At 45.1% G+C, this 136,401-nt stretch overlaps 2 protein-coding genes across 2 annotated transcripts; one reads left to right on the forward strand and one right to left on the reverse strand.

The window, feature by feature from the left end:
- Positions 1–29,381: 29,381 nt before the first annotated feature.
- On the reverse strand, positions 29,382–110,900 carry HSD17B2 (hydroxysteroid 17-beta dehydrogenase 2). The gene is made up of 5 exons (XM_079116947.1): positions 110,425–110,900; positions 66,972–67,184; positions 62,280–62,465; positions 34,896–35,033; positions 29,382–29,729 (listed from the first exon to the last, which is right to left on the reverse strand). Exons 1-5 carry the CDS (start codon positions 110,681–110,683, stop codon positions 29,392–29,394), a joined length of 1,134 nt encoding a protein of 377 aa, XP_078973073.1. The 5' UTR covers positions 110,684–110,900; the 3' UTR covers positions 29,382–29,391.
- LOC306647520 (ras-related protein R-Ras2-like) lies at positions 37,327–41,119 on the forward strand. Its single transcript, XM_079116950.1, has one exon. It carries the CDS (start codon positions 38,870–38,872, stop codon positions 39,248–39,250), a length of 381 nt encoding a protein of 126 aa, XP_078973076.1. The 5' UTR covers positions 37,327–38,869; the 3' UTR covers positions 39,251–41,119.
- Positions 110,901–136,401: the final 25,501 nt, after the last annotated feature.

Here is a 136,401-nt window from a genome sequence, read left to right on the forward strand (position 1 = left end):
TACTGAATGTCTGATGCACACTGGCAGCATTCACGGCATTCGTGACAGGAACTCAAGCAAGGTGGCGGCTGTGCCTCTGGAGTCCTGTTTACCCTGTTCTCCATCACCAGGAGCAGTGGGTGTGATGGGATGGTGGAATGGTCTGCTAAAGACCCACTGTAGCCCTTTATAGGATATAGCACCTTCTCTGGCAAAATGGAAATTTTGCTTTGAATTGGGGACCACTACATGAGCTTTTGCTCAGTCAAAATGTGTGGTCTGGAGTCATGCAAAGGGAGAAGGCATGAATCCACACTTCCCACGCCTCAAGGGACTCCTGAGGGAGTACCACACTTACCGGGGACAGTGGTTCCCTTCCTCTCAGTTCCTGCCCTCTTGATGGACCCCTGAAAGGAGGACTACCACCAGGTGACAACAATGTTTCTGTTAAGACAGAAATTGAGACTTACCTGGTTATTTACTAAACCAACAGGGAAAGGAGTGTATTTACTCTTGGCTAGTGGAGTGATCTTAGAAACAAAGTGGTGGATGTATTGTCCCTACACAGTGGTTGAGGACAGGATCTGGAGCCCAGGGCACTCACTAGGGTATGTTTAGCAATTCAGTGTCCAATAACAGAATTTTAATGGAAAATAACACTAATCTCAGTGGGGTGTGACTCAGACCTTTTAGACTATTACATTTTAGGACACCCCACCCCATAGAAACCCTGAGAAGCCAACATAGGTAAAACATACAATGTGTGGATGTAAGTTTACTAACTGCACCTGTGACCAACAGTTGCCGAAACAAGCTACTGCCCCAGTTACACTGTGTGTGTGTCCACTGATTTCTTCCCCGCTTCCCCTTTATTTTGTATAAGCCTGGGGGATTCACTTGCTGTTTAGTCTGTGGCTAAGATTTAACTGTAACCGAGGAGATTAGTGTGACTCCCCAAAACTGATCAAAGGTATACCACACTTTGGTGTCTCATTTTGGAGAAAAGGTGAAAATCTCTTTTATAAAAGGATATTTGCAATTTATTAAGTAGAAATAAAGAGGTGCTTCTCTTGCTGCAGGAAGACTGCTTATGTTAAGAAGCACTTTGTGTGCAGATGCTGAATGACCCAAGGTGGGTTCTCACAGGTAGTGATTGCTTCCCATGTTCCCACTCACCCTTGACACTGTCATCTTAGGTATCCGTGGGGGACTGGTTCCAGGCCTTCTGGAGGATACCAAAATCAGGATGCTCAAGTCCTCAGCATAAAATGGCTTGGTATTCGCATAGAACTTTTGCACACCCTCTCATGTGCTTTAAATCATCCCTAGGTTACTTGCAATACCAAATACAATTAAATCTTAAGTGAATAGTTGTTAAACAATATCGTTTCTATGTGTTGTCTACATGTTCAGCACAGTAGCAAATGTTTTTCCTGAATATTTTTGACCCATAGTTGGTTGAATCCATAGATGGAGACCCCACAAACAAAAGACAGCAGACTGTACTCAGCTTTTGGTACTGGTCTAAGACTAAGGAAACCTCATTTCTCCTGCTTTTTTCTGGGATCTTCCAGTGGAAGCCCAGAGGGGAGGTAGTAAGGCGAGAGGAAGAGGAAGGATTTGGTCTGCTGCCTTTGTGCTCCCTCCTCCTTCACCATTCTCAAAACACTTTGACTGGCAGAGGCCAGTGTGCCAGTGAGAGTAGTTAACACCAGTTCACACGTTCCCAGTGCTTGCTGGAGCAGTCCAGAGCATCCTCAAGCCCCAGTGCTCCCTCCTCACACATCTGTCTGTTGCTGGGCCCACAGGCCCCTGCTCAACTCCAAGGCACTGGTATTAACTGAGCAGCAGCTCTCTGGGCACCTCCAACTTCTACCCTCTCACAGTTCAACCTCTCCCTTCAGTTGGCAGCTTCCTGCAGGACATCTTGGTGCACAATTAGCAATCCTTTTTTGTTGATTTTCTCTGTAAAAATAAGGGCGATTCCTCAATCTGGATCCAGAAGAATCAAGGTCAGTGTACTACAGCCATGCATGCTGCAGCTTGTCCCAGCACAACTCCCAACAACCAAGCTATGGAGCCAGCCAGAGGAATGGATGTAGAAAATGTGGTATGTATGCACAAGGGAGTTTTAGTCAGTCATAAAGAACAAAATTATGCCATGAGCAGGAAAATGGATGGAACTGGACAGTATTTTGTTAAAAGAATTAAGCCAGACTTGGAAAGTCAAGGGTCATATGTGGAAGCTAAAGGGGATAAAAGGAAAAAAAAAAGAAAAAAGGAGATCTCATGAAAATAGAAGGAAAACCAGTAGGGTAGAGGAAGAGGATCCAGGAAGGGAGGAGTGGAGGAAAGATGAGGGTATGAAGTTGATACAATTATGTTATGTACAGGTAAAAATATGCCACAGTGAAACCCACTCTTCTGTATAATTTTTTTTTTTTTTTTTTTTTTTAAGCAAAAGGGTGTTGAAGGAGTTAAGGCAAAATAGTGCCGAGTGGGTATGTTGATTGTTCCAAGCTGGAACACTTGAGGACCCACCACTTCAAAAAGGGTCCTTCAGCCTGGTTTCTCCTACATACAGCGAGCCATAAAGATTCTTTGGGGAGCAGTGCCCTTCCTATGCCACGGTTGGAATATAGCCTTGACCACCAGGGACTGGCAGTCAGGGCTGCGGTGAACCTGAACTGTCAAACCCCGAAGGAGCACTCATCTTCCACTAGCCTCTGCGTTCCCTGTACGTCTCCTAGCGGCATGCCTGAATGTACTGTCCTAGTCCAGATCTTCACTGCCACTCATTCCTGCATGCATTGGTTGTTTGTCCAAATAGCACGTCAGCATCATGCTCTGGCCATTCCTTCAGACTTCACTCTCTTGTGAAGATCCACATGTACAAGCAAAATGAAAACCCTCTTATTAACCAGCCTTTTCAGTAAGTTCCAGCCATGGAACCCACGTGGGAACTATAGGAGGTGGGGGGCGGGGGGTCTTTCCCTACAGTGTTGTTTTGTTCTTTTTCTTTTTTTTTCCTCTCCTGATTAGGTCTAGACTGATACACATTCATCCTGAAGTAATAATGTCTATCAAATCATTGGTTTGGTGGGCTTAAAATGCTTATTTCTGTAGTTCAAGTTCATGACTATTAAAGTAAAAATGTCCATTCAACTTCAGCTTCCTATAAACTAGTTCATGCAACCAGTAGTTAGCATACACTTTTACAAAGGACTGCCCCAGCAAATGAATGCTTGGTGATTGGATTGCCAAATCATTCATTCTGTCTCCTTAACTGGTAACTCCTGTCCTCTAGGGTAGAGACTGTGTCTTAAACTTTGTCCCAGTGCCTACAAGGAATATCCTAAAGCTTTCAATAATGTTTCTCTGGTGAATGAATAAATGAATGAATAGGAGTTGGAATGATTTGGAAACCATTTAGCCCACAACCTATATACACCACCATACTATGCAAACCAAGGGAAACCAACCAAATGAGAAAAGTCACGGCCATTTATTCTGAACTTGCTGAAGGAAAGGAGCAAGCCATCTCCACTTGCATTTGGTCAGAACCTCAAAAGCAGGCTGAGGAACAGGAACATGCAGGTGTGCCCTGATTGGAGACCATTGGCCTGAGGAAGATGGAGGCAGGTGATTAGGAATGGGGGCATCAATTTGACTGACTAGAAGTGCATATTTGGCCATTTCTAAATTGGTCCTGAATGGGAAGTGGGAGCAAAGATTAAGGAAGCTGTCAGTTAAATCCTGGTCAAAGGCTTGTAGCAGTTGTTTAGCTTCTAAGATGGTCACTGGAGATAGCAATCTGGCTTCCTGCAAGTCAACTTATGAGCAGAGTGACTGCCTGGGTTGTTCATTATAGATGAGGGTTTGCTTATGTGGGCAAGTTGCTGCAGGTTAGGGGTCAAAACTCCATTTGCATCTATGGTTTGGCCATTGTCCATTTGTATCCTCAGTCTCTCAAGGCTCAGGTTTATTTGTATTCATACTATAAAATACAATCATTTGATCATATCTCTGTGGAAATGTGCAACGAACTTCATAGGAAGATGCCATCTGTGGATCAGGGATGTTTTCAGCTCCAGCTATTAATGGAGGTACCTGTTCTAGAGGCAGGTAGTTCAGTGGTCAGCACCACAGAGGCAAGGCCATCAAATCAGGTGACTAAAACCCTTTGCCATCCCAGATCTGGAGAACACTGCATACCACTGGCTAGTGGATATAACATTCAGTTTCGCAGATAATCATGCTTCAGTCATACTTTCCGGCATTGGTGAATGAACCCTCTCAGGGTGGAGTATTCATTCGGTGAAGGAGAGAAGATGATGTCATAATGGCAGTATCAAGAAAATTCCCTGGAGAACTTCCACTTTTTAAATGTCTTTTACAAAGTCATCTGTGTCCCCCTTGCCTGCCAAAACACTTTCACATTTTCCCAATCTTGGTCTCAGAGAACATTTAGATGTCTTCCCATTTGCCTCCATGGTGTTCTGGCAGCCTGGGAGAGTCCATGGCCTGCCCTCTCTATATAGAAAAATTCTCACGTATGCAGTTTATTGATTTGGTGGCTTGTAAGTTCCTGGAGGGCTACTCTGAGCTTCTCATGACACAGTAGGTTTCCTTTCCATATTCATTGTTATGAAGGCCACTAACCCATGTTCAGTTATCAGGATGAAAAAACTCATTTGCATTAAGAAGACATTCTTCTAACCAACAGCCCAGTTTTGTACCCCAAAGTTTTCATCCACATATTTTGTTTGTTTTCTGGATGGCTCTGTGTTTTAATTTTCCCTGAGTTAAAAAAAAAAATGCACTGCCAAAACCCTTAAAAGCCAAAGACCTTGAACCCAACTGTACCGAGTTATACCATTCTCCTGAAGGCCTGCTTGATCTGGACAGCACTTCTTGATAATATCTCCTCTATCCACATCGTCTGGATGACAGGAAACCCTGCAGGGGAACCTACACGTTTGCAAGGCTGCAACAGAATCAAGCTAGACCACTCGGGTAATGAAGATTAAAAATCTGCCAAATATTGACAGACCGTGTGTCTCAGTGACTTCTCTGCCTCCTTCCCAGTGGTGGCCGTTTTCCCATTCACCTCTCCCCTCTGACCTCTGCCCTGCTCACTGTTATTAGTTATGTCACCATTGATAACATCAGATGCATGCTATCCTTGAACCTGATACGTCTCTGATCCCATCTCAGAGTCTCATAGAACATCACTGGGACATTGGGGATGACCGCAAGGGAAAAGTGGAGGACTTTGTAGAAATGCGTCCAGTTCCAATCATAGACCCGATTCTGGAGTCTGCAGAAACAGACGCTGAGCTACACCAGGAAGGTGACTCACAAAGCCACCCGTGGCTGGCTGAGCTCCTACTGGGTGTTTAGTCACGGGGGAGCAGATGATGGCGGGGTTGAGATGTTATCTGGAGGAAAACCTGGCAAGGAAACATTTGCTCTGATGGATATTCCTCAAGAGCAGCCGCCGTGACGGCCATGCAAAAGAGATCTGTCGTTCAATGCCAGGAGCATTTCTGGCATTATTCATTTGTTTGTTTAACACATATTGGGTCTAACACTGGGCCAGGCACTAGAGAATGGGCTGAGGATGCAAATTATTATCTCTGTTTTAGGACAGTCAGTACACCCAATGTCACACAGCTTTTAAGTCATAGAATCAGGATTTGAACCCAGATCTGCTGACTACACTATGTCATGTCACACTATGGGAATAAGTATAAGACAACTTAGTCCCTTAAATTTTTCCAAACAGACTCAACATCATATTGTTTCTAGTTGATATTTTTAAATACTGCCTTTTGTAAATTGACAGATAATTTGGGTTAAATTCACCTTAACTACTTTGAGACACGAGTGATTATTTTTATAAATAGGATATTCTCAATATTAGTGATTCCATAAGAAATATTATGCATATGAATCTTTGGAAACAAAAAAAATTTGGAAAAGCAATTATACAACAAGGCCTCACTTGTCATATGACAGCTTGTCACCATGTCCTCATGCAGATTTTTTTCTGTGAAATATTATCATATTTGAAAGAAGGGATTGTACCTCACTCAGCTTCCAATCCCAAGTTCCTTAGACCATGCTTTGTAAAAAGTAGATGTTAAACAGAAAATAGTGAATCAAATGAAAAACATTTCCTGTTTACCCAACCTCACAGAAGTGTTTTCAGCCACTCTCTTCTATGAATTCATTAAATAAATATTGGACTCCTCAAAGGCTTTGCATACTTCACTGTTTTCCAAGGTGAATGCTCTGTCTGAAGGTATCTATTCACAAACTCAAAATCTTCAGTCATTCAAAGCTCAGAAGTAATAGAGTAAGATATCAGTGTTTTCCTCAGGAGACCCATGATCAGAATCAGGACATTCTTAGTCTGAGATGTACTGTTCCCTTCTGACTGAATCCCAGATCCGACTCTTCTGTGAAGCAGAGATGCAAGGCCTCTGAGACTGGTTATTCCCAGAAACTACCTCCAGAGCCCTCCTCACCAGATGACATCAGGCTGGGGAAATGCCCAGGCAGAAAGTTAAAAGTTGCAAACAGCATCTTTTGGCTGCTTGAGGAAAAATACAAGAAACTGTATTTTTTATACTGCAGAAGAAACTGTTTTATTTTATATCAAAATTTAAAGAAAATCTGAGGGTAGTCTTTCTAGGAAACAAAGGTCCTCAAAGTAAGAAATGTGAAGATGAAATCTAGAACATCGGCAGTAAAATTTGGTCCTGGGTGAGCCGTGAGACCGTTTCCTGAGAGATCAGAAAAATGTAAGGGTGTGCCTCCCAGCCCCTCCTTGCTATATTAGAGTCCAAGGATCTTAAGGCATGGTCGCTAAGTGTGGGGTAATTTGTTACTTGGCAAGAAATAACTGCGACACCAACTTCCAGAGACGATGGAAGGATCACATCTCACTGCCATTTTCATTGCATTTCTCCGACTGCTGGTGGGTTTGAGAAACTTTTTATGAAACCCTATGTATCCCCCCTTCTGTGAGGTGGGTGACCAGGTTTGGAGGAAGGAAAATTCTTCTCTGGATTAGTCAGGATAAAACAGCAATATGAGATTAAATTATACTGCAGATGTTACTAGAAATAATTTTCAGGGGGGGAAAAAAATCCCATAAATCCAGGGTGCCAGAAGGTTCATCCTTAGACTAGATAGTGGCAACACTGTAGCTGAATTGAGAAGAATTATTCAACACATGAAGGCCTTCATCCCTTTGATACTGAGAAAGTTAGCATCTGTATTTTCAGAAATTATAATCCAAAGTGGCCAAATGTAGAAGTGTGAGTTTGCTCCTTTCATCTCCAGTGAAAGAGGATCCACTGCCTGATTCCGGGGGAGGCCTCAGGAGCTTCTGCCTGCCACAGGAATCAGGCAGTGGATCCGAATTCTTGCTGGTAAAAGAAGGTGAGGCTGGAATCTTCCAGCCCCATATTGAGGCTAGCACTTGAGGTGTTAGGGCTGGGTACACAAGGGCTTGAAAACACCCTCCAGCATGCATGGGTTGGCAGCCCGTCATTTTCAAACCGAGAGTTGGATATTTTCAATGTTTATACCTGGGAGCATCAGAAGAAAACTAAGACACATCTGACGTCTCCTTGAGCCTACTTCTCATAGATAAAGAGATCACATAAACCAAGAGAGCTACGAAATAAATGCCAGCAACTTCAGCCGTGGAAAGAAGTAATAATTATGAAGCTAAGAAAAGCTCTCTCTTGAATATGAATTATGCATGTTGAAACTTATTGGTTTTAATACTCAGTGTTGAAATTAGTACTGGCTTATTCCAAAAATTCTACTTGGATTAAACCAACTCAGTCTAAAAATGCGAAAATACACGAACTCACTCTTCATTTCTTTGATGAAGAATCAATATTTTCATTCCTGAAAAGAGGAGGAGGAAGAATGGAAGAATCTTTCTTCCTGAAAGGAGGCCAAGGAAGAGATTGGCTTCAAGTGGAAGGTTTTAGCAATGTCGGGAGCCCTGTAAAATGTTAGGACCAAATCTTCACCTTAAGTCTCTTTTCTTTTGTGTATCTGCCAAACAAATAAAAATAATTGTGACTGTTTTTAGTCAATGTTGAAGTACAATTTACTTCAGAAGCACTATCTTTTTCTCTTCTTTCTTGAGCAGGGATCTCACTGTGTTATCTTGAACTGGGGGGGCTCAAGTGATTCTCCTGCCCCAGTCTCCCAGCAGCTGGTATCTGGTAACACAGGTATGTACCACAATACCTGGTGCAAGACAGACCCATTTTCAGTCTGCTGTGCCCATTTAAATATCTGATCCACAGATCATAAGCAATGGCTTTTGCTGATGTTGTGGAAGAGCATTTGGCCTGGACACAGCCTGAAGGATGTGCTTGAGACTTAAATTCTCAGAACAGCCCTTAGCCAATGGCTGAGCACAGCTCGTATCAAAATGCCCATCACCACTCAGAGGTGTGTGTTAAGCACTATTCTGTAGAATTTCCAGAGACTGAGCTGCAACTGCCCTCAATATAACCTGAATTACAACCTGAATTATAAGGCAGCTTATTGGCTGCTTTCCCTTCTCGCTCCAAGTTTGTCCTGTACCTCCAGAAGAGACTGCTGGCATTTGAACCCTCATCTGGGGTCTGCTTTTGAAGAAATGCAAATTAAGAGAGCAACTCTGATCCAGACAGTTGAGCTATTATTATTGATAATTTAAGGATAGGCAGATAGATATACATCAATAGGCAGATGAAAGCAAGGATGGATGGGTGGGTGAGTGGGTGGATACAGAACAAATGGATGGATGGATGAAGATTGGATGGATGGATGGATGGATGGATAATGGATATATGAATGATTTTTTTTTTTTAGTTGTCAATGGACCTTTTCTTAAAATTTATTTTTATGTGGTGCTGAGAATCAAACCCAGTGCCTCATACATGTAAGGCAAGCACTCTGCCACAGTCACAACCCCAGCCCTATGAATGATTATTTAATGGATGGATGAATGATCAGATGGGTTATGAATGAATGGATGAAGATTGGATGGATGGATGAATGAATGAATTGATGGGTGGAGGGTGGATAATTAATATATGAAATCAAGAAAAGAATCATTATTAAGAAGCATTGCAGACATTTTTATCTGGAAAGTTCATATTAATTAAATTCATATTTTGTTACTGAATGTTTTAAAAGTTGCTTTGCTGGACATAGTACCACACATCAGTAATCCCACGGTCTGGGGAGGCTGAGACAGAAAATCACAAGTTAAGGCCAGCCTCAACAACCTAGAGAGGACCGAAGCAACTCAGCAAGACCCTGTCTCAAATTAAAACATAAAAAGAGTTAGGGCTGTGACTCAGTGGTTAAGTGCTCTAGGTTAAATCCCCAGTACCCAAAATAAATAAATAAATAAATAAATATAAATATAAATAAAAATTACTTTGAATTTCTTTCAAAGATTTTTATTGTAGAAAATTTCAACCCTATAAAAAAGTAGACAGATTAGTGTATGTCTTGAATAATTTAACCCTACAAATTTCAATCCTATAAAAAGGAGATAGATTAGTTTCACAAATTCCACATACCCATTCTCTAGGTCAAAAATGATCTACTCATAGCCATCTTCTTTCCCCATTGTCACCCCGTGTACCTACCCTTCTCTATATTATTCCAAATCAAATCCCAAAAATCAGAAAATTTAATCTAAAATATTTTAGTATATATGTCTAAAAATTAAGGGATTTTAAAATAGCAATCACAATACTATTATCACACTGAAAGTTATTAATAATTCATGTCACACAATATGCCATCATCATTTTCTTATTGTTTAGTAATGCTTTATTTTTTAAGTCTAAATCATAGTTCCAAATAAGGTCTCTATAGTGTGACTGGTTAATATTTCTTTTAGGACTCTTTTAATCTATAGGTTCCTACTTCATCTCTTTCTTGCAATGCATTTCTTGAATAATTACGGATGTATTTTAATTTAACCAAAAGTTGGCCCAAATCTAATGCAAATTATATTTTTGCTTCCTATGAGTCATCCAACTCATAACCTGGGCTTAAGCCAGCACCTTAACATGGTCTCTTATTGTCCATGGGCTAAAGTTGGAAACTTTTATTTGTATTGTGGAAAGTATTCTCAGAATGTAAATTCCTGGAAGCTGTGGAAACAGCCATAAGTATGTGAAAGTAACATCAAGGGCTCTAAGAAGCTGGTCCAGGATAGAGAAAGAGAAAGCCAGCAGTAAATGCCAAATTACGTATAGATCAGGAGACTTATCAAGTCACTTCTCTGCTTAACATGTTTCTGTGGGGAGCTGGGGAGATAGCTCAGTCAGTAAGTGCTTGCCTTGCAAGCACAAGGCCCTGGGTTCGATCCCCAGCATCCCCCCCCCCCCAAAAAAAAAAAAAAAAAAAAAAACATGTTTCTGTGGGTTTCCATGATACTAAGAATGGACTCACAACTCCTTGCTGGCCCTGCAATCACATCCACCAGCTCCCTGCTCCCTCACGAGGCCACAGTCACCAGCCTCCTCTCCAAGCCCCTACTGTATCAGGAGGGCACCAGGGCTGTTTTCTCTGACTGGGTTGTTCCTGTCTCAGACCTCAGCTGCTCACTGTGGAGGCCCAAACACATGTGGAATAACACCCACATTTAAAAACTCAGCGCCAAGCCAGAAAGCAACAAAATGTTCCAGTGTCCACAAGGGAACAAGCCCCAGTAGCAAGCAGAAATCTGTGCTTAGAAATGGAACTGCTCCTGATTTGGGGTCATTTGGATATAGAATTCTGGGTTGAAATTTGTTTTTTAAAAACAGAGACCACAACTACTGCTTTCCACAGTCCCTCCCTGTCCCCTGTTAGAGAGTGGACTTAAGAAAATAGAGTGTGTAAGACTAAAAACATTGGTAAAGACAGAAAATGGCAAATATTGGTTCAAAAATCTAAATACACACTGATTGCAAATTGTGTAATTATTTGGAAAATGTAATTATTCACTAATCTTGACCCGGTTTTTAAAATAATTCAAAAAACAAACTGCATGGAGAATAGGAGGGAACATTTTAAGGAAAACCACATTGTGCCAGGGTCTTCATTTATTCACCAGAAGACTAAAAATGCAAACTTAGGTAGGTATTATTTTTAAAATGTATACATTATGTGCACATGGTATATTTTTGAGTGAACACCAAAGGGGTTTAAATTAAAAAATGTGTTAAGTTAAAAATACAAAGTCAAAGAAAACTCATCCAATAAAAGTCAGAGAAAGATGTGGTGGTACAAGTCAAACCCAGCACTTGCCTAACATGTACACAGCCCCAGCCTCCATCCCCAGCGCCCAGAGAAAAAATAAACAAGCAAAAAGCATATGGCATTGGCCTGGGGTAGACAAATAAATCACAGAATAGAATAAGCAGAAGAGCCTACAGACACACCCACATTTACATGGTCAGTAATTTCTTTACAAAGACATCACAGCAATTCCACAGGGACAAGACTTGCCAGCAAATGGTGCAGGAGCAAAGGGACATCCTTATGGGAAAAAGTGACCCTTGACGCCTACTCCCACCTGTGTGGGCTGCACATTTGTGGATATTTTTCCAAACTCATGAAGCCATATGTTTAAGATTAAATATTACTCAATTTAAAAAATCTTTTTCAGAAGTGGTTACATCTGATTCCTTCTCAGTCTTTGTCCAGAGCTGAAATGGTACTTTCCTCAGAGGTAGCCCCCATAACCACTCCAGGGAGGTAAGATTTTAGGACACAGTTCTTTCCCATTTAACTTAGAGAACTAACACAATCTCTCCATTGAAGATGTGGGTCTTGTGATATTGCTATCATACAAGCACAGAGACTTTGGAAGTCTCAAATCCCATAGATTTCTATGGTCAAAGATTCTCTCCTTGATCCACTTTTCATTGAACTACAGGTAAAACTGAAAATCATGCAAACCTACTCAGAGGCTCCATGAATTGTCACAAAGTGAACACACCCTGGTCACCAACATCTATATTGCAGACAGAGCATGACCAGCCTTCTGGAGTCCCCAAGAGCTTTCAGTCATGAGGCACACCCCCGACCAAAGTAGCCACTGTGCTGACTTCCAAAGGCATGCATTAGGCTTGACTATTCTCAAAGCTTATATAAATGGAATTATACATAATTTCATTTTTTGGCACCTGACTTCTTGCATTCAAAATTCCACTTGTGCGATTCAGCAGTGTTCTGCATTATGTGCATGTACTTTGCGTTGTCACAGAGTATTCTGTTGTATGAATACAGCACTGTTTATTCATTCTACTGTTAATTGACATTTGTGTTGTTTCCAGGTTGGGATTATCTCAAGCAGGGCTGCTGTGAACACTTTTGAATGTCTTCAGGCACCTGTAAATGTGCACTTTTGTTGAGCATATGCCTAAAAGAACTACTGGCTTATAAAATATGGGTATTTTCAGTTTTAGTAGAACCTCCCAATAATTTTTCAAAGTAGTGTTATGAGCTCAAATGTGTTTCCCCCAAATCCATGTGATAAAGTCCTCAACCCCAGGACCTCTGAATGGAATTGTATTTGGACACAGTGTCTTTCAAGAAGTATCTAAGGTGAGTAGGGTCATTAGTGTGGGCTCTCAGCCACTGTCTTTTTTTTTTTTTTGGTGGTGGTGCTGGGAATTGAACCCAGGGCCTCGTTCATGCTAGACAAACACTCTACCAACTGAGCTATATCTCCAGCACCCCAATGTGTCTTTTTAAGAAGAGGAAATGTGGATGCAGACACAGGGAGGACCACATGAAGACACAGGGAGGAGACAGCCATCTAAAAGCCAAGGAGGGGAATCAGTAGAAGTCAATCCTGCTGACACCTTGATCGTGGGCTTCCAGCATCGAAAATGGTGAGGAAAATAAATACCTGTTGTTCACTGCACCAGCCTGTGGTGCTTGTAGGTACTTGAGAGCCCTGGCAAACTCAAGTGGCAATCGTATCAAGTTGTCCCAGCAGCGACGCAGGGCCTTTGCAGCCACTACACACCCTCGCCAACACTGGGAACCTCCTGCTTCCTTTCTTCCAGCCACACTGGTGTGCGGGAGGTAATATCTGGTTGCAGCTTGCATTTCCTGAGGACTGGGGGAGTAGAGCAGTTCCTCACCTACTACCCAGGTAGATATGGGAAGGGCTGGGACCCCTTTGCTACCTGGCATTTTATAGCTGACTTGTCCCAGACCTTCAGCAGCTTCAGCTTTCTGGATTCTACAGATGTCACCTTGAACAAGGTCCATGGTCAACAGCCACAAGTCCTCCTCTTCGCTGCTGTACAACCTGCCTCCACCCACCATGCTCAGCTTCTCTTTGCTTACTTACTAAATGCGGCCCCTCTCCTCCCACCACCTCCAGTGCCTTCCCCCATGCATCCTCCTCGCCTTGGCTTACCATCTCAATCTCCTCATCTTCCACCAGAGATGCTTTGCCAGGCTGCCTTGGGCAAAATGTTGAGGAGAGTAAAGGCAGCCACTCTGGGTGGACCTGCCTTCTGTGTGATCTGTCGGAGTCTTTGTGCTTTTTGGGTTCCCGATAGATTGCTGCTCAGGATTCAGAATCATTTCTGGTTCCCCCAGATCAGGAGGCCACACCAGGGGGTGGATTGAAAGCTGCATACTGCCTTTTCTTCTCTAGTTGCTACTTCTGCATCCCCCAGAGTTTGCAGGATGAGTGACAGAAACTTCCTGGAGAGCACAAGACTCAGCCAGGCTGACGTTCATGGTTTGGTAGGTTGCTCACTTCACAACACACCCTTCCAAGGCTAAGAGAGGCCCGCAGTCCACCCTGCCCTCCTCAGGACTATCTGTCTAGTGGACCTCCTTCCACTGATTTGTAGATGGCACCATACAGGCAAGCATCCACCCAGAAACTGCCTGGAGAAGGCAGGAAGAGACTCTGGCTTTGCCTGAATTTAGAAACCCCACAACATTCAGTGGCCTAGAAGGCTGCTTGGCCTTGGCCTTGCTTTATAGGTTTCTCTGGGTAGGAGTGAAACCAGGCAGTCTACAGGCCCAGGCTACTTTTCAAATGAGACCCATTATCTGTTCAGTGAGCTAAACAAGGTGAAATTAGCCACAGTCCTTGCCCAGCAAATTCCATCCATTCATTCAGCTTTGGTTAGAGCTGCCTCGCTCCCTGTTGGGCCTCTTCACCTGCCTGTGCTCAGGTGTTTCAAAACCAATTACCAGATAAAATTGATACTGCAGCCTGTCACCTCAAACCAGAACACAGGCTCCTACTGTGGTCCAGAGCCTGTGGACCTGGTGCTGACTCTCCAGTTTGAAGCTGATTTATGATCAGGACTGAATGGAACTGTGTCCTCCATAGGTGCCAGACTGGGACTGCAGAAAGTCTAGGAGCAGCAGGCATCTGAGTGAGGCACTTAGGCAGCCTGGAACACCCAGCAGTTATTCAGGAAGGCCTGGCATCCTTCTCTCACCTTCTGGGCCAGTTGCCAAGGGTTTCATCTACTATTGGCTTCTTTCAGAAGCACCAGTGGTGGTTGGCTTGGTGGGTGGAATATACATCTAAGAACTGGCCCTCCCTGTCCTCCCCTGGGAAACAACTAAAATCAGGAAGCCCTGGTGATTAGGTACATAGAGCTCCCTGATCCTCAGCTTAATAGCACTGACCACAAGTTTCAAATGATTGCATTAAACAGCTCTTTGTTTATATTCAACTATTTTCTCTTCCCCAGTATAATTTAAACTCTGAGGAGAGCAGAAATGCATCTTTCATGTCCCCAGTCATGTCCCCAGTGCCTGGCACCATGCCCCACACCAGGCCGAGTCCAGGAAACACATGCTGCATGGGAGAAGGCTCTGGTGATGCAGTGGGTGACAGATTGTTGGGACTAATGAGACGTTAACTAACTCAGGCTGACTCCTTACTCCCTGGCGAGTGAGCAAGATCAAGGCCTCAAAGGCGGTTTCAATAGTTAATGACGATGAATCGGACCACCGTCAGGGATTGGTTAACAATAGTTCCGCAAATGTGATCAGCTCGTGCTTGCCATATAGTCTTATGGGACTTTTGCCTGCGTGAACGCCCCATGCCTTGCTGACCTTTAAGCTGATTGGTTCCCGCCTAGCCCCCACCCTACATAAAAGCTGTGTGACTCCCTCAATAAACGAGTTCCTGCTGTGACGGGTCTCCCTGACGCGTCTGATTGTCCTCCACCCGGAGGGCTGGGAGCGGGCGGTCAGTAGGCCCTACCTATCCCGGTCTGACCTTGTTGGGGAGTGTCCCCTTCCCTTGTCGCTGGTCAAGAAGAGCAAGGGGGCTTAAGACCCCGACAACAGATGAGAGAGAAAACCTAACTTGGGGGTTGAAGCAGGATTCCCTCCTGGGTAAAAGGGACAGCTAGGACCTAGCTTGACATCTGTGCCCCACATCAGATTAAAGAAGGCAGAACAGCCAGGAGTCACAGAGTAGAGGCATTTGAGCTCCAACTAGGGAGTATGGGATGTGTAATCTATGACATACATGATGAAATGATGACGTGCTTCTTGCCTTAGAATCTGCTTTGCCTGGGACTAGTATGGTCAGTTTTCCATCACTATAACAAACATCTGATATAATCATCTTATACAGAGAAAAGGTTTGTTTGGGCCTGGGGTTTTGGAGGTTCTGGCCATGACTGATTGCCCCTGTTGCTTTGAACCTGTGGCAAGACAGCACATCATGGCAGGAACGCATGGCAGAGCAAAACCAATGACCTCATGACCAGGAAGCGAGACAGCAAGACAGTCCCCTCAGAGGGCACGCCCCCAGTGATCCGAAGGCTTCCCACTAGGCCCCAGGTCCTAAGAATCCCACCATCTCCTGACAGTGCCACACTGGGGACGTTCAAGACCCAAACCAAAGCACCAACTTTCTTTTGACTGGTGTTTTCATGGTGAATTCTTTTAAAAACCATCTTCCTTTGTTCTTGGACTGTTTCTCTCATTGACACTCTCTGGTCTTCACATTAGCCCTCCAAGGTCTGAGGAAAGTTACAGTTGTCCCTCAGCATCAGCGGGGATTGGTTCCAGGAACCCCCATGCCTACCAAATCCAGAGATGCTCGAGTCTCATGTAAAAGAGGGTGGTATTTACATACTTCCTGTGCACACTCCCTCGAATGCTTTCAATCATCTCTTGATGGCTTGTAACGCCTAATGCAGTGTAAACACTTATGAACAGTCACAGGGTGCTGTGTAGGAATAACGACAAGGAAGAGTCCCCACACGTCTGGGACAGAAGCGATCTCTTCTCGGGTATTTTCAGCCCGCCCTTGGTTGAATCCCTGCATGCGGGACCTCAGATACAGAGGCCACTGTCTTTCCACCCAGGGTGAGTTCTGGGAGGGTGGGGCCACCTCCTTTGTTCTGCAGCCTGCCCCTTCCCCAACTTCTCCCCAGTGGCTGCTTCTTCACGGGCTACCTAAGTGGGGTGTCTCCCATCTCTCAACGAGGTGGTGACTGCACTCTCACCTAGGAGCAGCAGAAGTCACGGGCCACCAGGAGACAGAGATGGGTTCCAGCGTTCCAAGCTGCCTCCTTGCAACCCGTGGTGATACCATTCACAGATGTCCTGAGAAGAACCCTGCACCGTTCCCTCTTATCACCTCACTGAGGACCCTGAATTGCTATTCTTTCACCTTATTTGGAACACTAATGAACTATCTTTTCCCCAATTTTTCAAAGAAATATAAATGTCAAGTGTAATTTTTGAACAGGGGATTCTGACGATTTAAACACTCCATAGCTGTGAGGAAGAATGTTTCTAGAAGGGCTTTTACATACTGCTTAAGTTTTCTCTCTTCCTGCAGATGGTCATGCCTTCATGGGAACAGGCACATAGGCCTTGAAAATTTAGAATTTCTTAAATTAGGAAATCCCCCCACTTAGGAAATCGATTACATGCATCAATGAACCAGGTCTCCTGTTTCTTCTGGAAAAGACTTCCTGACAGCTGCCAATGGACTTCAGTAAAGCTTGGCACCCAGTATGTGTCAAGTGGATACCCAGGAATGAATGATGATTTCCTCTCCTCCTGGATCCTAATATTGCAACAGATCCATTTGCTTCATGGATCATACACCACTATAAGGTCACCAGCAGCACCCAAAATCACTAGGATCAAATCCCCCACCCCCTTCCAAGTTTATCACCCATCTTACATAGAACTCTCTATAATCAGAACAACCCATCAGCATGAGATACAGGACTCTGAAGCCATGTCTCTTGTCTTTGAAATCCTGACTTAGGAAGAGCAACTGAACACCCATCTGAGATAGAAAAGAGATGGCTTCCTTAGACTTCCTGCCTTTCCCCAATGAGAACCAATGTTTCTCCAGGTCTCTAAGCAGCATCTTTGACTAAGCCACTGAAAGCATCAGCCAGTCACAGGAGAAACTGTCTTAACATCTAAGTCCATCCACTACTGCCATCAAGGAATGGATGGCAAATCAATTTCCTCCCTGGTGCCAATCCTCAGGGACCATCAGCAGGTATGTGGAATGCAATGCTGAGAAAGAGTCCGAGGTCATATCTAGGTTGGTGGAAGAGTTTCCTGGTCTCTTAGCAAATCCTACCTTGATTATCATTATGAAAAATCATCAAGAACTTAGAGCTAAGATAAAAAAGATACTCTTGGTATTTTTGTATGCTCTGGCATTGTGTAAAAGCCCATGTAAGTACCACCTGGCTGAGGCAGTGACTTTGCTTGCCTTAAAACTTGACTTTGCTTGCCTTACAATTTGACTTTGCTTGCCTTACAACTTGACTTTGCTTGCCTATTGCCTATTGCAAGTTGTAAAATGCCTATTGACTCAGCTCTGTAAAGGTAGATCTTAATATGGAGAAAACTGATAGGGTACAGATTATTTTTGTCCAATGGGGATGCAAATACAGCCCCAATTACTCCTGAACCAATTTTGCATGTAATTTAGTCACTGTATTTTGAATGCCAATTTCTCTTCTCCTCTCTGAATCTGCTTTGCCATCTCACTGGTTCTCTCATTAGTGAGGTAAATGAAACTGTGGTGTGTGCTTATTGTGTGCTTGTACATGATTTTAACATTTTTCTGAAAATTATTGCCTGATGCAGTGGAAGGAGGCAGGTGACAGCACAGAGGTTGTGGGGTTTTCTTCCATGCCTAGGGCCCAGAGGAAAAGAGAAGGTGTGGTGGCCAGGCTTGCACCCTGCACTCATCCCAGGCTCTCCACAGCCAGGAGCCTGCCCTGCAGGTGGGTTGAGTTTCAGCATGGTCTTCTTGGACCACCTGCTTTTCTGAGCAGACCATGTTGCCTTTTGCCATCACAGGAAACTTCAGCGACCCGATGAAACCCCACCAGCATTATGTAGGGAAGTGATTTCTACCTCAAGCCCAGCTCCAAGAAGAGAGCTAACATAAAACTTCACGAGGTCCAAAGCCTGCTCCACATCTCAACATCTTTCCTAACGCTCTCACGTCTGAGTTTCCTTCTCATCGTTACCATAGCACCCGAAAATTAGCTGTATAGAATGACAACAGATGCCTGTCATGTTCCTACTATATTCCAGGTTCAGTTCCGAATACTTAATATAGATTAAGTTATTTAATACCACTTACTAAATAACTGTTATTTAATACTATAGATTAAGTTATTTATACTATTTAATACTGTAGATTAAGTTATTTGATAAAGATTAAGTTATTTAATACAAAGCACCATTCATGATCTTCCTCCCCACTTCATTGTCAGAGGTTCTGAGATACTACAAAAACCAAACAATACCACCAAGATCTCACAGCTCAGAAATGACAACCATAACTTGAACCCAGGAAACTGGTTCCAAAAAGAACTCCTTCTAAATTTTTGAAGTTGAACACAACTTAAAAAGTTCAATTCTGGTACACATTAGCTATGTAACTTCGGGAAAATCAGCTTCATATGCCTGTTGTCTTACCTAAAAATTGAGCTGGTCGTAGTACCTACTTTGTGGAGTTGGTATAAGGAATGAATGGGTAGCAGAATTCCTGGCAAAGAGGAAGCCATAAATGATTGTTAACTTAAAAAAAAAAAAAAAAAAAAAAAAAAAAAAAAAAGTCTTGTAATGGTTAATTTGAATATTGACTTGATTGGATTAAGAGATGCTGATGATTAAGGCCTCTGGGTGTGTCGACGAGGGTGTGTCTAGGAATGATTGGCATGAGTTGGAGACCCTCCCTAAGCATGGGCAGCATCACCCAATAGGATGGAATAGAAGCTGGAAGAACAAGGAAGCAGATGCAGAGCAAGCTCGGCTCTTCTTGAACAGGTTCTTGATCACCACTTCGATCACCTGAGGATATCAGACTCTCTCTGCCTCACTCTTCCAAAGCAGACTCTGCCAGTGATTCTCCAGGTAGTTTCCAGAAGCCTTGGTCTAGGACTAGGGTAGCACTGTTGATCTTTCTTGTACTGGGGCTTCCATGACTTGGACTGCACAGCTGCTGGTTCTTCCAGCTCTCCAGCTGCAGATGGCCACTGCAGACTATCCAGCTTCTGTCATGTAGGCCAATCTAATAAATCCCCTTTTTATTATCATACTTCCTGTTGATTCTGTTCCTCTAGAGAACCCTAATACAAGACTATAGAGATTTTTACCGGGAGCAGATGTAAACATCCTCATTTGCTCGTAAGAGAGAAATCACGGCTGTGGGGGTTGTTAGCAGCAGTGGGTGTGAGCACCTGTGTGCATTCGTTAAGGCTCCCCTGTGACCTGGCAGGAGGAGGAGCATAAGCCAATCAGCAGCAAAGTCGCCACTTGGATTCAGGTGCTCCTGAAGTCTTGGCTGTAGATCCAGAGCCTCCAACCTCAGCATAGAAAGGACGCATCAAGGTGACCTGCCCCTCCCCCAGACAGGAGAGAAGAGCATGACCACAGTTCCTACTGCGTCCATCAAGCTCCTATCGAATGCCAGGTGCTGGCCAAAGCCTGGGCATCGCCATCAGCCAATCCTCACAAGTTCTGAGATGATCATTTTCACTGCCCTGTTTTTAGAGTAAAAAGAAATGTTTTTTAAGACTATAAGATGCAGAGAAATTAAGCAGATTGCTTAAGGTCACCTCTCAGTGGAGCAGTGGGCCCAAGATTGGAACCCAGTTTTCTGTGTCTTTGTTCTTGCTGCTGTTGTGACAGCTGCCTTCCTAGTGTGACTGCTGCCCCTTTAAAACTGAAAGATTGGAAAGAAGCCAGCCGTTGTCCTGCTAAATGCTTCTTTCAGTTACTTCTCTAGCTTAGCTTCCCACAGGCAACCATCTCCTGCTGGAAACGGAAGCCAAGGGAAACTGCTCCCCAACGCCCGGGAGGATGCCAGCAGGGCAAGAAGAACCAGAGTCACAACACACCTCTGGCCCTCAGTCCAGCTGGACAAACGTAGGCATATTTCTTGGCTTTGGTTCTATAGGAATGATCCCCCCTATAAATTTTAACACTTTTATGGTTTTAGGAAAGGTAGATTAGCTTTCCTCCAAGTTTGACCAAGCTGCAAATAAATTCATTATTCTTTTTATATCATTTTTCTCTTATTCCAGATGAAGATAGATGACTGAATTCAGCCTGTTGGGACCCTCGGAGCCAAGTCCCTGGCCATGGGCCCAGGTAACACTATAACAAGTTACCGCATACTAGGTGGCTTAAACAACCGAAACTTGTTTCCCACTGTCTGGAAGCCAGGAAGTCTAAGATCAGGGTGCCAGTAGATCCGCTGTCTGGTGAGACCACTTGTCCGGCTCACAGGTGCCTGCCTTTGCTCTGCGTCCCCATGTGGGCGAGAGAGAAGCAGGTGCTCCGTTCTTTTCTTGCAAAGACTTCACCTGCCCAGCGTGTCTCTGAAAGCCCACTTCCTAAAGCCATCAACTGACGGGCTGGATTCCAGCACGGGAATGTGGAGAGGACACATCCAGTCCGTAGACCGCACTCCCAAGCATCCTCCCCGTCCTTCTTCTGATCTGCCACCGACTGCCAATGTTTGGAGCTGTGCCAACCAGGATTCAAAAAAATTCACAAAACAACCCAATGGGTGTTGGGGGGCAGTCTTTTGACCTCAAAGTGAGGAGAGTCTCCAGGGTCTACTCCAGTTCTGCACCCACTTCCTACGCCCCCCCGAGGAAGTGCCCCTCTAGCACCCTGCTCCCCGCCATCTTCTCCATTCTGCTCAGGTCAACCCTTAGTCTCTCTCTTACATCACACACTCAGTCTTCTCTCTGGAGGAGCTTCTTGAGGACTGGGGGTTATGAAGATGTCTCTCAGTGGAAACTGGAAAGGAGGGACAGGAATCCAGGACCTGCCAGGGGCTCCATTCCACCAAGTGCCAGAGAGAAAGAGACAGAGGGAGAAGGAGACAGGGGTGGGGAGGGAGGGAGCAGGTGCTACTGGGATAATGGCAAGAGAGACACTGACCATTGCTCTCACAGGCAGGGGCTTCTGGGAGGGTGTATCCTTCTTGGAGTCATTCACCCTAAGAACCCATGAAGATGTGGGGCTGCATATTAGAAGTGGGACTTTGAAAACTCTAGTGAGTGTGACAGTGACGATCATGTTGATATCAATTAGAGTGTCGTCCTTGCTGGGAGAGGAACGGAAACTGAGCTCCAACTCTCTTTTATCAAATCGGGAGCTATTTGAATGTATGTGGTTCACCTAGTCAAAGCCAGGCTGGAGGACCAGGCTGGAAAAGTTGGATTTGCAGGACCACGTGTTTCTGAAGAGCCAAGAATCGGGGCACACGGCTGTCATTTTGGAAGACCACCACCACCACCCTTGCATTCCCTGCCTAGGAGGGTCATGTGTCTTTTTACACACACCAGAGTCTGAGAGGCTGAAAACGTGGGCGGGACAGGATTTAGCCCCTGTGGCATCTGACCTGGAGGAAGGGCATTGCTTTCCACCAGGATCTCACCCCAGACAGAAAGGTAGGCAGATGCTGGGCCACACCTCCCCTTCCAAAAACAAGATCCAGCACTAAAGGAAATGACATGTGTTGATCCAGCCCTTTATATTTTTATTTATATTTTATATTTTATTTTGCTATTCATCATGGATATTCAAGATGAAAATGCACATTTTGTTTTCACCAATGAAATTTTCTTGCCCAAACAATTAAGTTTTGCCTAAAAAACATACTTAGTACAAAGCACAGCACGTTTAGGACATTGTTACGGTTTAAATATGAAATGTCCTCCAGAACCACCCATTAGTGCAGGAAATGAAATGATGAAGTTATGACAACTGTCATCACTAATCCATGTGATGAGTTCACAATTTGAATGGACTACTGGGTGGCAACCGTAGGCAGCTGAGGCAAGGCTGGAGGAGGCAGGTCATGCCTCGAGGGTTTATCTTTTATCCCTGGTCCGATCACGTGCCCTCTCTACTTCTACCATGAGGTGAGCAGCTTTCCTCTGGCATGCACTTCTGCCATGAACAAATAACTTAGGACATTAACTATGCATTTGCTTGTTGATTTTCCTGATTTCCACGGTAGGCTTGGCGTCTCTCTTCAGTCATCTCTATATTTTGCAATATAGTAAATAAATTCTATGACAATCCAGGACAGGATATCTTATCTCACAAGGCACAATGTACCTTATACTGTTATCCTGGCCAAGTATGATTCTGATGATCTGGAATTGCCAGTAACCAACTAAAATCTTTGGTTTCCACCATGAGCTCAGCAAGAATTTTGTTTCATCTTGTTTCAGAGGGTCTGTGCTGCCAGACTTTGGGGACGAGACTCCAAAATAAATGTTATCAGAAAAATTGCTGTTCCCTAAGGGAGGACTGAAGAACAGCGCCTCCACCTACCCTCACCTCCTTCTCTTTTTCTGTCGGTAGTTTCATCTCTTTCTTTCTTTCCCAGGACATTGATGTATTTCCCATTTTCTCTGTCAAGCATTATCTTATTTCTCATTCTTCACTGGATTGTCCCTAAAGCATGTGTTTATCAGGTCTTAATTCTGTTGCAAAAGATAAAAACTCTCCTTGAAATGGTTTAAAGGAAATTTATTGGCTCACACAACTTGGAAACCCATCTAAAGGGTAGATCTTCAGGTATGGCTACAGCAAGGAGCTCCATCTACATCATCAGACCTTGCCTTTCTTCATCCTTGTTCTGTGTTCTCCTCTATCCTGGCTCCATTCTATCCCAGACTGTCCTCGTGGTGTGTTCTAGAAGATTTGCTTTATCATGGACAGTTCAACTCAAAAGCTGAAAAGGACATCCTTTCTTCCTCTCATCCAATCCTCCTACAAAAAGTCTTTGATTGGTCCTTCTTAAGTCTTATACCCACTCTTGAATTAATCACTGGAGGCAAGGACATAGACTGATCAGCGATCATTTGTTAAATACCCCTCCCCCATGGTCGGAGGTAGGGTCCTTTGAGACAGTCTCACCAAAATCCCAAAAAGAAGAAATGCAGAGCAGGCAAAAGAATTGAAGCAGGCCAGAAACCTCCACTCAGAAGACCCTTACCATAATGGAGCAGAAACCTTCACCATATTTGTAACATGGAAGTTCCTCATCTTGTCAGACACACGATATCAGCTATCAGCAAAGTCTTCTGCAGAGCGCACATGGTTGGTAGCGTCCTCTTTTTTGTAAATGCCAGGTTTGAAAACTTGTGAAACCTCTGGCTTAGCCTCCAAGCCCCTCCTTCCATGAGGTATAAAGTTCAAAGAATTGCCCAAATCTTTGTTCAGAGAATTTCAGGTACAAGCCATTCTGAACCGACTGCAGTCAATGAACCTGCTTCCTGAAACTTCTTGGTCCAGCCTCTTCTGTCCCACTTCAGAATAAGCAACATCACCCTACAAACATACTGAGATCCTTCTCTCCACGACCTTCAAAAGTGTCCCCAATCTTTCTACCCTCCTCTGCTTCCTGTGTCTTGCTGTAGAATTTTAAGTTGGGCACTGCACAGAACTTTTGTGGTGCTTTAGACATGAGCCATGCCCCCAAAGCTCACGTGTGAGATAATGCAAGAAAGTTGAGAGGGGAAATGACTGGGTTGTGAGAGTCTCAATCTAAGTGATGCATTGATCCACTTGAACGGATTAACTGGGTGGTAACTGTTGGCAGGTAGGATGTGGCTGGAGGAGGTAAGTCACCAAGAGTAGGCCTTTGGGTTTATACTTTGTCCCTGGTGAGCAGAGCTCTGTTTCTGTTGCCATGTCCTGAGCTGCTTTCTTTCACCCTGTCCTTCCGTCATGATGTTCTGCCTCACCTCGGGCCCAGAGCAATGGATGAGACCTCTGAAACGGTGAGCTAAAAATAAACTTTTCCTCCTCTGTTGTTCTTGACAGTTCTTTTAGTCACAGCAGCAAAAAGAAGCTGACTAAAACAACCACAGAGTTCTGCCATGACCACCCATGATCCCAGAGATCCTGGAGGGAGATAATGACCTCCAAGACAAACCAGTGGAGAAACACTTTATCCTGACCGTGCTCGAGCCAGCATCCAGAGGTTCTAAACCTCTGAGTGAGCATGGTCCGGGAATATGTGTGAGCTGGTCCAGGAACAATCACTTGTGCAAATGTCCCCCAAAGGTCCACGTGGTAAAGGCTTGGTTCCCAGTTTGGTGCTATTGAGAGGAGATGGGATATTTAAGAGGTGGGGTATAATGGGAGGTCTTCAGATTATTGGGTGTGGGACCTCAAAGGGAATGCTGGAACCTGGCTTCTTCTCCTTCCTCTTTCACTTCTCTGCCATGAGGTGAGAGAGTTTGCTCTGATGTGCACCATAATGTGCCGCCTGAATGGCACTGGCACCTTTAACACAGAGGCCTGACAGAGTTCAATCATCCCTCCTCTGCAAGGACACATAGAAGGTGCTATCTATGAGGAATGGACCCTCTTCACACACCAAATCTGCCAGTACCTTGATCTTAGCCTTCACAGCCTCCAGAACCCAGGAAAATGAATTTGTTTGGTTTAGAAGCCATCTAGTCTATAGCATTTCATTACATCAGCTAAACAGACCAAGACACTGGGGTGGCAGGGAGAGGTTATCAGTCTTTCTCTGGCTAAATAGGTCACTCTGTGGTCTACTTTCCTGAGAGGAGACTTAGGAGCAATCCTGCAGGGGATCAGATAAGAGCTGCTCTGTTCCAGGACTCTCAGACCTGCCTGGATCTCTGTTCAGCACGTTCTCCCTGTGCTTCAGAAAGTTCTCAGCCTCTGGGAAGCTGCAGAACAGACGTAGGCCCCACCCTTGGCTCAGCCTCTGGACATCTTCAGCTCTTGCTCTCTCTCTGTCTCCCCCCCGCCATCTCTCTTGCCTTCTAGAACTTTCCTCCCTTCCTCTATAACCTGATCACACATCCAGCAACCTACTACTCTGTAGCTTTGAGTCATGGCTCTAAATGTGGGTGTGCATCACCTGGAGGGCTCATTGCAACACAGGCCTCTGGCCCACTCCTGGAACCTCTGGTTCATTAGGTGTGGTAAGTACAGCAACGGTCCTTCACCAAGATCACGGCTCACTGATCCCCATTCCCATGAACATGCTATCTTGTGTGGCAAAGGTGCTTTGCAGAAGTGGCTAAATTAATCTTTTTGTTCCCTAAATTAAGAATCTTTGCATGAGACGATCCAGGATTATCTCATGGGTCCAATGTAACCAGAACAGTTCTTATAAAAGGGAGGCAGGAAGCTCCGCATTAAGATACGTGATAATGGAAACAGAGGCCAGAGTGATGCAGCCACAGGCAAAGGGCTACAGAACTTTGGAAGCTGGAAATAGCAACAAGTGGATCCCCCACAGAACCTCCAGAAGGGACATGGCTCTGCAGACCACTTAATTTTATCCCTGTGAGACCCATTTCAGAATTCTGGCCTTCAGAAATGAAAGGTAGCATATTTATGTTGTACTAAGATGCCAAGTGTTAGGGCAACCCCCCAGGAAGCTCATACCAGACAAGGGTGGCTTCAGACAACCTGCATTTCTAACAGGTTCTGAGGTGAAGAGATGCTTCCGATCCAAGGACCACACTTTGAGAACCACTGGCTTTTGGTGAAATACCCAATCCTCAGTTTTCTCCTAAACTTTGGACTTCAAATTACACATATTGTTTGCTCTCTCAACAGTGCCTGAATCATGCAACTGACAGCTTTGGTTTTGACAACTCGTATTTCCAGAAAGTGCCTGTTGTGGAAGCTGACACATCTTGATTTTTTTTCTCCTGTTCTGCCCTGAAGCAACGATGGTGAACACTGGACAATCGACGTGGACAGACATTAAAATGTACTGTTAGAGTTCCAAAAATATTTGTTCTACTATTTTGTCATTCATGATTTTTCTTTGGGGGAAAATTGCAGAGCACTGTCATTTAATCTCCTTCCAGAAGATCTGTATGGAAAATAGAAAAAGGGCCTCCATGTTCTAGAAATGAAATGGAGCAAAGGGAGGTGTGCAGTGAACAAGGTATTCTGGAGATCTCTGGGCACCCGGGGCTCACAGTTCGCCCTTTGCCACATCCAGCTGAACCTGGTCATACCTCTATTGGTATCTGATATTGCTCCCTTCAATCAGCCAGGTTCCTCTGGGTAATAATTCTGGCTTTTCCAGACTGGGATGCTCAAATAGTTACCATAGGGTCTAAACCTGCCACCTTCTTACCTTGGGTCTGCAAAGAGGGCTCTGGGACCCTGCTTCGGGGGAGACTCCACCCAATTATCTCCCAGGCTACTGGTAGAAGATGCAAGAGAAGGCACACTGAGCCCTGATGATTGACAGTGAATTCAGCACCTTTGATGTAGTAGTCACAGAATATCAATGCACAGTGAGAAAGAGGTTAGGAGTCAATTGTATTGTCTCCCTTGCCGTTTCCTCCTCCTCTTCCATCCCCCCTCTCTTTCTCTGTCTCTTTCTCATCCTCCTTTCCTGGCAGGCAATGGAGCTCCTCCTGGGTGTGAACTTGAGCTTGCCTTTCACTAGCTGTGTGACAATGAACTTCTCTGGTCTTTCATCCCCCTACCTATTAAATAGGGGTCAAGACCCCTCCCTCAGGTCTGGAATGAGACCTGGAGGAGAAAGCAGAGGCATGCCTCATTTTATTGTGCCTTCCTTCACTGCGCTTCACAGATATTGTACGTTTTATGAATTGAAGGTGTGTGGCCACCCTGTGTCAATCAGATCTATGGGTGTCATTTTTCTAATAGCTTGTGCTCACTTTGTGTCTCTGCATCACAGTGTGGAAATTCTAGCAACATTTCAAACTTTTTATCAGTATTATATCTTGTGATGATCTGCGATGTTTGATGTTGCCATTGTCATCAGCTTGGGGCACCACAGGCCATGGCCACATACAAAGAACTGGCAAATGTTGCCTGTGTTCTGACTGTTCCACTGGCTAGCTATTTCCTGCATCTCCTTTCCTCAGGGCTCCCTACTCCTTAAAACACATGGAAATTGGACCAAGTGATAACCTCTCTTTAAATCAAAAACTACAAATGATTAAGCTCAGCGAGGAAGGCACAGGGAAAGATGAGGCGGGCCGGAAGCCAGGCCTCTCATGCCAACAGTCACATTGCCCGCAAACGAAAAGTTCTTGAAGGGAATGAAAAGTGCCACGTGACTGATAAGAAAGCAGAATAGCTACTGCTGAGCAGGAGAAAGGTTCAGTGGCCTGGACAGAGGAGCACACCAGCCACGGTGCTCCCTTAAGCCAGAGCCTACGCCAGAGCCAGCTCTCTGCAATTCCAGGAAGGCAGAGGGAGGCGAGGGAGCTGCAGAAAAGGCTGGAGCTCGCAGGGGTTGGCTCCTGAGGTTTAAGGGAAGACGCCATTTCCATAGTTGCACTCTACACTCAGTGTAGACAAAACAGGCTTCCCTTGGAAGAAGATGCCATCTAGGACTTTCGCAGCTAGAGGGAGAGGTCAACACCTGGCTTCAAAGCTTCAGAGGACAACCTGACTCTTTTGTTAGGGCTAATGTAGCTGGTGACACTGTTCATTTACCCTCCCAGAACGCCTATGCCCTTAAGAAGGATACTAAACCAACTCTGCCAGTGCTCTGTAAATGGAGTAACAGTCCGATGACAGCACATGTATTTACAACATGGCTTACTGGGAAAAATTTAAGTCTACTGTTGAGAACTATTGCTCAAAAACAAAAAAGATTCGTCTCAAAATATCACCACTCATTGACAGCGCACCTGGCCACCAAGGGCTGGACTGGATATATACAAAGACATTAATGTTGATTTCCTGCTGGCAAATGCAGCAACCATTCTGCAGCTCATGCACCAAGGAATAATTTTAACATTCAAGACTTATTATTTAAGAAATGCATTTTGCAAGGCTGTGGCTGCCATAGACAGAGATTCTGCTGATGGATGTGGATAAAGTGAACTGAAAACCTTCTGGAAAGGATTGACCATTGAAGGTGACATTAAGGACATTCTTGGTTCATAGGAGGGAATCAACATATCAACAGGAACAGGGGTTTGGAAGAAGTTGCTCCCAATGCTCAGGGATGACTTTGAGGGGTTCAAGAATTCAGTGGCAGAACAATCTGCAGATGTGAAAAATAGCCAGAGAACTAAGATTTCTAATCTGAAGAGGTGACGGAATCACCACCATCTCACTATCAAACTTTGATGGATGAGGAACAGCTGAGATGGAATCTACTCCTAGTAAAAATTCTGTACAACAAAGGACTTAGATTACCACATAAACCTAGTTGAGGAAGCAGCAGTGTTCCACAGGACAGACTTCAATTCCAAAAGAAGTTCTACTGTGGTTGAACGCCTTTCAATAGCATCCCACACAATGCGAGTTAATCAGTGCAAAAACTTCACTGTTTTGTCTTAAGAAATTGCCACAGGCACGCCAGCCTCCAGCAGTCGCCACCTGATCAGCCAGCAGCCAGCAACAGTGGAGGTAAGATCATCCAGGGTTAGAAAGATTGTGACTTACCCAAGTTTCAGGTGATTGGTAGCCTGTTTGTTGTTGTTTTTTGTTTTGTTTTAGCAATAAAGTATTTCTACCTAAGGTATATACTTTTTTATATAAAAAGCTCTTGCACACATAATAAACTAAGTATGGGGCAAACACAACTTTGACATCCTCTGGGAAACCAAAACCCTGGTGTGAATTGCCTTATTGCTGCATTCATCTTACTGTGTGGCCTGAAACCCAACTGCAGTATCTCTGAGGTAGAAATGACCCAGTGTGTGGCAGGGACGTGGTGTTCTCCGCAGGGCTGCTCCCCAGCCTTCTCACCAAATCCAATTCCACCAACACCCTTCAGAGGGAAAGAAATGGCTTTAATGGGAAGTACACAGATTCGCTTGCACTCTCAGACTGGTTTCCTCCGCCGCTGCCCTTGTTCTACTTGGGCGTGCCTAGGACTGAAGGCTGTACTATGGTATATTTTTTTTTCAAAAAATAATCAAGGACGCTGGTAGGGACAAAGGAGGCCATAAGGATAGACATGTAAATATCTCTCCCGGGTTCATAAAAAGCAGCGGGGCTCTTGGCGGAGACAGCGTGCTCGACCACGCGCATCACTGGTGTGATGTCCGGGTTGGTAGAGAATTGGAAAACCCGGAGGAAATTCTTCTGCGCGAGGATGTAGTCCCGGCCATAGTCCTTCTGCAGCTCTGGTGGCAGGTGGTCCAGGACAGCCTGCATTTTCTTGTCCCAGCTCTCACTTGTGCCCCCCAGGCCTAGGACAGAAGAAAAAAAGGGAGGGTCAGGTGCCAGGAAGACCAGTCTGAATGGGGGAAGCAGCAGCTTGTGAACTGTCCTCAGCTGGGGAGGATGGAGCATCAACATTTGCAAAAGCCTTTCAAAATAGTGCTTCCTAAGGGCGTTCATTGTCGTTTTTTAATCAAGATGTTTGGGCTTTTGCAAACTTAATAACCCACAGAATCAGCAACCAGACAAGGAGTAGAACGGGCCCGCCTCAAGGTCTCTCCTGGGTCCCTTCCCAGCAGCTATTGGCCTCGCTAACAAGGCAGGTTCCTTTCGCCTGGGTTTGAACCCTGTATAAATGCAATCCAAGAGATGGCCACGAGCACGTGTGTCCTTTCCACTTGAAGCTCTTACATATAGGGATGATGCAAACATTCTAGCATGTCTTTGGTGACTACTACGCGTGTAATATGTAATGTCTACAAAATAGCTGCCGGGGTCCATCCCTAGCAGCAGTCGAGGGTCCAAGGAGTAGGAAATAGATGTGGCAGATAACATGCATTACATAGAACCTATTTCATTTATATACATACACATATATAGTATAACTATATAATTTTTAATATAGAAGTAATGCCTATCTCTGTTTAAAAATATTCAACTCGAAATATCCTATCTATATATATTTTTTAAATACATATTAAATTTGATGTTAATATGACTTAAATATGGACTTAAGTTTTAACATATAAATTCCATATGATTAAGTATAAATGCATTTTTGATATAGAGGCAATGACTACTTATTATATAAAAATCAAATGATATATATTTACTCTGAAACAGAGCAGCAATGCCTGCTTGTCTTGTAAAGTGAATAACAGGAAGAGGTATGTATTTTCAAATTAACTTCCTTAGAGGTAACTAGCAGGGTTGTGCCCCCCTCTACAATCCTCTCTTGCTTATACATCTATACATATAGAAGGCTTTGGTTTTATTTTATTTTACCAGGTAGGAAGAAAAACAAAAAAGATCATACTCTGTATCTTCCAGGAATTTGCTCTTCTTCTTGGTTTTGTTTTTCTCGGTACTGAATTATAGAGCTCACTTCTGGTGGGTGATCTAGATTAAGTCACGAATGATCAGTGCCACAGAGTTAACCTGGGACAGAGGACCTTCCACGCCCCAGCAGCTCTCAGGCACTTTCCTCTCAAAGCCACTCCCAGCCATTCCCAGGCTTTGCCACCACGACTGACTCTCCAGTGAAGGAACGTGTGCCATCTACCTTTCTGCACTGTGGCTTTATGTCCGTGGGCCAGAGTCCCCAAACTGCAGTAGCCTGGTGGAAAGGCACATCCATTCTGAATCTTGATAGTTCCTGCCAGAATACTCTCCAGAAAGGCTGTGGTCACCCATGCTCCCTCCTCAAAGCCACAGCTGCAGGGATGAATCTCTGCTGGCTAGCTGGGGAGACTCCTGGACATGGGGCTGTGGGGTGCCCCTGGGAACCAATTATGCTACAGGAAATGCAAAGGAGTCTTCTTTTGAGGAAGGCACCCCATACCTAGAGAAATGATCACCCTGACAATTGCTTTGAAAGTTCTGAGTCTTTAAAAAGGCTTTTGTGGGAAAAAATAACCCTCCTGCGACTCCCTCCCATCTCCCCTCCACAGGCTTGGGATTCCATCCCTCTCCACTTCAAAACTTTGGAGCACTCTTGTGAATATCCTGTCTAGAGTCCCCAGCACTCTCTTTATGGGTGACAAAGCCATCTGTCTTTTGTCAACCATCGTCTGCCACTTTGGGTACCCAAAACCCACCCATCCCCAGTCACATTGTGGGGGAACAATGAAACTGTTAATGGGACCTGCATCCAAATTCTGTCTCTGCCTCATGTCAGCTCTGTCTTGGACAGCTCCTCAACTTCTGGGAGCGTTAGTGTTCTCGCTGTAAGAGGAGAACCTTTGATGCCTACTTGGTAAGTGAGATAATGCACATCTGCCAAACACGCACTATGTGTTAGATATTTTTTATTGTAGGGAAATAAATCTGGCCTGTCTTCTTGAATGTTCCCAGAAGCTCCTTGTCTGTGCCCTCATAAGATGCCTTTTCTTATCCTACCTTCTATTAAATAGACGCACGAAGAATCGTTTTCCATACCTGGGTTCTCTGCCCTCTGCTCTCTGGCCTCTTGCCTTCAGGGAACTCATCAAATATCAACTTTTAACTGGGTCCGACTGGTATGAAAGAAGGACCTGAACTCAGGCACTGCATCTGGGGATCTGGTTGCTGCTTCCCCAACATCACGGCAGAGCAAGTACCAGACACTCGCTCTGGGCATACTACCCCCACCCACCACCCTCACCTGGAAAACCATGTCAGTCAAACATATGCCTTATGTGTTGTTTAAAGAACTATAAGATGGGAGTTTAAAGGCTCCCAAATGAGAGAAATGACGATCACTGAAGAAGTCGGAAATGCTAATTACCCAGATTTGCTCATTACACATTATATACACATGTTGCATTATCACACTGTACCCCACAAATATGCACAATTGTTATGTGCTGATTAAAAATAAAACATATATAGAAAAGGTGAAAGTATAAATTGGAACAACATTTTAGGAAACAGTTTGCCCCATCAAGCTGAAGCTAGGTAAAGTTTTGATCTAGCAGTCCTGATCAGTCCTGGGTATAGAGCATAGGAGAATTCATGTATTCAAAAGCCCCAGTACATGTACCTGAAAGTCCAGAGATGCACTGTCCACCATCAACCACACCAAAACTGACCCAAATATCCCATCAACAGTAGAAAATTGGTGTGGCATATTCACAGAATATGCAATAAAAATGAATGAACCACAGCTGCACACCACATAGATGAAATGTAAAATCATAATATTAGTGACAGAAGGATACACGCATATTCATTCTTTTCAAAGCTCAAAAACTGATAAAAACCAAACTGTTACTTGGTGGTACCTGGATGGATGTAATTATGTAAAGAAAAGCCGACAAATAACCATTAAAAGATGCAAGAGAGTGGTTAGTTCCTGGATCACCACTTCTGGGTGCTAGTGGTATTTTATTTTTTTAATCTGGGCATTAAGTACATGAATGTTCATAATAATTGGTTAAACTATGTATGTTTATCCACTTTTTTCATATATATATATATATATATATGATATATTTCTCCATTTAGCAATAAGATCAGCTACACCAGGAATGTATGAGAATGTATGATAAGAGCAGATCCCCAGAAATTTTAGGTATAATTGTTATGCTGAATCCCTGAACGCAGGGCTGCTCTCTGGTCCAAATGAAGTTTTACATCTGTGTGCTAGAATTTTTCCCAGGACTGTGCACCAAACTTTCAATCCTCCTACCAGGTTGCAAGACCCAGTCTATCATGTCCCTCTTCCACTGGCTCCCATCTGGCTTCCTTCTCTTTGTAGTACCCTTTCCCTCCCAGGCTCATTGCCTGGCACACCTGGTCTCGTCTTTGACCAACCTCCATCCCCCATCAATTCCCCTCAATTCTCCTCCCTCCCAGGGAGTCCCCAAGTTGTAAATCCCTCCCAACACTTCATCTTCCCTCCATTTCTTCTGTCCCGGCCCTTCCTCTTAACCTGGGTGGCCAATGTCCTTTTCTCTCCTTTCCTCCTGAAATAACCCTCTGACTGTCTTGAGTATTCCCCACAAGCTGTGAAGTTCCCAGTTGCCAAGTGCTTCAAGCCAAAAGTTTAGTTTTTGTTTGTTTTTTTTTTTTTTTTTTTTTTTTTTTAGAAAGTATCTTGCACATTTGAGCAAACATTCAAAGGTTTAGGGCCTATTCTTTGTTGGGTTAGCAGGACCTCCCAGTATGTGGTCTTTAGTTAGACATACTTTTTACATCTTCACTGAAGTTGTCAATCAAATCTTTGATGACCCAGAAGAGAAAGACTGGGCCTTGGGGTGGCCTGTCTCTGTTAAGAGTTCAGTAGTTCCAGGAAGAAAGAGGTGAGAGTGAAAATCTCTAGGGGTCAGGGAAGGTGGGTCAATTTCTTCCGAGGGGAAGGAGGAAAATAACTGTTTTCCAAACATGGAGAAGTTGGAGGAATGAAACCACCTTAGCCAATGAGAATGGGGAATTAATAAATGTTATCAACATATCCACTCAGACTTCCACAGGAAAATAAGTTCTAAATCCAGATCAAAAACCTGATAAGAGATCCATGGATTATATATTGGAAGAGAGGTTTGAGTGGTGCAGGGAAAATGATCAAAACTGGTCAAAGTCAGTCAGGAGTGTTTCTTAGCTGTTTTCTCACAGATCAAATAAAACTCAAGCCCGAGGAAGCAGGTGTGAATCCTAGGAAGGCCGTGTTCCAAGTGGGCCTCAGGGGACCTGGCCGCATACCCAGCATGGCCTCTGCTTGCTTATCACTTTTGAGCGAACTCACGCTCTCCATGGAAGGAAGCAGAGAAACAATGTATGAGAAGGAGCCTGGCATTTGCTCTTGAGTATTAGAGGAGGCTACCCATCCCAACCTCTCTTTGGTGGACATGGAGAGATGCAGCATGCTGGGCACATAACAGCTCTGCCAAAACCCCTGCACTAAGAGACTTGGCCACACTCCAGCGTAGCTTCCAGCAAGTCCTGTCCCTAGGACGACACCAGTCCCTCAGTAAAATGCCTGCCTGAGGAGGCTCCGAGTGGCCCGGCGAGTACACTGCTATGACGGGCTCCTGGCTCCCCTTTCTTGGTGCATTTGAAGACGTCTTATAAGTATGAATATGTATCTCTTGGAACTCAGAAACGTCTCCCTCAAGGAGAGCCATTCCTTTGAAATGGAATCACTCAGGAGGCTGAGGCCTTGACTTCCCAGCCTCTGTGGGTTGTTGAATCTCACCTTCGTCCCATCCACAATGCCCAGCCCTATGTACTTTTCCACTTGTCAGATGCTATTCAGTCCTGCTTTCTACCCCACTCCATCTTCCCTTCCACACACCCAAATCCTATCTGCACAAAGCAGAATGGAGTTTAGCTCTCATTATTACAGAGTAAACTCTGTTTTCACCACTTCAAACAATGCCTGGCTGTGTCTGTCTTTGACAACCCTGAGGGGTTCAACTCATGCCCTATCAGACCCAGAGGACCTTTAGGGTTCCTTCCAGTGGAACATCACAGGGCTCTCAGGCTCAGGCACCTACTTGTTCGGAAGCCTCCAGGTTGGATGACAGAGACCTTCACTCCCCATTTGGAAAGCTCTAGTCTCATGACTGATGAGAACATGGTAAGAGCCGCCTTTGATGAGCCATAAGCAGCCATCTGTTGCATTGGGAACACTCCTGTGGGAGTAATGGGAGAAAAAAATCAAACATGATGCTTCTATTCATTCATCCAATAAATAAATTTAATCAGCACCCAACTGCAGGCTGGGCCTCCTCCTAGGATTAGTGACCTTTCATGAATTCACACAAGATGGCTGTCTCTCCACCACGTGAGAAGACAGTGTCGGCAAGCCCTCGCCAGACCTGGCCTTGCTGGCACCCAGATTTCACTTTCCCCATCCAGAACTGTGAGAAATGAATTTCTGTCGTTTCTGTCCCCCAGTGTATGGTATTTTGATATGGCAGACTGAGCAGACTAATATGTGGGATGGGGAGGAACAAGAGGGACTAGAAAGGGGGCCCTGGAAGCTCTCTGGCCAAGGATGGACCCATACACTGTTTTGATTGTGGTGATGGTTTCATGGGTGTAAACACTTACAAACTTACCAAACTGTACACATTAAATATGATCAGTTTAATGTATGCCCACTGCATCTCTATTTTTAAAAAACTAAAAAAGAAGCCATTGTACTTCGAGAGCCCAGGGACATCCCAGCAAAAGCCATAGAGGATATTTTATCCGTTCTAACATAATCAGGACATTTGTACAATATTTAGAAGTGGAAGGAGGAACTCCAGTGTTCCCTGATTTTATCTTATCATGCATCCTGGTTCTACCAGCCTTTCCATCTTACCAAACCAAAAATGGATTTTGCACATGTGTGTGTGTTTGTTCTTCTGACTATAACATTTCACAATTGATACTTTTCCCTGCAAAGTCTCTTATCCTTCCAGAGTTAGCGATGCTTCACCAAAGGAGAAGAACTTCTTGGTACTGAGGTCTCTTGCCTCCATTCCAAATGGAATCCTACTTCCATTCCAAAGTTAAAGTTTTCAGAATGAGTATTTGAGACCCCAAAATACAGCTCACACTCACATCGAACATTGATTAAGGCTCATTGGTTAAGGCTGACCTAAATCATTACCTCATGGTCTGTCATATGTAGGACAGATGCTTGTTTGCAAGTAAGCTTTCAGGTGCTCTATCTAAGCCACCCAGAAAAATGAATTTAGCATTTTCCCTGTGGCTCAGGATTCAAGCAGTGATTACTGCTTCTCAGCAAGGTGTGTGAAGGAGGGAATTCACTGAAATTCAATATTGGACCATTAGCGTCTCTTAGAGACTCAAAAATTCAGGGACATTGAACTAAGAACAAGAAAGAATACCCAGAGGCAGGCCAGTGAGCAGAACTGATCCACCAGGAAGGGGAGGTATCACACAGACAGACAAACAGTGAACAGCTTGGGCACAGAAACATCCATAGAACAAAAAAGCACGTGAGCTTAACTAATTCAGAGGCTGCACATGAACTGGTGTTTGAAAAGCAATCTGGGTTTCTCGACTGGCAGGTGGAGAGCTGAGGTGGGCGCATCTTGAGGAGGCCACGCTGCAGCCTGCTGCTATGGGAACCCGGAAGATCATAGCGAACATTGCCATTCTGCCCTGGAAAGGGCCTACAGTGTGGCCTGGGGTGTACCTAGCAGAATGTGAGCGAAAAGGTGCAGAGGAGATTGATTGTATCCAGGGGATGCAGAGAATCAGAGTTACAGTAGTAGTGCAACTTGCTTTCCCCGTGAATCTGGCAGCTCACCTGACCCGATGAAAAAGGCCAGGAAACCAAACAGGTAGGCATGAATACACTTGGGGGCTAAGCCTGGGAAAGCCATGTCCAAGGCAGTGGACTGTGAAAGACCTGTAGAGGGTTGGTTCCACTGCCCATCAAGTAGAATTCTTGGGAGGCTCCCGAGATCCAGACTACAGCAAGATCAGCATCTGCTCAGCCCTACCGATGTGTTGATCTGATCTCTCTAGAGTAGATACCACCCAACAAACTCCCCAAGGCCTCATTAGACCTAAGTCCCAGAATTCTGCAGCAGCCCCACCCCGGGAGTGCATGATTCTGGTCTGCCCAGACAAAACTCGCATCAACAGTGTATCTTGCTCACTCCTGCTCTGCACCGGTCAGAAGTGGGGAGCTGAAAGCTATTTCAACTGACTTCAGTTTCAGGTCACTCCATTTGGCAGCTTGGTGAGCAACACAGAAAGAGGACAGGGTTACGAGCAAGCTCTCTCTCCCCCTCTCCCCTCCTCTCTTTCTGTACATAGCCCAAGAAGAAACAGAAAGAAGGACAGCCGGGCATAGACAGTGACCGTCCATCCTCATCAACAGCTTTGACCACCTCACTGGAGACAATTCTTTCATTTTCATTAAGAATCTTGTGTGTGTGTGTGGGGGGGGGGAGGTTCTTACTATGCCATTTAGTTGGTGGGCACATATACATATTTGTTTCTTTTTTCTCATTTTAAGCATCTTTTACAATAGTTATTTTTTTCTTGTCTTTTGAGGATTAGGGGTTTTTATTTATTTTGGTTGAGTTCAGTTTTTGCTTCTCTTTTTTCTCTTTTTTACTTACTCTACTTTATTCTCTGATTAACAAATTCCCTTCTTTCCCTTTGTGTTTTATTCTGTTTATTTTTACACCTCCTTTTTTATAACCATCATTTGCTACTCCTTTTATGCAGTCTCTCTGCTCACATTTTGAACATTATAAGTTTTCTTTTATCTTTCCATGACATTTTCTTTCCTCACAATGAACTGTGCTTCTAACATCCTTTGAAAATATTTGGTTGCTGTACCTCCTGCCCCCACCGGTCACACTGTTGCACGTACTAATACTCTGGATTGCATAGTTGAAACTTGCTTTAATGCCAGTTCTAGTTCACAGTTAGTTATTGTTTTGCTGTTGGCAATTGCTGTCCCCAACATTTCTGTTTGTGGTAATTAGTGTTGTAGATGTCCTAATAGGCACGAGGTGTTTATTTTTATTCTGCATATTGTTTGCATTGGTTGTTGCTCTTGTTTATTTCCCCCTTTCCAGTGAGATTCTGGGAATATATAGGGACACTACAAGTTCACAGGGTAGAGACTCAGCTATAGAATTAAACCCAGTCAGATACAGCATACCTTGCCCCCCCACACAGATTAACTATACTCAAAGTTAAGGAAAACTTTAATACAAAGAATAGAAGAAACGAGAACTCCAAACTAATGACCTAGCCACAAGTAGCAAAGGTTAGCAGAGGTACCACTCACAAACATTCACTTTTACAGCAAAAACAAAGAATTAACACAAAGGCTGTGTATACCACATGCAAGGGGGTCTCAATCGAGACCATCTAGGACACTTTGGCAGGAGAAGGTTGTGCCCTAAAAAGATCCATACATAAGAGTGGAAGAGAAATCCACCCCAACAGATGCATAAAATCTAACACAGGAATACAAAAAATATGAAAAACAAGGTAACACAATGCCTCCTAAAGTTCATTAATTCACCAGCAACTGACTTCAAAGATATTGAAGTGGATGAAATATCAGACAAAGAATTTAAAAGAGAGAGGAGCGCACCCCTGACCGCTGCACCCCCTGACCCCTGCACTCACTCCTCTCCTGCACGCCAGCCCCGGGACCATGCTGCCCAGCAGCTCCCAGCGCTTGGGACCCCTGCCCGCAGCCCACAGTCCGCACACGTCCCTGGTGCCAGAGCCAGGCCTAGGGCGGGTAGGCGGCGTTCCCATGGCCAGCCAGCTGGCAGGATGGCTCCAGCCAGGAGAAGTACCGGCTCGTAGTGGTCAGCGGGGGCAAGTCGGTGCTCACCATCCAGTTCATCCAGTCCTATTGTGTAACAGATTATGCTCCAACTATTGAAGATTCCCACACAAAGCAGTGTGCGGTAGATGACAGAGCAGCCCGGCTAGGTATTTAGATACAGCTGGACAAGAAGAGTTCCGTGCCATGAGGGGACAGTGTATGAGGACTGGCCAGGGCTTCCTGTCGGCCTTCTCAGTCATAGACAGAGGCAGTTTTGAAGAAATCTGTAAGTTTCAAAGACAGATTCTCAGAGTAAAGGATCGTGATGTGTTCCTGATGATTTTAATTGGTGATAAAGCAGACCTGGATCATCAAAGACAGGTGACCCAGGAGGAAGGACAGCAGTTAGCACAGCAACTTAAAGTAACATACATGGAGGCATCAGCCACGATCAGGATGAATGTGGATCAAGTTTTTCATGAACTTGTCCAGGTTTTAAGGAAATTTCAAGAGCAAGAATGTCCTTCGCCAGAACCAACTCGGAAAGAAAAAGACAAGAAAGCCTGCCATTGTGTCATTTTCTAAGAATCCCTTGAGTGTTAGCTACCCACTGCCGGACAAGCCTCACCTCCTTCTCTCCTCCTGGTTTATGTCATGTTGGCACCTTTCTAGCCTTAGACAAATGATCACTGTGTTAGTCTTAGACCAAGAAGCCGGCAACTCCTATCCATGAAGCAGATATAATGGTTCTTTCCAGATCAATTTAAAGGAAACACTAAGGCTGCTTCAAAGATTATCTGATTCTTTTTAAATACATGTATGCATACACAGACACATTCTTTATTTAAGGGCTTACATTTTAATAGGGATGAATTAGTTTTGGAACCTAAGCTGTTTGCTAAGTTGAAGTTATAGGTTGTGAAATAATTTTTAACTTCTGGAATCATGTTACCTACTGTTACTCTAAATAGAAGCATAGGGAGGTTTTTCTTTTTAAAAATGTGAATTTTTTTGCCTATCTTTAAAAATTTTGATATCAACTTTAGTTAACCTTAAATACACTGAATGAAACCCATAAGTGAGACATCTCAGACCTTTCTTGATAACAACAGCTTTTGTTTTCCAGTGGCCAAAATACCAAAATGCCTATTGTATTTATGGTTTAAAAACTACCTATTGAGCCTGTTATTACTCCTCTCTTGAAGATGATAGTGTTCTATGTGGCCAAATAGTTGGACTCATTCTGGACTTTGGCATCTCAACGTGTACTTGGTTTCTTAATTTAACTCTTTTCACAGCCATGTTAAAGGTAAGAATGAATAATTTTTGTCTGTCTTCCTTTTCAAGGAAGACAACTAAAGTTGTTTTTGTTTGCTATAATATAAAATATGGAACTGATCTCTCCAGAGTCAGAGATGATTAATGTTTTTGCTATATACTTTTATACATTATTTCTTCGAACAAGTTAACAAGTATTTTTATATGTTTGTAAGCAAATATGCTTTCACAGCATACCTTGTGTATATATATATGTAAAGATTAAGTATTTAATTCTCACTGTTCACGTTTAACCAACAAAGAAAAAAAAACGCGGAAACTACAGATACTGCGGTAGAACTTTTACTTGCTGATCAGATCCTGGTTGTATCTATCTTTGTCCAGTTTTATCCCCATTCAAGAAAACTTCCCAATTGAATAAAACTAGATGAGACTCTGAAATCACCTTCAGTGTCCCCTGCTATATATTGACTGTTATATCAAGTATTAATTGTAAAACTTGTAATTGACTATTAGTATAACTGTGGATGGCTTCTGATTTTGCTTTCAATTCTGTGAATTGTATTTAAACAATTCAAAAGTATGTTCCTGATTTTGAGATTCTAAGTGGTATTGCACAGTTGTCACTTTATTGAATGTGTACAACAGTCCTATGACCTTTATAGAGCATAGCCTTGGATAGCTTCAGGTGCTGAAATTAAAGTCAATCTATTATCAAAAAAAAAAAAAAGAATTCAAAAGAATGATTTTTAAATTATGAATGAATTCCAAGAAAACAGAAAAACAACCAAATGAATTAAAGAAGTCAGTACAGGATATGAAAGAAATATTCAATAAACAGAGCTATTGAAAAAGAACCAAATGGAAATCTTGTAATTGAAATGTACATTAAATCAAATAAAATTTTCAGTTGAAAGTCTCTCTAATAGAGTAGGCAATACTGAAGACAGAATCACAGAGCTGGAAGACAAAGTAGTTGCCCTTGAACATTCAGACATTATTTTAGAAAAGAAAAGAAGTAACCATGATCAAAATATATAAGAACTCTGGGACAACATTAAGAGACCAAATTTAAGAATCATTGGGGTCACTCTGTAACTCAGGTTTCAAGCAGAGAATATCTGTTTCTTGATTGCTCACTGTCAGGCGCCTATCATCCGCCATTTGCCTGCCTCTCGCCTGTCCATCACCTGCCTTACAACTATTCATCACCCAACACATGAGGTTCACCTCCTGATCGTCCAACAACAGTCAGCGAACTAATCACCGACTGCCAGTGGAGCACCAGCTTCCTGCTGTCGCCTGAAAGATCACTGTTATAGTACCTGCAGGTTTGATGTGGCTACCGCCATTTTGAGACAATAGCCAGGCCCCGTAGGACCCCTGGCCAGACTGACTGAGCCCCATCTCCAGGATCCCTCAGCCCAACCGATCACTCCCTGCCTCTGGGGCCCTCACATCGACTGACTACTCCCTGCCGCCAGGACCCCCAGACCAACTGACTGTGCCCTATCACCGGGACCACAGACCAACTGACTACAACTGGCCTCCAGGATCCTGCAACCACACCAAACACACCCGACCTCCAGGACCTCCTGCTGACCATGGCCACACCCTGAGCTGCAGCTCCCCATTTGCCAACACATTTCAAAGCCTGAGCGGCCATCTTGGATAATCCTGGAAGCCATAGCTCCGATCTTTAGGTGGGGCAAATCCCATCCTGAGATGCCTGCTGGAGGCTTGAAGCTCATTGTCAGGTACCTCTCATGCAACTGGCTACTGAACTCTGGGAGGTTTCATTACTATATGACTGTTATACTGTAGATTTTTGTTTTTCTCCTTATTGAAAAAATTTAGGTTTTTATTTCTTTACTTTTCTTGCTCTCTTTTCCTTTTGTTTACCTGTTCCCTCAGAGTCTCTTTCTCCCTTTTTTGCATGCTAACATCCAATTTCTTTTGATTACACTCTCACCCTTTTTATTATCTAGAACTTCTGTATATTCTTTTCTTATCCCATTAACAACCACATTCTACATCCCGCTGTATCCTCTTTGTCCTTCATTTGAAACTGCAGACCTTATTGCAAATTTGTTTTACTGAAAATAATATTTGAACTCATTCTGCTTATTATGACAATTTTGTTATTGTCCTCATAGGGGCTATTTGGTGTAGGATTGCATAGTGTCTACTTTGGGCACTGCTAATATTGATATCCCCTTAAAGAAAGGGTTTTGGAAACCTATTGGGCCACTATAAGCCTATAGGGGGAAATCTGCAATGCCCCAGATCTGCACTACTAGAGGGGAAGATACATGAACAACATGAAAAAATAAGGGAAGAAAATGATCCAAACAAATCTAGATTCTATATTAATAGAATCCAATGACAGTATGTTAGAAGAAGTGTCAGAAAAGGACTTCAGATTATACATGATTAAGATGATTTGCGAAGCAAAGGATGAGATAAGAGAGCAAATGCAGGCAATGAATGATAATACCAATAAGCTGAAAGAGCAACCGCAGGAAGCAAAAGATCATTTCAACAAAGAGATGGAGATTCTCAAAAAAAAAACAGAAATCCTTGAAATGAAGGAAGCAATAAACCAAATAAAAAACTCGATGGAAAGCATCACCAACAGACTAGACCACTTGGAAGACAGAACCTCAGACAATGAAGACAAAATATTTAATCTTGAAAATAAAGTTGCCCAGAGAAGATGGTAAGAAATCATGAACAGAATCTCCAAGAACTATAGGACAAGATGAAAAGACCAAACTTAAGAATTATTGGGATTGAGGAAGGCACAGAGATACAAACCAAAGGAATGAACAACCTATTCAATGGAATAATATCAGAAAATTTCCCAAACCTGAAGAATGAAATGGAAAATCAAATACAAGAGGCTTACAGAACACCAAATGCACAAAATCACAACAGATCCACACCAAGGCACATTATAATGAAAATGCCTAACATTCAAAATAAAGATAGGATTTTGAAGGCCGCGAGAGAAAAGCATCAGATTACATATAGGGGGAGACCAATACAGATAGCAGCCACTTCTCAACCCAGACTCTAAAAGCTAGAAGGACCTGGACCAACATATTTCAAGCTCTGAAAGAACATGGTTGCCAACCAAGAATCCTATACCTTCAGATTTGAAGATGAAATAAAATCCTTACATGATAAACAAAAGTTAAAGAATTTACAAATAGAAAGCCTGCACTACAGAGTGTTCTCAACAAAATATTCCATGAGGAGGAAATGAAAAACAACAATGGAGGTCAGCAAAGGGAGGAACTACCTTAGAGAAAAAGCACTCAAAGGAGAAACCAAGATGACTTAAAAACCAAAAATAAGCCAAATGACTGGGAATACAAATCATATCTCAATAATAACCCTGAATATTAATGGCCTAAACTCATCAATCAAAAGACATAGACTGGCAGAATGGATTAAAAAGAAAGACCTAACAATATGCTGCCTGAAAGAGACTCATCTCATAGAAAAAGACATCCACAGACTAAAGGTGAAAGGATGGGAAAAATCTACCACGCACATGGACTCAGTAAAAAAGTGGGGGTTTCCATCCTTATATCAGATAAAGTGGACTTCAAGCCAAAGTTAGTCAGAAGGGAGGGATAAAGAAGGACATTTCATACTGCTTAAGGAAACCATAAACCAAGAAGACATAACGATTGTAAATATTTATGCCCCAAACAATGGTGCATCCCTGTACATCAAACAAATCCTTCTCAATTTCAGGAATCACATCTACCACAACACAATAATTCTGGGTGACATTAATGCACCACTGTCACCACTAGATAGATCTTCCAAACAAAAACCAACCAAAGAAACCGTAGAACTCAATAACACAATCAATAACATAGACTTAATAGACATATATAGAATATTCTATCCATCAACGAACAGATTCACTTTCTTCTCAGCAGTACATGGAACCTTCTTGAAAACAGACCATATGTTATGCCACAAAGCAGCCCTTAGGAAATGAAAAAAAAATAGAGATACTTCCTTGTGTTCTATCAGATCATAATGCACTGAAAGTAGAAATCAATGGCAAAATGAAAATCAATGATAAAATAAAGAACAGAAACTACTCCAACACCTGGAGACCAAATAATATGCTATTGAATGAAACATGGATAACAAAAAAACATCAGGGAGGAGATAAAAAAAATTCTTAGAGGTCAATGAGAATGAAGATACAACATATCAAAATCTCTGGGACAACATGAAAGCGGCACTAAGAGGAAAATTCATTGCACGGAGCCCATTCCAGAAAAGAAAGAAACGTCAATAACTAAATGACCTTACATTATAGCTCAAAGCCCTAGAAAAAGAAGAATAGAATAACAGCAAAAGTAGTAGAAGACAGGAAATCATTAAAATCAGAGCTGAAATCAATGAAATGGAAACAAAAGAAACAATTCAAAATATTGACAAAACAAAAAGTTGGTTCTTTGAGAAAGTAAACAAAATATACAAACCCTTAGCCACACTAACAAGGAGAAGGAGAGAGAAAACTCAAATTACTAAAATTCGTGATGAAAAAGGAAACATCACGACAGACACCACTGAGATACAGAACATAATGAGAAGCTACTTTGAAAATCTGTATTCCAACAAAACAGAAACTACCAAAGACATTGACAAATTTCTAGAGACATATGCTCCTCCCAAACTGAACCAGGAGGACATACACAATTTAAACAGATCAATATCAAGCAATGAAATAGCAGAAGCCGTTAAAAACCTACCATCCAAGAAAAGCCCAGGACCAGACGGATTCTCAGCCGAGTTCTACAAGACCTTCAAAGAAAAACTCATTCTAATACTTCTCAAAGTATTCCAGGAAATAGAAAAGGAGGGTACCCTACCAAACTCATTCTATGAAGCTAATATCACCCTCATACCCAAACCAGGAAAAGACACATCAAGGAAAGAAAATTTTAGAACAATATCCTTGATGAACATAGATGCAAAGATCCTTAACAAAATATTGGCAAACCGTATCCAAAAACATATTAAGAAAATTGTGCACCACGATCAAGTGGGGTTCATCCCTGGAATGCAAGGATGGTTTAACATCCGTAAATCAATAAATATAATCCATCATGTCAATAGACTTAAGGATAAGAATCATATGGTTATTTATATTGACGCAGAAAAAGCGTCCAACAAAATACAACACCCCTTCATGCTCAAAACACTAGAAAAAATAGGGATAGTAGGAACATACCTGAACATTTTAAAGGCTATTGATGCTAAGCCCATGGCCAACATCATTCTTAGTGGAGAAAAACTGAAACCATTCCCTTGAAAAACGGGAACAAGACAGGGATGTCCTCTTTCACCACTTCTATTCAACATTGTCCTCGAAACTCTAGCCAGAGCCATTAGGCAGACTAAAGAAATTAAAGGGATACGAATAGGAGAAGAGGAACTTAAGCTGTCACTATTTGCTGATGACATGATTCTATATTTAGAGGATCCAAAAACTCCTCCAGAAAACTTCTAGACCTCATCAATGAATTCAGCAAAATAGCAGGTTATAAAATCAACACACATAAATCTAAAGCATTTTTATACAGAAGCGACAAAGCAGCTGAAAGGGAAATGAGGAAAACAACTCCATTTGCAATAGCCTCAAAAACAAAAAAAATACTTGAGAATCAATCTAACCAAAGAGGTAAAAGATCTCCACAATGAAAACTACAAAACATTGAAGAAAGAAATTGAGGAAGACCTTAGGAGATGGAAAGATCTCCCATGTTCTTGGACAGGCAGAATTATATTGTCAAGATGGCCATACTACCAAAAGTGCTATACAGATTCAATATAGAAGAAAAAGTAGATACAAATCTTCAACATGCTGGCTTAGGATCAGACTTCCTTAACAGGACTCCCATAGCACAAAAAATAAAAGCAAGAATCAATAACTGGGATAGATTCAAACTAAATAGCTTTCTCTCAGCAAAGGAAACTATCAGCAATGCGAAGAGAGAGCCTACAGAGTGGGAGAATATCTTTGCCACTCATACTTCAGATAGAGCACTAATTTCCAGAATCTATAAAGAACTTAAAAAACTCTACACCAAGAATACAAATAACCCAATCAACAAATGGGCTAAGGATATGAACAGACGCTTCACAGAAGAGGATCTACAAGCAATCAACAAACATATGGAAAAATGTTCACCATCTTTTGTAATAAGAGAAATGCAAATCAAAACTACACTAAGATTCCCTCTCACCCCAATTAGAATGGCGATTATCAAGAATACAAGCAACCATAGGTGTTGGAGAGGATGTGGGGGAAAAGGTACATTCATACATTGCTGGTGGGGCTGCAAATTAGTGCAGCCACACTGGAAAGCAGTGTGGAGATACCTTAGAAAACTTGGAATGGAACCACCATTTGACCCAGCTATCCCACTCCTCAGCCTATACCCAAAGGACTTAAAATCAGCACACTACAGAGATACAGCCACATCAATGTTCATAGCTGCTCAATTCACAATACCCAGACTGTTGGACGCCGCTGCCCTGTAGGGCCCGCAGTGGTAGCTGGCCTCGCCCTAAGATGGCGCTGATAAGCCCAATCGCAAAGAAAAACAACTTTAAGGAAGTGCTTTCTTTTGGCTGACTGATCTCCTCCGCGTCCGTGCTTAGCTCATGATCAGTACATGTCCTCATTACCCACCATTAAGTCTCCATGAGCCAAATACCTGACCCGTTAGGTGATTGGTTGTTATATCCCATAAAGCTGCGCACTTTCCATGGCAGAGAAGGGGCAGCAGCTGTGCGGCAAGAGAAGAAGAAGAGAGAGAGCTGCACGGGGAGAAGAAGAAGAAGAAGACGGCGGTGGTGGAGGAAGACGAACCAGGCACTCGGCTCAGAAGTTCTCCCATAAAAATAAAGACCTTAAAACTCCATCTGAGAGCCGAGTCTTCATTGTACTCGCTGGACGAGACACAGACTGTGGAACCCACCTAGATGTCCTTCAATTGATGAATGGATAAAGAAACTGTGGTATATATAGATACAATGGAATATTACTCAGCTGTAAAGAATAATAAAATTATGGCATTTGCAGGCAAATGGATGAAATTGGAGAATATCATGCTAAGTGAGATAAGCCAATCTCAAAAAACCAGAGGATGAATGATCTCGCTGATAAGTGGATGTTGACACATAATGGGAGGTGGGAGGGGGACAAGAATGGAGGAAGGAGGGACTGTATAGAGGGAAAAGAGGGGTGGGAGGGGTGGGGGGGAGGAAAAAATAACAGAATGAATCAAACATCATTACCCTATGTAAATGTATGATTATGCAAATGGTATGCTGTTACTCCATGTACACAGAAACAACATGTATCCCATTTGTTTACAATAAAAATAAAGTAAAAAAAAAAAAAAAGAATCGTTGGATTTGAAGATGGATGTGAGATGCATGCTAATGACATGGATAACTCTCCAGGGAAATAAAACCAGAAAATTTTCCATACCTTGAGAATGAGATGGATAACCAGATATAAGAGACATTCAGACCCCAAATAGATAAGATTTAAAAAAAAAAAAAAACAACAACTCTCCATGACACATTATAATTAAAATGCCTAACAAAAAGAACAAGAATGGAATTTTAAAAGCCTCAAGAGAAAAAAAAAATGTCAGGTCACATTTGGAATGGTACGTTCCAAGCACTAAAAGAAAATAAACCAAGATTGGTATATCCAGCAAAGCTATCCATCAGAATTGAAGCAGTAATATAAACTTGCCAAGATAAGCAAAAACTAAAAAGAATTCAAGACTACTAAGCCAACGCTACATAAAATACATAAGAAATAATACACACAGAATTATCAAAAATCCCAGAGCTCAAAAATGTACGAATATCAACTGAAGGGCAAATGAGAAACAGGACCAAATAATAGCCCATAAAATATCTAGAAATAAATTTAACCATGGAGGTGAAAGATCTCCACAATGAAAACCATATGACACTGAAAAGTTAAAGAAGATATAAGAAGATGAAAAGACTGCCCATGTTCATGGATAGGCTGAATTAATATTGTTTCAATGGACATTCTATCAAAAGCAGCAAACAGATTGCCTCAGGTTGGGGCAGGCGCATGACCCAATGTAAGCCACAGTCATTTTTGGAGAACTGATATGTATGATGAAGAAAAGATGGTTGAATTATTTTTTTCTGGCTACTTCAGCACATTGTCACCCCATCTTTGGAGGAAGACTGGAGTTCTTAAGGGCTGCTTTTGCTACATCACAGAAGGTAAGCAGAGAAAATAAGGGAGGAAGGGGTCAGAGGTGGAGGAAATTGTGACGACTTCGTCCCAAAGCCTGGTCTCAGCCAAATGGTAAGCTAGGAAGTTCTGCCATTTTTGGTTTAAGCTAATTTGATCCTGTCACTTAAAATGAAGAGCCCCAAGGCTTAACTGATATAATTTAAATAGAACATCTGGCATCAAACGGACTTTCATTCAACCCGTTCCCTTCCTGCCACAGATAACCAGCTGATTTTTATTTAGGTGATTTTTAGTTTACAAAATCTTTGCATCAAAAATCTAATTACTTCCTTCTACTGGAAAGAGAAATGAAAGACTTTAAAATATTATTGAATTGTGTGGCAACCACAGTCTATGGGATTTATCTGAGTTTTCACTGCTCGGTGAGTTTACATGTGACAGAGTTTGACCAACCAGCAGGCAGGTCAGCAGAGGGCAGTGATCAAGATCTGGATTCTGGAACCAACATTGCCTGGGTTCAAATCCAAGCTCTGCCATTAGTCACCTGTTCTCAGAAAAGTGGCTTTATGTTTATATGACTCTGACTTTTAATCTATAAATTAATAACAATGATACATGCATCAGAGTGTTGTTGTGAAATTTCAGTGAATTAATGTGTCAGAATAGTGCCTGGCACAAAGTGAGCCCTCTGTCAGGGCTTCCCGTTGTTAGCACTACTCAAGTTCCACACAATTGAACCATAACGGCCCAAAGGCTGTGTGCTCAGGGTTCCTTGGTAGCACAAGTGGGCTTGCTCCGGCATCTCTGGGAGCACTTCCTGTGAGGATGTTAAGACTGGCCTCTACCTGAATCATCATCTGCATTTAAAACCTCAAAACCCAGTCCAAGTGATTCTTTTGAAACCAAAACTTGAAGTACCACATTAGAGTTTTGGTGAGCTTTCATGGTGATGTTCCGCCTCGTAGATGGGGAGAGTGCTATGGTTTGAATACATCCCCCAAAAGCATGTGCTGGAAATCAAGTCCTCGGTTCAACAGTGTTGCAGGGTCGGGGCCTTGTAATGGTTAATTTGAATTGTTGACTTGATTGGATTACAAGTTGCCAAGGATTAAGAGGCCTCTGGGTGTGTCCATGAGGGTGTGTCTAGGGATGATTGGCATGTGGCACAGTGAACTGGGGTGGAGACCCTCCCTAAGCATGGGCAGCACTGCCCAATAGGATAGAATAAAAGCTGAAAGAACAAGGAAGCAGATGCAGATGCAGCTCGGCTCTTGTTGACCCAGTTCTTGATTGCTGCCTCCATCGTCTGAGGATATTGGACTCTTGCTTCTTCACTCTTCCAAAGCAGACTCTGCCAGTGATTCTCCAGGTAGTTTCCAGAAGCCTTGGTCTAGGACTAGGGTAGCACTGTTGATCTTTCTTATTCTGGGGCTTCCATGACTTGGACTGCACAGCTGCTGGTTCTTCCAGCTCTTCAGCTGCAGATGGCCACTGTGGCCTATCCAGCTTCTGATCGTGTAAGCCAATCTAACAAATTCCCTTTTATAATCATACTTCCTGTCGATTCTGTTCCTGTAGAGAACCCTGACTAATGCGGCCTAAAGAGAGCTGACTAGGCCAGGAGAGTGGAGTAAACAGCCTGTCGCCATTATATCAGGAGGGGCTCATCACAGAAGAAGGTGGGCAGCCCCTTCTACTCTCTCCCTCTCCTTCCCTCTCCTTCTTTTGCCCTTTAACTCCTGCCAAAGAAAGCACTTGCCAGATGCCAGCTCCTCAATCTCAGATTCTCCAACCTCTGGAACCACAAGCCAATGAATTTCTGTTCATAATGAATTTCCTAGTCTCGGATATTCTGTTACATCAGCATAAGACGGACTTAGTCTGACACGTGAAGTGTGATGAGAGTACATTATATTCCATATGGTGTCATCTAGAAAACAGGTTTTCAACCGAACATTCAGGATCCCTTTGCCTCCTGTATTGTGTCGAATCCTGTGAAATCGCCATTAGAACTCTTACCCACGAAAATGGCCAATTTTAGGGTTCAGCCCCACAGACCAGATTGATGCCAAGATCCCTGATGGCATCAGAAGAAATGAACACAGGTGTCCCAGCCTCACCAGCCAAGAGCCACAGCACCTCAGGCTCATCTTCCTCCCTGATCCCATGCACCCTGTGTCCTCTGTCCCGTGGGATTCTCTAATGATGCTTCATTTTAACTTAACTGCGGAAATATGGGATCTACCCCCTGAACAGAATTCCCAGCATCCAGTACAATATGATTAACTAAAGGCACAATGTCATTCCGGAGAGTTGCAAACTAGCTCGTCTCGCATTACTGAAGCACTTGGAGACACCTGCAACTGGTGAACAGAACACCCCTTATTATGGAGGTTTGTGTCCCCCAAAATTCAAATGTTGAAACCCTAGCGCCTAGTGTAGCTGTATTCAGAGATGGGCCCTCTAAGGGAGTAATTAAGGTTAAATGAGATCAGGATGGGGGTGCTGATCGCATAAGGTTAGTGTCCTTTTAGAAAACAGATTCTCTCTCTCTGTCTCTGTCTGTCTGTCTGTCTGTCTGTCTGTCTCTCTCTCTCTCTCTCTCTCTCTCTCTCTCTCTCTCTCTCTCTTCACCCCTCTTCCCTACTTCCTCACACAAACAAAAGAAAGTCCATGAGAGGACAGGAAGAGGAAACAGACATTCACAAATTAGGAAGAGAATCCTCACCGGAAACCTGCACCTTGATCTGGGGTTTCCAACCTTAAAAACTGTGAGAAAGCAGCTTTCTGATGTTGAAGCACTCAGTCTAAAGTATCTCATTACGGCAGCCCAGGCAGACAAATACACCGGCGAACAAAAGAACCTGCTTTAACCAACCACCTATGGCCCTTCCGAGACCTGGTTGACAGAGCTGCTGGTCCTGACTTCCTGAGCAACCGCTAAGGTCACCTATTCTGCCTCTGGGAAGCACTCAGAGAATGAGTTCCCTGAGCTGTGTTCCCTGCCTGGAGAGTGAATAAATCCAGAATTCACTTTGTTGACCACATTAGCGGTCATTGTCCTTCCTTTACGTTGTGGTATGTTGTTAGTACTGATTCTCAGACACACAATTCAGTATGCAATTCAGTGGCATCTGGTACATTCAGAATTGTGCAACCATCACCTCCTTCTATCCAGAGGGACCTGAAGGTACCATTTTGGAACTTACAAAAGACAAGATGCTCTCTTTCCCCAGGAATGGGCTCAAAGCTGGTCTTTGACTCCCTGGGTGTGGCATGAGCCAAATTTAGTCATGTTCCCTGAAGTCCTACCAACCAAAGGTCTTGATATCATTTGAGATGTCACAGGACCTCAGAAACTCCGCAGACCCACAATAATCAGACCTCCCTGGAATTCCCCTTTTTACAACCCAGAGCTCACCTGTGGCCACATAGGAGTTACGGAAGAGGAAAGGCTTTGCAAGTAAATACCCGACCAACACAGCAGAGGGCAGAAAATTGCAGCCCTTCGGCACAGGCTGTAAAGAAAGGGGACCCACGTGCTGAGCCCCTGGTGCTCGTTGGAAGCCAGGACCAGCACCACATTACCTCAGGAGAACACCAGAAGGGCTTTCAAGCAGCTTCTGCCTCCTCCAAACTCAAGTAGTCAACTCAAGCAATAAAGTTTGCTCTGCATTGCACTTTTCCAAGCTGGAGTTTACACACCAGTTCCATAATCCAAGGAGAGGTAGGTCTGCTGATTTCTATTAGGCTCGATTAGCAGAAAGTTGAAATAGCATCTGGGGCTTTCCTTATAACATGACAGTCTCTGGGACGTTGACAAGTTGCTGAGTATTACAAAGTCTGCAGCGTTGTCACTCAAAGTGTGGGTGAGAACCAGCAGCAGCACCTGGGAATCTATAGGAAATGCAAACCCTCGGGTTCCACTCTGAATCAGAAATTCTCAGGGTGGAGCCCAGAACGTTTATTGTGGTAAAATGCACACGACCTAAAATTCACCACTTTAATTCTCAGACACACAATTTGGTATGCAATTCAGTGGCATTTGGTACATTCAGAATTGTGCAACCATCACCCCCTCTATCCAGAAGATTTTCACTACCCCAAAAGGAAACCAGATACTTATTACTACCTATTAAGTGGTCACTCCACTCGCAACTCTGCTTCCTGTCTCTATGGGTGTGCCTATTCTGGAAATTTCATATAGAGGGAATCATACAGTAAGTGACATTTTGTGCATGGCTTCTTTCACTCAGCACCATGCTTTTTTTTTCCTTTTTCTTTTTTTTCTTTTACTTTATTTTTATTGTAAACAAATGGGATACATGTTGTTTCTCTTTGTACGTGGAGTAACAGCATACCATTTGTGTAATCATATATTTACATAGGGTAATGATGTTTGATTCATTCCGTTATTTTTTCCTCCCCCCCACCCCTCCAACCCCTCTTTTCCCTCTATACAGTCCCTCCTTCCTCCATTCTTGCCCCCCTCTTACCCCACATTATGTGTCATCATCCACTTATCAGCAAGATCATTCGTCCTCTGGATTTTTGAGATTGGCTTATCTCATTTAGCATGATATTCTCCAATTTCATCCATTTGCCTGCAAATGCCATAATTTTATTATTCTTTATAGCTGAGTAATATTCCATTGTATATATATACCACAGTTTCTTTATCCATTCATCAATTGAAGGGCATCTAGGTTGGTTCCACAGTCTGGCTATTGTGAATTGAGCAGCTATGAACATTGATGTGGCTGTATCTCTGTAGTATGCTGATTTTAAGTCCTTTGGGTATAGGCCAAGGAGTGGGATAGCTGGGTCAAATGGTGGTTCCATTCCAAGTTTTCTAAGGAATCTCCACACTACTTTCCAGAGTGGCTGCACTAATTTGCATCCCCACCAGCAATGTATGAGTGTACCTTTTTCCCCACATCCTCTCCAACACCTATGGTTACTTGTATTCTTGATAATCGCCATTCTAATTCGGATGAGATGGAATCTTAGTGTAGTTTTGATTTGCATTTCTCTTATTACTAAAGATGGTGAACATTTTTTCATATGTTTGTTGATTGCTTATAGATCTTCTTCTGTAAAGTGTTCATACCCTTAGCCCATTTGTTGATTGGGTTATTTGTATTCTAGGTGTAGAGTTTTTTGAGTTCTTTATAGATTCTGGAAATTAGTGCTCTATCTGAAGTATGAGTGGCAAAGATATTCTCCCACTCTGTAGGCTCTCTCTTCGCATTGCTGATAGTTTCCTTTGCTGAGAGGAAAGCTATTTAGTTTGAATCTATCCCAGTTATTGATTCTTGCTTTTATTTTTTGTGCTATGGGAGTCCTGTTAAGGAAGTCTGATCCTAAGCCAGCATGTTGAAGATTTGTATCTACTTTTTCTTCTATATTGAATCTGTATAGCACTTTTGGTAGTATGGCCATCTTGACAATATAATTCTGCCTGTCCAAGAACATGGGAGATCTTTCCATCTCCTAAGGTCTTCCTCAATTTCTTTCTTCAATGTTTTGTAGTTTTCATTGTGGAGATCTTTTACCTCTTTGGTTAGATTGATTCTCAAGTATTTTTTTTTTTTTTGAGGCTATTGCAAATGGAGTTGTTTTCCTCATTTCCCTTTCAGCTGCTTTGTCGCTTCTGCATGAAAATGCTTTAGATTTATGCGTGTTGATTTTATAGCCTGCTATTTTGCTGAATTCATTGATGAGGTCTAGAAGTTTTCTGGAGGAGTTTTTGGATCCTCTAAATATAGAATCATGTCATCAGCAAATAGTGACAGCTTAAGTTCCTCTTTTCCTATTCGTATCCCTTTAATTTCTTTAGTCTGCCTAATGGCTCTGGCTAGAGTTTCAAGGACAATGTTGAATAGAAGTGGTGAAAGAGGACATCCCTGTCTTGTTCCCGTTTTTCAAGGGAATGGTTTCAGTTTTTCTCCACTAAGAATGATGTTGGCCATGGGCTTAGCATCAATAGCCTTTAAAATGTTCAGGTATGTTCCTACTATCCCTATTTTTTCTAGTGTTTTGAGCATGAAGGGGTGTTGTATTTTGTTGGACGCTTTTTCTGTGTCAATTGAAATAACCATATGATTCTTATCCTTAAGTCTATTGACATGATGGATTACATTTATTGATTTACAGATGTTAAACCATCCTTGCATTCCAGGGATGAACCCCACTTGATCGTGATGCACAATTTTCTTAATATGTTTTTGGATACGGTTTGCCAATATTTTGTTAAGGATCTTTGCATCTATATTCATCAAGGATATTGTTCTAAAATTTTCTTTCCTTGATGTGTCTTTTCCTGATTTGGGTATGAGGGTGATATTAGCTTCATAGAATGAGTTTGGTAGGGTACCCTCCTTTTCTATTTCCTGGAATACTTTGAGAAGTATTGGAATGAGTTCTTCTTTGAAGGTCTTGTAGAACTCGGCTGAGAATCCGTCTGGTCCTGGGCTTTTCTTGGATGGTAGGTTTTTAACGGCTTCTGCTATTTCATTGCTTGATATTGATCTGTTTAAATTGTGTATGTCCTCCTGGTTCAGTTTGGGAGGAGCATATGTCTCTAGAAATTTGTCAATGTCTTTGGTAGTTTCTATTTTGTTGGAATACAGATTTTCAAAGTAGCTTCTCATTATGCTCTGTATCTCAGTGGTGTCTGTCGTGATATTTCCTTTTTCATCACGAATTTTAGTAATTTGAGTTTTCTCTCTCCTTCTCCTTGTTAGTGTGGCTAAGGGTTTGTGTATTTTGTTTACTTTCTCAAAGAACCAACTTTTTGTTTTGTCAATATTTTGAATTGTTTCTTTTGTTTCCATTTCATTGATTTCAGCTCTGATTTTAATGATTTCCTGTCTTCTACTACTTTTGCTGTTATTCTGTTCTTCTTTTTCTAGGGCTTTGAGCTGTAATGTAAGGTCATTTAGTTATTGATGTTTCATTCTTTTCTGGAATGTGCTCTGTGCAATGAATTTTCCTCTTAGTGCCGTTTTCATGTTGTCCCAGAGATTTTGATATGTTGTATCTTCATTCTCATTGACCTCTAAGAATTTTTTTTATCTCCTCCCTGATGTTTTTGTGTTATCCATGTTTCATTCAATAGCATATTATTTGGTCTCCAGGTGTTGGAGTAGTTTATATTCTTTATTTTATCATTGATTTCTATTCTCAGTCCATTATGATCTGATAGAACACAAGGAAGTATCTCTATTTTTTTTTTTTTCATTTCCTAAGGACTGCTTTGTGGCATAACATACAATTTTCTCTCACAGCCTTCAAAATCCTATCTTTATTTTGAATGTTAGGCATTTTCGTTATAATGTGCCTTGGTGTGGATCTGTTGTGATTTTGTGCATTTGGTGTTCTGTAAGCCTCTTGTATTTGATTTTCCATTTCATTCTTCAGGTTTGGGAAGTTTTCTGATATTATTTCATTGAATAGGTTGTTCATTCCTTTGGTTTGTATCTCTGTGCCTTCCTCAATCCCGGTAATTCTTAAATTTGGTCTTTTCATGATGTCCCATAGGTCTTGGAGATTCTGTTCATGATTTCTTACCATCTTCTCTGTTTGGGCGACTTTATTTTCAAGATTAAATATTTTGTCTTCATTGTCTGAGGTTCTGTCTTCCAAGTGGTCTAGTCTTTTGGTGATGCTTTCCATCGAGTTTGTTGGTTTATTGTTGGTTTATTGCTTCCTTCATTTCAAGGATTTCTGTTTTTTTTTTTTTTTTTTTTTTTAGAATCTCCATCTCTTTGTTGAAATGATCTTTTGCTTCCTGCAGGTGCTCTTTCAGCTTATTGGTATTATCATTCATTGCCTGCATTTGCTCTCTTATCTCATCCTTTGCTTTGCAAATCATCTTAATCATGTATAATCTGAAGTCCTTTTCTGACATTTCTTCTAACATACTGTCACTGGATTCTATTAATATAGAATCTAGATTTGTTTGGATCCTTTTCTTCCCTTGTTTTTTCATGTTGTTCATGTATCTTCCCCTCTAGTAGTGCAGATCTGGGGTATTGCAGATTTCCCCCTATAGGCTTATAGTGGCCCTATAGGTTTCCAAAACCTTTTCTTTAAGGGGAGATCAATATTAGCAGTGCCCAAATCAGACACTATGCAGTCCTAGACCAAATAGCCCCTATGAGGACAATAAGAAAATTGTCATAATAAGCAGAATGAGTTCAAATATTATCTTCAGTAAAACAAACAGGTTTGCAATAAGGTCTGCAGTTTCAATTGGAGGACAAAGAGGATGCAGAGGGATGTAGAATGTGGCTGTTAATGGGATAAGAAAAGAATATACAGAAGTTCTAGATAATAAAAAGGGTGAGAGTGTAATCAAAAGAAATTGGATGTTAGCATGCAAAAAAGGGAGAAAGAGACTCTGAGGGAACAGGTAAACAAAGGAAAAGAGGGCAAGAAAAGTAAAGAAATAAAAACTTAAATTTTTTCAATAAGGAGAAAAACAAAAATCTACAGTATAACAGTCATATAGTAATGAAACCTCCAGTGTTCAGTAGCCCTTCTTGTGCATCTGTTTTCTACTCTCTTGGGTATATGCCTAGGAGTTGAACTGCTGGGCCACATGGTCATTCTGTGTACATTATTGAAGAATGTCCGAGGTTTCCACAGCAGCTGCACATTTTCTCTTCCCACCAGCAGCACCTGAGCTTCCAGTTTCTGCACATTTGCTAACCTGTATTGCTTTCTGTTTTGTTTAGTATGGCTATCTTAATGGGCACATTAGCTTATTGTGGCTTTGAATTCCAGAAATTGTGTTTTTAGAAGCCCTCCTGGTGATTTTCACGCAGCTGAAACTTGAAGGAGTGGTCCCCGGATGAGTAGCATTAATATCACTCAGACACCAGCATAGAAGTGCAGAGTCTCGGGCTCCACCCGGGACAATTCAGTCGGATTCTACATTTCCACAGGTTGAGTCTCTCAAACGATGGTAAGTTTGAGAAGCACTGATGGAGGAGCTAGCCCTAAGCTGCCAAGCCTTCCTAGACATCACGTCCACGGAGCAGAGTAGGGTTTATTCTCATGCCCCTGCTTGTCTGCTATGGTCTTCTCTGACGGCCTGGAAAAGTGAGAACGTAGAAGTCCAGGCAAAACGGAGAGACCCAATTTCAAAGCCTGACTCCATCTCCTGCCAGCTGTAGGAATCTGGGCTAGAGTTCCCATCTAATAAATCAGTCTCCACATCCGCAGTGTTAGAAGTACATGATTGTAGACATGGAAACACCTAACGCCCCAGCAAAGACAGCATGGAGACGTCTACTCAGCCTCCCTCAGCCCATTGCCCACCACCCCAACGGCCCTGGACCATAGGCAGAGGTAAACCTCAGTCTTGGCGTCCTCAGCGAGGAAGCAGCTGGGGGTCTGGCTGACTGATTTGCCAAACGATTCCCTTGAGGCAGCAAGCTTGCAAGAAGTCTAGGAAAGACCCCGTGGTCAATTCTAGGGTGAGTCGAGTGAAACCTTGAATGCTACTTGAATGGGACTTGTAAGGATCTCTGAGACTGCTTAGTTTGGTGTAAGGTTATTTTAATCAGTTCGTGATGGGCAGTGACCACTGTAACTGACAGAGAGGTCCCTTGTCCTGGAGAACTATTATTGGATGTGGTTTGTCCCCCAGAGGTCCATGTGCTAGAAGCTTGGTCCCCGACATGTGGGTATTGAGGCAATAGAACCTGATGAGCTTGGCCTAGTGGAAGGTAGTTAGGTCATGGGGCTCCGTCCTCACTAATGGGTTGGTGCTACCCCACAGGAGTCGGTTGGGTCTTCGGGACTGGCTTAGTCCCTCCAAGTGTGGGCTGCTATAGAACGAGTTTGCCCTCTAGGATCAATCTTGCTCATATGCCTGTTATGCACATGGCCATTTCCCTTTCTGCTCTGCCGTGTTGTGAGGCAGCCAAGGGTGCCCCTTGCCAAACACTGGCACCATGCTGTTGGGACCTTTCAGCCACCAAAATTCTGAGCCACATAAACTCTTCTTATAGACTCTTCTTATAAACTCTTCTCATAAACCTTAGCCTTAGGTTCTGTGTCACAGCCACAGCGACGGACTGAGATGTGTACTTCATGTCAGTCACTGTACACAGCCCCTAGAGCCTGCGATGCATTTAAACCAACAGCTGAGACCATTGGTTCGCAACTGGGGTGGGTTTCACCCCCCAGTGGTCATGTGGCAACAGTTGAAGAATTGTCACAATGGGGGAGGGGGAAGTGGTGCTAGGATCTAGTGGGTGAAGGGCATGGACACTGCCAAACACCACCCCCATTACAGGCCAACGACCCACAGAGAGAATTCTCCTTCTCCCCAAAATGTTAAGTGTGCACAGGCTGAGAAACACTGCCCAGGATGCCCTAGATGCCCCACACCCTTGAAAACTGCTCCCAGGTGCTGTATCACCCCCACTCGAAAGATGGTAAGTAGAGGCAGGACAAGAGAGAGGACCTGCCCGGGTCAGCCAGCTGAGTCAGCAGAGTAAGATGCCAATCAGAGCAGCTCAAAATCCCTGCAGCCAAGCCTCTTGCGAAGAGTTTGCCTTCTTGAAGCACAGTGTTCAGCTGCGTAGGAGTGTTTACTCCTGTTTCCCAAGAAGAACCCAGCCAGAAAAAGCTCTTAGGCCTCAGGAACAGGAAGGTTATCCGACGGCCTTGCCAGGGTTAGGGTTAAAGAGCTACACTCTTGGCGTGGGAGAGACAATGACTATGTGACCATAGGGACAAAGTCTCCCGAGGCAGGCATGGTCCAATTCAGAAGTAGGGGCCTGTTGGGGTTGTCCACCCCTCACGTGAGGAACCAGCTAAGAACTAATGTAGATTATTTTATTTAAGCCTCAGAACACCTCTGTGTGGTCAGCATTCTTGTTTCCTCCACGGAATGGGGGGAAAATGAGAGCTTAAAAAGGCCACAGGACTATGGGTTCTGCGAGTGCCACCCACCTAGAAGGTGGGGTGGAGCACCCTGCCTCCCGGGGCCAACCCCGACAGGAAGGAAGCGACTGAGAACCCGCTAAGGAATCCTCCCTGGACTGAGGCTCTGGGCAGAGGGAGAGGCCCAGAGAGGGAAGGGCTGGCAGGGAGGAGGAATGAAAGGTGAAGAGGGGTAGGGGCAACGAAAGGAGAGGGAGGCGTGGGAAGTTCACCCCGACGACCTCTGTTTGCCCTCCATGTGCTGGTGAGATCCGGACAGGAGGTGAACACGGCAGGCAGATGAACTCTGACCGGCAAACACCCACTTGACGCAGCGATCCTTCCTCCTACTCTGCACACTCTGGCCTTCTTAGGAAGGCAGAGCCCGTGGGGCTGTTTGTTTATTGAGCAGCTGAGAGTAGGTGGATTATTCATGCCAGGCATGGGAGGGGTTGGAGAAAGAGCTGGAAGGAGGAAAAGGAAAGGGACCCTCAAGATCTGAGAGCAAGGAAGGACAGGAAAGGGGAGGTGACCAAAGGTGAGGTGGCCACCTGAAGACCACAGGGCATTTGCAACAAAATGTGCTTTGTGCTATGGGGGTTTAATGTTCACTGCATCTTCACGGGGAGTCTTTAAAATAAAATCTTTTTCATTTTGGCTTTGCCTTTGGGGAGTGCAATAAACAGCTGGGTGTTAATTCAACATGGTGTAAAACCTCCCCAGAAGTGCTGGGAGGCTCTTGTTGGGTTCCTCATCCATGAGGGTGTTAGGGACTGCACTGGGGCCCCATCTCCTCCTAGACACATCCGCATGTTGAACCCTGACCCTTAGTGTCTCGGAGAGTGACTGTATTTGGAGATAGGACCTTTCTAGAGGTGACTAGGGTTAAACAGGATCCCAGGTAAGTAGGGCTGGCATCCTTTCAAGAAGAGGAAGAGACACCTGGGATGCAAACACACAGACAGGATGCCTGCGTGAGGATGCACCAAGCAGGTGGCCATCCGCAAGCCAGCAAGAGACCCTCAGGAGAAACCCTGATCTTGGCCTTCAGTTTCCAGAACTCCGAGAAAGGAAATGTCTGTTGCTCCCATACCTGCATTCTCTCCTGGAAGCCCTCACAGACTAACACAGGGGGAACTGTGAGCATCACTTTTAAGAGCTTTATTTCTGGCTTCTCACGAACGCCCTGCCCTGCTGGGTACACAATCCTCCCCATCTCTGCTGATCTCCCGATATCTTGGGCAATGTCTGAGTCCTGCAAACATGCTCATTTCTAGAGTTTCTCTGGGGCAGGGATTCAAAGGAAGGAAGTGATGAAGGAAGACTTGGTACACTTCGGCGACACACAGGGAGGAACAAAACCAGAAAGACTTCCAGCTCTGAACCGTGAAAAACCAAAAAGGCAGAGGGGAGCCCGGACAGCAGGCTCTGGAGGCTGAGAGCAAGACCTGCTTCAGCCATGTCGACTTGGTGCAGAGCCCAAGAAAACGGAATGGTAAGGTTGGGTGGCAAGAATGTGCACAACCAGTGAGTGAGAATAGATGTGAGATGTGTGATTTACTCTAACACTCAAGGTCACCACTGGAAAGGAATATAAGAAGTCAGAGAAAGACGTTCTGGCCTGAAAAGAGCGTTGGAGCCAAGCTGGAGACCCCTGAAGGGCGACCTCCTCACCGAAGCCCTCCACTCACATGTCTGCATTTCTTTCTTTATTAATTGAGCTGCTACGACCAGACTCTGGGCCCACAACACCTATTCTGTGTGTTGGAGATAACTAACGTGAAATTCGAATGAGTGAGCTGCTCACGGTGGAGAACAAAGAGAGAAAAGAGAAAAACATCCTTGTCAATGTGCCGAGAAGGCCATGATCAATCATCTCAGTAAATATTTGTTCAACGAGTGAGGCAAGGTGTACGTGAGATTTTGCCAGAAGTGCCAGACTGTACCAGAGAGCTGTGAGGGGTGAGGCTTCCACAGAGGTCAAACACATGAAGGCCAAGTTCTGCAGAAAGTCAAGGGTAAAATTTTGGGGGTGGGGGTGTCCCCCTCAGAATTCATTTGCTTCAGCCAAGTAACAAGAAATTGGAAAAACTTAGGAGTTGTCACATAAGTAAAAATATAACACTGGTTGCTCCTACCTGCCTGGAATCTTTCTCTCTCTCCACACTCCCCATCTTTCCTTCCCTCCCCCTCTCCATTCTTATGCCACTGGCCAACCAATGACACTAACCAAAGACACACACTGCAGTGAGATTCAAGGAAGTGACTGAGTTGGAAACCAGGAAGCAGAATGTGATGAACAGCAACGGTTATCTAGGAAACACAAAGGCCCTACTAAAAAGAAATTCTTCTAGAACCTTTGTTTATATTGCAAAATACGTGACCACTCCCCCCAAACCATACAAAGAAATAAAACAAGTTGAACCCTTCGTCTCCCGGCGGGCAGGGTCCTGGAGAGCAGAGCCCGCCCTTTGACTTCCCTGTCACCCACCTGGTGACTGGAGAGACAGCCTGTAGGTGCTCGCTAAAGCAGAGGAAGGATCTGAGGGGCCCATTTGAAAATATCTGTTCCAGAAGGAAAAGTTTGACATCCCAGGCATGGGTGTTGTTTATGGAAAGGGAGACGACAAAGCCCTGGAATGACTGAGAAAGTCATCAAATGCTGCATCCTGACCCAGCTGTGCTGGGCTGCATGACGCCACATGATCCTCTGTTCAACAATGGTGGGCAGAAATGGGACACTGGCAAGTCCATCAGAGGGAAGCATTCACTAGCAGCTTGCAGGGAGCAGCAGGGTGCTGGGAGCACAGAGGGTTGGAAACAGGCTTCCTGCCACACCAGCATCACCTGTGATGTGGGATTTCCTGTTCCAGTCTGGGAAGCCTGCATGTTGATGATTCTTAAGAAATCTAAAATCCCCGGTAATGAATAGATGAGTCAAAAAGTGGATAAGAGTTTGTGCATGAAAGGATTTGAAAGGAAAGAGTTCATTGTTGTAAGATCAACTGAGGATATTCCAGCTGACTAATCCTGACCCAGCCCTGTCCATGCCTGCCCTGCTTGCGACAGGCATCCATGGCTGTGGGTGCAAGGCTGACTCACCTCCTGTGCTGCTGATATTCACCAGCCTCCCCTTGGATTTCCTGAGAAGAGGCAAAAATGTCTTGGTGACTTCCACGGCTCCAAAGAAGTTCACGGCCATGCATGCTTTGTAGTCGGCCATGGGAATGAGCTCCCCCTCCATAGGGAAGCTAAGGATCCCGGCATTGTTGATCACGGCCCACAGTCCTGGGGGCAGAAAGGGGCAGCTGTGAAGATGGGTAGGACTAGAGGGTGTGGGGTTGTAACACTTCAGCCCCTGGAGACCCACAATCCCTTTGAGATTCAGGATCCAGGCTGATCATAAGTTCTCTAACAGTCTCCACAAGTACCTAAAACCACCTACCATGGGGCATTGTGCGCAGAATGTTTGCAAAATATCAAAAAATGGCCTTTTGGAGATCTTTCCTTTTGCCTTGAAGTCCTTGCCTGCACCCAGGAAGCTGGCTATTTCTTGTATATGGGAAGGGGCACAACAAGCAGAAGGTAAGCTTTGCCTGCCTTTGAAGTTCAAGAACTTCCTCCATTTCCCCCTGAACGGTTTGAACCCAATCTGACCTGCTGGATCAGAAACTTTCGGTCAGAAATTGTTGCTGAGCTCAACCTCTGTGATGCAACTTGCCCTCCATGATCCTGAGGCCTAACAGGGGTGAGGACCTGTGGCTAGCAGTCAAACGGGGCTCAGGCTAGGAAGGACAGCACCAGCCCTATCAGTGCCTGTCTGGTGGCAACACAGAGGTGGTGCCAGCCAAACTAGGCCTCTCAGCAGGGACCAGAGTAAAGCCTTGACCAGTCATTTCAGTGCTACCCCAGGGGAATGTGATGCAGCTCAAAAGGGCCATATTGCTCTTGCCGCATGGCAGAAAGTTGGCTCTAAGCAGAAACCGAGTTGTAGAAAGTAAAATTGCATCTCTTGCCCACCAGCCTGACCGGAATTTACACACATTGGTGACGGTGAGCACTAAGGAGGTGGTGCCTGGCACGTAGGGAAAGCACCACAGCTATGAGGTGACAAGGAGAGAGGACGTCACCGTTGTAGCAAGTGCTGGTCTCAGCCTGTCCCGCCCGAGGCACCCCTCTGGCCAGTCCACACTGAGCTTGATAATGTCCTCGAATAGACACGGGCAGAGGTCAGAAAATAAACATTTCACCTCTGCGGGCCCTGCCACCTCACCTCCACCGTTACAGCAGGAACAAGCCCAGCCACAGATGGAGTGAGCAGGAGCAGCTCCACTCGGGTGAGCTTATTTATAGACATTGACATCAAATACCATATACTTTCCATGTGTCTTCTTCTGATTTATTTGCTTAAAAAAGGTAGAAGCCGTTCTTAGCTCATAGGCCTTACAAAAGCAGGCCTTACTTAACCTTCTTTAAGTAATGAAGTCAAAGAGGTAGAGAACAGATTAACAATGGCCAGAGGTTAGGAATGAAATATACAGCAGGTTGTTGTGAACTACTGTGTGCCGCAACACCAGAACTTTCTTCTTCTGTCTACCTGGGTTTTGGTACCTGTTAACCTGCCATAGAATTCTCAGCTGGCCAATAAGCCCATTATACCTGTGGAACTTAGTAACAGTTTAACCATAATTAATATTAGTTGACAATTAGCAGTCTGTTAATGTTGAATTAATAAGATGTTTTATAGGAACATGGCACAAGCTGGTCTGTCTCTAGGTCCCCGGCGGTTCTTTGACAAATAAACTTGGTCACAGTAAAGCCCTGTCTCTTTGACTTGGGATATGGAAGTTAGAGAGACCCCAGAAGAGATGGAAGTTATCCTGGCCATCCTGTCCCAGAGGAGGGTTGCTGGTCAAAAACAGCAGGTACTCAACCATGGAAACCAGTCCCCATGTCCCTTTGTGCCTGGACACTGGGCTTCCACACTTCAGGTGGTCAGCCCTGTCCTTCTGGGTCTCACAAAAGGGTGCTGAATTGAACGTATCCTTAAATAAGATGCCACAGAGTCAGACTCATGAGAAGGACGAGCCCAGCCTTATGAAATAACAAGACCCCAGGCCAGGAAAACTGCCTCCCTGCAAAATGATTGCCTAGGCCTAGGCCTGCTGAAAATCAATCCCTAACGACCAACAACTCATTTTTTCTCTTTTCATTTCATGAATTGGATGTTTACTGGAGCTTTACTGCTAGGACTGTGGAGTGAGGGGAAATACAAGCCTTTTACTAAGCCCGTGCCTTGTGCCAGGGACCCTTCTAAGTGTTTTCTATATAATAGTTAATCCCTCGAGTACAAAATAAGGCAGGCACCACTATCTTTTTGTTCTAGGAAGGCTCACTGAAAAGAGGTTGTAAACAGGAAGTGCCAGAGATCTCCATGGAAAACCTCCAAATGAAGCCAATGCAGGTGAGAGCAGAACTATGAAATAGATATGGATCCTAAGGACATTGCTCAAGTCCTAGAACCAGCCAGGCCTGAAATCAACGAGTCTTTTCAATTATATAAGCAACATACACATCTTACAACGCCATCCATCTTTCTTTTTGCTTTAGTAATTTTGAATTAGGTTGTGTCGCTTGTAACTGAAAGAATCTCGACACATATGTGGTTCTTGTTCCCAGGGAACATCTGGGTGGGGAGTGGGAGATGGGCAGATATTTACAACAGTGCAGTACAACAGGGGCAGGCAAGATACAGCGAATAAGCGTCTGGAAGAAGCGAACACGGTGAGCTGAATTACCAGGAAGGTCATGCAAGAGGTGTCGTGTGCGCTGGCCTCCTGTGGGAGCAGAGCCTGCCACAAAGCCACTGTTGAACGGAGGCAGAGAATGGTCTTAGGGAAAGAGAGTGAAGGTGAGGTGCAGAGGCTGGGCGTGCAGAGGTGGGGCACACACATTCTGTTCTGGAAACTCTTCAGAATTTATTACACGGACAAGCAGGTATTGCAGATTAAGGATTTGGCGGGGGCCCTTATCCTGAAAGTCCTTTTAATGAAGGTGTTTCAATTCTGTTTGGCCAACCAGTGAACCACCGAGAAGGCAAATCCCAGTCCCCCTCCTAGCTTGTGGGAGGAACTGAGCATGTGGAGGCTCTTTATGTGAAGGGGTTTTTAGGAGCATATTAGTTGTGAAGATTGCTTTCCATTTGGAAAGTGGCGGGGAAGGAAAGACAGGCTGCAGGGAGGTCCCTGGGGTACTCAGGCAGAGATGATGGGGGCCAGCAATAAGCTGCAGCTTCTAGGAGGTGGAATTGATAAGGAGTAAATAGGACACAAGATCGAATGGGTGGGGTTGTGGCTCAGTAGTACAGTGCTTGCCTAGCATGTCTGAGACACTGGGTTCCATCCTCAGTACCGCATATAAATAAATAAAATAAATGGTCCATCCAAACCCAAAAAACAATTTTTTTAATAAAAAAAAATTTTAAGTTGCAAGATCGAGGGTAAGCTGGAGGTCACAGTGACCCCTAGCTAATGGCTTCAATGGTTGATTAGGTGGTGGTGCCAAGGATCTGAGCCTCGAAACACAGGAAGGCACGATGATTTGCCGATTGGCGTCAAGGGAAAAAGACAACCAGGTCAGTTTTTGACAAGTTGAAGCTTTGAGATATAAGTGGAAGGTCTGGCGGACAGTTTTCCGCGTGCATGGATCTGACTGTGGAGAAGAGCAAAGGCAGCCACACAGCTCTGGTAGCCAGTGGCATTAACCCGTGTTCCTCCACCCTCGCCTGGCACCCGCATCGTCCAGGGAGCCTTAAAAACCACCGACATCGGAGGCGCTACCCTCAGGACACTGGTGATTTAACTGGATTTTAGGGTGGGAGAAGCTGGACAGGACAGACCCCAGGACTGTGGGAGCCACGATGTCACATGGAGCGAGAGCTGGGAAGGAGCCCGCACCTGGTTCATTCTCTGCTGTCACCATCTCAGATTCTTAATCATTTCTGAAACCAGGGCCCTGCGTTTCCATTTTGCAGCGGGTCCTGCAGGTTAAGTATCCCATCCTGGACCCAAGACTGGGTATTTTCAAACGCTCCCTGGGGGGTTCCAACGTGAGGGGGAGGTCGGGGGTGGAGTCTCGGAAGCACTTGCGTTTGCTGGGGAGAAGAGGAGGACGCTCATCCCGGAGAAGCAGAAAGCGCTGGAGAGCTGCAAGGGAAAAGTGGGCCTAGGACCCCAAAGTCGAGGAGGAAAGCGAGATATCCCCCTCCGCACACCGGGGAGGAGTTCAGAGGCTGGACCTCGGGTTGACACGGGTGTGCTGTGCCAGGGCCATTGGAGAGGCAGGGCAAGAGTCAACAAGCATTGGGCCATGGAGTAAGAAGCAAGGCGACAGGTTCCAGAGAGCGTGCCATGAAGGGAAGAAAAAGGAAGAGCAGAGGGTGAAGGGGGCGATGAGATGCCATGTCCTCAGCTAAGCTGGGCAACCTGAGGCATTTACTATTGCCGGGCGGAAGGCAGTGACGAGGAGGTGGGCAGCAGAGAGGGACCAAGAGGACCTCGGAGGGAGGGGCAGCGAGTTCTGCAAGTGCCCCGAGCCCAGGGCCTGGGCCTGTGGCATTCATGATGTCCCGGTGTCTGCCGGGGCTCTGGCATGTGATGGGGCTCAGTGCAGATGTTCTCAGGCCAGTCAGCAGCCAGGGTGGAACCGAGGATGTGATGGTCAGAGGCCAGAAAGAGAACCGGGTGTCGGTGAGGCGGGCACGGGAGGTAGAGGGAGCAGGTAGTGAGACAGTACCTTTGTCCTGCACCTTTTCTGCGACTTTGCTGTAAACATCTTTTATCTGCTGCTGGTTGGTGACATCCATCTGGAGCACAGAAAGGCGCTTGGAGCAGGATCTTCGCAATTCCTCTGCTCCAGAACCGTTTTCATCCAAAACCCCAGCAAATACTGTGAAGCCCAGCTTGTCCAGATGCTTGGCCAAACCATGACCGAACCCAGAGTCACTCCCTGCAAAGGGCCAAAGCAAAACAGAATGAGCACTAACCAAAGTGACAAGAGAAATGGCACATCAAGGAAAGCCTCACTTGCTGTTCCGGATGACATGCTCTCTGGAGAGAGGAGGTCCCGGGAAGTTTGCTCAGTAGGGCAACAGGTGGAAAAACCAAGGCAGATGACTTCCCCATATAACAAAAGGGAGATCATGTAGAATCGGGTAGAGAAGACAGACGTAGGTACAATGAGTAGTCTGGTGTAGCTGTGGTGCAGGACTGGCTGGTGGCCAAAAAGAAAGTACAGAGAAAACCAAACAACGTGTTATAACGTTTTCCATTTTTGCTATAAGAAAGTACTTATTTTTCTTGTGTGATTCTGATTTTTCAACAGTCACGCTGAAAAGAATGGAGATCAGTTTGCCCTGAAAGGGTAGAGGCCGATGTGCGAGAGCAGCCAGAAAGTCCGAGGGACAGAGCAGCCGGGCAGAAGGCCGTAAGCATAATATAAGACGTCAAAGACGCGTCAGGTCTCTCCGAAGCTGAGATGAGAGTTTGCCGGGTCCAGTTTGGGAGATATTACAGGCCCTAGAAAAAATATCTCCCATCCACAAATACAAGATATAGGTCTCTAAAATTTTAAAGTTTAAGACAGCATTGATATGAGATCCCTGAGCAACAGCATAACAAACATGAACAGTGAGAAAAAATTTTTACATCAGCTATGTCATGTGACCCTTCCTGTAAGCCTTGAGGGGTCACGCTTTTCGGTACTCAGGGACTATAGTCAGGCATTCCCCCAGAATTGGCTCCCCATATCTGTGGCCCCGGGATATGAATTAACCTGAAAATAACTTAGATTCAGATTGTAGTGCAAGCCAGGACTGTAGCCAGGCCACGCTCCGCCAGGGAAGCCATGTGTTCCCATGATGGCCCCTCCCACCGGACACCTCTGCTGCATCCTTGGCACCACTGGACAAACTAGGCTCCTGGTTCCCCTCAAAGTAGTGTGTGATCTCGGGACACCAGCATGTTCCCTCTGCACCAAGAGAACTGTTCTGGTCACTGAGATGGCCGGGGCTCAGCTCTGTGCAGCATGGAAACCTCAGTCACTGCACCTGCTGACCTCTGCTCCTCTGCCCTCTTGGGCTGCGAACCACAAAGAAGTACCAACTGTCACCTGCACCCAACCCTGGCTTCTGTCATCTGCTGCCCGCATTCTGGAGAGGAGCATGAATTCTGCACGTCCCACTCGTCGGGCCTTTGTGCCCCACACACTTGAGTGAGTTCAGTGCCTGTGTGTGTGCCAGAGCCTCTCCTCCCCACAGGGATCCTCGGTCTCACAAGTGTCCCGTGTAACTCCACCCCTGGAAAAGGGTCGACCAAGCCAGGGCCAACCAACCGTCCCCACTCAGCACTGCAGAACTGTGACTCGAATGTGCTCCCACTAAAACGCAGGTCAATGTGATGGTGGTAAGAGGTGACCTTAGTGGGTCATGAGGGCATCTCCTCTCGTGAGTGGGATTGGGTTCCTTGATCAAAGGTCTTGAGAGGGAGCTCATCCTGCCTTCTGCCCCATGAGGAAACAGCAAAAAGATCCCACCAGACCCCAGATGCCAGTACCAGCCCTGGGGCCTCCAGCCTCCAGGACTATGAGGACTAAATTCCTGTTCTTTATACATTGCCCACTCTGTAGTGTCCTCTTATAGCAGCACAAGCAGACTAAGGCAGCCCAGGAGGACAGGAGTCTCCCAAGCTGGCTCGGCGGCGATGACCATCTTCCGTTGTGCCCGCGCATGAGCCATTGCTGCATTTCTCTGAAAAGTGATAAGAGGCAGAGCCACAAATAGAGTCTCAAGTCCCGCAGCATCCACAGAAATAGGAGAGCAGACTTCCTGGCTCAAGACAGCACCCGGCTTTGGGTGGACTTCAGGTGACCTCCATCACACGCAGGCCTAGAGACACCCCACATCCTGATTACAAACCCCCTTCTTTCTCAAATTAGTTTCAGTGTCTTGCCTGAACCCCACCTTTTCTCCTGATTATAGGCTCTAACACTTGTTATTGCCTCTTGGAAAGCAGTCTGGCAGTTCCTCGGCGACTCCACGCCTCCATGTTCACGGTGCCCGTAGCTACACTCTTCTCAAGAGCCCAGAAGAGGAAAGTAAGCAAAGGCCCAGCGCCCAGGGAATGCATAAACAGAATGTGGTCTTTGCATACGAAGGTCTACTAGGGATGGAGCAAAAGGAGTCATACAGGCTACAACACAAAGGAATCTGGAACCAAGCATCCAGGTGGCAGGGACAAGAGCAAGGAGCAGCTGTTTTCACCTTGTCCCACTTTCTCTGAGTACAAAGTGACCTTGCAGGTGGTGTCCAAGGCAGTGCCTCTGACCAGCTTCATGAGTCTTCCTAGGGCGAGCCTGGCACAGAGCAGGTACTAGATACAAACCGAGTGAAAATCACAATAAACTCAACTTGAGTCCTTTGATTCCCAAGAAGAGTGAGGGTTAAGAAATCCTCCACCCCCATGTTCTGGGAAGGACTCAGGACTCGCCATGAAGAAGCTCCTCTCCCTGCAGGATTTAGATAAGACTCAGAGTGCCCTTGTTCTAGACCCAGAGCTGCCAAATTCCTCCTCTGCCACGTAGTAAGAGATTAACTGAGCTGCTCATTCCCACTGATCAACTGCAGCAAAATATGTTAACCTAAGGATTTTCTCCTCCCACCAGGTCCTGACCCACCTCAGCCTGAGCCAGAAGGCCACCTCCTTCTCACAGCCCCTCCTGATCTTGCAGCTTTGCTTATCTGGACTTCCAGTGCCCAGTTCTTTCTGGCCTTGTTTATTCCTCCCTATAAAAGCAAGCTCCTTTTGCCTAATCCTTGAGACGTTTTGTAGATCACAGGGTCAGAGCCTGGCCCCACTGCCTCACCAAACCCCACAGGCTCCCAGTAATGCTCGGGCATTAAAGTTTCTCGTAACTACCATGGTTTGTTTTGATCTGGAGGAGAATGAACTGAGCCAGAGTTTACAAGACACCATCTGCTTGTGCTCAGCTGTGAGGTCACGTGACACAGAGGCCTGGGTGCAAACAGACCCCATATTCCTGCTGGTGCCATCCTACGTCCCTGCCTGAGCTTCTTTATTCACAAAACAGGTTTAATAACAGAATCTGTATCATTAATGTCTGTGAAGTGCCTCACGGCACCTACAGAGTGATTGTAGGTTTGTTTTTAAAAATAAAACTGTCATCCTTCCTGGCTTTCAGGAAGACAGACAATGTTAGCAGATGGAGAGTTCGCCTCCCTGATGGTGGGCTAGGCGTCCCGGTTTAGAATCAGACGGCCTGGCTGCCTCTGCACCTTGGGAGAGGACATGGAACCCTGTGGAGCCTCCCCTTTTTTGAGGGAAAGGGGTGTTCTAGCAGCGTCCCCACCTAGGCCGACTTAGGAAGTCAGGAGACAGAGGGTTTCACACAAGGCCTAGTGACCAGCCTGCTGGCTCTAACCGCAAGTCGTTTCTGATGTGCAGGGTTGGAGATCAGGCTGTGCTGACGGGGGCAACCCTGAAGCTGTGCTGGGGTCGGGGGCCTTGGGAAAGTCAGGGAGCCACTCTCCATTGAGATAAGCTTGATGAACTCCAAAAACCCCAAGAACAGACCTACCCTTGTGGAAGGCATAGGTTTCCCAAGGGCTGCGCAGCAGCTGAAGTAATCATTCCTAGAAGGGATGGTGCGCTTCCTGTGTGCCAGCCAGCCTGGCACAGCCTCGCTCTGAACACTCCAGCCACACTGGGGGCAAGTAATGTTCTTATGACCAGAATAATAGAATGCTCATTCTCTTGGCCAGGTCATAGCAGAGGTAGTCTAGACCCAGACAGGGCTGGGGATCCGAACATGTGGGGCAAGAAATATTAAAATCCTTCAGAATGCAGGGCTTAGCACGCAGGAGATGGTCAATAAAAACGTGTTGAATGAATGAGCATTTTCAAGGGCTCTGGAAGGTGAGGGCCTTAGAACAGGGAGTGTCCTTTGTCCCAGGCTGAGGGTACCTGAGGCATAAAGTGCTCAACAAATTAACTAACATTTGTGGAGTCGGATGCCTCTCTAACAGGGCAGAAAACCACTGAGGTTGGTTTCAACTGTGCCCTTGGAGACCATTCTGTTTCTAGCAGGCTGGAGACCCATCAACTTAGAGCAAGCAATGAGCCTAGAGTCTGAGCTGTGCACTATTGAAGCAAATCTGAAATAGCCTTTGATTTCTCAGGTATTAATAAAGTCTTGATTGATGTGCAGAATGGAAACACTGTGAATCATCTTGACCATTTAGAGTTAAGGATTGTACAGTTTCTAAGTGTATTTGTGCTCCGGCCACTTGGGGGCTCTGTGTGGGCTGGTGAGCTCTTTGGTCAGGTGTTCAGGTGGGCAGGCAGTGACTAAGGCCAGGTGGGGACTTCCTCAGACAGGGCTGCCCGTGGGACGCACCACCTACCGTCAGGACTGGGTGAAGGGACGCAAGTGCTTGTCAACAGAAGCAGCTGCTCTTGGGAGCTACTTCCAGGGAGAAGGAAGAGGGGAGATGCGTCTGGTCTCTGAAACATTGTACAAGTAAAGAAACCTTGTGGTCACCAACAAGACCCTTGGAGGAGGCATCGTCCGTCACCTCACCGACTAGCATGGCTCTCATAAGTTCCTCTTTTTGTTTCTGGTCTTTTCCTCCTACAGGTAGTTCTTTAACAGGATCATAGCACACATAAAATGCGCCCGCTAATTTTTAAATTGATATTATATGAGGCAGCTTGACATAGATTTACGTGGTCTTCAGAACCATAATTTTTTATTACTAGATAAAATTTTCCCTATTAAAAGGTGAAAAGCCCACAGTCTAGAGGCGGCACACTTGGGTTCACATAGTTCCGCCACGTCCCAGTGGTGTGCCCTCAACAAGTCACTTAGCCTCTGTGCATTTGTTTCCTTGTCTGTAAAATGGGTGTTGCAAGGACCTGCTGAGGGCCTGCTCAGAAGGTTGTTAGGATTAGATGGTTCAATATATTAAAATAATTAGAATAAGGCCCAGCACACAGCAGTGGCAAACTCAGTGTGTATTCACTAAAGAGTAACGTTTTTGTTTAACCCTTGCTGCCCTTTCGTTGGCTACTTCTAGTTTCTAGAACAAAAAGGGCTTTCAGTTTGGTTCTCCCTGCAGAAAATTGGTCACAGCTATCAGACCACAGCAATGAATCAGCCAAGGGCGTGGCTCTAAGAGTTCCCTTGAGCCCCTCCTGTGACAGTGACATCTTCAACCCACAGCAACCTCACGCAGAGCCGCTCTCAGGGCCTGCTGCCTCAGAGGCTCCAGGCCCCTGCTTATAGTGGACTCCACTTCTCCTGGGGGACAGCCAGAAACTGAACACCTACTGCGTTCCAGTAAGAGGACCTGGTCTGAATACATGTTCCATTCGCCCACACAAGGTTATTTCATAAAGATTTGAACTAAGACTCAAAATCAGGAGAATTCACCTGCAAAATCCAGAGCAGTGATTTCTCTTGATTAAGCGGGATACAGGTGGATTCCAGGCCCATCCCAAAAGAGACTCATGAGCTGAGCCCCCAGGAGTCACCCCCTCAGATGGGAGCGTGTGACCTGCCCTGCCTGGGGCCCTGAGCTGAGGCTGTGACACACATTGTCCTGCTTACAAAGGTCACCTGGAACACAGACACAAACCCAAATAAATACAATTTTCTCATACTAGACAAAGGGGCCAAAAATATGCAATGGAGAAAAGATAGCCTCTTCAACAAATAGTGCTGGGAGAATTAGAAATCCATATGCAACAGAATGAAACTAAACCCATATCTCTCACCATGCACCAAACTAAACTCAAAATGGATTAAGGACCTCAGAATCAGACCAGAGACCCTGCATCTTATAGAAGAAAAAGTAGGTCCAGATCTTCAACATGTCAGCTTAGGACCAGACTTCCTCAATAGGACTCCCATAGCACAAGAAATAAAAGCAAGAATCAATAACTGGGATAGATTCAAACTAAAAAGCTTTCTCTCAGCAAAGGAAACTATCAGCAATGCGAAGAAAGAGCCTACAGAGTGGGAGAAAATCTTTGCCAATCATACTTCAGATAGAGCACTAATCTCTATAAAGAACTCAAAAAATTTTACACCAAGAATACAAATAATCCAATTGACAAATGGGCTAAGGAAATGAATAGACACTTCACAGAAGAAGACCTACAAGCAATCAACAAACATATGGAAAAATGTTCCACATCTCTAGTAATAAGAGAAATGCAAATCAAAACCACCCTAAGATTCCATCTCACCCCAATTAGAATGGCGATTATCAAGAATACAAGCAACAACAGGTGTTGGCGAGGATGTGGGGAGAAAGGTGTGGGGAGAAAGGTACACTCATACATTGCTGGTGGGGCTGCAAATTAGTGCAACCACTCTGGAAAGCAGTGTAAAGATTCCTTAGAAAACTTGAAATGGAACCACCATTTGACCCAGCTATCCCACTCCTTGGCCTATACCCAAAGGACTTAAAATCAGCACACTACAGAGATACAGCCATATCAATGTTCATAGCTGCTCAATTCCCAATAGCCAGATTGTGGAACCAACCTAGATGTCCTTCAATTGATGAATGGATAAAGAAACTGTGATATATATATATATATATATATATATATATATATATATATATACACACAATGGAATATTACTCAGCCATAAAGAATGATAAAATTATGGCATTTGCAGGCAAATGGATGAAATTGGAGAATATCATGCTAAGTGAGATAAGCCAATCTCAAAAAACCAAAGGACGAATGATATCGCTAATAAGTGGATGATGACACATAATGGGGGGAGGGAGGGGTTAGTGTTAGGGTTAGAGTTAGGGTTAGGGAGGGGGGCAAGAATGGAGGAAGGAAGGACTGTATAGAGGGAAAAGAGGGGTGGGGGGGTGGGGGGAAGGGAAAAAATAGCAGAATGAATCAAACAACATTACCCTATGTAAATTTATGATTACACAAATGGTATGCCTTTACGCCACGTACAAACAGAGAAACAACATGTATCCCATTTGTTTACAATAAAAAAAGGGGGTCACCTGGATCAAGGGTTGTTTATCTGGTTGGAAGGCTGTGGGAAACTAATGGGGAAAGGCCTTCCCCTCCCTTGGGTTTAAGACTTGGGCAATCCAGCGGATTACCATGCTCATGTTGACTCTGCCTGTGCACCATAAAACAGGGTGAGGTGTGACCAGATGGCAGGCAAATCAAACAGAACGAGTGTACTTTAGACTTCCCAGAGGCCCCGGGCTCAGCTTCTAACCCAGGAAAACAAACACTCGACACACCACCTCCCTCGCTGATAGGACTCCTGGGAGGTTCCTTCCTCTGGGTGGTGAGACCTGGAAAAGAGCTAGCTCCTGCATGTCCAGTTTTTAATGGAAACAAGTATATTTTCCATGGAACGTTACCTTCATGAATAACTGTCCCATAATCTGCCCCGCTGTTCACACAGGCCACCGAGACGCAGAGAGAATACTTGTTCAAGGCTACACAGGGGATATCCAGGGTCAACCCTCGCCCCAAATGCGCTCTTTCTGAAGCACGTTTTGACGGCTGGGATTCATTGTCTCTGTGAGCACTGAGTGGGCGCAGGGGAGGCATGAGCCAACTGGGGTCAGTGGGTGGACTCCAGTCACCCATGCCTCTGTGCAAACTCCCTACAGCTGCTCTTCCAGCAGGGAGACTGCAATGAGTTCGTGCTCAGTGATATGGGAAGAAACACCTCTAAACCTTGCCCCAAAATAAGCAGCCAAAGTGGGCCGGCTGGATCTGAGCAGAAGGTGGTGCTCGGTTTGCATCTAGAATGCCCCACGAAGGCCATGTGCTAACGGCTTAGTTAGCCCCAGTCCATAGTGCTACTGGGACACAGTGGAAACTTAAAGCAGTGAGGCCTAGGGAGAGGTCTTCTGGCCACTGAAGGGGATCATAGGACCCTGCCCCTTCCTCTGTCCCTTTCATTCCCATCCATGAAGTGAGGAGTTTGCTTTGCCAGGACCTCTTATCACATGAAGTTCCACCACAGGCCCGAAGCAATGGGGCCAATCAGATCAATCCCAAACTGAGCCAAATCCATTCCTCTTTATAAGCTGATTGCCTCAGGTATTTGGTTACAGTAATGGAAAGCTGACTCACAGAAATGAATACTCAAGACACAACTCAACCTCTCCTGAAGTCTACCTGCTGCTCCATCCTCACTCACTCCGGTCAAAACAATTCATTGCTGCTCATCCGTATTGCTTCACCTTCTGAGACTCCTTGTTCTTTACAACGACACCTCCTTTCAGTCACCCAGAATCAACATTCTTCTCTCCCAACCCCACATCCATTTCGTACCCACACCTTCCAATCTTAAAATTCGGACATCTGTCTCAATATTTCCTTTTTTGGACCTTATGGCAAAAAAAAAAAGCCAGCTCAGCTCAAGGTCACCAGCCCCTGGATCACCCACACCAGGAATGGATAGTCTCATCCGTGGACACCAGGACTTTTATTTTTTTTTTTTTAAGATGGATACAATACCTTTATTTTATGTATTTATTTTTTGATGTGGTGCTGAGGATCGAACCCAGTGCCTCACACTTGCTAGGCAAGCACTCTCTCACTGAGCCACGACCCCAGCCCAACTTTTATGTTTTTATACCGCCTCTGTCAAGGGTCTACACAGAGCAGTGTGCCACCTCACCTATCAGTTAAGAAGTGCAGCACGTGACTCACAATGTTGACAGCCCTGAAGTCTATGCCATTGGGATGATGTGTGGTCAGCTGAGATGCAGGATTTCAGGAGTCCCAGCCAGTGCAAGAGGACATTAGAAACAATGAACTGAGTGTCCAGACGAGGGTGAAGAGCTCCCTGGTGGCAGCAATTAGGGACCAGCCAAGACTCCCCTCCTGTCTCCTCTCAGAACATCTTTGCAGTGATCCAGGGAAGATTTTTTTTTTTTTAATTTATTAGCTGCTTAATTTATTTCTTTCCCCTAAAGGAAAGAAAACAGGAAAGTCCCACCCAACAGCCTATATCAATGACAATAAGCAAACAGGTTCTCAGCTTGCCCTGGAGGCCACTGATCACTCCCAACACTTCTTGCCTCTTCTCACCTTCATTCATTCATTCATTGATTTATTCACCTGGGGGTCACTGTGTTGGGGCCTAACAATATCACCCGCAAAGACAAATAGTCCCTGGCTTCATGGAACTTACCACCTGGGACAGAGGTCCTCAAACCTGAGTCCCACTAGAAACCAGAAAATGCCAAAGCCCAGGCCCCATCCCAAAGTCTCGTTTAATTGGTCTGGGAAGAGGCCAGTAGGCTCTGGTGACCATGTTTCAGTCTCTGCAGGTGATTCCAGAATGCATCCAGGGTTGAGGACCACTGATGTAGGGTGGTGATTCTCAGTTGGAGTGTTTTTGTTCCCCAGGTAAAGTTTATCAATGCCCCTAAACAACACTGGGGTTGTGGGCGGAGGCCAGGTGTTCTGGTTTGGATGTGAGGAATCCCCCAAAGCTCTTGTATTATGCAGGAACATTCAGAGGTGAAATGACTGGACCGTGGGAGCTGCATCCTAGTCAGTCCGTCCTCGTTTGAATGGACTGCGTGGATGGAACAGGCAGGTGAGATGGCTGGAAGAAGTGGGTCCCTGGGGCGTGGCATAGGAGGGTTCATCTCCCCTGTGTCCCCTTCCCCTTCTCTCTGCTTCCTGGCCACCACGAATAGAACAGCACTCTTCCACCACACCCTTCCGCCGTGACGTGCTGCCTCACCTTGGGCCCCAAGAAATGGAGTGGGCTTGTGGGCTAAACCTCTGAAACTGAGCCAACTCAACGGTTTCTCCTCTAAGTTGTTCTCATCAGGAATTTTGGTCACAGTGATTAAAAACCTAACGAACACATCAGAGGTGTTTTTCAATACCCTCAAGGCACAGGGCAGACCCACCACAGAGAATGATCCAGCCTCAAAGGTCAGTCAGCAGTGCCAAGGTTGAAACACCTGGTCCAGGGAGAAGATAAACATTACAAAAATAACTCACAATATTGATGAGTGTCATGAACAGAAAAGTTCTGAGATCTGTGGGCCATTGTCAACGTTTACGAAGAATCCAAGTCTCTCCTGAGAGAATATTCTCTGGAAGAGAATTTGGGCAGGAAAGAGAAGGCCCTTGACCACCTCTGTCACTGCATGAACTCCTGCTAGGCTATCTGGTCTGCTGTTCTGTCCCCCACACTTAAAACAGTGCTGAGCACACTGTGTTTGCCAAGTGAATATTTGCCAAATGATAAAATCACCAACTGTCTCGACAAAAGTATCATAGTCCAAGGATGCCACAACTTGTCCCCTGGCTTAGCGTCAATGCCCTGCCAGCACTGGCTTCCTGGGCTGTGTCTTGCCCCTCCCCTGACCTGTGCCGTGTCCTTCCATCTTTGTGACCCGTAGCGCCTCCCTCTTAATTCCAAGGGTATCTCTGAGCCTATGCTTCCTTTGCTTCACAGCCTCGGTGGTTTCCAACAGCCATAGAATCGGATTGGAGTTTGTAACCTCAGCCCGTCACCCCAGGATGCATGACCTGATTCTAATCTACGTGTCGACTGCCCTCTGCTTTCTTGTGGTCACAGGTGATCAAGCTGACTTCCCACGTGGGCTTCTCACTCACGTCCCTTCCGCCATTCCTTGACCTTTTAATTTTTGAGAACCATTTCTTAGAAAAAAGAATTGTACAATGAACTACATATCCATCTTCCAGCTACCAGAATCATCAACATTTTCTGACTGATTACCAACAGTTTTTCTCTTTCAACAGTATCTTATGTTATTCAATATCTGGTTTTATGGAGATGTAATTCACCTGTCAGCAATTCACCCATTTAAAGTCTACCACCCCACAGCTTTAGATGATCACAGAGTTGTGCACACGTTGCCGCAATTTTAGAATATTATCATGGTATGAATTAGAAATTCCGTGACCATTGATGCCATTCCCTGCTTCTCTCCCGTCCCCCCACCTATCCTTTCTCCCCACCCCCTACCCCCAGAATCATTTATTGACTTTCCTTTCTGCCTATTCTGTACGGCTGCAGTCATTTAATAAACCCTACATTTAATACCATGTTACCTATAAACCCATCAACCTGTCAATATAGACCACTCACCGATGAGGCCATTCTCAAAATGTAGTACCTTTACAAACCTGGTGAAATCAACACTTCTTTAAGATCATCTCACACCCAAAACGTATTCAAATTTCCTATGTTTTTCAAACACACCTTCTTGCAGTTGATCAGACTCGAAGTCAAACCAGGTCTACCCATCGCCTGTGGTTTTTACCCCTCTGAAGGCTCTTCCAGTCTGCAAAATGCAGTTCTCTCCTTTCCTGTGCCCATTCTTTGTTGAAGAACCTGGGGGACATTTGTCCTTTAGACTATCCTGCATCCTTGCGTGAGGAATTGCTTCCTTATGCTGCTGTTCCCCTTGCTCCCCGTCCCCCCTGTTTCCCTGTGCAGCTAGATCTAGCAGCTAGGTTAGAGCTGGGTTCAGCAGGGTTTTCGTGGCAAGAATGCCTTCCAGGGTTGCCAGGAGCTCCTATCCTATCACATCATGGGCCTGAAGCCCCACGTCAAGTGATTTCAACTAACCAGTGTGTTCAGACTCCATCAGCCTCACTGTCCATCACGACATTTACCATCGACATTTTGATCTTCACACTGATGATTGTCACCTTCATTTATTATTTTATTTTGGACTTTAAAAATGGTTATTTTCTAATTTTATCGTTTCTCTTGCATTCATTTGCTAGAATCATGAAGAATGACACAATTTCATGTTGCATTCTTTGGCCTTGTTAGTATTAGTATCATTATTGTTATTCTTATCAGTTTGAGCTCTCATATGTATGTTGAGAATTAAAAACGAAAGTGTACGTGAATATCATTAGGAACTAAGATTTTCTGCAACCAGAAAAATAAGTGTAAGACTAATATTGAAGAAGTTAGGCAAGTTTTGTCATCATAAACTTAAATTAAAAGTACCAATATGAATTCATGACATATTTTCCTCTAAGCATCTTCTGTTCCCTAGGTCTATCCCTCAGAAAGCTCTAGAAGCGATGACAGTCCACTGAACACTCTAAGTACCCATATTATGGTCTCTAATGCCTTTTTCTCAAAAAAGAATCATGGCTCCTTCAAGAAATAGACATTTTAAATTTTGGATGTGGGAGGATGTGGGAGAAAAACATTTTTACACTGTTGGTGGGATTATAAATTAGTACAATCACTAAGGAAATCAGCATGGAGGTTCCTCAAAAGACCAGGCATGAAACCACCATATGACACAGCTCTACCACTCCTTGGAATTTATCCTAAAGAATTAGAGTCAGCATACTATAGTGACATATGCGTACCATGTTTATAGTAGCACCATTCGCAATAGCCAAACCATGGAACCAGCCATAAAGAAAATATGCTATATATACACACTGGAGTTTTATTCAGCCATAAAGAAGAATGAAATTATGTCATTTGCAGAAAAATGGATGAAACTTGAGACTATTACGTTAAGAAAAACAAGCCAAAATCAGAAGGTCAAGGGTGGTGTGTTTTCTCTCAGATGTGGAAAGCTGGAAGGGAAAAAAGAAAACAAAGGTGGGGTGGGGGGATCTCATGAGAATTAGAAGGTCAGTAAAGTACAGGAAAGGGAGCGGGGAAGGGAGGGGGCGAAGGGGCAGACTAGGAAACGACATTGGCCAAACTACATTGTTATACCATGTGCATAAATGAATGTGAAACAGCAAATCCCACCATTATGTACAGCTATAATGCACCAATAAAAAATAGGGAGAAAAAGACTACAATGAGTCCCTACTCTCTCCCTAGAATAAGGGTGTTTTCTCCAATGGTGTGCTTCCAGTGGGGTGCTGGGGCTGGCCTGCACTACCTCCAAGGGCCGCTCTTAAATATGCGTGATCAGGACCTTCACACCATCACCAAGCTGGAGGTGCTACAGGTATTCGCCAGGTTTGGCTAAAAAGTCAAATTCTTGAAGTACAGTTAATGTTGCACAGATTGGTCACAAATAGTTCCCCAAACATCAGAGATATTTGTTCTTCCAGATTCTTTCTTTTTAATGACCATATTCATCTATTCATTTTTCATATGAACCTATTGCATTTTTTCTCAAATTCATATTTATAAATAAAACTGGAATCCAGTTGTCTCTGGGATTGAGGGACTGGTTCCAGGACCCCTGTGGATACCAAAATCTGTGGATGTTTAATCCATATATAAAATGGCATCATTGTTGCACATATCAAAAGCATATCTTCCCATATATTTTAATCATATCTAGATTACTTATAATATCTAATACAATGCAAACTCTTCTAAAATTGTTATACTATATTATCAAGTAAAGAGGAGGAGGAGGAGGAGGAGGAGGAGGAGGAAGAAGGATGAGGAGAAAAAGAAGTCTGCATATGTTCAGTACCCATGTCATTTTTTTTTCCAAGTATATTTGACCCCCAGTGCTTGAGTCTACAGCTGTGAACCCACAAGTTCAAAGAGCCATCTGTACAGAGATGACTCTAATTCAGCATTCAACTGAGTTCTGATGACCATGAAAACCCACACTGACCTTAGGACACAGGTGGAATGACACAAGATGGACGTGGGAATGGCAGGGAGGTGGGCACCGAGGACATTGGCCCATCTAAAAGGACTAGACCCAGTGAGTCTGGGAGCCTTATATTTGAGCCTTATATTTGAGTGTTATTTCCTCTAATCATTTATTCAACCCATCCTTTCAAGGTAACATAGGTCTTTCTTTGAGTAGACTGTGTGGGTTTTTTTAGAGCAATTTTAGAGTTACAGAAAAATCAGGAATGTAGTACATGAGAGTTCATATCTTTGCCTATGGTTTATCCTATTAACATCTTCCATCAGGATGCTACATTTTCCACAACTAATGTCAACACAGTGTTTTTAACTAAAGTCCACATTTTATTGGGATTTCAGTACTTTCCTTTTTCAGCTCAGGGTGCCATCTTGGACACTCCTTATATTTAATCATCATGACGCCTTAGGCTCCTCTTGGCTGTGACAGTTTCTCAGTCATTTCCTTGTGCTTGATCACCTGATGGAACAGTGAGTGTTGGGTTTCTCCTCTGCTCTTCCCCACTTGCTACCCTGCATCCTTGGAAAGGAGGTCACTATAGGCAGCCTGCACTTCAGGACTGAGTGGTCCTCACCTCCTTTAGGACAGAGAATCTACATAAATTATTTACAATTCTGCGTAGAAGATTTTGTTCTCACTCACTTATTAATTCAGTCAGTCACTTATTTATATCAGTATGTTCATGAATATTTATTTTTTACTTTGGAATATAATCCAATACTACTTTATTTTAATGCCCAAGTTTTTCCAGCGTTAGCCATTTAGAGCTTTTTCTGTTAGCTCCTGCAAAACCGTTATCTTTTCCCTGTTTTACAGATACAGAAATGAAGCTACAGAAAGAATATCAAGTTCCCAACGTCACCCACCTAACAAGAGAAGAAGTACTATTTGAACCTACCTCCACAAGATTCTAAAATGCGTGTTTGTTTATACTTCCTACCCACCATACTCTATCTAAATATAGTCAACCTTTGTAAATCAATAACCAGTGTATATGCACCTGATGGAGATATTTAAGACAGTAACATTGAGACCACCATTATTGAGAAACTTCCTTAGTTATTTAAAAACTTTCATTAAATTAAATATACACACAGAAAAGTGCCTCCAAAACATAAGTGTACAGTTTACTAAATATCCAGGTTAACCTACCCATGCAACCAGCCCCTAGATCAAGAAACAACGTGACCAACTCACCAGAAATCTTCCTGTGCCTCTTTCCCATCCTCCCTAATCCCCAGCAACTGTATCCTGACTTCTAAAGACACGGATTTTTTGCTTTAAAAACATGGACTCGTGTATGAGTCATCCGTGGCTTGATTCTTTGGCTCATTTTCCCATGTCTTCACATGGTTTGGTTAGTGAATTTTTAAAAAGATTTCAACCATATATTTACAAGAAAGGTTACAAGCAAAGTAACACTTGTAAAAACATGCTAAGTAACTGCATAAAAATAGTACAGTACGATATAAAAAGTAAATTTACTTAAGATTAACAGAAGGGACAACTACTTAGAAATGTGGCCCATTATCCCAAGGTGGCTTAATTCCCCTCCCTATTCTTACCTGTGGTTTGATCTCCCAAAGGCAGCCTTATTAATGTCCCTGGGAGACTTTTACACAAGAAACCTGCCTTCTGACTGACAGGGTACCTTTCTTACCAACACACAGTCAAAAACTTAGCTCCCTCCAACATACAATGTTACAAGATGCTGCTTGCCAAATTTGACTAAAATACTGCTCATAAATCCGAAAGATCTGTGATTTACACACATTCTCCATTTTTTTCTGTCACATTAACAATCGCTGCCACTGACCAGGTGTCTCACACCAGGGATGGCAAGCCCTTGGCACCATGCCACAGTCCTTTCTCACGTGGCCATGGACATCGTTAAATGAATGCAGGCTCCACCTTGGCTCTCTTCAGCCCAGCACTTCCCTCCAACGAGAAGGAAGCTATTTACCAACTTTACTCATGCCCAGAACACTGGAGTCATTTTCTACTTGGCTCCCAGCTTTCCCTGCTTTGTTTTTAGGCTTCTCACTTTTAACACATCTCTCTCCTTCTTTTGAACCTACTCTGGCTCCCACTTACCTGATAGGTAGTAGACAAAGTCCCCTGCCTGAGTTTCAATACCAGTTATAATTTGCCTACACCCAATCAAGCTTTCCATATTCCCCAACTTCAGAACCCACTTCTCTTCCAGTTGGCTGGCTCCTTCACCATCTCACGCATGTCCTCCATAACCCATGCTGTGTGTTCCCACCTATCCCTCTAATCATTTATTCAACCCATTCTTCCAATGGCATTTTATTAAGCACCTATTATGTGCCATGCTCCCTTCTAGATCATGGGGGATAGAGAATCAGAAAACCATCCAAATCCCTATCCCATAGAGCCTGCACTACAGAGAAAGATGGGTAAATCCTAAAAACGAACATATGTATATGGTGTCTTGTGATGGTGGGTGTCGTGAAGCAGCATAGTGACTGGGAATGTCATTTCCTGCCTGCCACACTCCGTGTGGAGGTCAGAGAGGGCAACTGTGAGGGTGTCACAGTTGAGCAGCTAACCAGAGAGGGAAAAACCTACCAGGCACAGTGCAAAGCAGGTGCAAAGGTCCTCAGCCAGGAGCATAATTATCAGAGCATGCCAAGGTCATTTTAGCCAGAGCAGAGTAAGTGAGGGAGAGAACAATGGGAGGCAAATCTGAGCAGTAGTTCAAGACTAGTTAATGTGGGACCTTTAGATCAGTGGCTCTCTCCTTAGATAATTACCCCCATGCCCCATCCTGGGGACACCTGACAATGTCCAGCAATATTTTTGGTTATCACAAGTGTGACACGCAACAGGCATCTAGTGAACAGAGGCCAGGGACGCTGCGGACCGCGGCACGGTGCACGGGACCATCCCGGCATCAACGCCCGTCTGACCTCAAGAGTTAACAGCACCCAGCTCGAGAAGCCCTGCTTCCTGCCTTGGCGGAGACTGGGGTCTCGCTGTAAAATGAATTGAAATGCCATCAGAAAGTGCTGAACAGCAGAGGGAACTGAGCTGACTTAGGTTTGAAAGGATCAGTGTAGATACTGCGGAGTGAATCACAACTGAAATAATGACAGCAAAGGCCACTTGCGGAGCACTCACTGTATTTGAAGCACTGTGCTGACCGCCTGCCCTCAGCTATCCTGGCATTTCCTTCACTGTCTCTACCACCGCCTGACGTCATATTAAATGTCAGCCCACTAATTTTTATAGGTTTGCCTCTCCCCATAGAAGCCAAGCTGCATGAGTCCAAGAACTTTGCTCTGCCTGCTCAATCTCCAGCACCCACTGCCCCGTGTACCCTGGGTATCCTCTACTGTGTGAATAGACAAGCGGGTCCCAGGTTGATGAGGGAAGCAAGTTTCAGTGGCTGTGACCTGAACCACAGCTGTGAGCAAATATGTTTCCCAGGACCATAAGCTCCAAGTGTGGTGAAGATCTCCAGAAAGGAAATCTCGTGGGTAACATTCTGGGTGAGTTTTCTAAGCAGCTGTTGCTGCACCTTGCTCTTCTCTACCTGTGTGTATTCCTTTATTCATATTGTGTGCCCACTCTGTGCCAGGCACTGGGGACATACAAATGAGGAGGAAGATGTCCCCCGCTCGCTCTTCAGCTCAGCCTGAGATGAGAACATGACCCCAGAGCAGGTGGCTCACACACGTCCACCCTCCCCAGTCGTCAGCCTAAGTCTCAGACCGGGTGCCTGCATGGCCAAGTTCGGGGAAAGGCTGTCTTGGCCTGAAGATGGCCACCTCCTCACCGTGTCCTCACACAAGGCAGAGGAAGAGGGAGAGCGAGTGTGCTTTGTGGCGTCTCTTCTTTCAGGGCAGCCGTCCTATCGGGAAGGCCCGCCTCAGTGTCGCATCTGAAGTGATCACCTCCAGAGGCCCGCCTCCTAGCGCCATCGCCCGCGGCTGGGACCTCAACGTATGAATTTGTGGGGAGCACGGTTCCGTCCATAGCATCGACCCCGCAAAGTTTACGGTCCAGTCCTGGACGCAGACATCACGCACACGAACGATGCCTGTGGCAAGTGCCAAAAGGAACTAAAACGAGTCTGTGAGGGGCGATTGGGGTGGCGCTGATCACAGGAGACTCTCCCAAGGGAGCCACTTGCAGACATTAACCACTCGGGCAAGCAGCTCATTCATAATGCGCACACCGACTGCATGTCGAGAAGATTCCCTCGATACACTGCATTAAATAAAAGGTATTAGTAAAATTATTTTTACCTATTTCTCTTTCTACTGAAAATTTTAAGCTGTGACTTGTACCCTCTCTCTCTCTCTCTCTCTCTCTCTGTGTGTGTGTGTGTGTGTGTGTGTGTCTGTCTGTCTGTCTCTCTCTCTCCATATATATATACGGAGCACACACACACATATGTGTGTGTGTTTGTGTGTGTGTGTGTGTGTGTATGTGTGTGTGTGTGTATGTGTGTGTGTGCTACCGCTGGCCTTCTTCTTCCTGCTAAAGACACTAGTGGGTAAGGAGAAAGATGACACCCCAAAGAGATAAGGTGGGGTGGGTGGGCAGAAGGCGACCCGCCAGGAGTAGAGAAGGTGAGTTGGCAGAAAGGGCTAAGTGGTACTTTAATGGACAGGCTGTGCCAGGTGCGGGGAGCTTGCCTGTGGTCCCAGCTACTTGAGAGGCTGAGACAGAAGGATCCCAAGCCTGACCACCTTGGGTAACTTAGCAAGACCCTGTCTCAAAATAAAAGCTGAAGAGGGCTGGGATGAGCTCAGTGGTAGAGCACCTCTAGAATCTATCCCCAGTACTGCAAAAAAATAAAATTAAAATAATAAGTAGAAATAATAGGTCAGGCCGTTTACAGGTTTCTTTCAATAAAAGCTGTAATTGGTGGTTATGGTTGTGTAACCTGTGATTCTGTTTCAAAAAACCACTGAATTGTACTCTGTAAAGGGTGAATTTTGTTTATCAAGTAAATCCCAATAAAAAAGATGAGAAAGGACTAGGCAGGCTAATTTTACAACCCCGGATACACAGGAGAAGCCCTGAGTTTTCCAGCCAGTTACTCTCATCCAATCCATATGCAGCTTTTCTTTCTTTCCTTTTAAGTGTGTAGGTTGAGAGTGAGCAGGGACAGGACTCTGGCTGGTGGGGGTAAGAGCAGGATAGGACATAGGAGTCCACCTTCAGTAGCAATCAGAGGTGACCTGGAAAGGTGAGCTTGGGAACTGGTAAGCGGCCTGGGAGGGCTGTGGGTTGTCACATGGGGCTCAAGCACATGATATCTCCACCTCATGGATATGGTGACTTCTCAGTCTCTGATTATCAGCAACAACAGCTGAGTTAAATCAAAAGAGTGAACTTCTACCTATAGTTATGCATCCATGTTAGAATGTACCTCAAGGGTAGGGACACTCTACCCTTCTGCCACCCCACATCTAGGGTTGTGTTGTTACCCAGGAGCAACCTGAGAGGGAGCTTTCTCTCTGGGGGTTACAGCACACAGTTTTCTCTGTGCAAAGACTCACAGTTAATTCAGAACATCTTTAGGCCCCAGCCACCACCAAATTATCTCCATTGACTTCTCTTTGCTCCATAATGGCCTGGGGGCTGCAGGTTGATAAGGAGCCAGGTGAACCCCACACCTGGCCCAAGGGGCTTGCATCCAAAGGAGGACTCAGAGTCCACAGCCAGCACTATGAACTTTTTCCAATTCTGCAAAATTTATCATTGGTTATATTGGTGTTTGTTCTTTTCATTTTCCATCTCTGCTATTTGTTTTGAAGTGGGAAGAATGAAAAATGGTGATATTTCCATGATCTCTTTTCTGTGGACTCTGCACAAGAGGCACATTGAGGGTAAGTTGTCTGGAATGCTTGCCTCTCCCAATCCTCCTTCCTCAAATACTTTTGGTTTGGCTTCTTTTCCCTGTAGTTCAGGACAGATGGCCTTTATCACAAACTTCCAGATGTGCATGGATGTGTTGGCTCCCTCTGTTGACTCTGCACCTGCCACACAGCCAAAGCCTGTGCCACTGGGCAAAGAATTTCTTAGAAAACCTTTTAAGTTGATGAGTTATGACCAGTTGCAATACCAAGAGACCCAGAAGTCATCACCATGCCCCATCAGCCCAGCATTAGCAAAACATTCAGGTACTTAGGAAATAACCCCAGAATTGGCATCTCCTAGGAGTGTGGTGGTCACCTGTTGCTTTTGCTGCCGTACCAGCCAGGATCTCTACAGTAAAGGAAAGACAAATTGGGTGATTTAGGAAAGTTTAATAAGGAACATAAGAGTCAAACCTCCAGGCAAGTTCAAGTCCAGATCTACACTCCAGGATCTGCTGGGGCAAAAGAAGGAATTAGTTCCTGAAAACCAGAAACACTACTATGACTTTCAGGCGAGGGTCACAGGCAGCCCATAGTGACATTGTGGGAGGGCATCAGGGAGAAATAAACACTGTGATTCTTGTTCCTGCCTTTCTACAGCCTCCATGCTGTGGGTGGGGGTCAGCCATGAGGGCCAAGAACAAGAAGAAAAGATAGCAGAGGAGGGCAGATGCCGTGTGGACCACCCATAGCCAACACATCAGCTCAGACTCCATCTTCCATCATTTTCCTGATAACACAACCCCCATCTGGTGTGGGGGAATGTTATGAGTTGAACTGTGTCTTTCAAAAAGAAATGTCAGAAGTTCTGGCCCCAGGTCCTGCAGAAAATGACCTCCTTTGGGAATGGGGTTGCTGCAGATGTCATTAGTTGGAGAAGAGTGGGCCCTTCATGCAGTAAGAATGGTGTCCTTATTTAAAACAAAACAAAAAAAAAAAGGAGTTGTGCACAGACACGGAGGGAACACAGCCATGTGGGCACAGAGGCTGTGATTACGGAGATGCAGCCACAAGTCAAAGATGACCTGGGCACCCAGAAACCGGAAGAGGCAGGAAGGAGCCGCTCCCAGAGACTTCAGACACCATGTGGCCCTACCAATAGCTTAATCTACAGCTCTGGCCTCCAGACCTATGAGACACTAAGTTTCTGTTGTTTTAAGTTTGTGATACAGGTTGACCATTCCTAATCTGAAAATACAAAATCTGAATGCTACAAAATCCAAAAATTTTTGAGCACTTACATGATAATGTAAGTGGGAAATTTCACACCTGACACCACATGACAGATGGCAGTCAAAATAAAGGCACACAGAACACAGTTGTATGACATTACCTTCAGGCCACTTGTACCCAGCATATAGAAAACATAAATGACTTTCATCTTTAGACTTGGGTCCCACCCCCAAGATATTTCCCTATGTACATGCAAATACTCCAGAAACAAACTCTCTGGTCCCAAGCATTTTGGATAAGGGATACTCAACCTGTACTTTGTGACTACAGCCCCAGGAGATGAAGTTACCCTTTCCTCCTATATGTGATCTTAGGTGACAGTCAACCCCACCCAAGCTAAGGAAAGGGATACTTTTTCCCTCATTTGTTGATTTTGATCATTAAAAAATAGAGAGGTGGTAAAGACCTCAATTCAGATCCCAGCTTTGTCACTCACTGACCCAGTGGGACTAGGATGAGCTGGTCTAAGGAAAAGCTTGCCCTGGGGGCTGCCTTCTTGCCTGGATTTCCAAACATCTAGAGGTGTCCCCAGAGAATGCAAGGGAGCATCCCACTGTGAATTGGATCTCACTGGCAACTCTACATGTAAGAACCCTCTTGAGCACCATTTTGGAAATATGAAGATAACCTGTTCTGGCCAAAGAGGAGCAGCTGAGTATAACGGCCACACTCGATTCCCAGGGGCCAGAGATAGTCAGTCAATATGTTAAATTCACTATTTGCAAAGACTGCAGCGTAAGGAAAGAGAGAGAGGTCACAAGATCCTGGCTACCTTCCCAGTTTTCTGCAAGAAGCCAGAATCCCAACATGAAGAACAGAGAGGAGTGTGACCTCCCCAGTTCCACAATCCACCAAGGGAGAACCTGGATTGGTTCCTTTTCTCAGGGACCAGCCCCAATGAAAATTGTTTCAGCAGACACTTAAGTCGAGGATACAACTTGACTCCTAGTAATACTGCACCGAGATCATTTCCTGAGCATATACCATGTGCTTGGCTTTGTATGAAGCACAAGCATACAGCAAGAGCCTGACCTTGGCAGTGGTGAGCCATGGAGACCCATGCCAGGTTCCAAGGATGCATGGAGGCCCAGGAGTAAGCAGGGAAGAAGACCACACAGAGTATCCCCAATCTGCAAATGAGTAAACTAAGGTTCTGAGATGTCACTTAAGCTGTCCCAGATCCACCACAGTAGATGGAAGAGCTGTGAAACCAGAACTCAGTGACTTCAAAGTCCACACTCTTTCTGCTGGACTAGAACCCCAACCACCAGAGGTGGGTCCATGTACAGCAGTCCCACTCTCTCCAACGTCCATTCTCCCGGGGCTGCATTTGTTAGTACACTTTTCTAAGTATATGCTTGTGCGAAAGAGCTGTATTTGATGCTGGTATCAGAACTGAGTGAGAGTCAAGGCAGTCTAGAGGGGTTGGGGCACAGATCCTAGCAGGTAATTATAGATGTAATTTCAAGGTGAGAAATAGCCAGGGAAAGTAAGAAACAGGACTTGGGGATTGAGAAAAACAGCTAGACACAGGACCTGGAGGATCGAGGAGCACCCATTCTAAAAGGTAATACTTGAGCCAGCAGTTAGCAGCAATGTGAGGCATTTGACATTGTGTGTGTGTCCCATCACAACTGGGGAGTGGGATGCTACTGGCATCCAGTGAGGAGAGGCTGAGAAGGCTGCCAAATGCCCTTCAATGCACTGAACATCCCCAGCACCAGAACTCTGCAGCCTAACACATCAGTAGTGCCAAGATTGAGGAACCCTGGTTCAGACTAAAGTGTGCAGGTGATAAACCAGCCCTCTAAAGGATGTGGGCACACTCAGGTGCAAGGAACAGCATCTGGCATGGCTGGAAAGTCGGGCTTCCAGCAAAGGAGGAGGTGGAGGGAGGTGAGATGAAGGGCCAGAACACATGAGCCTCAGTGCGCAGAAGTTGCCGTTTTCATTCTCTGTAGTGGAAAGCCTTTGAAGGTTCTCAAGTGACAAAAGGACACCCTGGCTGCTCTACGGAGAAGGGACAAAAAGGGCCCAAGGTGGAGATTGAAGGGAACTCTTGAGATTCAGGCCGCTCTAGAGTGCTGGGTGGTACAGCCACCAAGGGCCAGGTGAGACAGGGGCTCAGATCAAGAACTCAGCCTCAGACCTGTAGTGTGTGAACCACTCAGTGGAATTGGGTACATACGGTGCTGGAAAGAGCGATTGCTTATACAACGTTCTGAGCTGTAGTTCGTTCTCCAGGTAGAGCTGGCTGCATCAACTTCACTGGGAATGGGAGCTTTCAAACACCAATGCCCAGGCACACAGCTTAGATCAGGTAAGCCTGAGCTACGGGGAGCAGGTTCCCGAGCCTCAGTGTGCTGCTAATGCACAGGGCTGTTGCCATCCGCCAGCCCTGAGAAACGGTCCAAGGCAGAGAGCTCTGTGCGTGGCAGCCCCAGAGCAGGCCGAGAAGCCTCACCTTTGTGCATAAACAGGGGAACCCTCTCTGTTTTGTGTCTGTTTAAAATTCTGTCTCTGCTGCTTCCATGGGTGGCTGAATTCTATCTGTCAAAACAATGAGCTGCTGGTAGTCTTAGGTGTTCTTGGTTACCTGCAGTTCCAGACCTTTGGTTCTGAGACTCTTTTATTTATAACAGTCTCCTGATAAAGCCCCAGGGCTGCTTCCTCTCTCCCATCCTCTGAGAGACAGAATATTTGCATTTTCCTTTGTGAACTTTCTTTCCAAACAACTCCCAGGACCCTCTCCTACTGTGTATTCAAAGCAGAAGATACAAGCAAACCTGGCCTGTTCTTCAAGGTCCAGTCCAATATCCATTCTGTTATTGGGAACCCATCATGTGACTTGCTTTGTACCTGTCTCGTGTGGATACCATAATCCATGTGAATATCATAGCCCTGGGTGTAGGGAGCTCATGCTGTCGGTCAAGATGTCTCAACCTGAGAGCTACTGACAATTGAGGTGGGGTGATTAATTCTTCACAGTGGGGGCTATCCTGGGCATTGTGGGATAAACATCCTGGCCCCAACACTAGATGATGGTTCCCATGCCTCCAAATCGTGACAACCAAAATTATCTCCAACCATTGCCAAATGTTCCCCTAGGGGAGCACCGTCCCCATCAAGATCCAATGCTCAAGGGGGAAGAAGACAACAAACAAATACTTACTCAGAGAATGCTGATAGAGGTGACAAACTGGCATAAGAAGGAGAGATCTAATTGAACTTTAGAGAGATAAGAACTCAACTTGAGAGATCCTATTCCAGCCCAGAATGTAGGTGGCATTGCAAAAGCTGCTCCCTCTGCTTGCCTTACAGACTTTCTCCATCTCATTTGATTGTTTGCTATGCAGCCAGGAACAATTTGGCCAGCTCTATTTCATTTTATCCTCATAACTAACTGGTACCACAAATGATTGAAGATTTTTTCCCCTTTGGTACCAGGGGTTGAATTCAGGTATGCTTTACCACTGAGCTATATCCCCAGCCCTTTTTTATTTTTTATTTTGAAACAGGGTCTCACTAAATTTCCCAAACTGGCCTCGAACTTGTAATCCTCCTACCTCAACCTCCCAAGTAGCTGGGATTACAGGCAGAGATCACTGCACACAACTTGCAGATTCAATATATAACTAAATAGCCTTTATAACCAATAGCTGAGAGGTTTTTCAAGATGGCAGAATAGAGGAGGTTGTGTTCCTGGCTGCTGCATGAAGTAAAACCAAGAAAGCAGACAGGTAGCTTCTCAGCAAAGTGAGTGGAGGAAAACAAAAAGGGGGGGGGGGGGGGTTATGGGAATTATTGGAATTTAAAACTAGACATCCAAAACAGATCAGGGACTCAGGAGGTTGGATATAATAAAATAAGAAAGAAATCCCCAGTGCCACAGATGCTCCTATGGCCGGGCCAGAAGCACCAGCCAAAATGGTCCCTCTGTGAGCAAAGTGGAGGGATAAGGGAATGAAAGGAACCCGCATTTTTAGGAGGCCTGAGGTATGTCTGGATACAGAGAGTTTAGAGATAAAGACACTGCCCAACAAAACTGAAAGCCACGCTGCACAATATCCTTATGCAGGAAAGAAGCTGCCATCTCTCCAGGCAGGGTGTGGAGGACAAAGGAAGGAACCACTTTGCAGCTGCAGTCTGGGGCCAGCAGCTGAAGGAGCTGATTCCTGGCAAACCCAAGTTGGGCCCAAAATACGGGCCCAGTAAACATACACTGCATGACATAGAGAGTGCTTAAATAACCAAGAGAAAATCAAACTTGGAAAGAGGTTTACACGGGGCAAAATTGGTCATGAAAACCCACCGGCTCTACCCCTCCCCTTCAATCCAGCTGTTTGCTGGACCAGCAGGGAAAGACGCATCTGGCCAGGAATTAAGAAGGGTAGGGTGGGTGAGATTGAGTTTGAAGGCTGAATCCAAGACCAGGAAACATGGAGTTGGCAGGTGACATAGAGGACTAAGACTTGGGTCCCCCACCACACAAGTGGAACCCAGGGGAGATCTGGGGTACAATCTTCCAGCATGGATCAGCAATTACTGGGCCCTGGAGGTGCACTGATTTAAAACCTCCAGACCCTTTGGCATTCAGCAAAGAGCCTGTAGCCCACCCAAGCCTAAACCCTGCCTCCAGGAATTCCACCTACAGTATTACCTCTCCCACTCCAGCAGTATGGAGGATGGAGCAGAATGCTCCAGACAAGCCCACCTAAAACTAAAAAATCAGAAATCTTTTGAACTCCATTGAAAATAATTCTTTAACTCTCCCTCCAGATTTTTTCCTCTTTTTTTTTTTTTTTTTTTTCTTTAGGTGTGTGACCTTAATGGTACATGGACATTTATATATACTTGTATTTTCAAAGCCAGTTATTTTTCATGGATCAGTTTTTTGAGGACTAGAATGTTTCATTAGTATACTTTTGTTTTTATTTTTATTTTTTTATTTTTTTAAATGTTTACTTTATGTGTATTTTTCCTCTTACCTATCTTTCCCTTGATTCTCTTTCTCTTTTCTTCCACTAGTAACAAAACTCTTGTTCTTTCACTCTTCCTTTAATTTTTTACTTCTATCTTCTCCTCCTTCATAATCATCACACCTATATCATTTCTGTTCTCCCCCTGTCCACCATTTGAAATTGTAGACACACAAACAACGAAAAAGCAAGGGAATAAAAGGCCCCAAACAAACCAAGATACTCCAGTAACAGAATCCGTTGACACCACAGTGGAAGAAATATCAAAGAAAGAATTTAGAATATACATAGTTAAAATTATCTGCAAAGTAAAAAACTGTATAAGGAGTAAAATGAGACAGAAAATACAAGAAGTTAAAGATCGCTTCAATAAAGAGATAGAAATTCTGAAAAAAAAAAAAAAGTAGAAATGAAGAAATCAATAAACCAAATCAAAAATTCAATTGAAAGCATCACCAACAGAATAGATCACTTGGAAGACAGAGTTTCAGGCAATGAAGACAAAATATGTAATCTTGAAAAGAAAGTTGACCATGAAGAAAATATCTTAAGAGTCCATAAAAGAACTTCCAAAAAATTTGAAAAAATTAAATTTAAGATTATTGGGACGGATGAAGGATCGGCAATACAAATGAAAGGAGTGACAATCTTCTCAATGAAATAGTATGAGAAAATTTCCCAAAATTAAAGAATAAAAGTCAAATACAGGAGGCTTATAGGACCCTAAAAATACAAAATTACAACAGACCCACACAAAGGCACATTATTATGAAAATGCCTAACATACAGAATAAAGGTAGAATTTTGAAGTCTGTCAGATAAAAATGACAGGTAACATTTAGAGGGAAACCAATCCAGATCTCAGCTGATCTCTCAACCCAGACCCTCAAAGCTGGGAGATCTTGGAATAACATATAGAATTTACACCTAGAAAGCCTGCACTACAAAACATATTCAGTGAGATATTTCATGAAGAAGAAATGAAAAATAAAAGTGAAAACCAGCAAAGGGAGGAACTACACTAAAAGAACAGTGAACCAATGGAGAAACTAATTCAAATTAAAAACCAGAAATAAAGTCAAAATGAGAGGAAATAATAACATTGAATGTAAATGGCCTAAACTCATCAATCAAAAGACATAGATTGGCAGATTAGATTAAAAACAAGACCCAACAATATGCTGTCTCCAAGAGACTCACCTCACAGGCAAAGACATCCACAGACTGAAGATAAAATGGTGGGAAAAAACATATCATTCACATGGATCTTGTAAACATGCAGGGGTTTCTATCCTCTATCAGATAAAGTAAATTTCAGGCTGAAGTTAATCAGAAGTGACAAAGAAGGACATTTCATACTGCTTAAGGGAATTATACATCAACAAGGCACAATAATCATAAATATTTATACCCCAAAGTATAGTGCATCTATGTGTATCAAACAAATCCTTCTCAATTTCAAGAAGCAAATAGACCACACCACAATAATACTAGGTGATGTTAACACACCTCTCACCACTGAATAGATCCTCCAAACACAACCTAAACAAAGAAACTATAGAACTAAATAATACAATCAACAATTAGACTTAACAGACACATACAGAATATTTCATCCATTGATGACTGAATATACTTTCTTCTCAGCAGCACATGGATCCTTCTCTAAAATAGACCATATCTTGGGCCACAAAGCAACTCTTGGCAAATACTAAAAAATAGAGGTAATATCTTACATCCTATCAGATCATAATGGAATGTAATTAGAAATCAATGATAAAATAAAAAATAGAAGCTACTCTAACACCTGGAGACTAATACTCTGTTGAATGATGAATGAACAGCAGAATAAATCAGGGATGAGATACTTAGAGGTAAATGAGAATAGTGATACAATGTATCAAAACCTCTAGGAGGCTATGCTTTTTTTTTTGTTTTGTTTTGTTTTTTTCTTCTCCCCTCTGAGAGGCCAGGGATTCAAACCAGGGTCCTTGCGCATGTTAAACAAGCACTCTCCAACACGAGCTATTTCTTCAGCTCTTCTGGGACATATGAAGGCAGTGCTAAGAGGAAAGTTCACTGCATTGAGCTCATTCATTAATAAGAAACAAAGTTAACAAATAAATAACCTAACATTACATCTCAAAGCCCTAGAAAAAGAACAAAGCAACACTAAAAGCAGTAGAAGACAGGAAATAATTAAAATCAGAGCTGAAATCAATGAAATTGAAATGAAAGAAACAATCCAAAATATCAACAAAACAAAAAGTTGGTTCTTTGAAAAAAATCAATAAAATTGATAAACCCTTAGCCAAGCTAACAAAAAGAAAAAGAGAGAAAACTCAAATTACTAAAATTCACAATGAAAAAGGAAATATCACAATGGACACTATTGAAACATAGATGATAATCAGAACCTATTTTAAAAATGTATACTCTAATAAAATAGAAAATCTTGAAGACATTGACAGATTTCTAGAGACATATGACCCACTATTATGGTTTGTAGGTGAGGTGTCCCCCAAAAGCTCACATGTGAGACCATGCAGGAAGGTTCAGAGGAGAAATGATTGGGTTGTGAGAGTCTTAACCCAATCAGTCAATTAATCCCTGATGGAATTAATTGAAGTGGTAGGGCATGGCTGGAGGAGATTGGAATTGGGGTGTGGCTTTGGGATATATATCGTGTCTGGAGAGTGGAGACTCTCTCTCTCTCTCTCTCTCTCTCTCTCTCTCTCTCTCTCTCTGTTTCCTGATGATGTGACCTACTTCCCTCCACCACCCTCTCCCGCCATGATGTTCAGCTTCACCTCAAGCCCCAAGGAATGGAGCCAGCCTTCTATGGACTAAGACCTCTGAAACTGTGCCCTCAAATAAACTTTTTCTCCTCTATAATTGTGCTGGTCAGATCATTTAGTCACAGTAGCTAATTAGCTGACTAGAACATCTACCCAAATTGAATCAGAAGGACATAGAAAATTTAAACAGATCAATTTCAAGGAATGAACTTGAAGACACCATCAAAAGCCTACCAAGAATGAAAAGCTCAGGATCAGACGGATTCTCAGTTGAGTTGTAACCAATAGCTTTTCACTATAGACTAAGTAGGACAAAAGTTGAGACACCCATGGCTTCTACTTTTTATTTTATCTCCTACATCATTAATTATCACAGTCTATTTTTTGCATGATCAATGTCTTTGTTGATTCCTTTTGTGTTAGTCCATTTTTTGACACTGTGACCAAAACATCTGGCAAGAACAATTTAAAAAGAGGTAAAGTTTATTTTGAACTCACAGTTTCAGAGGTTCAGTTCATGGTCTGCCATCTACATTGCTCTGGGCCCAAGACAAGACAGAACATCATGCACAAGGGCATGGCAGACGAAATCTCCTCAGCTCCTGTCAGTCAGGAAGCAGAAAGAGAACACAATGATCCAGGAACAAGATACATAATTCCTACAGGGATGCTCCTAGTGACTTACTTCCTCCAACCACATCACACCTATCTGTGGTTACCAGCCAGTAATTCATTCCAATTACTAATCCATCAAATGAGCTCACTGATGATGAAAATTTTCAGAATCTGATCATTTCACCTCTGGATATTCCCACATTGACTCACATGAGCTTTTTAGAGTCTACCTCACATCCAAACCATCACACCTTTCTTTTGGACCTCCAAATCACTCCAGATTTTCTCCCTTCCCCAAAATTTCTTCTTTTGATGTTATTGTGTTACTATTCCCTGCTGCTAACTCACAACTTGCTCTTCCCTTTGCCACCAGTGTCCTCAGAACGTCAGCGTGCCCCCTGACATCTTCTACTCACCGACTTTGCCCTGGGCCACCTTGCTGTACCCTTCACTACAGTCAATCTGCTGAGGAAGGCAGAGGTGGCCTCCAGTCTCCCTTCCTGTCAGATACTGTGTATGACTCTCCCTTGGAACTTTCCTTTTCCTTGGAACACTATCCTGCCTTCCCCCTCCTATCCCATAGACACTGGTGGACTCCACTGCCAGGTTCCTCATCCTAATCTCTGTGTATACTCTTTGCTCAGATTTTTTTTTTTAACTTCCTGAGTGGAAGACTCGCCTAATTTTACCTCCAGTCCTGGGCTCTTTCTTCAATTTTAGCTTCATTCTCCATTTTCATCTGAACCTATCCATTTGAATAGCAGAAACATGACCCATCAAATTCAACACTTCTCAAACAAAAGACATGCCCTTTTTCCAAAGTTGGCATCTTCCCCTCGCTCTCTCAATAACTACTCCTCCTCTTTGTAGTAAAAATCATCCTCTGCATTTCTTTCTTGGTGCATTTCTTCCCAGAGCCTGTTGTGGACACCATCCTTTACCCTGGCGACAATGCCTCCTCTCATGGAGCTACAGTCCACCTGTCAAACCAGGCATTCAAAAGAAGGAGTACAAGGGGCATTGAGGGAGTCATGGTGGGAAACTGCAATGGTCAGTGGGCCATAGGTCTAGTGAGCAGCAAGTCCTGTGATTGTCCCATCACGAAGTCCCTCCAACCCGCTGCTCACTCCCAAACTCATGGCCTCTGTCCAGCCTCCTTGGTGGTCTTGTCCTCTCACTTCTGCCCATTTCTCTGAACTGTCACATGTTACACTGCCTTGTAATGTCCTGGTTTCTTCTTCATCCACACACTACATTATGAGCTTATGAAATATAATGGATGCTTGCCACTTGCCACTGAATTCTCTGTACCTGTCACAGAGTGCTCAATAAATATTGGTGAAATCAGGGAGGCATGGATTCTAACCCCTTTCCACGCAACCAACCAGAGTTCGTTTTTCTTTTCACCCCCCACGATGCAGAGTTACCTTCTCTAGCTCTTCCTGAAACTGTCCCTCAACAGCATGCCAGGTGGGTCCTGAAGGAAGAATCTAGAGGGAGCCAAGTAACAACCCCACAGCACAGCAGGGGATATTTGGAAAGCAGTGATTGTCTCATGAGTAATGAGAAGCCTCCTTGCACAGGGTGCACATGGCTCCTCCCAGAGACCTGCTGGCCCAGCTTCTGGTGGCTTGGTCCTCAGTGTCCTCTGTTGCTGTTGAGGGAGGCCTTGCTTTCCTTCCATTGCTGAAAGCCAGCTTTGCTACTGGACCCAGGTTCTGAATGCAGAAGCCCAGATCCCTGAGACCCTTGGCGGCCACTGTCCTGTCTCCTCAGAAGTGGGCACTCTCGTCCTCTGCCTGACGGCACTGCTTGTTTTATTTCCGTGAGCTGAAAGGGAGAAGGGTACAGTGCACTGGGCTCCCAGCACTGTCACTTCTTCATTCTTGACGTGATCTGTCACGTAAACTCTGAAAATCCTAAACGCCTCCTTCTCTGAGTGGAGTTAATAACAGAAATCATCTCATTGCCATCTTGATCATGGTCATTTTAGCATTATGAGTGTTGGGTGTACTGCGTCCATTTGCTCTTCTTTTTGTATAGCCGAAGCCTTAAAAATTATCTTATAAGCTCTTTGGGAAAAGTAAATGGAGTTTGGTGTGGAAAATGCTAATCACCATGCCTGATGCCAGGATGGTCTGGTGGTGCGGAGGTTGAAACAGAGCCCCCTGAAAATTAAAAGCAACCTTCCTGATAACTGCTTTTCTGCATCCAGAGCTCCCTTGCGCTGAGAATGGAAACTGAGAAATGATTCTCTGACCCAGACGGGCACCCAAGAAACTGAACTGTGATGCATTCGCTCACTAGCACATCCCTCGGGAATCTGCATCGTCTTCCCCCTGGCTTCTGTTTCCATAATCTGCAGCCATGTCTATAGGATTGGTGGAAAGATGGACTAGTTACCTTTTCCCAGTTTAGGCAATCCAAATGGTATTAAATGCATTTTTCCTTTTTTATATTATTTCTTTTGCAGGCAGTGATCAAATCTAGCCAACCAAAAACAAAGAAGTGTCCTTGGTTTGGCTGCCAGAAATAAGATCATTTGATCTGTTCGTTGATTTGTTTGTGTCATCTTTGCCCTCTAGAAGCCAGCTTCAGGAGGACAGGTCCTTATCTGTCCTTCCCCCACTGTAAGTGAAGTGGCACTGCAGGGAATCCACAGACAGCTATTCAAAACAACTGCACACCCTGCTCCCGTCCAGCACCCTCCACCCCAGCCTGGGAGGGAACGTCTGCCTTGGAGGGCTGGGAACTCCAGAGGAAAGGAGCAGATTAACATTTGCCTAGATCAAAGTTTCGTGCAAGCCAGTGCCTCCCTTAGAACTGAAAAGACAACTCAGAGTAAGGGATCGGGCTGAGAAGAATCAGGGAAGGAAACTCAGGAGACTGGAGTGGTCATGGAGGATGCTCTCAGATGAGGCCAGGGTTAAACGGGAAAGAACCAAGGGTTGACACAGCAGAGAACCAAGGGAACAGACACCGGAGAAGCCCTGTCCACAGGCAGGGAAGCCATCTGTAAGTGAAAACCCAGATGATACTTAGGCCTGAGGAGGAAAATTCGCTGCAAAAAGAGGGTGTGCCAGCCAAGGAATGGCCAGAATGCAAAAGAACACAGGAGCGGGTTGCCTCCTACGGCCCATGAGGTGGCATTTAGAAGGCACGGAAGGTGGGATGGCTGAACTCCTCCTGTTGCCCTTTGGTCTCCTTTGTCCAATGGATGTCTGGACAGGAAGAGATAAGAAAAGGATTAAAGACTTTATTGTTGCATGCATCATCTACTATGTACAGTTAGTGATACATATTCATGATCTTACTTAACCCTAGAAGAAATAACAGCTATGATTCCTGTTGTATGAGAGAAATTAACTTCAAAAAGAGGTGGAGCACGTTGCTCTAGAGCCCAGCACTAGTGAGTGGTCTCTGGCTTCACGTAGGTATTGTATATCCCAAGAGGAAAGCCTGAGGTGTCTGGGAGGGGCAGCTGTGGGCCAACAGCCCAGCATTGCCTCCATGTGTGTTTGCGGTCACACCACCCTGGCTCGTTCTAGCACAAGCTGCGGTTCAGACACAGCGTCCTCCAGCCAGAGTTGGTGTTATGAGCCCAAGGTGAGGGAGGAACACTTCTTCCAGACTTCTTAAGTTCCCTGCTGTGTGAGGGGACATCTAGCGGTGTGACGCTCCTAGCTGCTCTGGTTCCCTGCTCTCTGCTCCCCTGGTGAGACAGAATAAAGTATCTGATGGGTGAGTTCAACAGAAAGATCTGGAACCAACACTCAGGCTGGTGCAAAAGTCTTTCTCTAGCAGAGAACCAAAAGGACAACTCAAAGCCAACAATGAGGGCTGGGAAGTAGAGAGAAAACCAGGAGGCCAAAGTATCCCACGGAAGCTCTGCTCTCTGCCTCATGGTCTCCTGGTCTGCACGGTGACTATGCTGAGCTACCATCCATCCAGGCCCCACCTGGGAGCTGTATCTTTGTCACCAAACCAAACCAAGCCCTCCAGGGCTTCTATCAGGAACAAAGCTGACGTCTGACCCACGCCTGTTCCTCCTGTCTTCTCGAGACTCGCCGGGGAGTCCTGAATCAACCCCACCAAACTAAGCCACGGCATCCAGTGAAGAACTCCCTTTCATTCTGATTTAATTCATCTCACGGGCACGTAACATTAACCCTGAGTCAACATCTCAGAAGAGTCCAGAAACTGGAGATGGGCCAGAAGAAACCAAGAGAATGGTCGAAGTTCTGAGAGCATGGGAGAAGTAGTTCAAGGAAGTTTTGGCTATGGTAGGATGCGGTCTGTCTTCAGGTGCTTCAAGAGTGGCCAGGCAAAGGAGTATCTGAATTAGGCCGTGTGATTTCCAAGGGCAGAACCAAGTCCCAAGAAGAACTGGCTGATTAGATAGAGGATGTTTACAACTGTTTGTGTTGTATACATACAGATTGATTTCCATCAACGGGCAGAGAGCTCCCTGTCACTAGGGCTATTCAAACAACCTCACTCGATTAAATGGAATGATCCCGAAGAGGGTATTCTGATGTTAGGAGTTGGCCGGTCTAAAGTAAAGTTCATCTGTGCTTTTTTAAACCACGTGGTAGCAGAATGAGATGTTTTTGCCTCCTCCCCATTTTCTCTCCCCAGTATCACAACTGGCCTATAACAAGGAGGACAGGCCAGGGAAGACCCTTTGCCAGTGTTCAGACCCTTCCTGGAGAGCAGAATACAGGGGAGCCCAGCCCTGCACCAAGCTATTGTGGGAGGGGATGTGGAAGGCTCAGCCCATGTGATGGCAGCATTTAGTCCAAGACCCTTCCTTGAAGGAGTCTGCAGGAAGCCTAAGAAGACAGAAGCCCTGAAGGCAAAGTAGAATCCATGGAAGTGATGCGAAGAGATGCAGTCGTAGGAGCAAGAGAAAAATTTATTCTCACCTGCTACTCTCTAAAGAATTTAAAGGAACCAATGTAGAAGTTGCAACCTGACATCTGGCCATGAGCATATTTAAATGGGATATTTTTACACACAAAAGTTCACAATTTCCTGCTTCCCATGAAGAATCAAAATCTGGCCAGCTGGCAATAATGGCTGGAGATGAGAAGAAGTTGCCTTCTGCGGTCAGGAGATACAGCCCCCAGTTTTGGTGGGACTCGCCACCCTCCACCCACTCCTAGGTACTGAGGCCAAGTATCAATGTATCAGTTGCCATTTTCTGCAGTCATTTCTGTCTCTACTCCTGTGTTGCTATGGGAACAGAAAAAAACTCACCTTGCTCAGGAGCAGGTTGTGTTTCTTCCACTCCTTCTGGCTTACCATCCCTCGTCCCTTCCCCAGTGTCTGGGTGTCAGAATCAGTTTGCATCCCTGTGTGCCTGGTTTACAGCTTCAAGCACTGGTGCTATCTTCGGAATGGAGCTAAAGGGAAGGCAAGTGAAACTCTGGGGGCATCGTGGGAGCAGAGAAAAGGAGAGAGGCCAGAGGCAGACAGGAGCCGCCAGGTGCCTTGTGAAACAGGCTGTCTTGGTTGGGCAGGGCAAAGTCAACAAGTTTGACCCCATCTTTTGTATGCCCTGTGTGTCCTGGGAGGTTGATGGTAACTGAATGGAAATTTCTCCTGGTCATAAGAGTTTTACACTCCCCTTTGATGACCTATCAGATCACTATCTGCTGTTCGGACACAGACTGTATGTGGTTTATTCTAGAAACTTCTCTCAAACTTCAAATGGGAAAAGGAGTATTGGGTGGGAGGATCCTGAGCAACCCACGCCCCAGTCTCATATCCCAGGGTCCATTGCAGTCCTACATGCTCTCATTCTTCCCTTCCCAGAGCAGGAGCCTCCTTGGGCACCCTCATTAGCACCCCTGCCCAGTTCTCCAAGAAGGGTCGCCAGCTCCAGATGGCCCTGAATGTGTATTATCTCAAGTGCACTATCCTGGCAACAACCCCAGTGGGATCAGTATTGTGACTGCCCCATTTTACAGATGAGGACACTGAGATTCAGATAGGTTAATTCACTTGACCAGGAAGGAACTGGCTGCCAGATCAGTCACTGTCCTAAGCACATGATTTCAACCCCACTGCCCACCTGAATGACGTGGCTGGACCTGCAGCCAGGATCACAGATGCAAGTGTGTTATGACTTTGTTTCAAGAGAGTAACAGTTTCCAGTCTCCCTGTTGGTGATTCCAAGGTTTGCTTTGACTCTGTTGGCCACAGAAGCCCTATAGATGTGACTCTGAAAGACAGGTTTCAACAAATCCCAGGTCCCTCTCTAGTACTTCAATTTGCCTGTCAGAGCCTTTGTCCCATTAAAAAATAAACAAATAACTTAGGTTTCATTCCCTCAAAGGCTATGTTGGGCACTGGTTCAAATTTAAATGTATCCGACGCTATCCCTGGACCTTGGGTCCCCTGACATAAAGGATATGCAACAAAAGATCCTCAATAACCCCTCTTCTGGACCTTTGGAGTGTTCTCCAATGGACGCATGTCTTTTTACACATCCTGTCCTAGACATGAAGTGCATGGGATTTGGCACTGTTGGTGCAGAGAAAGATCTGAACCTGGTCAGTGCATCCGGGGAATTTCAGGGCACATCAGAGTGGTGCATGTAGGGTGTCCTGTGTTAATGAGAGGTTGCCACTTTGCGATGATGGTCATGGACAGAAACCCGTGTCCCCTGATCACCCAAACAGGACACGATCTCCTGGAACTGACTGAGCCACTGGCCCATCCACCTGGTTTCACTGGCCTTACCTCAGAACATTCACCACCATGTTCTAGTGCGGACATAGCAACATCCCAGTCTAACTTAAGCCTCTACCCTGAGGTCCTGGCAGGGAACACCAAAATCAAGAGGGCAGGGGTGGGGCACAGGAACCCCCCTGGGGAAGGTTCATTGTCAGCAGCATAAAGTGTTCTGAAATCTGCGGGGCGATGGAAGCCCAGACACCAACAGGAAGGAGGGGACAGGCGGCAAGGCCAGGAGGCTGTAAACAAGATATCCTTTGATAATATTTTGAGATAAGGACAAAGCAAAGAACAAACAAGCCTCTATGGCCATAGTTCAAGTGAGAAATGAGAAAACCTCAGACACAGGCAGTGGGGATTGAGAGAAGGAGAGAGATTCAAGAGGGAGTGAAAGGCCGTGAACCACGAGCTAACAACTGGCGGGCCGGGAGAGAAGAAGGAACTCTCGTGCTCCGATTGGCAGATCCATAGGAGGATGTCATGGCAGCCGTGAACCTTCTGACCTGGGCTGGTGGGGGATGGCGAGGGAGCCATCGGCTGAGCAGGGACTGTGGAGACATGGCAGGACTCAGCAGAAAGCTTGAGTGCAGGCTGGGGCGGGTGGACTCTGGGACCTTCAGGTGGTGGCTTTCAGGAAGCTGTGGGTAAGCAACCAGCATGCAGGAGACAAGCCTGAGCGAGACATGGAGGTCTGAGCATCACCAGAGCACGGGTGGTGGGGGAAGTCCTTCGTGTAAACACGATGGTTCCGGGGCAGTGTGACAATGTCCGTGGACCCTGCAGGAGAATGCAGAGAATTGGGGTAGAGAGAGTGCACTCGGAACTCGGGAGGGGAGACGGAGGAGGCGAACCTGGGAAGAAACCAGCAAAGACAGAGGTCAGGGCTGGGGTGTGGCTCAGCGGTACAGCACATGCTTAGTGTGCACGAGGCCCTGGGTTCCAGCCCCAGAATGAATGAAAGGAAGGAAGGAAGGAAGGAAGGAAGGAAGGAAAGAAGGAAGGAAGGAAGGAAGGGAGGGAGGGAGGGAGGGAGGGAGGGAGGGAGGGAGGGAGGGAAGGAAGGAAGGGAAGGAAGGAAGGAAGGAAGGAAGGAAGGAAGGAAGGAAGGAAGGAAGGAAGGAAGGAAGGAAGGAAGGAAAAAGAAGAAAAGAAAAAAGAAAAAAAGAAAGAAAGAAAGAAAGAAAGAAAGAAAGAAAGAAAGAAAGAAAGAAAGAAAGAAAGAAAGAAAGAAAGAAAGAAAAGTAGAAACCTATAGCAGGTGACTGACATAAGTGGAAGCTGGGGAGGGAGGCAGATGGGACAGACAGACTGGAGGAAAGATGGGAACCAGAGAAGTTAAAGGAAAAGAGGAGGAAAGAGGGCTGAAGCCAAGTTTAAAGCTTCAGGCTTAAATCTTGGGAATGTGTCAGAGTCCGTAAGGACGTCGGGTGTACCAAGCCAAAGTCCAGTCCTCACCCAGGTGAGCAGTCAGGTGAGACTTTGCAACCTGGTGGAGAGGTTAGCAAAATAAGAGGGCCAAAGACAGCGCCCTGGAGATTACCCTGGGGGAAGCTGGAAGAACACGGAAGAGCAGCAGGACTGGGTGGACAGGCAGCATGTCCCACCTGAAGATCCCAGAGTCCACCCGCCCCAGCCTGCACTCAAGCTTTCTGCTGAGTCCTGCCATGTCTCCACAGGGAGGCAAAGCAGGCCAGGCCCTGGAGGAAAACAGGGTCAATAGTGCTGGAGAGGAAGTCAAGCTCTAGTGACCCTGGAGGGCAGCTTCAGTGGCTGTTCTGTTCACGCCCCACCCGGGGACATAGGAGCCCACTTGGTACCAAGTAACACAGAGCCTTGTCCAGAGCAAGCCCACAACTAGGTGGCTGCAGAACAACAGGACATGTCAGAGCTCTGCCAAGTGGCACTGCCCTTTCTACAGGTGACATCAGCCAAAAGAACCAGTAGAAATAAATGCTGAACAACTGGGTAAATTGGGACAGTCCCATTGTGTCCAACCAGTGACCAGAAAAGGCGGGGAGGACTCGCTCATTCTCATCACATAGGGTCCAGTGTGCTCTGAGTCTGAGAGGGCGTCCTGGACGTAGAAGAGGCCTCGTCCTGCCCCTCAGGCAGCTCACAATACAGTTGGGCAGGTTTTCCATCCCACAAGAATATCCTAGTCCAAACCCCTCACTCACGAGGCCTCGTGAAACCACCACTGGCACTTTTACAAAACTACTGGGCCCAACCATCATCTCCAGGTAAAGTTCAAACTGCATGATAAGAGGGATGTGGCTCAGTGCTCAGGGCATGCAAGGCCCTGGGCTCAAGTCCCCAACTCTGCCAAATATAAATAATCTGATAAAGGAATTCTGGGCTCACCCAGGCCCACACGGCCTCCCTGACGTGTCCCCACCAGGCCTCCCCTTGGCAACAGCCGCCACCCCAAACCTAACGCCTCGACTCCTATGTTTCCCACTGTCAGTGACACTCTACCGGGCCACCTTGGCTGCCCTCAAGCTCATTCTGAAGTCACACGTACCATACGGCAACTCCCAAACCATCACCCTCCCCAAACATCGCTCTCCCTGTCCACGGCACCTCACTTCTTCATCTCTGTGGGCACCTTCTGCACCCTCCAACTGCCAGGCGCAGTAGAAAGCAGAGTCGCGGGCACCTGTGGGTGTTCACGTTGGCTCGCTGACTGGACAGGCCCATGTACGTCCTGGCAGCCTTACGGTCCACTACCGACGTCGGCAACATCCCTGGTGGTTGAAAGGATGGCTTTGGGGGCAGGTGGGTCTGATCTGGGTCTGGTCCAACCTCTGCTGCCCTAGTAGGTGAGTGATTACAATGGACACACAGTTTCCTTGGTCTCAAAAAGTGAGTTATGAGGGTTGTGCGGATCAAGTTGAGAGCTTGGCAGTCTCTCAGCACAGAGGTATTATTTCTCTTAGTCTGCTGCCAGTGTTTACTCATGCAAAATCCAAGAAGCCCAAATCCCAGATGATCCCAATGATGTTCAATTTTAGAACCTTCGTTGGATATTTAATAGCTCTCAGGAAGGACCGCCATCCTCCTTAGGCCTTTTGTTTGGAGTATAAGGTAACGATCTTCACTTAAAATAGATCTCACTTCCCCTCCAGGACCCACCCTTGATCATATTCAGTTCTGAAATTTTCAATTAAAAATTGTATCTAATGCAACAAGCTTTATTGAGTGCTAACTACGCATAGTAGCTACCTAACTACTCAGCCTGGAATTCCTTCCCGTTTCCTCTCTAGAAAACTACTTTTGATTTCTAAGAAGGCCCTTCCTATAACTCTCAAGCCCTCCCCAGCCCCCACAAGACATCCCCCTACTCCAGGGCACTCAGGGAACCCTGCCATACGTAGCACCTCTTGTGCCCCGTCGCAGTTAGTCCTGGCCATGTCTTGCTCACTGGACACTGAAGTCCCCTAGATTTCATAGCAAATGCTGAATCAGAATTTCTTAGCAAGGTGCTTGAGAAGGATCGACCTCAGCCTGATGAAAGACCTGGGGGGGGGGGGGGGGTATTAGCAACCTGTGTATCTCCTACCGAGCCCTGAGACTAGCCGCAGGCAACGCAGGGTCCCAGACAGGGAGGAGGAACCGCAGAGCACATGGGTCTGTGGTCAAGTAAAAGGAGGAATTTTGATTCCATCAATTGACAGTAATTGCATGGCCTTTTAAATTCCCCACCCTCGTTGCTTCTGGAAAGTAAACGCCACAGACTGCATTCTCGATAAATAATATTGAAACAATAAATGAATGTTTCCTTTCTCCATTTGTTCACCAGTCTTTCCTCGGTTTTTATTTCTTGTTGGTTCTGCTTCTGTTCTTTATAACCGCCTCTCATTCTTCCCCCTCACTATCCCAACAAGTGGCTCACCCCTGCTTCCACAACCCCAAGAACTCCATCTGTAAGAGTATGATAGGTGTGTGTAACTATCGTCATTTCCTGTTTACAGAGGAGAAAACAGAAATCCAACAACCCGAAACTGAGTATCGAAGACCACAGTGGTAGTACAGCTCTGCAGCCCACGAGGCCTGCCACAGGCCTGCCACGCTGCCAGTGCCACAGGAAGCCTCTTGCCCTGCCCCTGGGGAACGGGGAGCGCAGTCTAAGGCAAGGTAGATGAGGCTTCAGCCCACACCTGTCTGACCACATCGTGCTCGAGATAGTTTTTTAATCACTCTGCTCCACTCTGCTCTTCATTAATTTTACCGTCATTTAAAAGGTCAAATGACCACTGTCGTTCCAGGAACCTTAGAGACAAATCCTTTGAAAACACTCTGCAGGCTTATTTCTTCTTCTTACTATAATTATATCGTCTCTGAAGTGAAAGAGCTTTGAACATCATAGCAAAATAAAATAAAGGACTCAAAGGGAGAAAAAAGGGTTTTTTTTGTTAACTTGTCTTTGTAATTGTCCTTTACCTGGGTTGATAATTAAATAGAAACTAAAATGAATTTGACCTGTTTAATGTTCTCTCTCTTAAGTGTTTTTCTGATACAAGTCACATGATGACATTAGAGAAATCTGAAATCCAGGGCTGGGGAAACATCCCGATACTCCGACCATTTACAAACTGTTCTCTGTGATTCGCCTCCCTCCTCTGAGCCATTTGCAAGCTACTTCCTTCCAGCTGTTCCTGTAGTTTTTCGCCCAGGCAGCTCTGGCTCAAACACTTGACTCCTCTCTCGTGCTTCCCTGCAGCCTGGACCGTTCTCTGTGCTGCCACACAGTCCTCCTGGTTGTCCACATTAACAGCCACACGTCGTCAACACCCGGAGGATGTGCCATAGACTGTTATCGTTTGGGTTGTTTTTGATATTTCACTATTTTAAATAAGATGGTGCTGATGAGGCCACTTGGTTTTCCACCTGTTCTTTCTAGATTTCAAGTATTTGTGTTTTGTTTTGTTTCGTTTGTGACACTGGGGATTGAGCCGTGGTCTTGCCCGTACTAGACAAGCACTTTACCCCTGAGCGACATCCAGCCCCCAGGTGATATCTTTAAGAGAATTTTCAAGACTTGAATTATCGGATAGAAGAAGGTTTACAGCTTTTGATGGACACTGACATCTCCCCCGACCCCTTCCCACCAAAATGTATGACAACATCACACGCCAGCTGGAAAACAAGGTGATTTCAAATCAGGGTGGTTTCTCAGTTTCTGAACTGAGTTCTAACTACAGGAATTCGTATGCAGCTTCTTCATTTCGTGCAAAGGGCATGAGTCCTCTCTAGCAAGACACTTGGGCTGTAACCTTCTCAGAATCCATGAGGAACCTGATTGTGACATTTCAGTTGTCCTCAAGTACACATAATTCTCTTCCTAATTCCAAATTTTCTCCTTGCTGAGCATTTTATTTAGAGATTAGTCATGGGACTCGAAGTGCCTAATTGATTTAGTTGTCTTACTGGACATTAAACACGAAGATTTCAAAGGCCGTCATGTGCTCCTAGGTTGGGTGTGTGCTTCATGAGCATTAATACATGCCCAGGTGCTCTGCAGCACAGGATAAAAAAACGTTGACAAGATAAGCAAGCAAGAGTGGATTCCTATTTTCTCAGTTGCCCTGAGGTTTGACTGAGTTTGTCCTAAGATTGGATCTTCCCATTTTTGAGCCACGGGATTGTGGCATCCCAAATGGGATTCCCTGGGAATGCTTGGGCCTCAGGGACACCCTTGGCATTGCCGGTTGTTTAGTAGCTTGCTTAATTGTTCCGTTTTCTTTCATGCCACTGGAATCACAGACAACAAATCTGACCTGGAATTATTTGGGTGCCTGCTCTTCGACATGGAACAGAACCCTTGTTACTGTACTCCATCCCCGCCCCACCCACTGGCCATCTGAGTTGCAAAGTGAAAGACCCAGCAGCCTCCCAGACACAGACCCACCAGTGAGGCCAGACATCATGTGGATAAATATCCCAAGAATTGGCTGAATTGACTACTTTTGTTTTTTTCCTCTTAAAGAAGCTCATCTTGCACTACATTTCAAAACTCCAACAAGAACCAACTTGCATTTCATTTCCAGAAAGAATTTTGTCGTGTTAAAGTAAAAAGCAAAACAGAAAAAGTCACTTTAAAGTCTGTTTCTCAGTGAACTGTCACTCCACTGACTTCCTTTAACCACACCTAATGCGGGCCTCCACCCCAGCAGGTCACAGGAAGGGTGATCACGTCCCAGCCAGCGATTCTACAGCTGATGGCCTTTCTGCATCATGCCAGAACATTCAGGGTTAGGATAACTCTGAGTAATCCTAAAGAAAGCCCTATCCAAGTGCCAACTGTGTGACCAAACAAGCCAGTTTTACAAGTCAAAGGAATTTAATTTGGCTTCCCATCTGCAGCGGAATAAAACACAAAGAAGAGAAAAGCTGGCAGCTTAGCTAATGAGCAAGGAGCTTTCTGGACACACTGCCAACTTGGTCTAATTAAGTAGCATTAGCAGTCTAATGACACACTTGAGAGGAAAAGTTCAGACAGGACGCAGGTTCTTGACAGCAGCCCGGCAAACCTCAAAGTCTCCTGCACAGGTGAGTCCCCAGAGACACATTCAGGTACAGGGGAACCTGGCTTTTCGAGCTTTCCTAGGGAAGATGACCAGGTCCAGAACCTAAAGAAATCTATAGAATATTCTCAAGTGCAAGGAAACATGAAATATTGCAGTTTTTTAATTTATTATTTATTCCTAGAAAACTAACAAAAATATTGCTTATGTGGCTTCACCTTCACTTTCCCTCTTACCTCCAGCCCCTTCCAGGCCGGCTCCTGAAGAAAGTGCAGCAAAACAGCGTGTGGGAACCACAGAATGAAATGGGCCAAACCATGTTACGTGCATGCATGAATATACCACAATGAATTCCACTTGGATGTGTATCTATAATGCACCAATTAGAAAACAAACAAATTAATAAAAGAAAGACCAATCGAGTGGAGAAAGGGGATCGGGGGTGGGGAGGGAGAGGCTAAGTACTGGAAACTGAAACGAAGCAAATTATATGAAGTGCTTGTATGGGTGTCAAAATGCACCCCACTATTATGTGTAGTTATAATGCAGCAGTAAAAACATACGAAAAGAAAAAAAGAAAGAAAAACACCCGGGTATGGGCTCTCCTTTAATCCATGCCAAATATTTTATATTTAAGTCAAATTGGACAAAGTCTTGCAAAGGCAAGGAGAGGGTCAGATCCTGTCCTTGCTGAGAGCAACTCTGCCGTGCCTCCACTTACCTGTCACCAGGACGGCCTTTCCATCCACGGGGAGCAGTTCTTGGCCCGACGAGAGCATGTACAAGAGGAAACACGACAGGGAGAAAAGAATCAAGCTCCAGAAGAGGGACAGGCTGAGCAGGCAAGCCCCTCCCCAGAGGGCCGCGAGGCAGACCACCCAGCTCCCCAGCTGCCCAGGGCTCTTGTATTTGCAAAGAATGATGCCCCCCGAGCCTGCGGTGACAGCCAGGCACAGCCATGCCGCCTCAGAGAAAGGCATGCTTATTCTCCACTCACTGCACTTTCATGCGCTCAGGGCCAGCAAGCCTAGTGGGCAAATGCTAGCGGGAAGCAGCCGGGGTTAAATGAATGGAGAGCAGAGAAAGGAGGGAGAGAGCACAGCCCAGCACCCGCTGAATGAGCATGGGTTAAGCACAATCATCCAGGCACATATTCCCAGTGGGTATTTAAACCCTCGTGCATTGCAATATAAATACCAGGGCCCTTCCTATTTGATCAGGCCCCCCCCACCCCTCTGTGCACACAACACACACACACACACACACACACACACACACACACACACACGCTCTCCCAGAGACAAACATGCACATTTGATTATTTTAATGACTGTTGCACCTCTGGAGAGATGATTATGTGGATAATAATTGACAGACTTGGAACTGAACAGAAACTAACAAGCCCTCCAGTTCACAGAAGCATGGGCTCTTCTCCCCTGGAAGCCACAGTGAGTCAGTCTGTGAGTCCTTTTTCTGACTCAGGAGTGTGTACGTGTGTGTGCGTGTGTGTAAATTCAAGCAGTGAGATTTGGAAGGTGGCTCGTGGGTAGGGCAGGCATCCCTGATCTGGCCCGTGTCCACACCTGCCTCTGCTAACTGAAGAGGCTTCAGGGCTGAATGGAGGAGGAGTGGGCCTCAAGAGGAAGAGTCCTCGGTCTTGCCAGAGGGGAGATATGCCAGGGAGAAACGAGAAAAATGCCAACAGAGCTGAGCACCGTCAGTATTGGTACTTCGTTGTGACAGGGCTGTGCTCGGCTACTTACTCATTCATTCTCTTTACTGAGAGGCTTCTATGCCACGCTCTGTTCTGGGTAGAGGGACTCAGCAGTAAACAGGCTCAGTCTCTTTGAATACAATAGCCTTATAACAGATTCTGTTATTGCAGCAGTTTTAGAGGAAATTGAAGCACAGAGAGATTAAGAATCCTACCCAAGATCACACAGCTGTGGAGTCAATCAGCCTTACCTTAGAGCTTTACAGCCTTAACCCTTCCACTGCCTGCTTCAGGTTGGAGGTGGAACACAATCAGCAGGTTCCTCAGCTTGCCCTTCCCTGCTTCTGCCTCATTTCCACCTTAGGAAATCCTGTAAGGTAGTAATTAACTTACTGTTTTTTTTTTTTTAAAAAAAAAAAAAAAAGGAAAATCTAGGCTGGGGAAGCTAAGCCACACTTAGCCAAGACTGGTGAATCCAGACCCACACCCACGCTTCGGCAGCTCAAAAGCCATCCTGGGGCTGCCACTCCACGCAGCCCACAGCGCAAGACTGATGGCCCCAGGGGTACCGCTGCCCTGGGCTTGGTGGGCCTTGACCCTGCCCCACCTACCTGGGAGGGAGGTAGAATTCTAATAAAGACTAGCTCCTCGCTGATTGACCGGGTGGGTCTTGGGTGGGTCACTTCATCCCTGTGGCCTCACTCTACCTGGAATACCAGAAAGACCCTCAGAAATGCTGATGGCTTGCTTTTTATAAACAAGAAAAAGATCCCCCAAATCAAGAGGAGGTCATTAGAACAGTGTCCAGTGGAAGACAGACTTGCCCTGAGCCCGTGTGCCGGAGTTGGCTCCTGCCAAGAGGCAGGAGCGGAACCACAGGGAGGCAGGGCTGGCGCAGGGTGGAGCCCATAGGCACAGCATGTAAGAAAACGGCTAGCTGTAGAGACGGGTGAGGCCGGTCTACCTGGCCTAGGCTATCTCAAGACCCCAGGGAGCGGGTGGGAAGCAGTGGCATGAGCTACTCTGTGCTGAGAACTGTGGGATCTTTCTAGAACTGCCTTTCTAGAACTGGGCGGACTCACATCCGCCCTCCCAGCGTTGTGGACACTATAATAGGAAGGTTTCACTAACTCCAAGCCAGAAAGCTTAGGCCTGAGAATCTGGCTAGCCCTGGACTCTCCCTCTCCCTCCACAGACCCCACCTCTGCTGTTGGCTACACGCACAGCCCTCCGAGGGTCAGGGCACCTCTCCCAGGCCGTGTGGCCTCACAAGCCAGGAGGATTCAGCTGTCAGCTCAGTGGATGAATGCCTTCCCTCGTGAGCATGCAGGACAAGTCGCAGCTCTTCACCCAGCTCTTTGGCACTTTGTCAGTGACCCCCCCATCTGGGCTGAGCCACACATACCTGTAGGTTTCCTGACAGGTGCCCACCCACCTGAGACCAGGTGACTCTTCTTTTAGAGGCGGCCAGGTGGCTCTCCAGCTGGAAGCCCTGCCCTGCAGCAGCTCTCCCTACATGGAAGCCTAGGAGAGGGTATTCCCTGACCCCGCTGAGTTAGAAGCCCAGCTCCGCCACTTACCAGCTGTGAGGCATCGGGCAAGCTGACTGCCCTTCCTGAGCCTCAGTTTCCCTGTCCGTCAAAAGCAGTTGGGAACAAGTCCTGCTCCCTGTGGTGGCTGACAAAGCAAACAACACAATTCCTGCCCAGCGCCTGGCACAGAGAGGCACTCCTGAAGAGACGCTGCTTTCCTCCTTGTTAGCAGAGCTTAGACGTTAGGAGAGAGTTGGAGTAAGAAGGAGGTACACCCTTGCCATCTCTTCCCTAGTCACTAGTTCTGCATTCCGTCCGTCCCCAGCTCTTCCCCTCGCCGCCGTCTTCAGTCTTCCACTTCGATGTCACCTCCCTGCCACCCAACCTGAGCATCTTCTGTCCCCACGCCTCATGCAGCCCCTCCATGAGATTATCCCAGAGTACAGTTACAGACTCAATCTGTTCACTGGAAGAAAGTTCCCTGTCTCTTCTACTGGACCAAGGACTTCCTGAGGGCGAGGACCTTGTCCGTTTGTCATCCTCCTGTTGTCTCCCTTCGCTCTTCACCAATTGCCTCTCCTGGAGCCTGACATGTTTGTGTACTAAATTCATAGCTGTCCAGGGGACTCAGAGGAGCCATCTCTACTGGGCGCCTTCTAGGTGTCTGGCTCTGCACCAGCCATGGTGGAATTCAGGAGGAACAACAGGGACTCCACTCCTGACCTGCAGAGCGGATAACCCAGAGCTCTCAGGAGGCTGTGTGGTGGGGTGAGAAAGAAGGCTCTTTACCAACTGAGCGACACATGGAATTGCGGTGTTTCCAGGTTAAGAACTAACCCAACTCCTTCTGAGCCCTGGATTCCTCTGATGAAGGACCTCAGGGTCCTTGTCCATCTGAGAGTTGCTCTTCGTCTGGATGAGTACTTCCTCCATCCAGCTGTGGAAGCCTGTCTTCTTTTGTCCCCATTGTTTTGTCCTGGAACTAGATCCGCAAGGACATCTTGCTTGGTTGGTGCCCTTGGCCTGGCAAGTCTGAGTGCAGCTTTCCAGGAAAGAAGACAATGAACAGGTCAACTCTGTGGCTATTGACATCGGTGTGTTGGTGTGCTGGGTCCTTCTGCCAGAGGAAAGGCCTCTTTGCAAAGGAGATATTCTATCAAAGGCGAGCATTTCTCAATCTGCTGAGAATCTTCAAATGTATACTTTCTTAGAATCAGTGGCTCACATTTAGACAGGGATTTGAAGAAGTAACTTCCCATCTAGAGAGGGAATTCTCTCTATAACATCCCCACCAAGTGGTCATCTTGACTACTGCCTGAACCCCTCTGAGAACAAGCACTTCACCGTCCCTGCAAGCTGCCTTTCCAGGTCAGGATGGCTCAGGGTGCCCCAACATTAAGAGAGAGAGAGAAAAAAAACAACTTTCCAGAACTCCACCATGACAATCTTCTTCTCAACCAGATTGGTTCATTTACGTTTAATGTAAACATTGATGTATTTCATTTAAATCTGTCATCTTACTGTTCATCTCTCATGTACTATCTTCATCTTTCTTGCCTTTTTAAATTAATTTTTATGATTATGTATTTCACTCACTCCCCTCATTACCTTGACATGGATGCATTATTTATGATTCTTTTAATGATGAACTGGGGGTCTCATCAAACCCCACTGTTTTGCTCCATGCCAGAACCTTTGAACACTTTTACGCCATTTTCCTCCTTCCTGACTTACGTGCTCTTATCATCGTGACGTTCACTTATCCAGCTGTCAAGCCCACCAAGCACTGTTGAGTTTGACAGATGCGTCAACGACCGTTTAGCTTTCCCTTCTGCTGTTTTTCAGTCCCTCCTCCATCTCCCAGATTGCCACTAAAGTTATTTCCCCTTCATATTTCCTTGAGGGTACTTGCGGTAAACTCTCTCCATTTCTGTTTTTCTAAAAATGTCTTCAATTCATCTTTGTTTTCAAAGGACATTTTCACTGGGTGTCAAATTCCAGGTTGGCAGGGGGTTATTATTTTTATTTTTTTAATTGGAGTTTTACAACCAGCTCACACATGTATGGAATTTTATTTCCGTTCATGATCTCCCCTTCTCCCTCCCCCCTTCCTCCTGTCATCTTCCCTCCCCTCTCTCATTCTCCTTCCTCTACTAGATTTCCTTTTGGTCATCTATTTACTTATATTTGATTAGTTTTTTTTTTTTTTAACTTATGCATAAAGGTGAAATTCTTTGTGGTATATTTATATATGCACATAACTTGATTTTTAAATATTCATTCCGTGTTGCCTCCCCTTACCGATCCTCCACTCTGCCGCTCAGTCTCCTAGTTCAACATCGCTGATCTTCCCTTTATGTTGTCCAATCATTCCCTCCCCCTTTCCTTTACATTAGTTTCCCCATATGGGGAAAACATCCCACCTTTGAGTTTCTGAGGTTGGCTCGTTTCACTTAGCTTGATATTCTCCGTTCCCATCAGTTTACTGGCAAATGACATAATTTCATTCTTTTTTATGGCTGAGTAGAACTCCACTGTAAATATATATACCACGATTTCTTAATCCATTCATCTATTGATAGGCAAATGGGTTGATTTTAGCAATTGTGATTTGTGCTGCTATAAACATGGAGGTGGTTGTGTGTGTTAGTATGCTGATTTTAGATCTTTGGGGAAAATACCAAAGAAGGTAATAACTGGGTCATATGGTAGTTCCATCCCTAGTTTTTTGAGGACTCTCCATACCCCTTTTCAGAATAATTGTACTAGTCTTCAGTCCCGTCAAAAACATACAAGTAGACCTTTTCTCCCACAACCTCACCAGCATTTATTATGTTTGGATTCTTGATCATTGTCATTCTGATTGGAGAAAGGGGAAAGCTTCAGTTTTGATTTGACTTTACCTGATTGCTAAAGATGTTGAACATCTTTTCATACATTTATGGGCCATTTATGCCTCTTCTTTTCAGAAGTTTCTGTTTAGTTCTTTTGCCCATTTATTGATTGGGTTATTTGTTTTGTTGGTTGGTTGGTTGTGTTTGTGTGTGTGTGTGTTGGGTGTGTGTGCACATATTAAATTTTTTGACTTATTTATATATTCTGGATATTAATGCCCTATTGAGGAGTAGCTGACCAAGAATTCCTCCCATTTTGTAAGCTCTCTCTTCACACTCTTAATCATTTCCTTTGCTGTGCAGAAGCTTTTTAGTTTAATGGCATCCCACTTATTGATTGTTGGTTTGCACTTTGGGGGTCTTGTTAAGAAAATTGGTGCCAGCACCAGTGTGATGGAGTGTTGACCCTGTTTTCTTCTAGCAGTTGCAAGATTTCTGGACTAATTCCTAAGCCTTTGATCCATTTCAGTTTGAGTTTTGTGCAGAGTGAGAGACAAGGATCCAATTTCATTTTTCTACTTAACAGCGATCCAGTTTTCCCAGCACCATTTGTTAAAAAGGCAGTCTTTTCTCCAAAATATATTTTGGGCACCTTTGTAAAGTATCAGGTGGGCATAGGTATGTGGATTTTTCTCTATGTCTTCGATTCTGTTCCACTGGTCTTCATATCTATTTGGTGTCAAAACTAGGCTGTTTTTGTTACTACACTTCTGTAGTGTATTTCAGATCAGTTATTGCAATGCCTCCTGCTTCCCTTTTCTTGGTTAGTATTGCTTTGGCTATTCTGCATATCTTATTCTTCCAAATGAATTTAAGAATTGTTTTTCTGGTTTTGTGAAGAATGTCATTAGGATTTTGATGGGGATTGCATTGAATCTGTATATTGCCTTTGGTAGTATGGTCATTTTAACTATACCAATTCTTTGGTAGTTTTTTTCTTTCAGCATTTTGATGCCTTTGAGGAGATCTTTTTTAAAATATTTTATCTGGTTCTGTTCAATAAACTTTCAGCAAGAATGTTGATCCTAATTACCTTGTCGGCTGTTACCAGAAGTCTTAAGTCTTTTTTAAATATCTTATGGTAAGACTCAAATCCCCCTATTCTTAAGACATTTTATTTGACTCAAAGTGGAAACCTTCTAGATTTCATGCTATTAAGACTAGGTCCATTGTTCTACCCTTTCAGCCCCATGTCACGGGAACTCTTAAGCTTATCTTCCGTAGCATTTTCTGTGTATTTAAGTAAGATATTTAATAAAAACACCCATTCACTAAATACTTATTAGAGTTCCTACTATGTGCCAGGAACTACTCTGGTACTAAGAATATAGGTGATGAATAAAATAGACATGGTTCCTACACTCTCAGAGCTTAAATTATAGTCAGAGAGACAGACCAATAAATTGGCCATTATAGATAGCTATGGGAGACAGACCACAGGCCCCTTTTTCTAAGTTGAATTAATTACTGACTTTTTTTTAACTTTCAAAAAAACTGATATCTAAGTGACCTTGTCAAAACTCCAGTTGAAGTACAAAGTCACTGTTCTTACACATTCTGCTTATCAGTATCAGTCATTCTAATCAAAATGCAGAAGCAGGTTAACCTGATTATTTTTTTTATTGGCTTTTTTAATTCCTAATGACTGCCACTCCCTTTTCTAAGATCATCACACCTGTTTTTATAAGGCCCCGCAGTAGGAATCAGATTCACTTCTGGTCCAAAGTGTTTAGAAGATATTTTCTCTCCTTTTTTAAAGAAAGACAAAAGTTGAGTTGGGCTTTCAGAGATCAGAGGCATTTCTCAGAATAATCAGCCCAGGAGTGTCCGTGACATCAACAGCCTTCGTGGATTAAATCCAAACCCGTAGTTGGGCCTCAGAGAGGAAGATATCCTAACTTTAAGTTAGCAAGTGAGTTGTGGTTAGAGGAAAGAAGGGCAGTAAAACTCCGTGTCCCTGAATGCCTCCTTTCTGTTCCCAAAAAGCTAGCCAAGCTAAGGGGACAGTGAGAGCAAGCCTGGGCAGGAACGTCCAGGTGCAGATGGTCTTGCAGGACACTGGCTTTCTTTTATGCACACAGGGAACTGGGGCAGGTCAGTGTCATCTGTAGGAGCCACTTTCTTACAGAGGCACCAGGACAGCTGCTCCTGGGATGCTGCTCAGACAAGGAAGCCACGTGGGCTGATCACGATGGCGCCCCTGCTCCTGCACTGACCTATAAAACCCTTGGCAGAGAACTGACGACACTGGGGAAAGCACCCGAGGCACTCGTCCCACCAGCCACCCCTGGAAGGAACACTGTAAAGGAATGGAGGTGAAGCCAGAATTGGGGACAGGTAGTTAGTGTAGAAATAGGGGTTCGGGTCAGATGGAGGAAACGGAGGCCATGAAAGCCATCTGCCTCTGGAAGTTGGAGGCTGCCCCTGGGAGAATGGAACGTCAAGGATCTCCGGAGCCCATTGATTACCAAATTTACCTGCCCTTATCAAGGACTGCAGGCAGGAAGCTGCTAATCAATGCCCCCTGGGCCCTTGCCTGGCTGAATCACTGGCCCTCCCCCTGCCCCATGTGCTCCTCACTTTTTACATCTCACCTGCAAAACCAGGCCTAGTCACATAGTCAGGAAGGAGAGATAAGCGGGGAGAGAACTGGAGAACAAAAGAGACCCTAACCCATAAAAGATGTAGGGTGCGCTCACTTCTGGGGATTCTAGAACATCAGCCATGGCCCCCTTCTCTGTCCCGGGAGAAGTCTGTATTAGTACTACTTTTAAATAAGACCTGCTTAATATGCCTGCCTTGGCGTGCCTCGCTAGTGTTCAAACTTCAAACATTAGAGGGAGCAGAACTCGTCACCGGTCAACGGCGGTATCAGAGGCGCCATGAGGGACGGGTGCTGCCTGTCAGTGTCACCCGCACTCCTCTGGGAGCAGGCTCTGATCCCTTGTAAGCTTTCCCAGTAAATTCGGTGTCTTGCCCACTGTTTCCGGCCCCGTCTCCGGGCTTTGGGCAATGGACCTCACTGCCCGGGCACAATGGCTCTGGGGACGTGGCAGCCACATTTTGAATTTTCAGTTTCTAGGGTATAAAACCCTGCCTACAAATTCTTCTTAGAAATCTTTGATGTGATTCTGACTAATGATTTCCTGGGGCTTTAACTAAATAATCGGACCTCAACTAAATAATGAAATTGCCGGGCTCAGCAGTTTCCACAGCACCAGCGAGATGTGACAGATGTTTGCTGAAGCGGGTGAGGGGCAGGAGGTGGGGCTGTACAGAGTCAGCTCTCTCCTGCACCTCCACCTTCACTCATTTCCCAACTTTTAAAGGCAGGGACCCTTTCATGCAAATAAAATCTTCAGTGAAATGCAATGAAGAGCCAGAGAGAAATCTAGCTGTTCTAGTTCAAGCTGGAGTTGCAAATTGGTGCAGCCACTCTGGAAAGCAGTATGGAGATTTCTCAGAAAACTAGGAATGGACCCATCATTTGACCCAGCTATCCCACTCTTTGGTTTATACCCAAAGGACTTAAAATCAGCATACTACAGTGATACAGCCATATCAATGTTCATAGCAGCTCAATTCACAATAGCCAGACTGTGGAACCAACATAGATGCCCTTCAATTGACGAATGGATAAAGAAACTGTGGTATATATACACAATGGAATACTACTCAGTCATAAAGAAGAATAAAATTATGGCATTTGCTGGTGAATGGATGAAGCTGGAAAATATCATGCTAAGTGAAATAGGCCAAGCCCAAAAAACCAAAGGCCAAATGTTTTCTCCGATAAATGCCTGACAATATATAATGAGGATAGGGGGGAAGAGAAGAATGAAGGCACTTTGGGTGGTGTAGAGGAAAAAGGGGTGGGAGCGGGTGGGGGACAGAAAGATGGTAGACTGAGAAGACAGTATTACCCTATGTTCATGTATGATTTACATGAATGGTGTGGATCTACATGGTGTACAACCATAGAAATGAACAGTTGTACCCCATTTGTGTACAATGAATCAAAATGCATTCTAAAAATAAGAAAGATTTCTAATTTAAAAAGATGCAAAGATGCAGGCACCCCATTAGCACAACATGGTGGGTTTGAGTCAAGCAAATCTGGGATAGAATTCCAGCTTTGTTACTAATGGGCAGTGAGATGGACACCCTCTGCCGAGTCCCAGCCTGCTCCCCAATACCACAGAGGACTACATGGACCTTATCTTGGTTATGAGGGTGAGCGAGGCGAGTCACCTGGCACGCCACAGTCTTCGGCTCAGCCGCTGTCACAGGAGTCTTTTTAGTCCCAACAAAAACTCCTGGGCTGGACTTCTTTCTGTCATCTGCCCTACCTTCTTGGCTTTTCAAATCGAGAAATGATTTTGTGCAACCAACACAGAACTTCAGCACTGCTTTTCTCCCAGGGTCAGGGCTCCAGGCCAACAGCTGCCGAGGGACACGCACTCGCATCTGTACCTCCAGAAGGCGTATTAAACCTGGCACGACGCGATTAGAGAGAAGACGTTTCAAAATTTGAGCGCACAGCTGAATACCAAAGTAAATGACACTATAAGCCAGATGTTCCAAGAACTTCTTTTCCATTTTTTTTTTCCGCCCCAAGGAAAAGTTTTAGTTCATAAAGAAAACAATGAGCAGAAATCGCTATCACAAAATAGCAATTCATGGTTCATGGTTATTTAAAATGAGCCCATTTGAAAATAATCAAAGATGTGCACAATGATTTATAAAGAGAGTCGTTCGTTTCAGTGGTGTTTATCACATGTACAATGCAGCAACATCCCACATGGCTTACTATAAAGGATTTGTTATACAAATCACAATACGTTCGTTTGATGGACGGCTCTATGGCCGTTAAAAAGTTGTGTTGTTGAAGAATATTTAATGACTTGGAGAAAATGTTTGCAATATTTTTGAAGCAAGAAGAGCAGGTTACAAAGCAGAATATACGGTATTTTACATCGTTATAACCCAGATATCAACCAGAAGCTCCTAAAATCTGAGATCCAGACAAGACTGGCTCCAATTCCCCATCCCAGGCCCTTGGAAAGTCTTGCTCAGATTGTTCAGGTTCTTAGAGACCCGCCTCCTCACCCTTCCTTCTGCCTTGGCAGCCATCACTTCCTGCACCATTTTGACTTCGGGGTGCAACTCGACCTTTCTCCCCCGTGAGCAGAACAGAAGTCACAGCCAGAAGGTCAGACGTGCTGACCTTCCTCCCACCTTTGGGGCTTGAGAGTTGGAGTGAGACAAATGGAGTGGGGAAAGAGTTTACAGCACTGCAGTGGCATGGACGGTGACGGCCCCCCGCAAAGATACATCCGTGTCCTAACTCCCTGTGACCCCGTGAATATGGCCCTATTTGGAAAAAAGGGATCTTTGCAGGTGTAATTAAGGGAAGCATGTCCAGAGGAGAGTGGACTCATCCAGTGATGACAAGAGAGAAGACAGAATGAGATGCAGGGCCGAGGCCATGCGAAGACAGAGGGAGAGATTAGGTAGCACGCCACAGTCCAAGGACGCCTAAAGCCACTGTCAGCTGAAAGAGGCAAAAAAGGAGCCTCTTCCAGAGCCTCAGAGAGCACATGGCCCTCCTGGCATGCGGGCTTCAGCCCCTGGCTCCAGAACTGTGAGAGAACACGCTTCGGCCGCTCGAGTCCCTCAGGGTGTGGTAATTTATCATGGTGGCCCTGAGAAACCAACATCGCCCCACAGTGCACGCCGTCACCATCAACTGTGAAGACCACTCTGCCTCCTGATGAGGTCTTTCACCTTCTCGGTGGCTGTGGAGACCCACTCGCCTCACGGGTGCCTCTTGAGGGCCTGCAGACTCCCCCATCGGTTCGTCTCCCTCCTCTTCTCCCTGCCCAGGCTGTGCCAGGACACCTTCCTCCCTGTCTCTGGCTCCTGCTCCTCAAATGCCATGTTCCTAACTTACTTCGCCCACAGCCGCCCCTCTCAGCACCCAGTGCAGGCCTTCGACTCCCCATGCCTGCTCTTGACGTCACCCACATCCAGTCCACCAAGACTCCTTGCTGGCTCTGCGCTCGCCATCTGTCTGCCTGCCCACTCCCACCCGCCCTGCTGCCAAGTCTCAGTGGTCTGCGGCCCGCAGCACAGCGGCCGCCTCCACTGGGTCCCTCCCACCCACCACCCTCTCCCTGCCGCCCCTTCTCAGTTCAGCACTAGAGAAAGACTTACATCCTTGGTCCTCTCTGATCACTCATCTGCTGAAATCCCAGCAAAGGCTCCCATTTCACCCTGAGCGAAGTCAAAATCCTTGATTGACTGGGCTCCTCCAGCTCTCGGACCACAGCTATGACTTCTGTCCCCTCATCTACTCCGTTCTAGCCACGAGGGACTCTGCCACTTCTCAACCCCACAGACACCCTCCGGCCTTGGAGCTTCCCTGCAGCGGTACCCCCTCCCTGGGACACTCTGGTCCACTTGCCGGGTTCCCTCATGGCCGGTAATTCCTTGCTCAGGGAACCCAGCTCGGGGCACCCTGCCCCGCTTAACACGTCCTCACTCTTCTCGTGCAGATGATTTAAATTATGAACTCAAAGCAACAACAAGCTTCATGCTCTGTCTGTCTGTGTGCAATGGATTAAAAGTTTGTGCCCCCCCCCGCAAAAATTCATGTGAAGTCTGAACCCCCAGTGGAAGGGCATTTGGAGGTGGAGGCGATAGTCATGTGTGTAGAACCCTCGAGAATGGCAGGAGGGCCCTATGAAGAGTCCCCAGAGGGCTGGCAGATGAGGGCTCGCCACAGCACCCGGTGGCACTATGGCCTCAGACGCCCAGCCTCCAGAACTGTGAAAAATAAAATCCTGTGGCTTACCAGCCACCCAGTGAGTGGTGCTCAGTTATAGAAGCCCAAACTAAGACCTCGACTCGCTATCAAAAATAAATAGTTGTCACAAGAGTCTGTTCACATGTCTGTTTGAACTGAAATATACAGCCATGTTTTCCCCAACAGCTGACTCTTCAATATGACTGGACCTCACAACTCAAAAAGAATGCAGAGACTTTGATTTGGCAACGTAGGGTGGCTTTGCTAATTGTCTGTTGACTTTTCCATAAGCCGAATGAGTTAAAGCTTCAGTTATGAAGTTGTTTTAAAATAAGTTTAAGACACATAAAACGAAAGCATTTTGTCAACACTACTGCATTCACAACATGGTATTTGTACAGAAATTAACATGATTTTAATTTTCCCAACTCTGAGAACATATCATTAAACAAGATGCTGTTAAGTAAAAGAATGGCAGGTATAACTAACAGTCATTTGATTTGGGTTTAAACGCACTTTGGTCTACTTTCCAGAAACCGAGACAGATTGAGTTATAAATTCTTTTCTGATAATATTGTTTCCCATTCTCAGCTTTCAGAAAAATTGAAGAAGAACCTGACGTAGTTGTCAATTGATCATTAAATTTAATTTGGGGTATATAACTCAAAAGAAATTTTTAAAATTGAGTATCCCACCTATTCCTAACTTACCATAAAAGAATGTTGAATTTTGTCAAATGTTTGTTCTCCACCTATGAATGTGATCATGCAGCTTCTCTTCCTTCATCTATGAACATTGTGAAATATATTGATGGGTTTTAGAAATATTAGGTGACTTTGCTATTTATATGTGGTTCCATTCCCATCTACCAAACTCTGAAAATGAGAATTTTTCAGAGATACAGCTATAAAAATTAAACTTACATATTCTACATCTATAAAAATAAATAGCAATGACACTCATGATGACCCTATCTGAGTCTATTAGTAAACAATATTCAGTCATGAACACATGAACAAATTGGGGAGGAGGGAGTCCTACAATGTAATTAATACAATTTTATCCTATATATTTAATGACATTGTAATATTATTTTGTTTGTTGCAGTTGAGTTAACAGAAATTTGAGACTGAATACCTATGGTCACAGGGCATAAAAACTAATACACATACATATACACATACCCATATGTGTATATGTATATTTATTACAGAAAAATAGAAAGAGAGCTAATAAGAAATAAGTAGAAAATATATTGCATAAAAGTCCGTGAAAAGAGTAGAATAGAAACGTGGGTATAAGAAGATATATGTAAAATTTTCAACTACTAAAAAGAGAACAAGTTTACAAGTCCTTAAAATGTTGTAAGATAATCAAACACCATTACCCTATGTAAATGTATGATTACACAAATGGTACGCCTTTACTTCATGTACAACCAGAGAAACAAGTTGTACCCCATTTGTTTACAACAAAAAAAAATGTTGTAAGATGCTGAAAATATTAAACTGTCAAACTATTTAGATTCTTCTGAATATAATTAAAATTTTGATAAAATAGTTTATCTTAAAATGTCATCACTTATAATATGCTAGTTATCACATTCTTTACAACTATTTAGACATTAGCCAAAAATTTTAGACATTGGCTTTAAAATGTGCCAGGAAGAATATAATTTTTTTAATATTTAGGGATAATGAACAAAAATGTTTAATTTAAAATATCCAAAAGCAAGTTTTCCATTGTTTAGTCTGTTTTCTGTCACTATAATGAAATACCTCAAGCAACTAACTTATAAAGAGAAAAGTTTTATTTTGGCCTACAATTCTGGAGCTTCCAGTTCAAGCTCAAGTGACCCCATTGCTTTGGGTCTCTGTCAAGGGCAGTACATTAGGGCTCATGGGGAGTCTGTGGTAAAGAAAACTGATCACCTCATGAACCAGGAAGCAGAGTGACTGAAGACTGGTGGGGTCCTGGCAAGGATCTCCCACTAAGCCGCCCCTCCTGAAGTTCACCACGGCTCAATAGGTGTCCCTCTGGGGATCAAGCCCTTAATACATGGACCTTGGGAGGTACTGCCCAGAATCAGACCATAGCACCCACTTATTAGCAAAAACATCCAAGACAATATTTTTGTAAGTAAGCAAATAGTCATTCTAGCTGTCTGTGCCCCAACTTGTCATTCAAGGTCTCTTCCACAGAGATAACGAACTCTTCCAATGTACCAACCAAAGGCGCCCTGACGCGTGGGGCGAGCAACCATGACAGGTGGAGACTGGGATGTTCTTCAACACAGGATGGATGAAGCTGCCTGGATGGCTCCCAGTTTACCCATCCTCTCCTCTCCTCTGTGACCCAGCCTTGTGGAAGTACTTGTGAGACCCCAGCATACCGGCTCCATCATGTTTTAGGCCCCTGCTGCTCCTTCCTGGTCCCTTTCCCCTCCCAGACTCAACTTAGACCCCACCTCCAAAACGAAGCCATCTCTCAACCCTCCATAGTCCCAGGGTGAGGGACCCTTCTTCGGTTCCCAAAACCCGTCACCCAGGTTCTCTGCATTATAACACTCAATACTTCTGGTACAGCATTTCAAAAATGCAATGAGAAAATGCTTACATGGTATGTTTGCTAGGAATGCCAACTCCTGGCCTGTGCAAAGGTGGGGTTCAGGAAGTGCACATTGAAGACACACCCCGGGCCATCTGTCGCAAGTGGGGCAATGAACAGCTCTTGAGAAATTCTACTGTTATGCAATTGCTTATTTGTCTGAGCCCACGCTAGCCTCTGAACTCTTAAGACAGAGTATCTTGTTTATTATCATCTCTTTCTCTAATGTTAGAACACTGCTGGCACACAGTAGGCACTCAATAAATGCTTGTTGAATATATGAAAAAGTGAATTAATTAACTGGCCAGTGCTCCCGTTTTAACTCTCTCTCCTATCCAGGCTTACATAAACCCACAGCAGCTGAACTATTGTGTACTTTGGTTGGATTTGCGCTGCCTGCAGTGAGGTTAGTCAGGTTAGTGAGGTTACCCGTATGGATCAGAAGCTATGTGCATCTCTGATAGTACAGAATTCAAACCACCATAACTTTTATCCGTGACTTTTTTTAGTTGACACCAGCTTTCAGAGTCCAGGGTCCCTAGTTTGCAATAAAAGGTTGAGAACTCTTGCCCACACAGCCTGCCACAACCTATAAACTCTGTTTATGTGCCATGTCTTATGTAAACCACCGCCCTCAATTCAATGCCAAAAGGAGCAATGTGCCAGCCGGGTGGCAAACTGGCTGGACAATTGTGTGGAATCCACCAGAACTTACAGAATCCAGGTTGGAGCCATGCACCATGCCTGGGCACCTGCGGAGAAGAAGATTCTGGAAGACTTCCCTCCCTACTTCCCCCCAGACCCCCGCCACCCCTCCACTAGCTCTGGTGTCCTGGTGACCCTTCAGTGGGGACACCCACCCACTGACAGCCGAGCTATGTTTCCGTTGGTATTTCTCCTTCTGCATTCCACTCTGTGGGCCTATTGTCCCTGTGTTCCCCACCCCTCCCCTGCCCTGGCCATTCATCCTACTCTTACCCAGGGCTCTGTCTCCACTTCAGCTCCTTCCACAGGACTGGGGCCAGTGGTGCAGGGAAGGCGTCTCTGGACCCTGGGAGTGGAGGAAGGGCATAGATGGCAACAGAGTGGTTTGACCCCAGGATGGATCGTCCAAGAGATTCTCAAACCCTACAGATTAACTTGCTGACACTCGGGTGTGACTCTAGCTTGGAATCCATCAGGAAGTCAGGGAGCTGACAGAGGGAACGGAAAGTGACAAAGAGCCCAAGAGGCTTTGCAGAGTAAGATTAAACTAATCTGAAAGTGAAGGCGAAGAGTGCGCCAAAGCAGTCCCGCCAGCGCCAGGTGTTCCAGGAGGTACGGAATCCACCCTGACATCAGATCAAATAAAACCGACCATCGCCATGAGCACTGACTGGTGGCACGTTCCCACACTCCTAGCCATCAGCCTAGGGCTCAGAGTTGAAAGAAACCAAGGGGGCGGAAAGGTTCTGTAGGGAAAGGACGGAGATGCAGAAGCGGGAAAGGCCACAGGTCGATTCTGGGGTTTTCCCTAGTGACCAGCTAGAAAAGGAGCCAAAGAAAAGAAACGAAGGAGAGAGAGGAGAGACACAAGAGGGGCGGGGTGGGGCAGGCGACAGAGCAGGGTCAGGACAGGTGTGTTCCTGAAGAAGAAAGGACCGTGCAGGAGAAAGCGCTGACCGGTACCATGGGTGACAGGGAGCCCCAGACCCGGGACAGAGAGGAAAGGTTCTCTGGGAAAAGGCACGTCTCAAAAAATGGTCAGCTTTCATTTGTCTTCCCTAACTGAACCCGAAACGTCTGTGACAGAGTCACAGTGAGCATCACACAGCACCGTAGCACCTCAGCACCAACCTAGTTCTGCAGATGCACCCGAACAGCTTCCGCCTGGCTCTCCAGGAAATGCCACCTGAATGTCGCTCACACGCAGGCCGCGGGACTGAACCGTGCACCACCTACTAATGACAGACAGTGCGCCGTGGTCCCTGGGGGAGCAAAAACATGTGGGTACGCCAGTAGCTGCGCCAAACACCCTCTAAATATTGATGCAGGCGTAATTAGAATGACTAAAATAAACCTGGCATAAAATTATCCTCGCAGTCAGAGGAGAGACGAAATGAAGTAATTTGGTGGTGAAAATTAATACGAGTTGACTCTCCACTTCCAGCGCAGCTAATTGGAAACCACTTATTATTCAAACATGGCTTTTGCCTCCTGCTTGGTACTTTTCTCCTCCTTGCTCAAGGAAGGAGAAGGTGAGAGGGAGGGCCCCAGGGTCAAAGCCAGGATATTGAGATAAGGGAGCAAGAGAGTCAGGCTTATTTTTCTAAGGTGGTGGCTCCTAACATGGCACCCAGCCTAACTGAGTCATTCGTCACACACTTCTGTGTGCAGGGCCAAGGAGAGAGGCATCCTGTCCTCTCCTGTTCAGACAGTAAGACTGGGACGAGATGGACACCACTGTAGGCGTGATCGCTGTCCCGACAGCTTCATTGTGACATCATGCCGGTGTTACACAACCCATGTGCCCGTGTACAGAGCAGGGCCCTCCGCATTCAGACTGTGCACCCGTCATTACGTGTCATCACTCCAGAAAGACCCAGGGCTCGTTCGCAGCCACTCCTGATCCACCCCCAACGGCCAGCAACCACCAGTGTGCTTTCTGTCTCTGTGGATTTGCCTATCGGGGACACTTCCTCTAAGTGAAATCATGTGTTATATGGCCTTTATGTCTGGCCTCTGAAAATGGCCAATGAATATGAGCATGTATCCCACTCCTTGGTTTATACCCAAAGGACTTAAAATCGGCATACTGTAGTGACGCAGTCACATCGATGTTTATAGCAGCTCAACTCACAATGACCACACTATGGAACCAATCTAGGTGCCCTTCAACAGACGGATGGATAAAGAAAATGTGGTCCATGTTCACAATGGAATATTGCTCAGCCTTAAAGAAGAATGAAATTATGGCACTGGTTAAATGAATGGAACTAGAGAATATCATACTAAGTAAAATAAGCGAATCCCAAAAAAACCAAAGGCCACGTGTTTTCTCGGATAAGTGGATGCTGATCCATAGTAGGGACACACCGTCCGGGGTAGGGAAGAGTGGAGGAACTTTGGATTATGCAGAGGGGAGTGAGGGGAGGGGCGGGGTGGTGGGGATGGGAAGGACGGCTTGAGACAGACATTATTACCTATATACATCTATGATTACACTACGGGTGTGACTCAGCACCATGCACAGTCAGAGGTGTTAGCTCAAAAGACCCGGCAGGATGCAAACTTCACGCGTCATCTCAGCTCTTTATTCGGGGGGATGAAACAGTGCCATGGACCCACCGGGTTTATATGGGTTATTTGGGGGGTGGTCTAGTGAGCACATGTCAGTTTTGCTTAGTCAGTAATGAGGGCCTTTCGATCAAAGTCTGTGGACCGGGCCTAACAAGGATTTTGCTTTGGGGGAGATAGCGCCTCCTAGAGACGGTTTCCTTTTGAGGATGATAAAACCTACCCTCTGCCTGCAGCCAGTCGTCCTGGGAGAAGGCTGTCAATGCACGGCCTTCATCTTTACTCCCTTTTCTTTTTTCTCAGGCCTCATTATTTGGGGAATTTCCACCATATCCATTATGAGGAATGAGAAGTTAGGCTCTGTCTGTGTACAATGTGTCAAAATGCATTCTACTGTCATTTATAACCAATTAGAACAAATTTTAAAAAATCAATTAAAAACAGAGCATGGTGTTTTCAGGCCTCAGCCACAGGGTAGGACGCACCAGTATCTCACCGCTTCTCACGCCGATCATTCCACTCTATGGATGTAGCAGATGTGATCAATTTGTTCATCAGTTAATAAACAGTTGGGTTATTTCCACTTTGGAGCCCTTATGGTAATGTCGGTATGAATATTCCTGCGCAAGTTTCACACCCATAACCTTGACCCTGATCTGTGCAGCTCCCCAGCCGCCCTGCCGGTGTGGAACGCAGGCACCTGTCCTTCAGCACAAGACGTCAGTGCACAGGGACAGATCCGCATCTCCCTGCCCTCACTCCAAAGTCCAGGCTTCTGGTCTTGCTTCACTTCCTCCAAGTTGAGAGATTCAAAAGGGCCTGCTTCCCATGAGTCCAGACGAAGGACTGGACTGTAAGACGCAGGTTACTGTAACTCGGAGCTGATCACAAGCATCCTGTGGAAAGCCACCACCCCTCACGTGTGGCTCCCTGGAGAAATCACTTGGAGGGCTGGGAGGAGCCCCTCGGAGTGTGGCAAGATATTGTTGCCGGCTGCTGGTGCTCTGGAAGCTGTCAGGAGGCTTATTCTCAGAAAGAGGGTGTGTGGTGGTCTGAATGTTTATGCTCCCTGCAAATTCATGTTGAAACGCTTGCCCCCAGGGGGAAGGTATTGGGCATTGGGGCCTCTGGGATTGATTAGCAGAGCCTCATGAGCAGAAGTCATGCTCATGGAAGAAAAGGCCAGAGAGCAAGTTCCTGCTCCTTCCTCCACGTGAGACCCAGCAAGAAGCCAGCATCTGTAAAGCAGGAGGATAGGTCATGAGAGGGTGGCATCTGAGGATCCAGGCTATGCCCCTCCCTCCTCTAGGGTTCCTCCACCTTCCCCTGGCCTGTTGGACAGTCCCAGCAGGTGGCAAGGTATTCCCCTTCAGGTTAGTCATGACACCCCCGTGACAGGACGCCCAGCCCCTCTCCATTCCCAAAGCCCCGTCTCGACTCCAGGGCTTTCTCCCATTACTTCTACCAAAATTTCCCTTGCTTCTCTTCTCCTTGGGCAAACTCCTCCTGGTGCTTCAGGATTCACCTTGCACTCCACTTCCTCAGTAGACATTGAGGGGCCGTACCCCGCGAAGCCACCGGGATGGGAGGCGATGGAGAGGGACTGGTAGGGGACCCTGGAGCACGCAGCACTGGGATTCCCGCACCTACAGGTACTACAGGACCCAAGGCCTTCCCCTCCTCTCTCCCCCGCCTGCCCGCACAGCTTCAGTGCCAGCACCCATATTCTTGTGTGTTGCTTTCTCATGGGGTGACTGGTAATGATGGTGAGTGAATTCACCTCCACACACACACCCTCAACAATAAGAAGTCAGCACTGACCACACCGAGATTCATGAATGGAGTGAACAGCCTCATCCTGCAGGTAGGATAACTCCCCAGAAAGGTGTGGACGCTGCACTCCAGAGCTTCCCGGGAGGACGACACTCTTATCCTTACTAATCCTGGCTGCTTTCCCCTCCCCTGTCTCATTTCTCTGCTCCTCCTGGTATTTCCTAGGATCACCTCCCAAATAAATCACGGCGCTTGAATCTTGTGTCAAGGTCTGTCTCTGAGGGCACTCACACTAAGTCACAGTGGTGATCTCTTGCAATCCAGTCACACCATAACTTCTTGCAGTGACTCCTGAGACACTCACTCCTTCCTGAGGGGCTTCTCATATAAGAAAGAAGCACCAATGGCTCTGTGCTTCATGGTCTAAGAAGGCTCAGAAGACAGAGCAGGAGTGCATGCTTCCTGGGGATACAGACCTTATGGGATGAGTGTATTTTATATTTGGGTTGCTGCACAGCAACAGGAACAGGCAGTAGAATCTGTGCTGGATGAGAAACAATCCCTGCAGCCATTGTTCCTGGGACTATTTTACCTCCTGCTGCCTTCTCCCAGCACTGAACAAGATGCTTGACATACAACAGGTGCCTAATACATGCTGACCATCTTCAGTAACAATATGGGTGTGTTTATGGGAAGAAAGCTCGGAATTTGGGGGCTCTAGTTTTTCTTTAGAACCCTGCATGGGGTCCACAGCATTGCTGGCCAGTACCTGAGTCATAACAATTTATGTCTGGAGTAGGCGGGCAAAGCATGTTTCCTACATGTTGCAGAATAAAGCCCTGCTTCCTAATGTCCAAAATAAATAAATAAATAAAAAAGACAAGCTCTGCAGACCAGTGAACACATTTCAGGATCTTTTGCCTTTGGATACATCATTCTTTCTTGGCATATGTTTTACTATGTTGCATTCCCATAAAGGCTAAACTACTGAAAAAAATCCTCAAAATATAGTGGCTTAATGCACAAACCTACACATGATAAAATTGTCAAGACTACACACACACACACACACACACACACACACACACACACAGGTGGGTACAAGTAAAACAAAATCGGAATAAGCTCTGGGGTTGTACCAATGTCAATATCTTGGTCATGATTTTTTTTTCAAACTGTTATCATTAATTGTTATCAAGTGAAGTGTATGCAGAGGCTTTCTGCATTATTTCTTCAAAATGGCATGAGGATCTACGTATTTCAAATTTTCAATTAAAAATACACAGGACCATAAATAACAGTGCAGGTAATCTAGATTTGTGAGCCTAGTGAGACAGCTCTACTCCATAAGGGCATTCAGGAATCTAGGTTCCTTCTATCCTGTGTCCAGCATCCCCTAGGGTGCAAGTCAAGTCAGTGACCACCTGAATTTCAGTCCATGAGAAGGAAGGAAAGAGGGAAATAAATTTCTTTCAAGCATGGGATGTAGATATTTCACACATCGCTGTCAAAAACAGGTACCGGCAAGATCTTAGACACATGGGCACATCCAGTTAGAGGGGAAGCCAATAAGCAAGTTTTGTTTTGGACAGTTGTGTTCTAGTAAAACACTATTATTGAGGAAGAAGGGAAAGACATGTTTTGGGTTAGCAACCATCAACCTTCCACAAAATGCAAACTGTTTTTTTGTTTGTTTGGTTGGTTGGTTGGTTTTTTTTTTTTTTTTTTTTTTTTTTTTTTTTTTTTTTTTTTTTTGGTTAAGCATGTTGGTAAGCATGTTCTTTGGTGTGAACCCAAAATCCCTTCTTTGGGGAAACCACATCTAACATGTCCTAGAATAATCTTTCTCTGCCCAGTAGTTGAGTGGGACTGAATCCAATAATTTTCATTTGGCTGAATAATAGACCCAAAGACATCCCTTTCCTAATCCCTGGAACCTATGGATGCAAGCTTACACAGCAAAGGAGATTTTGAAAATGTGATTGAGTTAAGGATCTTGAGATGGGAAATTATCCTAGATTATTTCCTTGGGCCCTAAATGTACTCACAAATATCTTTATTAAAAAGAGACAAAGGAAGATTAAGTTCAGAAGAGATAAAAGTCCATGTGACAACAATGGAGGCAAAGGGTTTCAAATTGCTGTGCTGCTGACTTGGAAAAGGAAGGGACCATGAGCCGAGGGATGCAAAGACTACAGCTTCAGAAGCTGAAAAAGGGAAAAATCTCGTGTTCCTCTGTAGAGAATCAAACCAAAACCTTGACAGTAGCCCAGTAAGGTGATTTGAAATTTCTGGCCTCCAAAACTGTAAGAGAATAAATGTGTGGGGTTTCAAGCCACCAATTTGTAGTAATTTGTTACAGCTGCAATAGGAAACTGATACACCATCCCAGGGTGGGTAATTATTCCGTTTCAATCAGTCAAAATGTATCATCTCCCAGCTACAGTGATCAGTTAAGAGGTGGTCACGTGACTCAGGACTGGTCACAGTCTTCCCTGGGACTTTAACTGGAACAGGAGATAAAGTCTTTCTGAAGGATCAAGAGAACAAGAAGTTGTTGACTTGACAGCCCCAGGGAGAGGCAAACAGCAGCAAGTTGAGCTGAGAGCTGGAGAGACAGAAAGCTCGATGATGTTTGAGGTCTTGCAACTAGATCCATCTTTTGAACTTCCAGTTACAGGAGCCAGTCATTCCTACCTTTGACTTATCTATATCAGTGTGAATTTCTATGATTTGCAGTTCAAATATACCAAATTAATCCTGTTGGGATCAATGCTCCTAAATTCCTGAAATCACTGAAGTGGCAGGCATAAGCCTCAGCATATCAGGGGCTTCACTGTGCCCCCTCTAGGGATGATCCAAAAGCTTAAGCCTGGAACAGATAACCCTTGCCCAGTTTTAATGAGCACTATTGAAACACTTAGTTTCATCAGTACTGAGAAAGGCGTGCATACTAACAAAAAGATATTTCAAAAGCTTTTGAAAGGAAAAAGAAACCATTGACCCAAATAGGATGCTTGATAATTCTTAATCAGTGCTATAAATGCTTATAAAAGAATGTTAAGATGCTTAATTGCCAAATAAATGAAATATAAACATTCATTATATTACTTGGATAGTTCCTTAATATGTAATGGAGGAAAACATTTCATCAAAGGCACTGTAAGTAATAAATGCCTGTTGCCTATTCCAAGACAAATCATTTATTGATATCATTAACCACCATTTAAATGTAGCTTGAATTTTTTCTATTTATTCCCCTTTTAATTATTTATTATTATTTGGAGAAAATAGATTGATCCAGGAGATAGAGCAGAGGAGTAGAAAGAGTGTGGAGTGTGGAGGAACTTGGAGTCAGATGCCTTGAGGTGTAATAACAGCCCTGTCATTAATTAGTTCTGTGACCTTGGCCAAGTCACTTAACCTCACTTGACTTCCAGGGGTCACCTGGGATCCACCCACCCCAGAGAGCCACAGTGGCACTACTACTAGGCCACAGCACTTCTAAAGCTGTGCTTCTCAGACTTTCTTGTGCATAGGGATGACCCATGGATTCTACTAAAATGCCAAGTCTAGAGTTGGTCAACGTTTCTAACAAATCCCCAGGTGACGGTGATGATACTGGTGCACACTCTTAGGTAACAAGGTTTTGGGGTGTCTGCCAAGCTCGTAACAATTACCTTTCTTGAGAAACCACCTCAGCTTATAGTGGCAAGCCACTAATAGTTGTTTGTATATGTCCTGTCACAGCTAACGAGAGTAGAGATGATTCTGACCCAAGCTGGGCCAAAAGAAGGCTCACCTGCAGACCTCAAGTTGTGAACAGGAACAACCAGAGACATGATATGCATTCACCTGCTCATTCATTCAGCAGTTTGAAAAAAATTATGTGTCCAGACACTTTTATAGGCAGTGGAGATGCCCCATTGACAAAGCAGTCTCTGCCCCCTGGGAGCTTTCACTCTCGAAATGTGCAAGACAATTGCAGATGGGCTAAGTGCTACAAAGGGACTGAAGAATCTCCAAACTTCAAATGGGGGGTTTCAAATCCAAGCTTGTACATGCCCTTATGCAGCAAGCCTGGAGTTCACGTGTTGAAGATGATGACGGCACAGCAGGTGAAGGGGACCTGGGTCCTTGAGTGACGGTGTGGAGTGGAGCCCTCGCTTCTTCCCTGCAGGCCCAGTTAGACTAGAGTTAGAGTCAGAAACACACTTCCTGCACAAAACCACTGAGATTGCAGGACTTCCTGTTACAGAGGCCAACCATGCTTACCATAAACATATACAGTTGTTCCACCCTTTCTGAGACTCTAAAAATTGCACTTTTTTTTTTTTTTTTGCGGTACTGGGGATCGAACTCAGGGCCTTGTGCTTGCGAGGCAAGCACTCTACCAGCTGAGCTATCTCCCCAGCCCGAAATTGCACTTTTTAAAATTACATTAGCTGGAGTTACTCTCTACTAGTTGAAACTTTAGACCCTTAGCATCGCTATCTGAGAGAATTTGATGAAAATATAAGTGTGAATGTACTTTGTAACATATAAAATGTTGTATTCCTACAAGGAAATCTGGCAGCATACTTTTCTTTCTGAAACACACCCACTGTCTGGAATTTTTATTGGGCAGGAAACAAAATCACATAAGCACTGACATAAGCTCATGCTGAAGTCAAGTTCTTTGTCTAGTCATTTCTAGCTTAGATTTCTTCTTAGACTCTTACAGAATCAACCCACTGAATTGCAATGGAAACTAAGAAAGCAATTATAAAGTTTATAATTTTCCTTCAAAAATAAGTGTTTATATTTTGAAAGAGTCCTGGGCGTCACAGGACTATTAACGCTTAACTTCACCACTTCTCATGTTTATCAGCACAGAATCAATCACACACTCCTTGGAGGATCCTGGGGGAATCTCTTCTCTGTGCTGCATCCTCAGGGGTCTTTCTTCTTTGACTGCTGGTCTCAAGAGCATCCAACTAATCTCTCACCCCCAGAGTGACCTTCCTCTTCTAATCTTCATGCTTCCTGAGAAGCCACAGCAAAGTCACATGGTTGGCCTTCAGACTACATGGAACAACCTTTACTCAGTCTCTCAAAACTTACCAGCTGGATCACAGCTGAGGACCAGACAGGCAGGAAAGCCAAGGACTTATCAGAGAGGTCACTCTCTTGGTTTTCTTCACCTGGCCCTTATTAATTTTTGTATCTCAGGGCTCGTTTGCCATTGACTCCATTTGTGCTCCTAGTGAAAACTCAGCAGTAAATGGCATAATTCATATGAGCCTCTTTGTATCTACATGTGGTACCAGTGCAAAAGCAGCCCAGGGAGTCAAAACCTCCAACCTCTCTGAACCACCAAAATGAAATCCTCCCAGCCAGGGGTCCGTGTGTGGGGAGGGTCCGCAGAGCAGCTCTCCAGAGTTCCACACTCCTGGGCAGGGGACAGAGATGGGCCTAGCAGGGAGAGCTTTGCATGAGAATGTTCGCCTTCCTTTCCTTTTAAGTCCTGGGTCCCTTCAGCAACAAAGTCTTGGCATCACTGCAGGCTCAGTGACCAGAACAGGTGGAGCTGGAGAAACAGGGGAACCAGGGACATGGGAAGACCTAAGAACCCACACAGACGTGTCAGTCATCACTAGGGCTCACTCCTCCACCCATCCAGCCAGCCAGCCAGCCATCAACCATTCCCCATCACCCCCAGAGCAACACTGCCTGAGCTGAGCACCTTCCATCAGCCCTGGGGGTACACAAAGACAGATGGAAGTCCAAATGAGGAAAGTGCCGGTGGGAGAGGAGTAGAGAGAGGTGACCCCGAAAGGACTCTTGCGACGCGGGCACGTAGGGGCTGGGAAGGTCGGGGAGATGCAAGGCCAGAACCTGCAGCCCCAGCATAGGTGAAGGTGGACCAGCCACCTGAGCATCATAGAGAGGCCGACACCTCCCGGCTTCCTAGAGAGGCCCGGAAGTGGCTTCCGGAGGCCGGTCCGACGGCTCCGGCGCCCTGCGTGGGCTGCGGGCGGCGCCGGCGGTGCGGGCCGCCCATCCTCGCGCCGTCCTGGGTCCGCACCGCTGTCCGCCGCCGCCGTGAGTGGGC

The sequence above is a fragment of the Sciurus vulgaris genome (assembly GCF_902686455.1).
Source record: "Sciurus vulgaris genome assembly, chromosome: 17".
Lineage (NCBI taxonomy): Eukaryota > Metazoa > Chordata > Mammalia > Rodentia > Sciuridae > Sciurus > Sciurus vulgaris.

Bases quoted from the DNA above. Each gene is read 5' to 3' on its own strand.
- HSD17B2 (XM_079116947.1), bottom strand. From the start codon at position 110,683: ATGCCTTTCTCTGAGGCGGCATGGCTGTGCCTGGCTGTCACCGCAGGC. The intron at 62,466-66,971 runs GTACTGTCTCAC...TTCTGCCCCCAG, and splicing joins AGAAAAGGTGCAGGACAAAG to GACTGTGGGCCGTGATCAAC. The intron at 35,034-62,279 runs GTGAGTCAGCCT...TTACTCCCACAG, and splicing joins GAATATCAGCAGCACAGGAG to GAGTGTTCCCAATGCAACAG.
- LOC306647520 (XM_079116950.1), top strand. From the start codon at position 38,870: ATGAGGGGACAGTGTATGAGGACTGGCCAGGGCTTCCTGTCGGCCTTC.